We start from the raw sequence: 135,593 nt of genomic DNA, 5'->3' as shown, positions 1-135,593 counted from the left end.
GACCATCCTCCACAGCCAGGAAAGCTCATTAGCTAAGAGCAATTCTGGAGTATTTTATTTTAAAGATTTTTTTTTTTTTTTATGCAACACATTTTCAACCTAGATCCTTAAAACTATTTAGGAATTCAGCTCCTGTTTGAGCACAAAGGGGAGTCGGTGGCCAAGGATGCCAAGGGCCAGGAACAAGTCACTGGAGAGCTGGGGCCCCTTTCCAAAAGCATCCACAAATTGTGACATATCAGTGCATTTATAGGGGAGAAAGAAAAGGAGAAGGAAAGAGGAAAGAGGACAGCAAGACACTTATTTCTAGTGCCAAGAATGCTTGTCTAGATCTCTAAGTAGAGGAAAAAAATTAGAAAGTTTAAATTACTTGTATTTGCTGCCTCTGCCCATCCACACTGGACTCCAGTGTTGTGCTTTGTGCTCCCTCCATGTTACAGCATCAGCTTCAACTACCTCCAGGTTCCATCCTCACCTGGGAGGAGTGGAGGAAACCATCTTGCAGGCTCAAAGCACCTGTGGCACACTGGCCCTTAGGTCAGTGACCAAAGATCCCTTACCTGCAGCTCTGCCTCTCTGCTTCTTCACTTCTTTTTAACAACTCAGCAAATTACCAGCTTCCCTGTTTTAGGCAAACCCAGTCAGTTCTAAAGCATTCTCAGGAGAGTTTTCCCGATGTAAAAGCAAATATTTATATCTGCTGCGCTCTTAGAGGCTCTGGTTATGATCAACTCTTAAGGCAAGATTTAGCTGAAAGAGCTGATTTATTAAAATGGATAAACAAAGCCCTGTGAAGCAAGTTAATTCAGTCTAAATAAAGCATTAAACTCTGAAGAGCACACATCAGATCACAGTATATACATATGTACACATATATATGTGTGTATATATATATATATATATCCTCCATATAATTCCTGCAGTCATACCCTCAGTCCTCCAGGCTGGGGTCCCGTATCAACAGCCAGGAGAAAGCCAGCCCTGAGCCATGCTGGGTGTATATCAGGCAATGTATGTATTATCACATGCCCTGATTTTTAACAAACCCAGCCCAGCAATCTGCTCCCACCCCAGTCACAGGGATCCCTTCAGCTGCCAGCCCTGCTTGTGCTCTGTGCCTCAGTTTCTCCAAACTTCCACCAGAATGATGCTTTTAACAACAAGGAGCTAAAAAATCTGGGATGAAGGAGGCTGTCAAAACAGTTCTGATTTAAAACAGTGGCTCTAGCCCAGGGTTTGAGGCAGTTTTTTGGCACCTGGGTGCCAGCAATTTCTATCAGAGTTGTTTCCTATTGACACAACTCTCCCTTAGATCCCCACTGGTAGAAAGAGCTCGCTGTAGCACTATACAACTTGGGAATTTTTCTTCTTTCCTGTAAGTTGGGCTTTAATTGTCAGTTATTTGCTTATGAGCGCTCTTTCATGGCTGATGCTGGAGCAGACTCAAGCAGTTTTTATTTTAGTATGTGGATTAATTAGCTTTTCTGGAAGAGGGAGGCAGGGCAGAGATCTATTCTTGCTTCTCATCACATATTCATTATTTACATTTTTCAGTATCCCAAGTAACTCAGCACAGAAAACAAGTAAATGAAGACTAAAACGTACACAAAACATCTGGAGCCCCTGCAATCCCATAATTATTGCTGCTTGTTCACCATGCATAGAGTGCCTGTTGGGAAGGCCATTCATATATTGGCCTAATGGAGATTTTTCCTGTTGGATGCTTCCAGTGATCCCCCCCATCCTCCCACCCCATCTGCCTGGGTCAGGTCTGACCTTGACTCACCGCCAAAAGCCGAAGCAGCAAAATTGCTGGTTGGTGTTGGGAGCAGCAGCCTCTGGAGTTCTTGGCCCAGGACAGTAAATACAGCTGGGCAGATTAGGGCTGGTGAATAATTTATATGATGACTCTACAAAATAGTAAATTCTCCCCCCCCCCGCCCAAGCCTGCTCCATCCTTCATGGAGCTGCTGAGCAGTTTGTGAATATTTAGGAAGTTTTACTAAATTCATAGAGTCTCGTAACAAACAGTTTTAAAATGCTGAGTGAAGTACTTGCCTCTCACGTGGCGCACTGTTTGTGAGATCACAGGGGAGGGAAAGGGAGCCAGGGAGAGCCACTGCAAAATCCTCAGGGTTTAGACCAAAATTTGCAAGATTTCTGTCCAGCAGATGCGATGCTGGCCTGTGCTCCCCTGCAGCTCCATGCCCCTCTGAGGAGTTAAACTGAAACCTCGTCGTTGGATAACACATGGGTGAAATGGCAATTTATTTTTTTATGTGCCAAGGGAGGCCAGACCCCACCACAGCAGTGTCTGAGTGTGGGGGACCTTGGTGAGCCCCTCCAGAAGTGCCAGTGTGGCCCCAGTCTGGGGTGGGGATGGCTTGCTGCCAGCCCTGGTGGGTGCTGCCAGCCTGGAAGGGAAAGAGGAAAAGGGAAAAGGAAATGGAAAGGAAAAGGAGAAAAGGGAAAGGGGAAAAAGGAAAGGAGAGAAAGAGAGAAAATAAGGAGGGAAGGAAAAGGAAAAAAGGAAAAGGGAAGAAAGGGAAAGGGAAAATAGAGAAGAAAGGTAAAGGGGAAGAGGAAGAGAAAGGGGAAGGGGAGAAGCTCTCCCCCCACTGAGCACAGCAGGGTAATGTGCAGCCCCCCAGGCAGGGGCAACAGAGCAGCCCCCACAAGAGGCACTGCCCTGTCCCTGTCCCACAGCCTCCTCTCCCAACACTTGCCCTTCTCATTTCATTTCATTTTGGAGTTCATAATGATGGGAATAAGCGTGCGTGGCTTCACTGCCTGGCCCAGTTGTGACAGTGGAGGGTTTTGCTCAGAGGAAGCAGATCTTTGCATATTTATGAACATAATTGTTTATGGCAAAAGATACAAAGAAGAGAAGTTGATTTGGGATGCACACAGAACTGGAACAAACAAGCCTGGCTCCCCATGGGGCTTCACTGCAGCCTCAGAGATCCCTGCCTTTAATGCTTCTGGATTGTTAACAGCCGGGAGAGGATGGGGAGAGCCTGTCTGGGGGGAGGAAAGGCAAAAATCTCCCAGTTTCACTCTCATAATTTGGAGTTTCAAACCAATGTTGATAACAATGTCATTATTGCTGAGCATCCACTGGGCTTAGGGAGTAAAATTCCTTTTATTTGTCTCCAGTGTCAGGATTTGCAAGTGCAAAAGATTTTCAAGAGCTTGTCTCTGTCCCTGTTTGTATGCAAATGATGTTGTAACATTTCTTAGACTAAAAGACCTGATTTTCGCTATCATCAGTCAAAGCATCTGTCAGCCTTGTCAGAAAAGAAAGACTTTGATTCTTTCAGGTCAAAACAACCCAAAATTATTGCTAGAATATTGAGGCAGTTTTAAGACATAAAGAGTAAAATGAAAATTGCTCAAAACCATTTTTCTTGTCAATGATGTTTTAATTTTTATTTTACTTTCACACGTAAAGCAATTTTTTTTTGCAGATGACAAAGTTTGAAAATCAAAGAGTTCAGTGCTGTATTCCAGAACTCCATAACAGAGTAGGGAGCAGTATTGGATTCAATCACATGTTCAGGAGGAAACTGGGATGAAGAATGAAACGAGCTAAAGAATGGGCAAAAAAAATAGAAAATTGAGGAGGAGCTTTGTGCCAAGGCCCTGAGATTAAACACTTCCAGGGGTGCTGTAAGCACCAAGTGCCTCTCCAGGTGCCATTGTCCCTGCACCTGGGGACCCCAGAGGTCTGAGGTTCTGTTCATGGTAAAAAAAAAAAGGGCTGGTGCACATAGAAACACCCTCTTGGTGTAGCCTGAGGCCACCTTTTGGCAAGACAACCAGAGCATCCACCATGTGACGTGGGTTGGCTGGAAGTGGAAAACTGTTTAGCAAGCCCAGATCTACTCCTATGAAACAATCTTTCTCAGCAGTGGGATTTCTGCTTCCTAATGAAAATGATTTTTTAACAACCTGCTGGAGAGCTCACAGTGTTCCCCCAGGTCCCTGCACGGGGCTGTCACTCTGTGCTTGGCAGAGGAGGCAGAAATTCTCCCAGTAATTCTCTACTCAGCTGTTTCTCACTGAAGAAGTCACTGAAGACTGAAAGGCTTTAGTGCAACCCCCAATCAAAAAGGCACCTCCAGCTCCACACTTGGACAAGGACTGGGATGTGCTGGCACTGCTTTGGATCTCCTTCCAGCACTATCAGCAGGTTTCCTGCCTGTTGGCATCAAAGTGGAGTTCAAGTCCCTGGGACTAAAGTCCCTGGTTTGAGGGTCTGGCATGGGATCAGTGTCTCCCTGTGAGACACTGGTGGGAGCAGTGGGAGTCCTGGCACATGGACCAGGAACAACAGTGTGAGCACCCTGGCACAGCCATGGTTTGTTCCCCCCTGGCTCCCTTTCCCACAGAATCAGCAATGAGCCCTGCTGCAGAAACAGAATCTCCCAGGGGCCCTGAGCTGCTGCTTTGGGCAGATTTAGGACCTGGGGTGTTGCAAGAGGAGCCACATCTCTGTCCTCAATCAGCTACTGCAAGTTTCCCATTTCTGGGACCTGCAGCTTTACACCTTCACTGACCACTGCTCACTGTGGCAGCCAGAGTAAACAGCCTGTGCCCAGCACTGAGCATCCTCCTCCAGACAGAAAGCAGATGGATTTTCATTTACAGAGGCACAAGGCTCTCTCTCTCCTGCACAAACACACGTGCAGTTCTACATCACAGCCTCCATCACTTCTATGAGGAACTGTGAGGAAATAACAGGTTATAAGAACAGCATGGATATATCCCTCGAGCTCTGACTGATAAGGCAGTAATCAAGTTTCACCAACGTGAAGCAAAATTTCCCAATACTCTTTCCTAAAGATAAGCATGTCCCAGGACCAGCGTGATACCCTCTCCTCACCATCATGCACGGTCTTCCAGAGAAGTGATTTCCCCAGTAGCCACTACACTCAACTATAGGCAGAATATTCAGATCCAAATCAGCTCCCGATGTGTTTCCATCTAACAGCCCCGATAACCACATTGCCTTCATTTTCATACTGCATTATTTATTCATAGTGCCCTGGGAAATGTGGAGCCTCATGAGCAGCGGGAGCAGACTACATACCCACAAACTAATATGTTCCTCTCACTGATGCGTTACCATCACTTTCCCAGCAAATGAATTGCCCACCAGCAACTTCCCAGGCCTCTGCCCACCTGCAGAGCACACGCTCCTTATTCTTCTCACAGAGCACAGCACAAGGCATGGGGGACATTTGCTCAACCTGATTCCTAATCTCCTCCCTCAGATTGTGTGTCCCAGCATTTCAGGCTTTCAGATGCCTGATTTTCTGAGGTTTGTGGCTAGCTGACCCATCCATACTGCCAAATGCCATTTGCACCTGCAAGTTTGAACTTTGGGATGGGCAAGCACTTGAGCAGGAGCGTGAACAATCGCTCCTGAGTGTGCAAATGTGACTCTGCAAGCATGGAATCACAGAATCATAGAATGGTTTGGGTTGGAAAGGACCTTAAAGATCATCTAGTTCCAACTCCCCTGCCACGGGCAGGGACATTTCCATTAGAGGTCCATTTGGCCCATCCCACCCTGGATGGGTGACTGCTGCAGTCATGGTATATTATCTTGGTGCTCTATAATTTTGCCCTTCTAAGTGAAGCACATGAAGTGGGTAGATGGTAGAAAGTACAACGGGACAGATGGTGGTGGTGATTAGAAACTCCAATTTGAAAAAGTGGGAAAAAAGCCCAACAGTTTTCCTTGATTTCCCCCACATTTCCAAGGTCAGCCACCCAGTCCTGAATATGAGGAAAGAAATGCAAACATCTCTCCAACTGTTCTTGGACAACTCAAATGTCTTTTTTAATGCCAAGGCCATTTGGTCCTTGTCTCCAACTTTCAGCTAAAAATATACTGATTTCTAAAAGGCTCAGGTGAGAAGAGAAAAGAGCATTTCAAGTTCTTTAAAAAAAAAAAAAATACAAGGAGATACAAATTCCCGTGAGATTTTTACCTATTTTATCCCGCAGCTTCAATCCCATAATTAGGTCTCCTGTCACTTCAGTTGATGCCCTGCCCCATTTATCTGCAGCTTTTTGACCCTGTTTTCATATCCGGTAATATTTTTTTCCATTACCATTCTCAAAAGAAGACCAAAAAAAAAAGGATTCTTGCCCTTCACTTAGATGTCTGAAATCTGTAAGAACTGTTTTAACTTTGTATTTCAAGGGAGATAATCATAGTGTCAGAGCAAGATACCTACAAAGTAAGAGATATATATATTTTTTTTGTGTATATATATATATGTATAAAAGTAGGATTTATATAAAGTAATAGCATCCATAGAGCAGATACGCCCCAGTTGGTGCCCCAGTGGTCTGATGGGCTCTCCTGAAATTGAACCCTGAAAGGAGAGGGCAGCACTGAGTGTGAGAAGTCTGATTTTTTGGGCAAACCACACAAATGCAGGCAATGGCTGAGCACACACTGCAGTGACAAGCTGGGGCACAGAGGATGTCTGCTTATCTTGCAATTAAATTGGAGTCAAAATTTATTAACAGTGAAGGACCTTCCTGCCTGTGAAATGGCACATGCTTCCAGGCAGATCCAAGCAGTGAAACCCTGTTCCCAAATGCCAGATCTAAGAATAGATGAGCCTAATGTCAGCTGCATCACCTTTTTATCTGATAGATGTTTATTAAGTGAAGACAGAATATCTGTTGCATAAAAGCAAGCCACCTGCTGCCAAACAGCCACCTTCCCTCTGCCACAGACAAATGTGTTCTCAGCTAATTTGTGCTCAGACTGTATTTCAGGTCACACTGTGCTTGCCAAATTTTGAAAGACTGGATTTCTCAGTGCTACAGCACAGCCCCAGAAGGAGTCACCTCCTCCTCTGATAGGGGCAAAACACCCAGCAATGGTCACAGCTCCCTCAGAGCAGCTCTTGGCCCGGTCAGCGAGGCCATCTAGAGAGGACCTGCAAAAGGCTGGACCCAGGATATTTGGGACATGGATTTGGCACAGTGAACCTTTCCCGTTACCCCAACTCTGTTTGCAGATGTAGGTCTCAGGCTTGTCAATATTACTCCTGACAGTTTCACCACGGGTCCCTCTCCAGCCACCAGCACCTGGCCCACACTCCAATTTCCACAGCCATCCCTTCCAGCAGCACTACTGCCTGGGCTGGGGCTACTGTTCCTCCTGCCCAAGTGCCAGGCTGCGTGGCCATGTCCCCGAGGAGGGATGAGCCAGCGGCAGCAGGAGCGCTTCACCTGGCTTACAATCAGCCTTGGCATCTCCATGGCAACTCCAGCGGATGCTGCATTCCTAATGGCTCCCAAGGAACCGCTGCGCTCGCAAGCAGCAGTTGCAATCAAGTTCTGTCTTGGTCATCTCCAAGGGGGCAAGAGGATAATGCAGAGGAAATTAATAAGAGGCATTCAAAGTGTTTGAACAGTGTAATTGCCTCAACAATTCCTCCGGATTACAATTAGTCTGTTCCCGAAAATGAGCAATATTTCTAGTGTCTCTCAGCTCTCGCTCCGCTGCTGCTCAGTTCTGCCCTGCTCATGTCCGTGGAGGAGGCTGAAGGGGCCCGAGCAGGGTGTGCTGCGCTCAGGGGTCACTGAAATCAGGGTGGGGTTTCACCATCAGGACATGAAAGACCCCAAAGGCAAGCACAAACATCCAACATTGTTACCTTAGTGCAACTTTCACCCGTGGCATGCCAGGGGCAGATGTGTCTGAAACCTGCTGGAGAGTTTTTGCAGGGATTTTGTGTTTCCAGCTAAGTGAAAAGTGTATTTTTCATGCACAAGCTGCTGGGCAGCACTCCCCAGGGTCTGAGCTGCCACAGGAGACGTTTGCACCCCAATATTGGGGCAGGAATACACCTGACACCACCCAGGCACCTGACAGCAGGTGATGTTCCCCCTCACTGCTGGGCTGCATCCCTGAGGATTTCTGGGCAGGATTTAGCCATCCATCTACTCAAGAGCCAAAAGGCATTTCTGTCTCATGGCTCACATCCTACTCACCCCCAGGTTCTGTGGTGGGAGCTCTCCCCCACAGCCCCTCCAGCTCCACACAGCAGAATGTCAGGAAAAGCAAACTGCACTGGTTTTAGGGTTAATGTGTTTGCATTCCTATTCCAAGCCTTGCTTTCACATCTATAACTCATTTTCCAACATCTTCAAGCAAATTTCACACTGTTGGAAAAATGTCAAGGGTTTAATCTGATATGTGTGATACTTACTGATGCCACTAGGGAGAAAGATGATCATATCTTCCACTTCCCATCATGTTTCTTGTAGGAATGAAAACATATGAAGAGAATTCACTGGGTTTCACTATACTTGGTACATGCAAATTAACAGAAATCGAACTCTCTGAGGAGCAGAGACAAGTAACTTTGCATATAAGAAATGTGACTGAAAGCTTATCTGTTTTTTCCAGTTGCATTAGATGGTCTTAGAGAATGTGCCTTTGCTGATGATCCTTGCACAGCTGTGACCTGCATCAGAGAGTGGGACCCGAAGCCTAGGACCAACCTCCTACAAGCCTCGTGCTTGGCATAACTGGGTTAAGAATAGAATTAAAGATACCAGGGAAAAAAAGCAGATGGATGAAAACTGTAGTGCATCAATACTGTGATTTTCCTCAGATTAATGCATTCCCTGCAATATCCACAGGAAAAGATGCATTCAAATCTTCAAGAAATCCAGAGAGGGTTTTTACATGCAGTAGAGAAGTCAGTGGCAACCTTGTGCCACAAAACAAAACGAGGCCTGTGGATTAAATTCAGTACCATTAATGCATGAGATTCTGCTGATATCCCAATATCAATCAATATTATTGACTTCAGTAAATTTTCCTCTGAGCCTATAACTGTAATTTAATTTTGTCCAGATCAAGTTAGGGGAAAAAAAAAGCTGGCTTCATGAAAGCTATATTCCTATGGCTTCATTTCGGAAAGCTATTTGGATCTCAGAAATAGGACTCAAAGTGTTTGTGGTGAGGAATATGCTTAATTAGATTCATGTCTGAGAAGTCCCCAGCTGTTCTGCAGACAAACAGAAATATCTGAAATTTCTTCCAGCTCTATGGAGACACAGAGATTGGCTCCTCTCCCTGTTGCCCCAGTCTGAGAGATTTGCACGTATGATTACAATCTAGGGCTGTTTCAGACAATACAAGATGCCACACAATCTCTGAGCACAGAGCAAATATTCCAGCAGTTTATTTCATGATTGCTTCCACCCTGTTCACTTCAGCATCTGAAAAATTCTTTGCTATTTTTTTTTTCATGTGAAAGGCTTTCTGGGAGTTGGACATAACATACATTCATTATGAAATGAAAATACCTCATGTGTTCAGGATGGAAAAAAAAATCCCTGGCTTTCAAGAAAGCTTTGTGAGCTTATTAAAAACAAGAGTGCTCACTACGCGTGTCGTTCTGCCAGATGAAAAATTCCCTCCTCACTTCTCAGGCTTGTAAGCTGCTTTGTGTGCTCAAGACATCTCTTTCCAGTGTCCAGAACATTTTCATCATTAGTCTAACTCGAAATAAAATATTATCTGCCTTGTACCAACAGAGGGGAGCCACAGGGCAGCCACACCTTGCCTTCATCATCACTGGAAAACGATCCCGGAAGAGTCAACCCTAGAAGAGTCAATGCCTGCCCAGCCCTCAGACTTTGGGAGCAGACCCCTGTGCCACAGGGAACCATCATACCAAAACCACGCATCTGGGAGAAGCTGAAACAGGAACTGTGAGCCAAAACCACAGCCGGCCATAAACACCACAGCCCAAGAAGAAGTGAGCCATGACCGCCTCCAAAATCCACATCCCTGGGGCACTGCAACAAGTCCAACCACACATGGAAAGATGTGCTTTGTGAGATTCAGGTCCAGATGCAATTCCCAGGCTCACCTCACCAGCCCGGCCACCTTCCCCTTCTCTTTCTCGTCTCCCCGTTACACACCCCAGCCCTGTTTTTAGGGGTCCCAGCCCCACTCCTGGCTAATGCTTTGAGACAAAGCTGCAGTGCACAGTGGGCTGGTGAGAGTAGGGGTTGGTCCTCCACTGCCTTTTTTCCTCTAATTTGTTTTGCCACCCCTTTGACTTCTCTGTAGCCCATTCCACGTGCAGACTGGCCCAGAAAGGGGTGCAGATAGACCCTGTGAAATCAGGCAACCAGCCACTGCACATGGAGGAGTCCAACTGGGCATCTCAGCAGAACTGACTGCTGTGCTGCAGGGTACAGCCCTGAGCATGTGGCATTTTGGAAATAGAAGTCTTACTGAGGTCATCTGAAGGAACTGAGGTTGGATATGCAGTGGAGCATGAGGACAGCAGAGCATCAAACACTAGCAATCCTTGGGAAAGTGAGGTTAACATCTCCCTGCTGGACTACCCACAACAGGGGTCTCCATGTCCTGGCGAGACACACTGGACAAGGAATATCACCTCAAACCCCACTGTAGCTGGGCTGGACCTGACAGTGAACAATACACAGTGCAGGGATGAGACTAGCAAAGTGCACTCATGGAGACCACCTCCAGCAGCCAGTGGAACAAGTCAAGGAGCTCACCCAGTGACTCACCCTGTACAGCTGCAAAACTCTGCATTTCACCTGATTAAGGATGAGATGAGTAAGAGCAGCTACAAGGATGAATAAACATTTCAGGAGCTTTGAAGAGCTGCTCTCAGTAGCCAGCAGCAGCATTCATTATCCCATAGCCACCTGAAATGGCAGCTCTCAGTCTCCCTTACCACACTACGAGCCAAGTCAGTCTGCTGGTAGGTGGTGGCATTTGGGCGGGCGGGTTGGTAATTTGGGACGATTCAGTACTGAATCACACACAGCTCATTTGCCATGGCAGATCACATTCTCCACATGGATTGTCTGCAAGGCTCTCTCTTTCCCCTAGTTCTTCATTACCATTTATCTTACAAGCAATTAAGACTGTTTAAGAAGATGATCAGTTTGGACTTTGAAGCTTTTTTTCTCTGATCTGTGTTTGTTCTTTAAAATATAACTTCAAATATTGTGGCATTCTGGATGTTTTCTGTTTCAGTAACAGGCTGCTAATTGTAATTAGTTTTATCATGGTGGAAATTCAAATATCTGCTGTGAATGTGTTCCTTTGAATTTAGTTAAAAGGCACTTTTTGAGCTGACAAACACTTCGACTGTAGCTTGTGAGAAAGAATCAAATTTTAAACTTACGGGAAAAGCTCATTTTACTGCAGGGTTGAGAATCCACTGTCTCAGAGCTCACTGGCATTGTGAGGTGCTAGCGAGAGCCAGAGCAAATATTTCTCTGGGCTTCCACTTCCATGCAGTATGTTTTAGATTACACTTAAGTGGATTCAGGAGAGGAAACTGGGGGTGGTGGGCGGGAAGGATGCGAGTAGGTAAGAATGAAAGGAGTCAGTGCATGGAAAAATGGAAGTCAAATAAAGGAAAAAAAAAAAGATGCACAGAAAGGGTGAGGATTGAGAGTAGATCATACAGAAACCTCGGAGCTGTATGTACCAGACTGAACAGATAAGGATAACAAGGAAATGTATAAGGATAATGTATCAAAGGATTGCTGCTGGGCACTTCAGGAACTGCTGTGAGTCACTAGAGGTGGGATGGAGGAAACAGGAAAAGGGGAATGAGCGAGAGGAAAACACTGAGATCTTAGAAGCATTAAAAGATGTTGAAATAGTCAGTATATAGTTAAAAATATTCAAAATATGTTTTTTTATGTTTGGACAACTGTGCAGTAAGAGAGTGGCAGTTGAGCAATGTGCCCAGGAGGGAGGATGTGGTTGGGCAGAGGGCAGCTGGTGCTGGGGTGTGGGGGCAGGAGCCATCAAGGGCTCAGGCTCTGCACAAACCAGCACCACAAATGGCACAAACCTGCCCTGCCCACCCTCCTCTTCTATCCTACTGGGTGCCAAACCTGGCTCTGCTGCCGTCTTGGGAATTCTTGTTGGGCAGTGAGTTACCTTGCACCAGGCAAAACTAGTCCTTTGTATGAGTCCTCCATGGGTGATGTGTCCTCTTCCACCAGCCAGAATATGCTGCTCCTTTCGAGCATGGGATGGCTTTGCCCTTCAGATCATTCCCATGGCAATAGGTGGAAGGTAATATATACATATCAGAGTAACCTGCAGCACCCATGTAGTGCTAGTGGGACCTTCAGAAGGTATGAAAATAAAAACCTGAGCTGAGCATGAACTTCTGCAGTCAGATTCTCAGATGGTCAAGAGCAAAGGCTGCTTTGCAAAACAGCAACCAAGGGTAAGGCTGCCTCTAACTCTGGGGATAATTGTCATGGAAACTACAAGTAAAGTAGCACAAAACACAAGTAGGTATGAAAAAGGTAGCTGAAAATAGCTGCTCCAGGAATGTTTCTTTGCAAAGGTTCTAGACATTAAAAGGCGACTGAATAAACAGCTTAGTAATTTTAGATGTTCTTGGAAAATGGATTTTAAAGGGAAAAATGGGGCAAACCACTAAACTACGGCTCAGGGAAAACTCCAGGAAAAAAAAAGCTCTGAGAGGAAAATTAATGCAAGTAAGACTCCTGCAAGCTTTATAATATATATACCCAGAGATGTATAGATAGATAAACTCATGCATGTGTGTGCGATTACATATATACAGGTAGAATGCATATATGTAACTATATATATAACTAGATATGTAACTATATATATACCCTTCTGGGAAAATAATACTGAATAAAAGAAGCCAGCACAAAATACTTCCTGCACCAAACTGAAGATGAGAGGGTTTCTCAGAGGTTAACTTGACTGATGTCCAAGGCCTTGAGCAGGAAAGCAAGTTCTTTGATGAGTTGGACCAGTGTTTAAATGGCATCTGCCCAAGGATGGCTGTGACCAGAAAACACACAGCGAGAGTGAGATCCAGCCACCCAACAGCAGAATGGACAGGTGCCAAAGAACTGAAATAATCAGAAAATGCATGAAATGGAGCTCAGCATGTGTGCAGAGAGCCCTGATGGGCGGAAAGAAGGGGTACAGCCTCCAGCCGATGGGGAGGTGTTCGGCAATTAACAGAAAGGATTGATGGCCACAAACCAGGACAGCTTTGTCTCTGCTCAAATAAGCAGCAAACTGCATTCCACAAAGAGCCTTTTCTTTGCTGTGAGGAACACCTCCCCGTGTCAGATGGACAGTGGCACATTCAGGGATGTTCTTCCAGCCAAAACTGTTGGTGCAAGGAGCTGCAAGCACAGGGGAAGGAGCAGGGGTGCCAGTCCAGAAAGAGGAGCAGCAGTTACAACCTCTATGTGACTGTGTCAGGAATGGCAGGGTGGGATTCAGTGTGAACACAGAGGAAAGCAGGTGAGAGTGGAGGTACTGTCACGCAGGTCACACTAGGAAAACATTAGAGGGCGATTTATGCACTTGGAAAGGAATGAATTGAGCTGTAACAGGGAAAAACATTAGCTGGAAGATGTGAGAAGCAGCTGAATATATGTTACATCATTCAGCAGCACACACTGCTGGCTAGGGCCAGGATAATCCCACTCCATTTTTTATGCCACATTGGAAGAAACAGTGAATAACCAGGAATAATCCTGCAACAGCAAATGGTATATGTGCACTAGTAAATGCCAAGCAGTATATCTCATCAGACAAGACAAAAAGAGTTTGTTCAAGGTGAGTACCACAGGTGTTCTGGCATTGCATTGGGTTCATGTGAGTTGGGGGGGGATTTTAGAAGTTGGTCATATCCACACCATGCGGATAATGATCAGTAACTCAGATGACACCTCTAAAGGAGGCAACAGTGAGTGAATAATCTCATTTACCAGAGGCGATTGCTAACCCCAAGTGCAAGGAACAGGGAAAGAAGAAAGGTCCAGAGAGCAAGAGATGAGGAGGTGAAGGTCTGGGAAGAGGTGAAAGGAAAATGAAAATGGGGAGACAAATAACCCCAGGGAAGAGGCAGTTCTAATCAGCTACAAGGGGACAGTTAAATGCAGCCCCAATTGCAGAGCAGTGAGACACGGAGATGGGTGGATAACTACCATGGCAGCAGAGACTGGATGCTGCTGGGGCTTTACAGGGCACTAACCAGGTATTTATGAAATACCATTGAGGCACAGGTTTCTTTACTTCCGAGAATTTACAACATGGAAAGACACCAAAAGGAATTAATTGCACGTATTTTTTCACTCAATAATGTCAAATCGCAGCTCAAGAAGATTAAATATGCAATCAGAAGTCACCTATATTGCTGTAATACCACTAATAACAGTAGCATTTATAGAGGGCTAAATCATGCTTCCCTTGCTTAAGGCCCTTCTCGCTGACCTTTGAAGGTTTGATCTCGAGACATGATGTAAATCATCTCGAGAGTTTTCTTCACCTCTACCGGATGAAAGATATTCCTATTCTGGGAAAGCGGGGTTAGTCCTCCAAATAAAAGAAAGAAATATGCTGAAGGTACTTGGGCATCTAAGTACTCTGCTTCTCAAAGTCACTCAGGCACCTCTGTGTGATGGCAAAGCTGTTTCCATTAACTGAGGAGGATCCTCCAGCACTGCACAGACACAGACTCTCAGTTCCAGATGGTTTGAATTTCTGCACACTTATTAAAATGGACATAAAACCCCCTAAAGTAATAATCCAGCTATTTTCACCCAAACTGAAGTGGCTGGCTACTTGCCTATTAGTAAACATAAAGTGCAGCATTTAGGGAGATCAGTGCTGGGGCACTAAAGCACAGCACTGTGTGTTACCCTCACATCCCATTTGCTCTGCGACTTGTAGTGCAGAGAAGGAAGTAAAAGCACCTTCCTCAATCAAACTGATGTTCAATGGGCATTTGGTAGGTGCTCTCCAGGAACCCCAAAAGCCTGCAGCAACAGCCAGAGCTAAATTCCCTCATGTTTTAGAGAAGTCCCTTGCCCCGTAAACTTATAATGTTCACATTGTAGTCACTTCACCATTGGTTTTATTTTAAAAGACAATACAACGTTAAATCATCACACTGGTGTTTGTGTCAAACACCACTTCATTTGATTAATAAATGTGTGCCTGTTTTGTTATGAGATTTTAATAGAAGTTACACAACACTTCTCAGCCAAGTGCTTTTCCTTGAATGATGTGAAACTCACTTGTGTTATAAAGAGTGAAAAAAACAAACAAAACAGAACAGGCTGTGTGTTTGAAAAGAAGCTGTGGAAAATACATCAATATTTGCAACTACAGAGGCAGCTGCTGCTCTGTGAGCAGTCAGAGATGAAGGCTGCTTTCCCATGGATCCCATACCCCTTCTCCCCACTTCATCCTCACTATGGTGAGACTCCCAGCTCTTCCTTCCTATGCTCCTCACTCTTATACATTTCCCTTCCCTCCACGCACCCTGCACCGGCCACACAGCAGTCCTCATGGCTGGCCACATTCCCTAAACACCAGCTGAGCAAGAGACACAGGAATAGAATCACTGCAGGGCTGGATGGTGTGGGTTAGAGCCAGAATGGCTGATCCTTCCAGTTTGGATCTGCTCTCTCTGATCTGTATGTGACTTCGAGGAACTGGACATTACAGAGAGCTCATGACATCTATCAAACTTGGTTCAAGCTGACCAGTGTGTTCAAAGGCATTAGAGCACAAAACAGAAATGCAGGCTGATGGGCAGAGAGTATAATCACATGAGACTGTTGCCTGAGAAAAAGAGGCTTAAAAAAATCATCAAAGGACAAAAGTCACTAAGGCACCGCAGGGAAGGCTGACAAGGTTGAGCTAAGGAGGAGGAAAATGGAGTAACTCCCCAGAGAACTGAAAGATTTCAAATTCCTTGCTCTCCATTTCAGATTATCTCAGTAAACTGATAACTATCACATCAACCAGCCAACAACCTGAGGATTTAAACAAGCTTTTTGCCACCAGCACATGTAAGCCCAAATGAATTCCAAACAGATGGTTTATTTAAAGATCATCTTATATGTACTACCATCAATATCCACATTACCCCAGGGCTGTTGCAAGGAAAAAGTTATAATTTTAGACATGTAAAGTCCCTCCAGTTTGGACAGAGATTGAGCAAGAGTAATCGGTATTTCTTAGAGTCTTAGAAACATAGTGAAAGAGCTGAAGTGTGTGTAATTACCAGTGAGAGGCATTGTAGCTAAGCAGATAAAGTTAATTATACAGTACAGGAACATTTTCAGTTGATGTGGTAGTAATCATAGTCAACAAAGAAGTGCCCAACAGAAGGATCCATATACAATGAAAGCAATCATGGGGTGAAAGTGTACAGCACAAATTACCTAAAAAACAAAGGCAGACAGACACAGCTGGAGCTGAGAAATCTTAATGAGGATTTGTGGATTCCTACATGCAATAGGATACCTTAAACAGCAGCACACCTTACCTTGTGGATGGTACCCCCCCAAAAACTGTCACATCAGTCTGGAGGATGTATCAATATTTGTGCTCCATGGGAAAGCAAGGGCCAGATCCAGCACCAGCCTCTGGTAATACTGATGCCACTTTTCACAGGAAACACTGGGTGCTGCTGCTGTGTATGAAACAAATACATCAGTGGGTTGGTCTAGAGTACCCATTTTCTGAAAGTAAATCTATACTTAGCAGAACAGATCCAGTAAATAGACCTCACTACCATTTCCTACAGACTGTCCAAAATCTGCATCCACCACTCTGCTCAATAACAGGCAGGCTGGGACACAGGACCTGAAACGAAAGGTTCAAGCACGAAACATTTGAGTGTGCGCATATTTACACATCTCCACAAATGTCATTTCAATGTCTCTTGGTTTGATGATGGGACAGATACGGTGCAGGATTTCACTTCCCTGTGCTGGCAGCTCTCTCTCCCAATCCACATTACAGCCATTCCACCCAGGAGCTGTGTCTTCCTGTATGTCTCTTCATGGCAGCAAATACAGTGGGTTGTTCAAAAAGGGCTTCCCCCTCAAGATTTCCTGAAGCAGTGGTGTTAAATATATACAGCCCTAGGCAGCAGTTTGGCATCATCCTCCACTGCACCCAGGGTTGCCAGAGGTGTGGAGCAAAGGAAGATGCTCCCCTGCTGTCTCATCCCTACCTGCCAGTTTGATTTCTCATGGCCATTTTCAGATCTCTAAGTAACAATGCAGTTTCATCCCCTCTTCCCAGCGTAATAAACTGACACAACATGGCTCTTTGTTAGAACACCCTGACTCTAATGCTGTAAAAGAATTAATTTGGTGAAATATTGTCGTTCAAAACAAGGATTTATTGATTCGAAAACATGCAGGTAAATAAATGACACTAATTGCCGTGAAACAGATACCTGGCTGATCAGATACAATTAGCAATATGGAAAGGGTGACAAAAGAACATCAGGGAGGTCAAGAGATGCAGAAATCCCACTGCAGGGACATTTTCTAACTGTCTTTATGCTGGTGTCAGGGCTTGTCTAAAACCAGCTAGCTCACTGACCTGCACTAGCAAAGGGTTCGACCCTGTGCCTTTCACTCCTTGCTGATACAGACTGTAATTTCTGAGAGCCAGACTTCCAGACACAGCAGCCACATCTATGCCAACAATAATTACCTATGAAAACAGGCAACTTCTAGAGCTTATTCGAAAGAAATCAATGCCTAACACCTGTAGGTTTATACCGTGCAGCCGTGAGTATTGCTGTCAACACTTCCACTACTGAAGGATGAAGAATGAAGCCAGACGTGATTCAAGTGCCATCTCTTCCCAAGTTCAGTTAAACCAGCCCTGAAAATGAAACAAATGCATGAGCCTTGAAGGTGCCTGAGGATGACAGCAAGGTACGGAAGCATAATTGGTATTGCTGAGGTGAGCCTGCAGCTCACAGCGTGATGGCTGCGCACAAAGAGCGCTTCGTTACAGCACGGACACACCAAACAGCTCCAGGACCCTCCACGCCTTCCATGCCTGGAATTAAAGTCACTCAGAAGCAGTCCTGGGTTCTGCTGCAGATCCTGAATTGCTGGCAGAGGCCAGGGTGGTCCCTGTTTCTGAAGCCCAGGAGAGCCAGGTAGGGCCCCAGGACCTCCTTGGAGAAGAAAGCAGAGCACCCTGTGACCTGCTGCTGGAAAGTACCACACACCTTGAGGTGATGGGAGCTTTTCCCTTTGTGGGCTGGGAGAGAGGAGCCCCCACACCCAGTGGGGCTGGATGAGCAGAGGGATAGGTGACAGATGCAGCCCCTGGCTCCAAGGATGGCTCTTAGAAGCAAAACAGTGTCATAAGCAGGTATGTTACACATCCCTGCCAACAGCAAGTCAGTGTCTGGCTGGACACAGGGGCCTGGACACCAGGCAGTGTCTGGGAACAGGGCAGGTTTCGGGTGGTCTGTCCCAGCTGTGCCCCTGCAGAAGGCTGGAGGTTTCCCAAACTTTCCGTTTGCTGAGTGATAACAGGGCTTCACTTGGCACACTGAGGGGTAAAAACAGCCCAGCAAAGCAAACACCCAGAAGGTAGAGAGAGACGCGGCGCAGTTAGTGCTCTGAAATACTGGCACCTTGTGGCAGCTCGGCCCCAGGCACACACGCTGCAGCTGACTGTCCCGCTGGACATTGGGTGGCCTGGGCACAGCTCCAAGGACCAGGACACAACCAGAGCAACCTCACGCAGGCTCACGGAAAGCCACCTTGCTCTGGGTAGCATTTAGTAACAGCTGTTTTTGGGGAAGGAGGGGGTGTGAAAATCCGTATTTGCATTTCCAGCCCTGTTTGTGGCCTCCCATGGCTGCAAAAATGATAAATGAGGAGGGTGGAATTCCTTGGGTTGCCCATGCTCACCTGTAATTGTCTGGGGCACTGACCACACAAGATATGTCCACCAAGGAACTGCAAGGAACCTGCAAACGAACTGCTCCATGTGCATGAGCAGCACCGGGGAAGTGCAGGGTCTGCACTGTCCTCCACAGTGCCCTGGGACAGGGACCCCTCTGCCACGGGGAGGAAAATAAACGTGTCTGTCTCTCTCAGAGAGCTACAATACCCCTTGGTTTAACAAGGGGATGGCAGAGCTCTGCTCCCTGTGAGAGGAGTGCAGCCATCAGCTGCACAACAGGCTACTGGCCTATCAGCAGCAAATACCACTTTATTTTGCTGGTTTTAAGCCTGACTGCACAGCTAAAGGGGCTGACAAACCTGCTCTCCTCCAAAATCACCATCAGTCAGAGGAGACCTCCTTGGGTGCCCTGACTGCTACCAGAGCCACCCCTGGGACTGGTGCGAGCAGGAAGGTGGACAGGATTTGTGCTCTGCAGGTGCAGAGCCATAGGGGAGTTCTGAGGAGCACCTGCCAGCTGCAAAAGGTCCTACTTCCAGCTGGATAACAAGTGTGTATTATGCCATGTAAACAACCTGCAGGATATCCATACTGTTACTCTTCAAGGAAGAGCATCATTAGTTAGTGGGAACCACCACAGGGCTCCTCGCAGGACCGATACATCTTGCAGGGAAGGAAACAATCATTTGAGGTCCATTTTGGGGAAATTATTTTTTTTTAAATTATTATTCAGATCCTTTTTGTAAGATCCTTTTGTAAGATCGCATGAGAATTATGGTCACCGTAAGGCCTTACTCTTCGTATAAATATTTGAGATACAAATATTCTCTCTTAATTTTCTTTCATGTTTAGCTGTGAACATGCATGTAGCTGGACCCTTTTTCTCTCCGTTATTGCTGGAATATACGTAAATATGAAATAAATATTAAATACGTAAATATGAAAACGTGGGCAAATATTTACAGACAATAAATGCGGGGACGGAGTGGGTTAATTAACTCGTGTTTCTTATGGTTACAAACCAAAACACGACATTTCAGCAATAACTAAACCCAAGAAAATTAAAACTGAGCTCCCTTACTCTTGTCACACCTAGCAACTTATTTTGGGGGCAATTAAAAAGTGGCAAATCCAGAAATGGGAGGTTGAAGAATCTTTTTCTCCCACAGTACATAATGAATCTGTGGCTTTTACTGCCACAATGAGCTGAGGATGCCAAAACCCAGTGGTGTTGACAGGGTGTGGGTGTTTCTATGGACAGTAAGAATGGCCAGAGGTATAATGGTTGTGAAAAATGCAAATTTTGGAAGAGGGCAGACCTCCAGCTGTGGCTGCAAACCAATATTTATTAGGGATTAGGGAAAGCGCTGCAGTGACAGCCAGGTTATCTGCTTACAAGGGAACTGCACATACTTTCTACCTTTCACCCAGTGCTGGAGGGACCGGCTGCAATAATTGGACATTAAAACTGTTTCAATTTTTTTTTTCAGTTTTTGTGAGCTAGTCCCATCTCAGCTGCTCACACAAGTAACACTCACCCATGTGTGCAGTGCCCGAGTGTTTGAAACATCAGCCTTACTTAGCAGAAAAAAACCCAACCATCCCTTTCTTCCCAAACAAGGCATGCTAAGAATAAACAGCATTCCACAGCTCTGGAGCACACTGCCCAAGGAATAGAGCTGGGGACAAGATTCAAAAGAAAAATATGCAAGAGGCCTAAAAGTGTCTGTCATAAATAAAACTAATTAATAGGTCTCTGAGCAAATGCAAAGGCCAACAGGCAAATAACATAAACACTGCTGCAAAAGATCTACTGCTGTTCTCTGCAAAGCATCAAAGCCATTCCTCATTGCACAATCAATGCAAAAGCGATTTCAAGTAAAAAAAAAGAGTCAGAAGACAAAGGAAAAAACTGCTTCTAAAAAAAACAAAGGAGCTGCCCAACTTAAAACACAGTTTCTCCTTTATTTTATTCTAGATTACTAGAACTACAAGCCAATGACTTAAATGAAGGGAAAAAATCGGAATCAATGCAAAAAATACCGACACATATCAAAAACACAGCAGGCAACTGTTCCTTCCAGTAAACTTCTAAATAATTCACACCCAAGATACAGAAGCCAATCTTAGGAACACACAGTGCCAAAACAGTCGAGGGAACAGTTTCTTTTGTCACCCAGATGCAAAACACAACTCCAAAACAGAGGCACCAGCCAAAAGAGTTGCATTTAAACCAAAATTCCAGCAAATAAAACCAAAACGTGCCTGTGCAGCAAGCATGGTCCAGGTTGCACTGCATGGGATCCTGCATCCCACAGGATAGCCCTGGGGACCCAAAAATGCCCTTTGGAGAAACCAAGCACCCCATGCCTGCCCCGCCATCCAGCCGTGTTACACTCCAAAAGCACCAACTGTGTTTTCATCTTCTTGTAAACTTCCAAGGGAAAACAGTGGCTGATACTCCCAATGTTCTAAAAGACAAAAAAAAGAGCTTGACTTGGGGTATCACATGGGGCTGAACCTCAACAGCTCTACACGCAGGAACTCGTGAAGACACGAATACACTGTTGTGCCCAAATGTACCATCTATAAAACTTTGCACAGACACTCGGTGGGGGCAGATGACCCGCTGTGTCCCCTTTCATCCTGACCCATTCATCCTGTGATGGTGTGACTCTGTGACTGACTGTGATTCTGTGACTGTTTTTCTGTGATTTCGACTCTGTGACTGTGTTTCTGTGACTCCGTGCCTCCATGACCCTGTCCCCCGTGTTCCCGTGACCCCGGCCCTGTTTCCCGGCCCTGTTCCTGTGACGGCCCCGCTCTTCCTCAGCGCCCCCTGCCGGCGCTCCCGCCGCCCTCACCCGCGTGGGTCCTCCGAGCCGGCAGGGGGCGCTGCGCGGCGGAACCTCGCGGCCGCTTCCGCCGGTCGCGGCTGAGTCACTGCGCGCGCCGCCCGCCCGGCCCCGAGCCCCGGCCCGTGTCCCGTGTCCCGCGTCCCGCGTCCCCCGTCCCACCGCCGCGATGCCGCTGGAGAACCTGGAGGAGGAGGGGCTGCCCAAGAACCCCGACCTCCGCATCGCCCAGCTCCGCTTCCTGCTCAGCCTGCGGCCCCGCGCGCCCGACCCCGCCGCGCGCGACGAGCTGATGGCGGCGGTGCAGCTGCACAGTGAGTGTGGGCCGGGGGGTTTGGGGGGGTCTGTCCCTGCACAGGCATTGCTGCCCAGGGGATCTGTCCGTCCGTCCGGATCCGACTGTCTGTCTGTCCTGAGGCTGTGTGGCTGTGTCTGGTCACCACCCCGAGGATGTGTGCGGGGGGCGCTGGGTGTGTTGGGCTGTGTGTTTGTGTGTGTGCACATCCCCCAGCAGCCCGTGGTCACTCTGCCCCCGAGACTGTCTCCCCTGAGCGTGGACAGCCCCAGAGCAGGGTGGTGAGGCGGGTGAGGTGGGGCAGGGAGGGTTTGGACATAGGGGTGCGGTGCCCTGTCCCCGGCTCTGATCGCTGTTGTGTCGTGCTGGTATCGTGAGAGTCCTGAGTTGAGCGCCGGGGTCTGCTGTGCTCGCAGTGGGATAAATAGAATCATGGGATATCGTGAGTTGGAAGGCACTCACAAGGATCATTGAAGTCCAACTCCTGGCCCTGCACAGCACAGCCCCAACAATCCCACCCTGTGCCTGAGAGTGTTGTCCAAACGTTCCCTGAGCTCTGTCAGGCTTTGGGTCGTGGCCACTGCCCTGGGGAGCCTGTTCAGTGCCCGACCACCCCCTAAGTAAGAACCTTTTTATAGTATCCAACCTAAACCTCCCCTGACACAGCTCCAGGCCATTCCCTCAGGTCCTGTCACTGGTCACCACAGAGAAGAGATCAGTGCCTGCCCCTCCTCTTCCCCTCATGAGGAAGTTTCAGGCAGCTTTGAGGTCTCCCCTCAGTTTTCTCTTCTCCAGGCTGAACAGACTAAGTGACCTCAGCCGCTCCTCATACGGCTTCCCTTCAAGGCCTTTCATCATCTCCACGTCCCTCCTTTGGACACTCTCTAACAGCTTAATATCCTTCTTGTATTGTGGTGCTTAAAACTGCCCCCAGGACTTAAGGTGAGGCTGCCCCAGCTCAAAGCAGGGAAAGTGCAAATGGGGGAGGTGCAAAGAGCAGTGATGGAAAAGGGTCAGCAAAAGGAAGTGTGAGGGGCAAAGTCTGCAGAAACACTGTCTGTGCCATGTCTGGATTTAACAGGTACCTGGTCACAGGAAGGTTGTCGCTGGCACTGATGATGGCATTGTCCTGGAAACATGCACACAGTCACTGCAGCAATTAACAGCAGAGCCCTTCCTGCTTCTCTTTCAGACATGGCTCCGTACTACGAAGCCCTGTGCAAGTCCCTGGAGTGGCAGATGGACACAGATCTGCTGAACAAAATGAAGAAAGCCAATGAGGAGGAGCTGAAACGTCTCGACAACGAGTTAGAGGATGCAGAGAAGATCCTGGGGGAAAGCGAAATCCGGGATGCAATGATGGCCAAAGCTGAGTACCTGTGCAGGATTGGGGATAAGGTTGGTGATGGCACAGGCTTTATGGACTCATATAACACACTAACCCTCTTAGCTGGGCAGGTCCCAGTGAGCGCTGGGGGACTTGCAGTGTCTTTTCTTACTGGCACAGCTCAGACGTGGATGGCAGATAGGGAAGGGTTTTACTGAAATTTAAATTATCTGGGAAAAAAACCCTAGCCCTTAAAAGAAAACATCTTTTTTTCTTGACAAGGTAAAAAGTTATTTTCCACTTGCAGATATAATTTTTCACTTTCCTTGTGCCTTTAAACTCTTCTAAGCTATTTACATCTTGCAGCTTAATTTCAAGTTACTGAGTAGATTTTCATAGTCCTTAGCTTTAAAATATACACGAGAATCAGCTCTTCTAATGTGATTTAAACTTTGATTCTTTAAGATTATTCAGAATCCATAAAGTGAAAGTTATGGGAAACTGACAAAGTCACAACTGGCAGGAGGAGACAATATGTGTTCTTACCAGAGGCATTTTGTAAGTGTTGTAGAGGCTTTTAACATTCTTATGGTAGAAAACACTCTTTTGCTAGGAGGGAGCTCTTACTGCGTTCCGCAAGACTTACGACAAAACTGTGGCACTGGGACATCGTCTGGATATCGTGTTCTATCTCCTAAGGATTGGCTTGTTTTATATGGATAACGACCTCATCACACGGAACATTGAAAAGGCAAAAAGGTACTGCAGGGGTTGTCTGTGTGCACTAAAGCATTCTTGAAACAAGCTGTAACAAAAGAAATTGAAGATAAATACCTTTCTGTCCAGAAATGACTGGGACTGGTTGGGAGACAGAATCACAGTGATGGGTGGGTGTTACCTTGTACTTCCTATTCCTGGAGTTTTTTATGAAGGGGAAGAGAAAAGCAAGGTTAATATTTTGTGGCAGCTGTTTCCTAGCAGCTGTCTTCATTTGTATTTGTAGCCCACCCCCTGCTCCCATTTTAAGTGTGACTCAGCCTGTCCTCCTCTCCTACTTACAACCACTCCAATTTTGTGTTAATATGATTCTTAAAAAATGGCAACTTGTAACATTTTTTCTATGCTGCAGTTGGACAACTTTGGTTTTAGCAGCAAAGGCAATGGAAAACTGTTGCCACAGCTGAGGCTGACAGTAATATTTACCTTTTCCTTTCAGCTTGAACTTGCACTGTGCAAAAGTATCTGGCCTCTCCTGTCCCAAGGAAGATACTTTCCTCCCCAAAAGGTGTACAGGGCCTGAGCTGTTTCAACAAGCTGTAACAAAGCCAAGTTACTCTGTCTCTAATGTCATGGTATCAGTTGATTCATACTTGTTTTGTATAACTTATGACATGACACATTTACGTAAGTAAATATTCTTTGTTCTATTTTAAGTCTAATAGAAGAAGGAGGAGACTGGGACAGGAGGAACCGCCTCAAGGTTTACCAGGGCCTTTACTGTGTAGCAATTCGAGACTTCAAACAAGCAGCAGAGCTGTTCCTTGATACAGTTTCGACGTTCACATCCTATGAACTGATGGATTACAAAACGTTTGTAACATACACTGTCTATGTCAGCATGATTGCCTTGGACAGGCCTGACCTTAGGGAGAAGGTAAGGAAAGCAGGTAGAAACACTGGTGCAAACCGACACAGCCTTTCCTTAACCTGTCCATCTCCAGGCTGAAAGTGGTGGTTAAACATGTCTGTTTGCTTTCAGGTTATTAAAGGAGCTGAGATCCTGGAAGCCTTGCACAGTTTGCCAGCTGTACGACAGTATCTCTTCTCCCTTTACGAATGCCGTTATGCAGCCTTTTTCCAGTCACTAGGTGAGGCTGGGTTTTGTCCTACAACACTATTTTAGGTGTTGCAGTTATTTGTTTCTTCAGTTAGTTGTTTCCACAACTTCAGCGGAGTACCTCCAGTCTAGAACTAGAGCTACATGCAGAAAAAAAACAACGTAGAGATTTTTTTAACAGTGACCTAAAATTTCCTGCTTTGATTTTTCAAACAAATAAAGAAAAATTTCACATCCAATGAGCTTTGTGAAAGGTCACATCTGATTAGGGGGAAAAGCATTTTGAAAATGGCTGTGAAACAGTGTCTTACCTGAAGAACCAGGTCAGGAAAGTTTTGAAAGGTTTTGTCTTCCAAAGAAGTTATGGAACTTGCAGTCTAAAGGCCCAGAAATCTCAACCTGTACAAGATATTACACAGAAAGTTTTCAGTGTTGTTCCTGCTGGCTTTCTGCTCTGGTTTCTGTTTAAAAAGGTGACACCAAAGAAAAGCTTTTCACAAAACTCATCTTGCCAGTTCTGAGACTGCTTGTTTTCCTTCTGTGCGATTTAGAACACAAGAAAATAAGATATTTAGAAAGAACTGTTCATTTTGTGGAACGCAGGGCCTGATGAAACTGAGTTAAAGGACAGCATTTTCCTATTGCTGGCCTTATCCCTAGCTGAGAACTGAAACTGTCCAGAAAAATAATCACTTCAGTGCCTGGAAATCTTTGTAGCTAATTTAAGAGCTAGTAACAGAAAGTTAATGTTATTTCCTTACACAGCTTTGGGTAAGAACGTTTCTTTAAGTAGTTACATACCAAGTTCTGTTGGTTTTCCAGCACCGCACAGCTCCTGCAAGACAGCAGATGCAGCTCCTGCTTTCAGTGAGGTGATACCCCTCACCCCTGACAGGAGGATTCTGTGCTGATTAACAGGCTCTCATTATCTCTGCCACAATCTTATTTGCATGTTATTACTGCACCTGGTTCCAGAACTGATATAAATTACACAAATTTACTTTAGCATAGAATCCCTTTCATATCCTGAGGAATGCAAGAATACAATATAGCTACGGTCACACCCATTACTTATTAACTGGTGCCATGTGTTTTATTGACATAACTGATATTTTGCATTTCTTAGAGATTACTGACTCTTTTTTTTTTCCTTTCCAGCTATTGTAGAGCAAGAGATGAAGAAAGACTGGCTGTTTGCACCTCACTATCGATACTACGTGCGGGAAATGAGAATCCACGCGTACAGCCAGCTCCTGGAATCTTACCGGTCGTTGACGTTAGGATACATGGCAGAAGCCTTTGGAGTCAGTGTAGAATTCATAGATCAGTAAGTTCTTTGGCTTTTTAAGTTCATAAAGATCTCACTTCATACCTTTTAAATATTTATGGTGATCTCATTACGAATAAAGATCTTTGTTCTACTTTGATTTTAAATATGCCAAGCTATGTTTCTGTGGAAGAGCATGAGAAACTAGTATTTTGTTAATTAATTGGTTCTTATACTGCTATGTATATTGACCTCTGTGTGCTGTGAAACTTTAGAATTTAGAGGATGACTTAGTTTTCACAGCTGTGCAAAAACTGAGCTGTTGCAACTTGGGGGATGTGCGCATTTTATATACCCTGCCAGTCTCCCTCTCCAGTTTTGTTGCTTTCTGGTACATGGACAGGATCTGATGTTTTTCACTTAAATCATATGCTGCAGACTAAATTTGTAATTCTTTTCTATAAAACCAACAGATTTAGGTCATGGTAAGTGGTGAGTGAAGTGAGCAACTGACTTTTACTCTATGTACATGAAGCACTTTGTTTCAAATGCCTTCACAAGACTCATTCTTGTTTCAGAGCGGTTTCAGATTTTCTAATATAGAAAACTTACAGAAATATGAAACTGCTTGAAATATTCCGAAATTAGTAAGTGTTTCAAGAGAAACCAAATACCCATTCAATTCAAAGGTAAATGCTTTAAAGTCATACTAATTCTTATGCTTCCCAGTAATTTATTACAAATTGTAACTTGTCGTAACTGTTGAGCACAGGAATATTTTCTTCTACCATCAGTGCTGTAGATCACCAGTTGATAAAGCAAAATAACAATAAAATAAGCATTTAAAAAAAAGATTTAAAAACTATTTAGAGACTTTTCTAATGAATTGACTGGCATGAAGATATTTACCCCAGGATAAATCAGGTGCACTGCACAACTGCTGCCTTTGATTTGAAGAGTAGCTGATGCTAAGCTGAGTGATAAGTTTCACTGAATCAAGTACAACACTTTGGCCTTTGAAGAAAGTAATAAGAGGTTTTGTGTTCAGATCACTAGAATGATTATTCTTGGGTGCAATGTCTGAGCTTTAATAAGATGAGGATGCTTAAGATAGGATACCTTATGGAAATACATAGGCTGCTGCTTCAGAAATACAGCGTGGTGACACTGCTGTGTTGTAGCAGCACTTTCAGTGCTGTTAGGTCTACAAGTCCTTGGTGAAACGATCTAACCAACTTTTTTTCTTTATTTAGGGAGCTTTCAAGATTTATTGCAGCTGGGCGATTGCACTGCAAAATAGACAAAGTAAATGAGATTGTAGAAACTAACAGGTATGTAACAATTCCTGGTTTTGACAGCCCAGTTCAATTGTATACCTTTTGATGACATTTACTACAGAAATGTTTAGTGCCTTGATATAAAATACATTCTTCTAACCCCTTTTTTTCCCCCCCTCACAATTCCTAGGCCCGATAGCAAGAATTGGCAGTACCAAGAAACCATCAAGAAAGGAGATTTGCTGCTAAACAGAATTCAGAAACTTTCCAGAGTAATTAATATGTAATTTTTTTAATGCAAAGGAATGCAAGATTTAGATGTTTAAAACATTTTGGAAGTAACCTATAAATATATTGTATAACTTGGTATACTGTAGGGAAAAAAATAACTAGCAGGAGAGGTAGTGTTTTTACTTTCCACTTCATTATGTACACACTGTTCTGTTCGGGTGTACGGAACCCAGTTCATTTATTAAATGTATTATACCATTGGCGATCTCTTGTAATATACTTTGTTCCTTTCCTTGCCTGTTTATACAGTGTTCAATATTGAATAGCAAAGCAGGGTCATGACCTGTGAACAGAGAGAACTCATGGCCATTTTATGCTTGCTTTTCTAGGACTTTTGTATTGGAATCAGAGGTGAAAAGAATCAGTTGCATAATAGTAAAGTAGCCAAAAATCTTAGTGAAGATTGTGGACTGTCCAGACTGGACAGACTCTTGCAATAAGGGGGTTACACTTTAAGGGAGAAGGAATAAGGATACAAGTGGTTGGGGTGAAGAAATAATATAACCACAGAAACTATATGGACTAAAGTTTTGGGAACATCTTTAACTGAAGTAGCCTCTCCCTTAAAACTACAGGAAGTCAACACATGAGCAAAGCATTACATTTGTAATTCCTGCCTGGGTTAGATTTGCAGAGGTCAGAGTGATGGCAGGAGCTGTGGAAGTGACCACTGCAGTGTGACACAACTGATCAAGTACTGCAGGGGTTACGATTTCTTCCTTCACAGCTGCTGAGGAATGAATGTCTCACATAGGCTGCTGCCAGGCTGATGACACATGGTTTCTGGCCGTAGGCAGCAGCTATTTACCCTGCTGGCCTGCCTGGAGGGTTTTTTCCCCTCCTCCCAAAGACAGTCTGTGACTGAGCTCTGTGAGCTGTTTGATGCGGCTGCACTTGGCAACAGAACCCATTTACTGATGGTACTCACTGCAGCTCCAGTGCTTGAAGTAACCCCAACAGGTAGATGTACACAAAGAAGAGTTCCAACATTTGGAAGCTGCTGTGCCACAGACAGGACAGTGAAATTTCCCCTGCCCACTTGTCTCCTGTCTTTGAATTGCTGCTGCCTGCTCGAGGTTGGACCCCTCAGTGCTGAGGGGCTGTTACTGTTCTCTGATGAACTGTTCTGAAAACCAAAATATGACCTCATGATTTTTGGGTTTCTTTTACTACTTACTGGAAGCTGTTTTGGTTGTTCCCCATCCAAGAAGCAGATACTTAAAGGTTTAAGTTTCAAACAGTACTACATAGAAGAAAATTCTGATCTTTCTTCAGAATAGTGAGAGTAATAAATGAGAACTCTAGAATTCACCAGGTGGTCAGCTAATGAGTCTCTGTTTTGTGTGTTCCCACACATACCACTTCCTGTAAAGTTTTAATTGATATAACCCAGTATTCAGACTTTTCAAAGCTGCAGTAATGTCTCTTGTTTTTGTGGATCTGTTCCATACCAGATAAGTAGAGCCAGCTAGGGAGCCTTTAATCAGGCTGACTTTTGGGAACATCTTTTCCACCTTCCATATGTGCAGATGTGAAGCCTATTAGAAGACCATACTGTCTGAACGTCTTCATTGAATTGAGGGATTTAATTTCTGGTGCACAGATAAATTTTCCTTTCCAGCATGCTTCTACTTGAACTGGCCTTAACTAACTAGATCAAAGCTTCCATTAAGTTTATGTACTATTATGTATTTTTTTAACTGTAAGTTGAAGAGAATAGAAACCCACTCAAGAAAACTAAGCTAACAGGCTTCATGCATTCCAGAGAAATCTTGCTGTTCTCTTAGTGTGGGTAAGAGCAATAGAAAACAGAAATGCCTACTCTGTGAGGAAAATAAAAGTATTACTAAAGAGTCTTTGGAGAGCTATCAACCATTTTATCCTAACCATCATTATCATCATGTTGGAGCCAAGCATTTCAGAATCTGGTTTCTCTGCTCAGTATTCCAAACAGAAGTGCACAATCCTACCAGAGCAAAGACCCCATTTAAAGATCCCGACTTGCCTTGCTCATTTCCTGATCTCAGCCTACATCCTGCGAAGGAGGATCCAAGGAGAGCCCACAGAACTTCTTGCCAAACCTTTTTGGGCCAAAGCCTGGCAGCAGAGAGTCATAGCAATTTTACCTGAGCAATGTGAAGGCTTTGTGCAGCAGTTCAGCCTCTCAGCCATTCCAAATAGTGGTGGAATAAAATTCTGGACAGTTGCAGGGAAGGCAACACCTAAAGCTCACAGCTGGAGGCACAAAGCTTAGCCAGAGCAGCTGTTTGTTCTCCTGAAAAAAAGAAAAAGCATCTGATACACAGTTTGTCCAAAGAGTAGGAATGCTGAGGGGTCCAGGGTGGTCAGGCTTTGAGCTTATCAAGGACATAATTATGTCTATTCTGTTGTTTTTAACTGCCTACTTCCATTTCCCTGTCAAATCAGAAGCATTAGAACTTCTGCTTCCTTTAAGCCCTGAAGTAATTTCAAGTTACTTTTTACTGTCCCATGGTCATGTTAGTTTTACCTTTGGTTAATCTGATCTCATGATTTCCCTTTATTTAACTCTGATTGTGAGCAGCACTCCAGACACAGCCGTTTGTGCCTCGCTCTTGACACCTTTCCGTGGATTTATAGTCCGCATACCAAAGTTGTACATTCTCTCTCGTAATTTAAGCTTGTGCAGTTTCTTGAGCTAATGCCATTCTCCAATTTCGCTTTGCAAGGCTGACTTCACCCTCACAACAAAGTAGCCAGAACCAGACACGGATTTCAAGCCACAGCCACAACACTGAGACACTTCCACCCACTCTGCAGTGCATTCCCTGCCGTTAATGGGTGGGAATGCAGGCGGGAAGGGCAGGACATGGGGTGTTGTAGGGTTTGTTAGCAAAGCTCTGCTACGAAGTTGTTGAAATCGAGTTTCTGTGCAAATGTTCTCTGGCTCACCTGTCTCTGCTGACCTGCCAACAGCTCCGTTGCTTCTCTCACTGAACACTGGGCTCCAGAGCTCAGGGTCCAACCTTGCAGACAAGAGACAAGGCACTTGCTTTAGCAAAAAGTCACCTCTTATGGACGGGAAGGGACTCTGGTAAAGGGAGCTCAACAGCAAAATGGAGGACAAAAAACTTGAGCACTGTCAGAGAGCACTGAACCCAAGCAGCAACACACTGTCTCTACTGATGGTACTTCTGTACCAGTTTGGCCACAGATACCAGCCTTTTCTCCTGGGCTTGGACAAAGCTTTCTGACTGCACTTTGCAGGCCAGTTTTCCTCCTTTTCAATAAAGTTTGAATCCAGGTTAGTTTGAACAACTTCTCTAAAGGTTTTCGAGATTCCCCTGAAGTTTGCTGGGTCAGAAAAAGACCCAAGCGTATGCCACTTTTCCATGACAAAGCTCCCATGCTGCTTGTTAGGAACAAATCCAGCAGCTAACACAGCTCTGAGCCAAAGCACTGAGAAACATCCAGTCAAATTAAAAAGTCCCATGCTGGATCCTACAAGCCACGTGTGTTTGATTATGTGTTGCAGCAGAACGTGATAATAATGAACCAACAGGAATTTGCATTTAAATAAAGCCAATGGCAAGGCCTTGTGCTGGTTGTTTTGGTAATGGCACAAACAGTGGTGCCCACAGAGCGCTCCAGCCTCCAAAGGCAGCGGGTGCCGGGGCCGTTTGCTGTGTGCAGGGAGGGCACCAGGCCAACTTCACACCCACCCTGCATCCAGAGCTGCTGGGGCAGGAGCAGGGCTCAGGAGAGTTTCTGCCAGAGGCAGGTTGTAGCCTTTAAGCCCAACAGACACCTTCAGCTTCCCAGGACATATCACCAGCTTTGAATGTTAAATGTAAAGGGCATCAACAAGATGCACAACCCACCCCCCCCCAAAGGGAACCTCTGACACTGGGATTTCATTGCATGCACTGTCAGTCTCCTAAATCAGCAAATAACTCTTCCCAAATATAAACTCAAGTATTTTCCTGTAAGACAATCACTGATGGGAAGAAACTGCTTTCTGCCCAGGCCAGGGATGTCTGTGCTTACTGGGTTCCAGGCCAGCACCTGGTCAGAAAGCATTTTCCATCACAAACCCCTCTACTGAGCCTGCAGGAGAAGCAGTAACTCACAGAGCAGCTCTGCTCTGCTCAGGGGTCAGGGCTCCCTGGCACTGCACTGCACCAAACACAGCAAAGGAAGGGGAGAGGGAGGATGCTCCAAATCCACAGAGCTGAGTTACCTTCGAGAGCTCGGGGTTACACAGGATAAATGCACCTTTTTTCCTCTTTCTTCACCTTGCCAGTTTTAGAGGATATTGAACCCTGTATTAAATGCAGTTAAATGCAGAGTTATTCCTTCAGTTTCAAGCAGACTCAGTCACGAACTTGCCTGAATGCCAAGCAGAGAGCTCAGAGTTGTTCTGCTGCACAAACACCCGCCTCCCGTGCGCTCCGTGCTGTGGTCACTTGTACAGCTCAGCACAACCAGCTTCAGTGCCAACAGCTTACATGGGATGGCACAGATGGCAGAAACTGCTGCTAGGAAGGTAAAAATATTTGCAGGAAGGCAAGACAAAAAAAAAGCAAGAAAAATCTTCAGTCAACACAAAAGGTAAATGTAGAACTATTAGGAGTACTTAATTATAAAAAGACAAAGCACAACTTGCTTGTTGTCTGCACCCCTTTTGCATCTTGTAGCATTTATTCCAAATATTAAGGAAAACTTGTTATAAGAGGAAAAAAAAAAAAAAAAGAGAGAGACAGAATAAAGGAACCATTGCCACGGATGTTACTCTAAAGTCCTGTCCTACTAACAGGAGTTTTACCAACTGCTCCTCAGAAGTTGTCCACGACACCGAGTCCTGAGTCACATGCAGAGAAAAGCTTTGTAAGAGTATTTAACCTGCTGAGTTCACACATTTGATCTTCAAACTGTGAAAAACATGGAAGATACTTTTTTGGAATGAAAAAAAATTCAGGAAACATGATGATTCAACATATTGCATCTGGGGCTGTGAAAGCTGCTTCTCATGACTCCGATTAGAAAATAATATAAAGTGTAAGTCTTAAGTAACAAAAGGTCCCTTGCACAGGAGAATGCTGCAGAGGTGATCCAGGCACCGCTCAAAACCAGGTACCAAAGCCTCGTAGGATGGAAAGCTCCAATCCCACTGGGCTGACCCGCGATGCTGAGGTACAGTGACAGAATTTGACCACGTCCAATTCTCTGAAATTAGTTCACATAGGCACCAATACAGATAATGTTTTCCTTTAATAGTGAAGGATTTTATAATGAAGCAGAAACATATAATGTATTCCATGCAACCAACCTCATTTATTGAAAAGTCCTAATTTTATTGCCTTGTTTAGTAACATGTTTGTTCAACAAACTAATCTTTTTCATGAAGCAAAGCACAACTTTTTCTTATAAATAGTATAAATTATTTTATTTACAGAAACTTGTTACAAAACAAATAGACTATATATTTATTTTTCTTTTAAATATCCAAAGTAATTTTTCTATCCCATGACATTTGTTCATGTACTATACAGCAGCCAACACAGAGTTCAGCTGATCAGATGCTCTTGATTATGTATACAAATTATCAAACTATTCACACATTTTACACAGGAGATTGCTTTTAGAACCAGGCTCAACACCGAGCAAGATGCTTCCAAGGCCTACATTCACATTGACATTATGTAGTGCTCATTTCAAAATTATCTTTAAAACGTAAAATATCTCGCACAAAAGGTAAAAATGATTATTTTCTGCTGAACAGTGAAACATTTAAGAATCTTTCTAAGCCCAATTCCCTCCTCCAGGACAGAATGAGTAAAAGACAAGAGAGAGATTCCTTGGCAAGAGAACTCTTACAGGAAGACAACTGCCTTAGAAATGCCATTTGGAAATCACATCTTTATTTTTTTCATGGTTTTAAGAGGTACTTACTTGGGGTTTTTTGTTTGTTTTGGAATAACAATAGTTTTGGACATTTTCTAAATTATTTAATTAATGAATACCACTCTCCCCCTTCCCAAAATGAGACAGTTAAATAAACTGCAGGTTAAAACCATATTTCATACCCTTGGCAATATTCCAAATATCAGTTACCAATGGGATTGTTCCAACACAAGGTATTCGAATTAAAAGATTTTACAAAAGTTACCAGCATCATTTGTTTTCTTTTGTCAACCCATCTCATTAATTTCAGAAATATATATATATGTATGTGTATATATATATATACATGCACACATACATACATATACACACACATATATATATAGGTGGAAAAAGCAAGCTCCAAAATTTCAACTGAACATTCAAGTCTTTTAAGGAGAAGCTGTCTAAACAGTCCAAGCTTAAAACTAGTTATATCAGGCACTTTCAGTTTTTTCCGTTAGTTTTAAACCACATGAGACCCACACGGATGCGCACGCACACACACGCACACGAACACTAAAAAAAAAAAAAAAAAAAAAAGAGAAGCAGTGTGTCACTTAACTAAATGGATCTTCTGGGAATCAGGCAACTGATAAGCAATGCCACATCGACCATTCCAGCTCCGATCCTGCGCTCGGGGCTCCCGGGGCAGGACCCGACCGCAGGACCCGGGAGATCCTTTGCGTGGATCCACTCCCAAGACAGGAAAAGGGACGCGGCTTTCACAAAACGGAGGCATCCCTTAACGTTGCAAAGTAGGCATGTTAACTATTGGCTTGGCAGTGAACCACTTCAAATTATAAAAAGGTATTTGCTTTTTCTTTTTTTTTAATTAATTAATAAATAAATACTAGATGATCTCAATTGTACCAAAACTGGATATAAGAAAAAAAGACCTGTGCAAAAATACATATTTAAATATGTACAATCAATTAACAAAATATGTCTTCTGAAATAGGGATACTTCAATATTTATAATAGAACAAGAAATTCCAAAATAAAGATACAAAAGTATGTTTTTTTTCTTGTATAATTCTTTGTTCATCATTGCAGCAATTTTTTAGGTTAAGAAAACTGCAGGAGTCATAACGAGAAGTTGGAAAGACTATAAAAACTGTATCTCTTAAATTAATACCAAAATCTGTCTAGAAACAACCCAGCCACTGCAAATTCAATTTTTGCAAGGAAAATTAATTTTAAGCTTCCTTAATTATTTACAGTAAGAACTATGTGACAATAAAAGCTTCAGGAACAATGTTCTGCTTATAACCAAGATCTAAAACATAATATTTAAGCAGGTCTGTAAGGGCAGACAGAATTTATGTTCTAACTCTTTGCTCCCAATGGCTCAAACCCACATGACACAGGTGGCTGCAGACACTGGCTCTGTACAGGAATTCACTTTTGACACGTCTGCCCGCTACCGAAGGAGCACGGATTTGCCATTTTGCTTTCAGATCAACAGAACCTTAAAAAACCAGGAGAGTTCGATCACAAACTCGCTACTGTCCAATCTTGCCAAATTTTTGTTTCCTTTACCTTTGTGTCTACCAAGAGTCAAATTGCACTTGTGACTGGCGCCGTCCTGAAGTGGAAGCTCTGCCCCAGGGACTTCATCGGAGCGTGGATTTCACTCCAAATGTGCAGGATTTAATACGCTTTGATTTCTCTTTGTGGCACGTTACTTTGGTTCCTTTTACATTAAACCAATTGCAGTTCTAACAATCCTTTCAACAGGGCATCCTATTAAATACAAATCCTTTTGTTCCTGAAAAGTTGTCTACTATTTTTTTTAAAAGTTTGCATAATAAGAGTCTCTAGTACATTGCTTTCTCAGTGTGATCTTTTGTATCAATTCAAAGCTAAAGTGTCTGCATAGAGGCTTCTTGTTGTTTTGCTGTATAACAATGATTTTGTAGGAAGTTCAGGTGAAACTGAAAGCATTGTTAGGTAAACAACTAAGCAACTGCTACTCAAGAGTGGCTTTGGATTCCCTGATGTACTTACTACTTGCCACCAGAATGGGGAGAAGGCTGGGCTACTTGAACAATTGGACAGGCTCAGATTGTCTCTTCTCAGCAATAGCTGGTGCCCCTTTAAGGCAGAAAAAAAAATTCTCCTTGGTTAGGAATTCGTTTTCCTTTGCTTTGCCCCCTTAATGAAACTTCAGTTAGTTTTGAGCCTTTACCTGATGTTTAAAAACTTAACAAAAACATCCAGAGGGGTCAAACCATAATACAATGAGCCCTTTAGCGGAATTCACTTTTGAGGTGTTCTGATGCAAGACAAAATATTTCATAAAAATTGGCTGGACTATATAAAACTGTGTAAAGCCCCCCGTGCTCGTAAAGCCTGGGTGGGCGTGGGATGACTGTGATGCACAAACCTGTGCTTCATAGGGAACTCTCCTGTCAAATTGGTGTTTATTCCAGAATTTTGACCAAAAAAATCTCACTGAGTGGTGGAAGGTATCTCATATCAACAATTTAGTTACACAAACAAGGCAGAAAGAAACTGAATTTTATGGTTTTTAGAAAATATTTAAATACTTTAAAAACTTAGTTTTAAAAGGGCTAATTTCATCAGCTGAAAGACAAATCCAGCCTAATTTCACCAATAAGTTATCTTCTTTAAAATAACAAAGGCCTATGGTATACAGTATAGGTCAATAAATACGTTCTTTGGGCATAGAGTTTTAGAGGTTATTTGCCTTTGTCTGTTTGATGTTTTTGGAATTTTTAAAGAACAAAATTACCTTTTCTTCCACAATCAAATCTTATTCAAAAGAATATAAAATAGGTTTTGTATCACACAAATACGATATTTTTATACTTGTTTTCTGAGCAATGGCCTCAAACAAGTTTTTTCTGGTTTTGTTGGGTTTGTTTTGTTTTAAACTCCTGATAGCTTCTTATCCCAAATTACCTGCAAAAGGCTGGGCAAAACAGACTAGTTTTTGAATTGTGCTATTTTTTTTTATATTCCATTAAAGGAACATTGCTATAAAAACACTAAAGCCATATTCCCTTCTTGAGGGCTTCTTTCCATTGTGCCTCACACATTTCTCCCCTTGTCGTGGGGTCCTCTCCATTGAGGGTGTCTGTCTGGTTAGCTATCACCTACAAAAGACACCATCAGTATAAAAATAAGTCCACAGTAACGTTTATTTCCCCCCAGAAAACATTCGTTTGCCCAGCCAAACTATGTCAAATAGTGGCAAGATGATGTACTCCTGTAAGGAAAATCTCACAGATTTGTAGCAAACAGTCCAGACCACTGTTAACACTGATAAGAGCAATTATGTGGCTGAACTTCATCCAGTGTCCATTTCTAGTATATTCGTTGCTACAGACATGGCTTCAGGGAAATTCCTTGTTTAAGTGACAGTCCAGTAGATTTCCACACCTGAGGACCATGGGAAGTTGGGAAAACTCAAGGCATCTTGGAGTCCAGAAATCCAGATGGAGGTTTTGCTTGTAGTGAAAACTGTCCAGTTCGTTTCTCACCGTGGTGCCTTCAGCTATCAGGGACGGGCCTTTGGCTTGGGAGCAAGAAAAGAGAGAGAAGGATGAGTGAGCCGGGCTGTTGGAGCAGAAGCTCTGAAAACACATTTCTGGGATAAAGAGAGTATATTTTGGGGAAAATCTCAGGCACAATGTGACACTGCTAACATGCGGTTGGCTTCTCCAAGACTTGACAATTCTCAACTAAAGCTCTTAAGAAGTTACAACGGTTTCAGGCACAATTTCCTTCCCTAATTCACTCAAATGATATTTCTAATTTATATTCCATAGTTGAGGTAGTAATGATTAGGTAAGTACAAAAATAAATTCAGCCATCTGAATTTTTTTTTTGTCACAGTAAACACAACGGTGAAAATCTTCCTCTGTGGCTGAAACTGAAAATTAAGAAACCACTCTGAAAAAGCTCTTACTGACCTCCTGGCCCTCCAGGTGCACAGACTTCAGGGTTTAAGCAGCAGAGGAAACAAAGTTTCTTGGGTTTTCAATCCTGAAGACACTACTTTTCCAGTGAGATTTGTTTAAAAAACAATAAAATCCCAAACTAATTTTTAAAATGGGATCTTAAAAACTCATGAGATCCATTTCCTTTATAGCATATCTGTTCACTTTACTGACTAAAAAGGTTTCTATCTTATTTATAACATTTAATCTTGTTATTACTAAGAAGTTAGTCAATGACACCTTGGGATAATAGGCTTATTTTATCACAGTATCACAGTTCTGTTATCGGCATCATTACGTTCCACTTTGTAGAATGTTTATTCCTGACACAGAAACAAGGAGTCAGGCTGAGGCACACAGCTCAGTTCCACGGCAGGCTGGAAAGATTTTTAAAATTATATTTTTAAAATACATGAATTTCATCTGAAAGCAATTCACAGGCAACATATAAGGAACTTGAAACACCACATTTAAGATTACTTTCATAAAATGTAGGTTGTTTTTTTTTTTACAGTGTTAATAAAAACTTGTGTGAATGTACTATAAAAACACTCAAAATGAGTAGTGGACAAATATGAGAAGTATCTTTCACTTGAACAGGACCTGGAATTGGCTACATAATAATTAAGAGAACACATGTAATATAAGCACATGAATAATCATATGATTGTTCATGCTGGCTTAGTTTGAGGCAAAATTTCCTACCTGATGAAAAAGAGAATTGTTCATCAGTCCTTGCGTCCCTGGGATTGCACCAGTGTGTTTTGCATGAACATTGTTCACTGATGTCAATTTGGCAACTTTGTTTGATTTGCTGCTGCTGCTGTTGATGCTGCTTGAACCAGGTGAGCACTTTCTTTTCTTTCCTATTAATTTGTCAAGGGAAGTATGTGAATGTGAAAAACTGCTGTGTGAATTTACAGTCAGCTCACTGGACTGATGAACAAAGGGCCCTAAGGAGAGCGTGGAGTCGCTGCTGTTCATCATCACACTCATTCTCTTTATGGATTCTGCAGGGCTCCCGGTCGGAGGACCCCTCCCTGATTGGTCATGTTTGAGGCTAACAGAGTTAGCTTTGCTAGTCATACAGTTGAGGCCAACACTGTGGGATGAAGCTGTCACCGACGGATGATAGGAGGTCCCAGAGTTTCCAGAGTTCACCACACAGTTTTTTCTGAAGGACTCTGTGGAATGAGAAGGTGCGAGCAGTGCGGAACTGTTTTTACGCTTCTTTCCTGAGCCGCCGCTGCTACTGACGCTGCCGGTGCTGTTACAGGTGCCACTGCCAGCAGAAGATTCCTTAGGTTTAAAAGATTTGCTGGATTTCATTTTCTGAGGTTTGCTGGGCATAGGTGAAGGTACAGAGGAAAGCACTGTAGGTGTTGAAGGGGATGAAGACACTTGTCTCGATTGCATACTGCAGACAGGATCCACTGCCCCCAAAGCAGCAGGATTGGCATTTAGTGTTGTTCCGTGGGATGGTACCGATTTATTATTCAGAGACACACAGGAAGGAGATACCAACGCTGGCGATGACATAACCGTGGTGGGTAAGAGGAAACCTGCTGCATTGACACCGTGCTGGGAAGCAGGCATCGAGTTTGTCCGATGTGGAGCACGGACTGATGCTGTGGTACTGGATGCTGGAGGAATTTTCCTGCAGGTGAACAGAAAGACACAAATAAAACCCCACGTAACCACCACTCTTCAGACTAGTACCCAGTCTAACAATGCTACATTAAAATGATTGTTTCTTGAGGTTGATTAATGCCACTGAAATATTTCATGAAATTGAGTTAATTGTTGCAAAAAACAAAGCACAGGCCATCAACCTTCGTTCTGATTAATCTGAACACAAGATTACTATTCTTTAACTAGAATCACAGGTTCCATGTACTTTTACAAATACCAAGAATAAGAACTCTTTCACTTCTACTCACTTCCACATTTGTGAATTAAGATGCTTCTCCAACATGAAGTCAAGTGCACATCGAATATGGTTCCACCGCTTGTCAAACACGTAATAACCTCTTCCAATTTGCTGACTACCAAATGTGCAAAACTGAAAAGACAGATTTTCATTGGTGTTTTCTACTTCCAGTAACAACTCTCTAAATAACAAAGCACTGGTTTATAAACAAATATTGCTAAATAATACGCTTTCTGATGTTTAAATAAAGGATAAAAAATGTAAATTGGAATTTTTATTTCTATGGTATAACAACTATTTTCATTTTTGGCCTTGGTGTATTGGTATCTTTCTCTTCCTATCTGATACTCCCATACTTATGACTAAAAGCAAAAGTCAAATTTGAATCCCTTTGACTAAACAGAGAAATACAGCAGTGTGTGTTTGAGTGTATGTATAAAAAATTATAAATATATATATATGTAACATCTACTTCTGCTTGTAGTCTGTTTTTAAAAAAAAGGAGATAATTTGACATACAGTCTAGGCAATAAATTTGCTTTTAGTTAGACTAACTAGCTTTTGTCAAGATTTAAATATGAAACACTTTACTGCCACCTTTAATGTGATGTTGATACCTTGAGTAAAAAATGTGTGTGGGTGTAGAGGGGAAGTCCAATAACAAAATCTCACCGAAAAGACACTGTTTACATGTCCTTATTCCAAACCCACAGTCCTTTAGAGCAGTTACCAATTTCATCTTTAGTATTTTGGCATTTTAGTTTCTTTTGGATTGGGAAAATGAGCTATGAACACATTTTTTTTGGTATGTTTATTTTGCAACTAGTTAAACCTTCACCGCCTACTAGGCCACAAAATTTTCTCAAAATATAGAAAGAAAAAATAAAATCACATACTCCACAGAAGACCACCCTTAAAACCCCCAAGTAATTTGTTTACAAGTTTAGAGCCAGGGAGAGACTGAGGTTAACTTTTAAAACGTACAGCGGCTGGTTGAGGATGATGACCTGAATAATGACAATCCAGTTTTTCAACAGGCTCTTCTTTTTCATCACATTCTCCCTCATCACTGGATAACCGAGATGCTGGCTCAGCTGCAGGCAAGGGAGGGTGAGGGGACTCGTGGACAGAAGGAGACTCGCTGGGGGCATTTCCACTGTGCTGGGCTGGACAGCCTGGAGGCCTGGGCAAGGCAAGCAGTAACCAGGTGTTATTGAACCAAGTCTAGTCAAAAATTCCACCCTTTAAGTGCTTACTATTAGTGACAGAAGGAAATCTACACTAACAGATTCCTGGTGTTGTCCATAGTCTCGGAACACACCCACTGAGCAGAAGGACATGGGGTATGGTGGCACTCCTGGAAAAGTAGCATTGCCCAATTGTTGCTGAACTGCTCTTATTGATACAAGTCAGCTTTTACTGCTTCAAACACCAAACCCTCCTCACCCGGAGTTACACTCAGCAAGTAATTGCTAATTGCACACAGTCCTCAGGCCTAGAGCAAACACACTGCCCCGTCCAACAGATCCCTATCGCACCCTCAAAAGCTCCCACTATTAATTTCATACCACTGGATCCGCAGATTTTCCTTACCTTGGAAGACTGGGGGGGTGAGGTTTGGGTTTATTAGGTAATAAAGGCTTTGATTCTGTAAGAGTAACTCCATGAGAATTTTGGTGCAGCTCCTGGGAAGTTTTAGTAGGTGAGGGATGTGGTTCCCTGAGAGGGGGCATCTGCTGATGATGATCCGAATGTCGAAGAAGTTCCTTTTCCCTGGTTTTGCTTTTGTGCTCAGCTAATAACACATCAAATCGTTTTCTTCGACCCTGTACAGCCCTCCGCTGGGTTAAGGAATGTGTCTGCAGAACCATGAATAAATCATTAATCCCAGGCTATTACATTTGTCGAAGTCAAACACTCAAAACACGCCTCTACAGCTCTAAAACAGAGAAAATCATCATACTCCTGGTTTAGTAAACAAATGTAAATGTGGCTTAGAAAACAAACTTAAAATGGCTTGGGGGATGATTATATCCCTGTCTGATACAAAGTCACAAAAACAGTAATTCAGTAAAAGGCTTCTTTCAAATTTTATTTTGAAACGTGAACTGCCAAGTTTTTTATAAGGTTAACACTAGAACTGAAAATCTTTTTTTACATTGATATCTCAATTGCCAACTCCTGCAAAACTAAAAAGAGATAATATTTACTTTAACTTATGAAAATATTCAACACATCAACGTTTAAAATAAGACTTAATGGGAAACTTGAAAAATATTTATAAAAATACTTTGCTGCCTACTATACACTAACATATTCCTTGAAAACTAACATAATCAAATAGATATTAAGGAATGCAAAACATCCAGCAGAATCCAGAGTCAGACAGGACTCAAAGTTCTTTGAGTGTCCTGAACATTACACACAGTAAGATGCGTATGTGCATAAATGGCACAAATTCTAAGTAAGGTGAAATAGATGGAAGTTATTTTTCTGAATTGTTAAAGTCACACAGAATACTTTTTTTAATATGGCACCAAGGCTTTGATTTGGTTCATTTTAGTAGGCAAAAGTTATCACATAATTCAGACACAAATAGCAATTCCAAAAATATTTTATCAGTAGATATAAGTAATTTCTAAGAAATGTTTTTTCTTTCTTTCTCTTTTTCACTTTTTATTTGCATTTTTCTCTTGTAAAATCTTTCAGCTTTTCCCCTCTTAGCAAAACAATTTCCTCCCCTCTGTAATTCCAAAAGGGCAATGTGTTCAAGTTCAGTTCCTCTGGGTCATTAGTGCCAGCTTCATTTACCTTTGTTCTGTAGGTGGTTTATTTACCAGATGCTTCCCAAACTGACAGGTTAAGCTGCTTTGCAGGAAAGCAGCAAAATATTGCACAGTTCCAGGGAATCTGGATTTTTGCTTCCTAGGGACCAAGTGATACCCCTCTGTCCCACAAGATTTTGGAGCCAGAGGAGACATTTTGTCTGACTGAAAGTTTTTATGGATTGTTTAATTTAGAGTTTGACCTCTAGGCATGCTCCATGGCTTTTTGTAGGAGCCTCATTTCCGAGCTGGCTGTGGCTGTACATCCAGCAGCATTAACATTTACACAAATACCTCCCAAGTACCTGCTGCAGACTCTGCTGGGGGGAGGGAAGGGGGTGTGAGAGTGGGAGAGCTTGAATTATTTAAATCCTGCATAAACGAATAATATTTTTAATGCTTATGAGGAATTTTAAAATTCATGATCTACAACCCAAAGGTTACCCCCAAACAGAGGAATGTGTTGGTCCCCTGCTACCCACATGTGGAGTAGCATAGACTGTCCCATGTCAGCATCCACATTTAAAGGGTTTATACAAAAATACAATTCCCCAGGTTACTCTAAGAAACATGTTTTTGAATAAATAATTAACTGAACTTCAAAAACAATTCCTTCTTTTTCTGGACAACATGTTTTGAGAGGTACCATTTAAAGTGGTAATTACTGACAGCAGAAATTTGTAGTTTTCCATTTTCTATCATATTCCTCAGGAATTTGAATTAAAACTCCAGATAATCTTATTCTGATTCTGATATCCTACCTTGCATGTTAAAGACCTAGTACAAGGTTTCCTGGTTTCCACATCAATGACACCACAGTATATATCAGGATCAAATTCTCTCTCTGTCAGAGATACACAAAAGTGAAAAGTTATCAAAAGACATTTAGAAATACTAACAACATTTAGCTACATTATAAAAATTAACCATATTGGAAACTCTCAAATAAAACATAGGCAAATGTACAAATAAAAATGCACAATAAAACTGTACAAATGAAATTTTCTACACTCTCAGCAAATTTATGGTGTGCTGAAATACAGATCTCTGGGCTACAAAGAGAATGGAGACATTTACACCTGTAAGTGACCCCAAAGGAGGAGCTGATTCTGCCTGTTAGGAGAAGAGGTCACCATCATTATGGATTGTGACCAAAAAAAAAAAAAAAAAAGTTTTTTGGTTGTTGGTTTTGGTGTCAACAACTTTTCTGTCATTCTACTAACACTCAAAATAATTGTGTTTAAAAATTGTAAAGAGCAGACGGGTTTCCATTTTTGAGTTTAAAAGGTGCTAGTTTTTCTATTTTCCATGTACATTTGAATCTTCCATATAGAAAGAAGGAAACTAAAATCTTTAAAGACAGTAGAAGAGCAAAATTTTAAAACTGTTGGGACTGACAGGCCTTTAAGATCTGTACAGTTTCCGAAAGCAAAAGCCACATTTCAAGGTGTTTGCATCATTTAAGTGTATGTCAAATTATACATTTAAATTGTAACATAAAAAAAACTTATTACAAGTTAAAGTATCACAAAAGTGTTTAATTTGCTCCTGAAACTTATTTCTATATGTATTTCTATAGATGCATTACTAAGAGGAATATAGCAAATAATAATTAAAAACAATTACCTGACAATCTTTTATGTAAAAATTTCCTATTATTTGTATTTTCTTCAGGTTTCTTTTCCAAAAATGGAGGCACAGAGAGAAGACCTTTACCATTCAGTATCTGTCCAGGGGAAGGCAAGGGTGGCTTTGGTATTGAGGGACAATTAAGGCCAGTCTTTATTGAGGAACTCACAGTAGTAGAACAAGTTGGACCAACAGCAGCTTTCAGTTGGGCACCATCTATCTTTGGATGAATCTTTTCCACTTTGACAGATGGAGTCATACTATTTATGAAAAACAAAGGGAAGAAAATTGAAAAAAGTAGTTAAAATATGTTATTGCTCAATAATACTCTGATCTATTCCCAATGCAAATGTAGACCTTCCTCCTTTACTCGTCATTTTCTTATTATCTTTTTTATTTTCATATTTTTTACGATATCCATAATGTTTTCTGTCCTCTTTTCCCTCATTTCCCTGTAAGTATTTCAGAGTGTCCTCAGGGACTTCAGAAACCATTATTTGGATTCAAAAGACAGAGTATCACCAAAGCAACTGGAATGGACTGTTATGTCCAGTGAGAAAAGCCCTGTTCTGTGACATTAAATTATATCAGCAGTGCTGTGATCTCACATGTGCAGGTCAAAAATCACCTGAATCAGAGCTAAAACTCCCTTATGATCAAAGTATGCAGACTGAATCAAAGAATTAAGAGCCCCTAGTGAAATGACCTTCATTCATGGTGATTTAAGATGCACCTTTGCAAGAGATCTTGTTCAACACAGTCATGAGCATTATCTATAATCTTTGACTAGGCTGCTGGAAAAGATCTGGAGGAGTTTGAAGTGATTATCTCTTAAACCAAAACCCATCTGAAACAAAAGGAAACTCTACTGATAGAGCAGTGCTTATGCAAGTAGTAATATTTAATTCTTTGTCAAAATGCATACTCACATTTTATCATGGGGGACTTTGCTGTGCTGTACCGAATGCATTAACCTGTTGTTTCCACTGATCTGCAGCTTGTCTTTGGGTGATTTCAACAACTTGGAATTTGATGATGGTGCACTAGTACCTCCACTGGATGAACGATTGCTCCCACTTCCACTGCTACCTTTGTTTTTTGAAGGGAAAGATGAAATGAGGGAAAATACTGAAGAGGAGGGAGGAGTCAAAGGCGGCTTGCTGGAGGAGCTGTGTCTTCTTTCTGAAAAGGAGTGAAAAAAAGGGGGTTTTAAGCTCCCATACAGAGACAATTCTTAAATACTTCATGTTGTCATTTGCTACATTAACATTTTTGCTTTATTGGCTTGGGAGGTCCCCTGCCACACACAGAGCACAGAGGATTCAAGCCCTCACTGTAATCCATGAGGTTCCACTCAATGCTGGTCTCCAGCGGGTTATGGGAGTCTCCTCAAACTTTAGGAGCTACATTCCTCAGGCACTAAAGCTTAGCTCTCTCTCAATCTTAAAGAAAAAGCAAGTGAGAATTAGCCCTGGACCTCAGACACACAAAGCCAAGAGACCCCTATACTCAGGTCCAGCAAGCTTACATACGGTATTTCCTCAAAGGTTAGGAATAATTTGTCAGTATGTTTACTAATGGTCAAAATTATCTTAGATCCAACATTTTCACTTTTACTTCATGATAACCCTTTGGCATGGTCTACTAGACCTTCAGCATGGAACACTCCTGAGAATAGCAAGTCAACCATTGTTTTCTGGGGTATTGTGGTTTTTTGTTTGGTTGGTTTTTTTCCCCCGCTTGTTGTTTCTATTTAGCAACAACATTTAAAGCAGCAACAGTTTGGTTTCTACAAAACCAAAAATCTAAGCATTTGAATTGAGTGGTCATATTCCATCATTGAATGTGTTATTTAATTAACAGCAAACCATGAACATTTCTACATTATTAGCACCATTTCAGCTAAAATAGTGTATATTGTAAAGGTAGTTCTTTAGAACAAGGAATTCTCAAAACACCTGGTAGCTTCAGGGAGCACCCAGCTCTGCCTACACACAGACATGCTAATTGACTGTTTGCTCGGTTGATACTTGGACACCTGTGATTCCTCAATGATCTCTGTAATCAACACCTGCTTAAGAGACTCCTCTGGCAATCAAGTATATGCAAACCACAGATCTAAGAGAAATGAGAAAGAGGTCTATCAGAGGAGTGGAAAGGCAGCAGTAACACCTCTTTCTCAGCCAAGTACTGCTATAGGTGCCCAAATCCACCACCGATCAATCCCAGGATCAGCTTACAGATTTTGACTTGAGTGAACTGTGAAAGCAGCAGGCTACTCATGAACTTACAACTACAGCCAAGAGTGAAACCCAACTCCAGCGCGACCTGTGCAGAAGTCTGTAACGCTCTGGGCAAGGTAAATTAGTATATCTGTGTTCTGCTTATATGACCCATTTCCCCCCAGTCTTATATACAGCACTGACATGTCACTCTGATGACGACCAACCAGGACTCCACAGGTAGCTGGAAGCCACCAAACAAGACAGCACCAACTCTGCACCAATGTCATCGGGCAAGCAAGAGCCAGAGGGGAAAAGTCAAGCCACTCCAGCAGTGCAAGAGGAAGACACAGGAGTCTGACACCTGGCAAGCCATTTTTTTACAGAAGTGGGGAAGTAGCATTTGAAATTATGTTCATTAGCTCAGGAAAAAAAAAAGAAAGAACACAAAGCCTTGACTCCAGTCAAGAAACGATCTCTGAGACTGAACCAACTCCTATGTGTTCCTCTGTTTAACTGCAAAATGGGTGCAAAACCACTTAATGAACCTTCAGCAAAACAGTCATAACTTCTGAATGAGTATTTACCAAAAAGTGGAGAGGTCAGGCGTGAAGTGCCCAACACCCAACAAATGCAGTAACTTATCACCCATCTCAAGGATCAATTGCCTTAAAAAGGTAGTGTTTAGAACGAGTAGTTATCTGTGATGTTCAAAATCATCCACTTAAGTTTTTTAGAACCAGCTGCCACTGAAGAGTCTGTAAATGAAGTATTTTAGCATATTCATGTTCTAGTAAATGCCTGTGCTTCTAACATGACACACTGCTTATTGCCAAATGGCTTTTTATAGCAATGGCAAGAATCCCTGAGCAGCTCTGATAAGCTACTATTTGAGGGCCATTAGTTCAGCGATGCTACACCCTGAGAGATTACTCTGTGAGATAATGAGAAAAATTGCTCAATACTCTTCCACCTTCTGTATATTTAGAAAATTCAAAATCCAAGTGCTTATCACAGCTACAAATAATCTAGTAAGTCAGTGGATGACTAATGCAATCTTTGGGAGAGTTTGTTATGATGACTTTTGCTTTTTGAAGGAAGAGAGGGTGTTACTTCCTTGAAAAACACTGGCAGATGAAACGAAAAAGGGACTAGAATAAGACTAAGAACCTCCTTGCATCCAATCATGAGGAATAAACCAGACAAAATAGTAATCTCAGCTATTGATCTGAATTATAGGAACACTTCTCTTCTGGCAACTTTAACTGGCACTGTTCTGGCACCAAATTGAAACGTTACTGAGTGTTAATTGCATAAATGTTTCATAGCACCAGGCTCAAACAAGTGAGTTTGAGATAAATAGAAAGTGTTTTAAACTGGTAATGATAAAAAAATTACCTAAGAGAACTAAGCCTAATGGCTGATCACACACCAATATTACAGTGTACCTGTCAGAGAGATTTCCATACACAGAGACACACCCACAGAAAAAAAAAAACCCAGATGAACTTTTTCTAGAAGTCTGGAATCATTTCTGAAAGAGATATTGTAACATCGCAAGGCTGTGAAATCTTCACTTGCCCCTTCTGTGGATAACCACAGCTTGTGTAGTCTAGAAGAATGTTCAGCTCATTTTTCATAACCTGCCTAGACCTGATTTTTGGTTGACTTACGTACGAGTTGAGGTAGGGCTGCTACTAGAATTTGCTTGTATATAATGATTCAGTTGTTTTATAATATTCACGTTTTTAAGTGAAATCTCCTTAAGTTCTCTTTTGTAAATCATGTGAAGAGCACCGATGTCTCATCTTATTAGAGAAAACTAATATTATTTTTGAAACTAGATATGGGTTAAGCATGGCATACTTCAGCTAACGAATAGATTTACTGACAGATTGACATAGTCTTTTAATGGAAAAATTACTACACAAAATGCCACTGAATAATCAAGACCACCATGCTTATTATGGTAAGCATATTATAATAATAAATTCTACTAATCTTGCCAATCTAATAAAGTTCCCATTTGTCATTAACTCTGACTCAGCCTGAAAACATTTAAAAATATAACTATCTCCAGGTGTTCAGTTTTCAAATTTCAAAAGCTGGCACTCACATCAGTTCCCTTCACATCACTTTTGAGAGAAAAACAACTTTTTATGTCATGATTGCTTATACAACACATCAAAGTGATATTTCCAATACTGCACCTGTGTATCAACTCTAAAATTTGGGGGAAGGAATTTTTTATGTTCGGATTTTTCTGTTGGGTTTTCTGTTTGTTTGTTTGTTTTGTTTTTTAAATGTCAGAAAGATGTAAGTTTTGGCTTTGGATGAAGAACTGGAAAGTCTTCCTTGATCCCACAGCACTGGGAAGGATCTGACCTAAAATGAAAGCTGCGTTCAACATTAAATTTTAACAGATAAACTCCTCCCTAAATATCTTTGCATTTATATAACATCTTTGTGACCCTAAGGAAAAGGGCTGGACAGAGAGTTAGAAATCTGTGAAAAGAGATGGCATCCCAAAGGAATGTCTCTGCTCAGAGACCAGGATAACTGTTAACTATCAAGTTGGAAAAATACAGCATCTCTGCGCCATAGTTCAGCAAGAATTATATAACATAATGCCAAAGGACATAGGACTTCCTCATAAAATGGATATTGATAATAGAAATCTCTTAAAGAGCATTAAAAAAAACTAAACAGCTCACTTGGTCCTTAGTCTGGCTGCCAATTTTTTGGGTTTAAAAAAACCCTATTTTCCTTTGTGTATTTCCTACTAAACACGTACTCTGACAAAACTGCCAAAAAGTAACATGGAATGAGAAGACAAAAAAGGACAGGCTTCTCATCATGTTTGGCTACTGCTTCTTATTCTTCCATCTCTGAGTAACCACTTGGACTTGTCGTGATATGTAACTTATTGCTATACTAAAATAAGATTTCCTTTCATAGAAAAAAATATACAATTTTTTGTAAAATGCCACTTTCTTTGCTGTATGCTTAAGAAAAAAATCATTAAGAAAAAAAATTTAGAGCAACAACACTCTTAAAAATTTTTCAAAACATTCCTCCCAGGTCTATGCTTTTTTCCAAAATCTAGGAAGTGCTCTGTGCTCTTCATTCTCTCTGGGCATCAACTGATAGTTTTGGGCAGCAGATACAAGATGTAGAGATCGAATTTCATAAATGCATTTTTTTTTATACCGACTCCTTACGTAAGTACTGGGCAAAAAGTCAAACTGACCTGTGTCAGCACTAGAGGAGCCAGTGGTACAAATGAAGCACAACCGGGCAAACACACAAGTTTAGTTCAGTCAAACATGTTGTAACTTCAGTCAAATTTCAGTAGTTTTAACACAGGTTAAAAATATCATGTAGATTAGGTGTAAGAGTATATCGCTCAGGCTATAGGATTAGATGGTGTATATTGAAACAAAGAATAGAACCACCTTTATGCTTAAGTAATTATTATTTCATATATCTGTCTCATCTAAAACATAAGCATGACAACAGTGAAAATTAAAACAAACTTGTCCTTTTCTCCATCATACTGAGCTAATGTGTGACTTGTCATTTGAGAAATTATGTAATACAGCCACACTAAAACAAACATCTTTTACCTGAGGATAAAATTTATTTTCTGTCAGTAAGAGTATGACATTTCTAGAGTAACTGCGGAGAGCTAATTGACTTGATCTTCTCATTTCCCCAGGAAGATGAGATCTATGACATGACAGCAGAGCACAGACGGACACTGCTGTAGAAGGGCACCTCACCATCACTCCAGATTTTACTCTGCAAGCAACTAAAATCTCTTTTCCGACTCTAACCCAAGTGGGGCTCTGATCCACCATCACTCTGATCTCACTGTGGCAAAGAAAAAAAGAAGAAAAACTAGATCCACGAGGATTTTGCAGGAAAAACTGGGAGCTAAAACAATCACAGGCATAGCAGGCAAATTACCGTCCCTCGGATGCCACCCTGGCAGTGTGCAGCTGCTTGGGAGCAATTGCCTGTGCGGGATCTTGATCTGCTGCTCACTCACTTATTGCTGCTTTATTATCCCCCTCTAATCACGGGACCTAGATACCAAGGATTCTGCCTTAATCTCCCACTGATGTCCCTTTAATCATCCCATCAGTTCTGTGTGCACTGTAAGGCAGGATGAGGTCACTCCATCTTCAGTTGGGTGGGTTTGACCTCACGCTCTCAGCTGAACAGAGAGCAGCTGAACAAAGTCATCTTCACTTCAGCAAGAAAGTTACAGAACAGATTATTGATGGAGTCCAAGCGACCAGTATGACAAACTGCCAAGGCTTGATGGACACCAGTACAATCTGTCATCTCCCTAGAGATGCTTTTCATAAAAAACCATTGCTTTGCAACTGGCAGCTGATATTATTGCTTATCATTCAGTTGGCAAAACCACAAGGAGAATCTGACTGATAGAATCTGTATGCTTGTGGCACTCCATTCACCAAAAAATTATGCTTTAGCAGGAGAGAAAAACAAAGGAAGTATGTAATTTATATGGTAGGATACCAAATACAAGTCAGGGCAGCACATACGTAAGCATTACATTGCTTTATGTATTCACATCACTTACCACAATGGTTTTCCATATCTTGATCAGAGTTCTTTAATATTATAAATAAATAGTAATAGGTATAAACTATTTCTCTAAGAAACAGGTTTATATAATATTTTTTATAAAAAGACTATGACCAAGCAATACTGATGCAACTTCGTATCTTGTACTTCCTCACTTGAAAAATATTCAGTGTAATACGTAAGTTTATAATTTTTCTAGATATTTACTTCAGAGAACTGAAATCCACTCACAAGCAATCACTGTGCAAAATACACTAGATAAAGGTATGTGAAATTATATGTAAGCAGGGTCAGTTTTGTTGCTGCTGTTGAAGAAAACAGAGGGAGAAACGGAAAAAGATCGTTCTCACTGGTAAGATTCTGGATGTCAACCTCTGTACTTTAAAATAATATTTAAAAAAAGAAGAAATCCTGTAACTATAATTTAGGGTATTTAAATTATGCTTTTTATGGTACAACTACAGCATGGCCAGGATGGGGCTGTAATTCTCTGGTAGCACAACACTAACTGGGCAGGAATGCCATCTCCTCTGTAACTGCTGCAGAACGGCCCCAAACCCAGCACACCTCCCCTGCTCTCCAAGATTGCAATGATGGAAAGGAGAATGAGATTGCAAACACAGTTATTAAGAACACAGCAATAAATAGCAACACTAAAATGCATTTAAATAAATAACCATCAAGTACATCCCTTCCCCCACTGCTGCCTCTCCACAACTCTGTTCATTACTAAAGCTAGTTTTTTCCATTTTTCCCTATTTATTACTAATCCTTTCAAAACCCTTTGCATTCAGCACGCACGAGTAGTTCTGTAATCAATTTCCACAGGATTTAGAATTCCTCCTTAAAATACACAGGGTTTTCCCAAGAGATGTAAAATAACCTTTCAAGCAACAACTCATACATAGTGCCATCCCAACCCTGCAGACAGACAAGGGTTCTGCTGTGTTGTGCAGCAGCAAACTGGAATTAGGGATACTCCCATCAGGTTTGTTTCAGCTATTCAGAGCCCCATGAGACCAGTAAAACTCTCAAGAGCAATGTGGAAAAAGCCACAGAGGCAGGATATTAAATTATTCATGGAGCAGAACCACAGGCAAAAAATGGAGCCAGGGAGACCCACTGCTGGAATGTCCCCCTTCATGACCCAGATAAGGATGCTTTTCCCATCCTTCCCCATCCTCCTCTCTGCTCAGGTAAAGCCAAATGCAAGGGCTTTAACATCTCACAAAGACTCTGGCACAACATCCAAGCTCAAACTTCTGTTACACTTCCCCAGTGAACTTGCCAGAAGGCGGGGAAACAACAGATTTCTCACCAGGGAACTGGCCCCGGCCCTTGTGCTCAGTAACTGTCTTGTAAATCTGTCAAGCACTGAAATATAAATATTGCAAAGTTATTATGGAAGGACAGTAGAGTGTCTTAGATGGTAATCGGGCCATGGAGAGATTATAACATCCACATTACGAGCACTAATCTCTGTGTAGCCTGTTGATGACATGACAATACCTGCACTGCCTGATTAAAGGGCAGGTATTGAATAAACTGTTCTTTTGCTATTAAAAAAAAATAAACTGTTGTTTGAAATAAATTTCAGAAAAGGCACAGAGGTAATAAACAAAAGCATCAGAGAGGGGTAACCAGCACAGATCAGCAGCATCTCCAGATGCAGAATGGGTCAGCTTCCTCAAAAACATAGCTCGAAAACTGTTGTCTTGCATGTTTACCCTGAATGACATTAACAAAAAGCTTCAGTTTTTCAAAACAAGCCTATAGCAAATTCAAAAGTTCAATAAGAAGTTGAGTAAACAAAAGTTTAATAAAGAACGGTGTGTTGGAAGACGAAAATAAAGAATTAAGGGAAGAACCATCACCTAACTTCTGCTTTTCTCTCTCTCTGCCCATTCTCTACCCAGAAATCAGGTTTACACCTTTATCACCATGTTCTTCCATTTCAGCATCAACAGTGCTCCTTACAAGAACTTATCACATAGTTTAATATTGTGTCATGAATTCAGATGAGCTCACCTATCCAAATGCCTGCCTGACTTTCATCTTGCTAATGCTTTCATTCCCCTGTAGGCATTTCTTTACATGTAGCAAACTTTAACTGTTGCATGCTGACTGTCAGACAAAAATTGTTGCATGTTGACTCTGCTACAAAAAAAAAGAAGCTGACAATGAAAACTTGCTTAAAGGCTGTTAGTGAACCACAATACAAAGGGGGTTACAGGCTAACTGATAAAGTTCTGGAGATGGGTGTAAAAGAAAGGCCTTGAAATGGAAAGCTCTCCATACAAAAGAGAGCTCCACAAAAAAAAAGATCAAGAAGAGGGAACTGACTTTGTTTTGAGCAGGGAAATAAGAGGATATACACAAAAATAGCAGTGTCAGCCAAGGTAATCACATTCTTTGATTTCGTCTTTAAGAAACCACAGAATAAAAAGACACCGAGCACAATTATTTTTCTTTTGTACTGCATGTCTAGTGGCATCCTCTGCCACAGGATACGAGAGCTTTGGAAGATTAAAAAATAAAATATAACCATGTGCATGGCTATTTGAACCAGTCAACTACAAAGCCACTCCTCTCCCCGAGGTGTTCCTGCTCACCATGAGGAAACACTGGCTGATGGAACTGAGGAGGAAGCTCCTGTCACCCTCTCTGATGTCACCTGTCTCTCACCCCTCCCTGTACACCAACCACACACACCTTATGGATGTGACAACTCATGTGCTTCCCTACTGCAAATGGGACAAAAGCATTACCTGTGGGCGGTGCCCAATGGCAGGAAAAACCCCTGGAGAAATGAGAAGAGAATGAGGGATCCGGGCTGGGGTCCTGCCTGCAGAGCTGACACACTCCATTTTCTGTTCTGAGGTTTTGGACACAAAATTCGTAACTTTTTCAGGATGGAAAAGGAAGATGGGAAGCAAACCCATGGTAAGATTAATTGCAGTATTTTTCAAATTTCCAAAATTTGAAATCTCTTGGAACATAAACACTCAATTTGCAACATCAATGGCAAACAAATAACTTGGTTTCTTCTTTTAAGTTAAGTCAGATCCTTAATTATTTTACCCTAACTTAAAACTTTCAGGTATTAATACTTTTTCAAGTCTAAAAAAGGATCAATACAGCTTATTTCATTAACACTGGTCAATCACAATTGGCATAAAACAACTGTTTTCATGTTTAAAGACACTGACCACGTTAACTATACACTAATTAAAAATTTACTGCAGCATTAGCACAGCAAAGTCTCAGGAAAATCACTAACACAGCCAAACGAGGGCACGGACCTACTGAGCCTTCACAATAATGTCTTTCAAATTAAATATACCAGCCTTTTCACATTTCCCTTTGAAAGAATGGAGCAATGCTGTAATTAGGATGTGCTAACTCAAATGTTTGTGCAGTTTAACCTTTTAAATAAAAAACATGACTGCACTTGACACAGGCAGGCTGTGCCTGCATTTCCCATTTCCTCCGAAGCCAAGCACAGACCATCCTGCCCACAGCCAGCCATCCGCAGAGCTGTAACAGGAATGTGTTTGCCCTCTGATTTATAAATTACACGGATGAGCACACTCAGAAAAACAAGCTAAAATGAACACACTCTTAATAGTTTCTTTAATTAACACTTTGATTAACAGCTGTCAATGTATCTAAGGGGCTGACAGGACTGCAATCAGCTGTTTAAGCTTTGATTGCTATTTTCTCTCTTGCAGTCTCCCCATCTGAGCTGCGGTTTCAGAGCACTTTTAGGGGGGGGGTTCAAGTTTCTGCAGGGAAAAAGCCCAGAGCAGTGTCCAGGTACTCACACAGTTGGCCCTGCAGCTCTGGGGAGGTGCAGAGCAGAGCTCCTCAGGCTGTCCCTGTCCGTGGCCAGCTCGCTGCCCGCCTGCCTTTGGAGCTCTGCCAGGGCACTCCGGTGACATTTCAGAAGGGCTCACGGGGGCCGCTTGCAGCGCTTAATCCCTTGCTGTGGGATTATCCACGTCGTGGTGCAGCAGCTCCGCCGAGGCCCCGCAGGCAGTGCCACCGTCCATGTCGGGCCAACTCAGCACCGGGGCACGGGCTGGCCCCGGGCACCCTGCGGCAACCAGGTGCCCCCGGGCCACTGCCCAGCCTCAGGTTCCCCCACAAACCTGCTGCCGACGACGTGGCATTGGCACCGCTCAGACACAGCAGGGCGTCAGGCTGTGTGGATGCTCTGTGATTCCCACGGTGAGGTGCCAGGCCCGTGCCAGCAGCTCCGGGGTGATTCCTACAGCAAACGTGCTCATCACCCACCACCCCTCGTTGGCTTGGTTCCCATGCAGCTGCATCAGCCAGCCTGGGGGCACCCACCAGAGCTGCAGCTCCAGGGGCTGGCAATGGCCTGGGGGACACGGCTCCTGCCACCTCGGCAGAGCACCGTTGGACACTCCCAGGGCGCTTTTCCAGCAGCAAAAATTCAAACCAGTATTTACTGTCCCAAACTTCCAGATAGGTCTCCACATCCTAAATCTCCAGGCTCTGAGGTCTGACTGTCAAGCCCTGATTTCCACCCAAAGCCAGTGGATAGATAGTGAAATCTAAGTTTTACCAAATTATTATTTTCTGGACCATTTTCTAAATAATCACTTAAAAAATTACAGCGTATCTGCTGACAAAAGGAATAGGAAAAAACAGCTTGTGGCTTTTGCTCTTATTTTAAGTTACCATAAACAAAGCTGAAATTTCTGGTCTTTCCTCAATTATCAGATTAGGCATAATTCATTTTTAAAACCAAGCAACTCGCTTTTTCACTAAAATAAGAAGTTTGCCAAGAAGAGAGGCAGCCAGCTTGTACAAACACCTCTGTGTATTAGTATCAGTGTGTTAGCACATTACTTTCTTTTCACTAAGAAGGGTTAAACAGAAGGGAGCAGCATTTCAGCAGATTGGGTTTTGTTTGGGTTGTTTTTTTTTTCCCTTATTTAAAGAAACATGCAGCAACCTGGGGGCTACTGCTCCCATTAACAAGCTTAGAAATTAATACTAAATCCTAAAACACAAATACTAAATAGTAATGTTCCAATGTCTATGCACTCAGAATACGAGACAACAATGAGCTCCTCTGAGGTTCCAAATTTCAAGAAGTTGACAACTCATGTCACCTACTCATTAATTGTTAAGGACAACTCAGGAATACAAAGACATTTCCTTGGATTATGCTGTTTTTAAAACGCAACTCCTTCCATCGCTAAAATTAGTACCAGAGGCAGGAATGTTTTTGGAGTATTTGTTTCTATTGTACACTCTCCTACTTCACACCCGTAATTAAAACTGGGTAAGATTCCAACAGATTTTAGTGGTTCACAAAATTCTTGACTTAGAACTACTATATGGGGAACCAGCACTGATGTATTTGTCTTAAAAACTAGAATTCATCCTTCTTTAGCCTTTGATTTGGCCCGCTCTCATTTTAGGACCAAGAGGGTAAGTAAGTTCTATTTTGTTGCCTGTTCTACAAATAAACTGACCAAGATCAGCCAATTTAATTCCCACATGGAACAATACAGAAAGCTGTCTTCCTTCTGGGTAAGAGCAAGGACAAAGAACCCAACTGCTAAGAAACCCCAGCAGCTGGGCATCAAGGCAGGAGCTGGAATGGAAGGGAGAGGCATGACGGGACATTCACACGAGGAGAGGACGGCCACGGCCCACGGGAAGGCACACAATGGCAGAGAGAATGCAATGGGATTTTCTGCCTGCTTATGTTATAGCAGCAGCATATATGCCAACTGTCTCAATCTGTGCGTTTTTATTTACTATTTTCCAACGTCCAAAGGCCTCTGAGTAACATTATGCAGTAAATATTCATGGGGTTTCACCTTGAAACGGACTGTGCACGTGGCACAGCAAAATCACATGCTGCCAGTGTACTGTGACAAACGCAAAGGTAATTTTACTTAATGTAGGAAAAGCAACCCGTTATATAAGGCAATGAAATTAGGGAGTTCTTTTCCTGGTACGAAATACTGCAAGAGCTTTTAAGTTTTGTTTTCTATCAAAAATCCCCCAAAAAATCCCCAAAACACCAACGACGTTAGATTCAATATAAACACTTATGCCATCAATTAATACCTGAGTTCAGAGGCCTAAAATTAGCCCTGCAAGCTGTGATAATACATTGTGCAGATCCCTGCGCAAAGGAACATCCACCTGCGCACGCCGCTCGCTCCCAGGGAACGAGGCTGCAGTGAGGAGACTCCTGCTCTGACATCAGAAGGACAGTGCAGGCAGGGCAGGAGGGAGAGAAGCAGTTTGATATGAGTCACTGCAGAGAACCTAATTTTCAGGTCTTTGGTGTTGCACAATCACCCAAGAAAGACAACCCAAACTGTGTTGAAATTGCAAAAAAATTTCTTCCCTTGCAAGGGAATAAAGTTTGCTCCCTACTACATCAGATAATGTAAATAACAGCATCAACCCTTCCTTTCCATATTTCCTCACTGAACACACGTAACACAAAAAGATATTTATATCATTTGTGGTATTATCAGTATACAAACACATACAGTAGCTCTCTTGCATGAATGAGTACTGCAGAATTTAAGAAATGGAGAACAAACAAACAAGAAAAAAATGGGGGGAAAAAATAACACTACAACCTGAAGTATTGTGCACATTTAGCATTACCAGGAAAATTCTTTTTAAGATTGGCTAGAGAATTTTTAATCTTTTACTTACATTACATTTCTTGTCTGGTTTTATAAAAAGATATTAATGCAGCTCTACCACATCTCCTTCCACTTGTTTATATTTTAGTGTTCTGTATTTTGAAATTAGGCTAATTTTAAGAAAACTAAAGAGCTGGATTTGAGATGGTGCCCTCCCAGTCCCCTGCTGGGAGGTGTCCTAAAGATACTGGGGTTTATCATTAGCACTAAAATCAGCATTCAGACGGCAAAGGTAGGACCTCTCTCCGTGCTCTTTGCTGGCTGGTCATCATGTGCACACTCCAGCCCAGCTGTGCCACGTGCATGTCTTATTAAACTGGCAGGCAGAAAAAAAAAAAAAAGGCAAAACATGACATGAAACCTGAAGCTACGTCTGTGCACAGAGCGGGAGGTGCTACAATGGGAAAGTGATGGCAAAACACACAGGACAAAGCCACAGGCTTCGTTACCTCACTGCACATTAAAACTCGCTTATCCTTTCTCAAGATTCAGCCATCTCAGGCACCAATTTCACAACCACTGTAAGCTGACCGGTGAGAGCTAACACTGCCTCAGCACAAAGCATTCCTGCCCTCTCCCCAGTCCTGACCGCTCAGCCCCAGCCTTTGCACCATCTGCTCTCTCCCTAACAAAGAGCAGAACCATCCACTCAAAGGCCCGACAGTCTCACAAACCAAACGCCCACTTGTGCCAAAGCTGGCAATTAACTGAGCGAGGACTAGAAAGAATTAAACTGTGACTTGATCCCAGGGAACAGGCTGGAGGACTAAGCAACTGGGGATGACAAAGAACAGGGTTATGAGCTGCAGTAATGATGAGTTCACCATCATTAGAAGCTTTGAGGGGTACATAAAAAAATTCTGGACTCCCAAGGAATTTCATCTGATTGATATCAACACTGCATAAGCTGGGCTTACTTACACTGCAGCCTGCTTATGTTTACATTTAGTACTGTCTAGGATGATTTTGTTGTAAATATTTTGCTTTGAAGGGATTGTTTGGTTACTGGCTACTATTATTATTCTTCCTGGAAGGAAGAGAATGATGGGCCTTGAGCCAACACCAAATTTCTTAAAGTTGATCAATTGAGAACTCCAGCGTGGTTACTTGGAAAACTGACTTTGCTGCTATGGGGGGTGCACAGAAAGAACTCCTCCAGGTGTTACACGACACCACAAAACGAGCCTTGGTGAACAGTGCAGCAATTTCATACAAACAGTGGGGCTACTGACTTGTATTTAAGGTCTTCTGTATTGTTTTTATCCTGAAGCTGGAAATGAGTGCTCTGAAGGATGATCATGAATTAAATTCCCAGAACCTCCAGAACCACAAGGCAATAGATTTTGAAATCAGTGCATTTTTCTCTCTAGCAGCTGCCACTTTGGAGAGTGTTTTACGTGCTACAGAACAAAACAAACACATCAGGCAAGATTACTGGTTTTTGTGTTTTCTTTTCTTTTCCAAGTGGGCAAGCTTAGAAGTTCTTCAGGTTTCAGAAAACTGGAGCGTGTCCAGAATAAAATGGATGACTGAGTACAGAGAAACAACTTGACAGGCTTGTTGGTGCACAATCAAGTGACAGCATTTTATGCCTTAGTATCAATTCCACTTCCACAACATGCTTGTTTATACCTGAAATACAGAATATAATGCTACTCATGTAGCACACATGTGTACACACAGAGAGTGAAGGTTTAAGTACAGAATTATGTCATTTCCAGGGACTTAAGTCAGAAAAGGACATTTAGTACGTTAGATTTCAAGTGTACAGCCACACCTATGGTGGATCACTGGCACCTGGACAACTGGAACAGGGCAGAGGAAATAGCAAACAGCCCAGGAGCTCATCAGGGTTTTCAGCATGTCCTAACTATCTGCCAAGCCTCCAACCTCCCTGGGTACATTCTTGTGATCACAGAAAAAGGGGATGAGTATGGCCTTAAAGATCAGTGCCCATCCTCAATCTCAACACTGACCAATCCTATGGAGAGCTGGACTGCGAAAAGAACTGGTCACTACTAAATGTGAGCAACATTAGCTGTCATTCTCAGTCCATGGCAAGCAAGATATGAGCATCAAGCCTTGCAATACATCACACATACATAAGTTTATATAATTTCTACCGCTATTAAAGCGGCCCCAGGTATTTTTAGAAGCTGGACAGTGGGTTGCTTTGTGACCCACATGATGACCTTTGATCAAAGAGTACATGGCACTGTGATGGGGAGGGGACTGAACTGTGGCAGTTTAAAAACCTTTCCTCTGACCTTAGAGGCCAGGGAAGGGCCAGTGTGGCATCCTTCCAGGCATATACATGGTTACATGTGGCTTGTCAGAGACTGTAAGCCAAAATGAAACTGAAGAAAATGAGTCCCATGCCAGTGATGAGCACAGACAGAGCTTTAGAGAGTACTATAAGACTTCTCAATATCTCCCAGGAGAGTGAAAGAAATGAAAACAACTACTTCACCAAGTCCACCCTAATACAGCAGAAAACCAAAATGCTTAGCCTACAAACTCAAATGAAGACTTCAGTCACACAGCAACAAAAGAGACACAGCCAGTTTTCCTCTTAGCAATGAGAGGAGCCATGAATTCCCTGCAAATACCTACAGACAATGAACAGCTCTTAAAACTCTCGATGTCTATCCAATAAAACTTCTGACCAGCTCAAATCCAGCTCCACAAATAATCCACAAACGCTGGAAAGTTTCAGGCTCAAAGGCAGAAGGGTACCCTCAAAGGGGCACACCTTCTACCTAACACACAGAATTCACCACAAGACACCACAGAAACCCGGGCTTTTCCCAGAGCCAGACATGACAAACAGGTTCTTTGCAACAGCAGGGTCACACAGACAGTACATGGCACAAAACCACTTCTGCCTGGCAGAGGGAGAAAATCCTGTGGGGTAAAAATATAAGAAGGTGATCCAACTAGAAGAGAAGGCTTCCTTTCCAAAAGCTACTTTGTATAGAATTGTGAGTTAAAGGTTTTCTGACAATCTTGCCAAACAAGGAGGAAAACTCAGTTATGTAGGAACTGCTTCAACTCTCCAGGAGCCTGGTCTAATTGGCATCCTTTACAAAGCAGTGCAAGGAGTGAGTGTCGTACCAACCTGGGCAACTCGTTATCTGGGGAAAAGAGAACAAGAATCTCTTGGCAGTGGTTCTTCTTTCTCTAATACATCTTGGGGGAACAAAATGTAATTGCAGTCTTTGTGGCCAGCAGCTCTCTCAGACACGGCAGAACTTGTATGAGGCAGCAGAACAGGCAAAGTTTATCAGGAGTTTACATATTAGACACACTGATGGCTTTTTCTCCTACATCATTTTGCTATTGTTCAAAAGATTAACCTATTGCCCTGTTGAATGACAACTGGAGGAACATCTACATAAATTATAGAGTAAAAATATTGATTTTCTATATAAACACTACATTATGTTTTTGTTTCATCAATAGGAGATAACAGGGTTTGGAAGTATTTTGGCTGTTACTGCCTGAGATAGCTAATGATGGTCAATTAGTCAATAATAGTATCACAGACTTATGTAAAATTACATGTCATATTTATCTATTTCTGTCTATTCTCTACATTTTAAAAAGAGATCTGTAATTGTTTCACATTGTTATGGATACTGCAAGAGCTAATCCAAGATTGCTATTGAAAAGCTGTTTGAATCTTTGCTATAGGTAGACATAACACAACATTCAGGAACCTGAATTGACTTCCAGGCCACTTACATTGCTTGGATATAATTATTTAGTGTTAAAACTGAATTGAGCCTAATGAGAAGCTTAAAAAGTTGGCATTAATTGTGCTCTTTTGAAAGTGAACTTGAGCTTGCAAATATTATTTTTTAAACTTATTACATGAATCATACGGTTATTGATTGTTACTCATCAATAAACTTACAAGTTTCATCATATACAAAGTGTTATACACTCCCTCTTCTGGTAATATCTAAAAAACACAGTTTGTAGACTTTATGTGTATCACATGTTAGATTTTAAGTGTATCATATTACTCATAAGAAAAAGACCTCAAAGCAGTATCATGTCAATATCGGCACATTTGTTTTTAAAGAGCCAGCAAACTGGTGATCAAAAACGAGTAAATAAATAACAGGTGAAAATTACTTGATGTTATGCTACTTAACTAAAATAGGTAGCAGCTACTAAAAACAAAATGTTATTGATTTCTTTTAACTTGGTAAGAAAAATATTGTCTCAAGTTTTTTAAAAACTTGCATGGCTACATTTTGGAATGCTGTCCACTTTTCCTGAGGCAGGAGGTGAAAAAGTTCCTACAGAATACTGGTTTTATGTAGGTCCAGCATGGATAACTGTCTTCCATCTACTACACTACCTTCTCTCCAGTTGTAGAGAACTGGGGGTAATTCCTCTTACTGCAAAAGCTGCTGAAGGCTACACATACATCCTACTCTCTAAAAAAATATTACCTATAGTTCAGAAAAAGAGAATTTTAAAATAAACTTAAGAAGTCCAGTCAGAAACAATAAAAGGGATGTATAAGAAAACAAAAGATGACCTATTAATAAGTGTACATGCATACATATATCCATCTCTTTTCTCCCTTGATGGTCAATGTCTGATAAAGCCAGGAGATGTGTCTCAATTAGGACACACTGCTGTTCCCTTCACCCCCACCAAAATGTGCAAAATCTAAAAAAAATGCCATGACATTACACAAAACACATTTTGGCACTGATGTCAAAACATCAAGAGAGGAAAATGTAGAGTAAAAGCTTTTGTTTGTTTTGCCCTGTTTATCCTCTCCTCCTTTCTTCCACTTTTCCTCCCTGTTACAAAAGAAAAAAATCCAGCACTGTACCTACTTCATTCTCTCCTCCAAGGTCATTTTCTCCTACCTTCCTTATTTAGCTTCCTCCTTATTGTCTTCATCTATTTCTTTTTAGATGTATTTTACTTAAGTTCTTTGTTTTACATTTCCCTTTTTAGCTATTCCCCCATGTCCTCTCTTTCCCCTCCTCGGACAGGCACCCACCCAGACTTCAAACCATTTAATTCCAGCCATGCTGAGCCAGCCCTGCCCAAGCTGCCATCCCCCTCCTGCCCACACAAGCTGGGCACTGCTGCCCCAGCCAGGTACTGCACTGCTGTATCTCGGTAAAAAATTGGTGTAATTGAAGGTTACCAATGAGATTTCCTATCCGACCTATGAAGCTGTGCTTGCAGAGAAAAAGAGACTACCCAAAATGCTGCAGTTGTCCGAGAGTTGGATGCTGGGATGAGAGGGTACAGTCTGTGCAACTGGAAACTATATAATTCCATGGGAAAAAAAAAGGGCAAAAAGCAACAAAATTATTTTCTTCATGACAGTTCAATACTCAAAACCATTTTATGAGCTTCCCAGAATACTTCTCCCTGGAATCATGAAGCGCTGTGGTGTTCATCTGAGGTTTGCAGTTCTTGGAATAATCTACACAGTTCATGAGACTTCTCCCCAAAAAATAAATGAGAAAGTCCTTATAAATAATTGATTTGCATGTGGTTAGCTTGTGAAATTAAACTACTCCCAACCCTACCCTCCAACACCAAGTTGGTATCTCCACGGCTCTGACACATTCCCGTCTCTCTTCCACAACAGCAGAAATCCTGCCTGTTTTTACTCCAATTCAGGCTTCTTCCACCACCCCAGCTCTTAAGCAGGTTGCAGCTTCATTCTTCTGCACTCAGCTTAGGGCGCTGTGCCAGACCCTGCGTGCCCACGGCCTGCCCTCACAGTGTGTGCCACCTCCTCTGGCCGGGCTCCAGCCTGGAGGAGTGGCTTAGGCGTTAGAAAGAGCCCTTTTAGCTGTGAAGGAAACCTTCCAAGGATGTGGAGCATGTAAGCTGATGCACAACAGCCTTCCCTGAACCTGCAGAAAATCTGAAACAATGGTTGGGAGAGCTGTGTCCTGCTCCACGTGCCCTTTCAGCTCACAGAAGGAGTTCTGAGTGATGAAACTTAACACTGACTTTTCGATTGGTTAACTCATTGTCAATAATTTTTAAGTGTAGACCTGATCCAACTATCCCAGCTGGCTTCTTCCAAAGTGAAGCTATAGTCAAATACACTCAGCAGCCACTTTTATTGGAACTACTTGTTCTCTTCAGATCTTACTTCCATCTATTGACCAATGTACTCACTTTCTCCCTCTTGCTGAACAACTATTTTTGTAAGTGGCAGTGAACACAGCATTGCTTCCTCTTTTCTCACAAAGATAAATATCTCCATGTTTCTTTCTTTCCTCTTGTTCTTCCCCCTTCAACATTTACCTTGAAAAGTGAGTAGTCGGTCCCAGCCTCCAAGCAAATACCTAGCAAGGACATCACTATAAAGAAGGAGGGTTTTAATGGAACCCTTGCATAATTTTGTATGTTAGACTTGTTTTAAATATTTTAACATTTTAGTAAGAACAAAATAAAATATATATTCTCTCTTCAGCCAGTATTAAACCACATGGATCTTTAAATCCAGGTCTTTTGCAGTGGTAGGACATCATGAAATTCAATTCACATTTAACCAAAGCAGAGTATAAAGCACACCAAAGCACTTGAAGTCTGTAATATTTTAGTGCACACGGTGTTGTAGAGAGAATAACATGAGTTACTTGGTAAGTGGTAAACAGAATAATCAGTATCTTTTTTAAATCTGAAGCCAAACATCACTTTTTTTTTCTTAGCTGATACTTTAAATTGCTTCATATTTCAACCAGAGCTTGACGAATCTGTGTACCCACAAAAAAAAGGAAGTTTTACTAGAAAACTGCCATCAACTTCTCAAGCAGACTCCCTATGCTTTCATGTAATAAACAAAGACCACAGCCTTTCCATTTATAAAAATAACCTTCTGCATGTGAACTGTTTGTGAAGTTACAACTAACCACAGTGCTCCGTAAAATCTGCATGGCACATCTGCTATTCAGCTAATGGCTTTGGGGTGCACATTTCAAAGCACAAAATACAGTTACAGAGTTTCTTTCCAAGTCATAATAGTTTTATTTAAAAGTTGACTAAATAGCTGAAACTTTTTTTTTCCCCCTTCTGAAATGAATCCTGTGCTGACCTCTGAGCCCATTCCCTTCTGGGAATATGCCAAGATGATTCTTGCAAAAGCTACAGAATTTCACAAATCTTTACCAAGAAATTAAACTAGTTGTTGCTGGACCCAGAAACTAAGATCCAACTGCTGGAATCTGGACTGTGAGAACTACTGTGAGAGGACTGTGCATTTAAACAGAAGCTGCTGAAGCTGCCAATGATAATTTGTTAAATCATATACATTAACTCGAGCCATAATATGCCAAATGCCACCTGTGCATGTTTGGCAATATGCTTGGCAGATTGCTCCAGCACATCTGTGACACACCACAGAATATTCAAGTTTTATTTTGGTTATTAAACTACTACAGAAGATTACTGATACCCAAGAAAATTCTTATGATTTATACAAAACCTTTTCATACTGCTTTAAAAAGACATTAGTGAACAGTGGACACTTAATTACTGAAACAAATTGCTTCCTGCCAAAAGTATGCAGGCCATAATGAAGGCTTATCCCTCCAAAATGCGGATGAGCTCAGACAATCTCCCATGAGGACAAAACCACACACACAAAAAAAAAACCCCTAACAACAAACACCCCAATCCTCAGGTCCAATGGCTTTGGAACAAGATTCAGTACATTCCTTTCTTTTCTTATCTGCTTCAAATGCTGCCTTGTACAGACATTTTATCTTTTACTTCGTAATCCATGAATCCATGCTAACACACTATCCTATTCTAAACTAGCAACATCTGCATAACTTTGAAAAATAAAACTTAAAAGTAATAAATTTTTCAAAACCACTAGCTGCTGCCAAATTTAACAGAAAGAGGGTAGGACGAACTTTTATTCAATTCGCAGTATGTCAGAAGAACCCAGATATGTAATGCTGCAGGGACTATAATACTTAAATTACACGTGATACAAATCCAAAGTACAAGAGCATATTGACAGAGATAGTTAAGAGACCATTTATCCCAATTAAAATCACAAGTATCACATGTTCTCTCCAAATCCAAGCACTTAACAACACCACCAAAAATCCCTTTATGACTCACCAAAGTGGAAACCTGCTAACTAAAGGTGGGTGTGAGCCCTGGCTGAGGGAGGAAGGAGCTCAGTTACACAATTAGATGGAGGAGATTCCCAAAGACCTCAAACTGACTTGCAGGATGGACCCAAATAACACAAGCAAACATCTCTTTCTCTGCTGCCAGGATCTGCCCTTTGAGTATAAGGTAGTGTGATGACTTCTTTATTCCTACCTCACAACCTCACAGAAACCAAAAAAAGATGGGCAAATCTCTACTGTTATCCCACTTCTGAAACCTGTCCTTCATGTTTTAACATGCACTGATTGGAAACAGAAATGTTTAAGCGATCCCCCACCAGCTCATGGGGCAGCAGCAGCAGGCAAAGCTCATGGTAGCTGCTCACCTTTGCCACGATGCCAAACCCATGGAAGTTAATCAAAACACTCAACATAGCTTTTTAATGACTCAGCAGCCCAACACACTATCATCATCTCTTTCCAACACGTACTGTATTCATGGTTTTCACAATCACTACGTGACTCACAGGCACTCTCAGTTTAAGTCTTACAGGTAGCCTTCATTGTTACTGTTGAGAGTCTAACCCTGCTTTGTATTTAAGGAAACCAAGGCACAGAGGAAACAAACAACCCTGGATAAAAAAATAGGAAAAAAGGAGAAGGAAGAAATCCCACACATCTCTGTGCTGATGCTACTTTGACTCTGCTCAGCTCTCTCTCTGAGCCACAAGCAGCCCAGCCAAGGCAGAGAAGCAGCTCTCCTCAGCCAGGAGGCTGATAACCACGGGGAGATGTGATAAACCCGTGGAACGGCTGAAATGCCAACGAAAGGTCACACAGCCCAAAACCCATGGCACTTCAGGGTTTCCACGAACAACCTGAAATAACTGTCACGATGGCTTCCTCAAAGAGCAACCTCCAGGTGCAGCACAAGAACTGCATCAAGCATGTCTTCATGGGAAAGAGAGAGAGGGGAAATCAAAGGGACACAGACACATCCTGCTGTTTTGAGGAATGTGACAGCGATTTGACAGAACAAACTCATTTTTCCTGTAAGAATTTATATATTAAGGAGAGAAAACTGCAAGGATTTCAGAAATATACTTGATATAAACACAGAGAGAGCATCTATGTGGCACAGAAGCTGGAAAGGCTGGAGTGTAGAGAAATACTCCAGCTGGAAAAAAATATTGTGCTTTCTCAGAACAGGTCATCACGATAAGTGATCTCAGGTGCTTCACCCATAAGACTCAATCCCTGAATGAACATTGTGTCTGCTTTCCATCTTTCACCACTGAACTGATCTTGAGTCATCCAGGGAAGATGCTGATACCATGAAAGCGTAGCCATTCAAAAAGCAGCACCAAGAGTACAAGTAAATAAAGGGCTTCAATCACTTGCTCAGCACCCCAAATGAAGCAGCTGGGATCTGACAGAACACAGGATTTGTCTTGAAACAACTCTTCCCTGGCTGACTGGCCTGCTCCTGCCCTGTCCCCAGCAGCACTGCCACCCTTTGTCAAGTGGCTAAAACCCTTTGAGGGCACTGACAGCCAGCTGCTGTTCACAGACTAGAAGGAATACCACAAGCAGACTTCGGATCTCTCATTATATTAGATTGCTATTAAAAACCATTCTGCACGTGGTGTTATGCATACCAACTTTACAAATCAATGCTGGTATATATACCAACAGTATAGAATAAATTATTAAAATGGAAAATTCATACCCCAAATGCACGTTTGGATTGCCTCAGAAAGTAGAATTTAATTTTGAATTACTATCTTTTCTAGTCAAATCCATAAAATAGAAAAGTATCTGTTACATACACAAATCTGTGATTCATATCAATAAAGTATTTTACTAAAAAGGTGAAATATTCTAATGAATAAGGTTATATTTAAATTAATTCTGACTACTCATGGTCCAGAGAAAAATGCAAGGATGTGTCCTGGAATGCACTTTCAGCCTACCTAGTTAAGTAGTTTATCACAAATATGCTTTGGAAGAAATTAATTAGCTCATTAGGTTTAGCTAATAGTTTGTTTAGCCTTCCTTTGACAAAAGTGACATTTTAAAGTAGCATATTCTACTACTTCAGAAAACAAAATCCCACATGACAAGTTTCAAAGAACACCAAGTAGAAGCAACATACACCACCAGGAGCTGTAGAATATTTTAAGAGATTACTATTTCTCCAGTAAGGATTAAAAATAAAAGACCCTAAGAACAACACCAAAAGATACAGCTTCATTGATGCACTGTAATTTTTCAGAATTTGATAAAGTAACCTCTCCTTTATCAATCCCTGAAATAATATCACCAATAAAAAAAACTTAATTCAGGGCAAACTGACTGTGATGGATCCAAAGGGTGTTTTACTTTCTTGTTATCATGATGGCACACTTTTTGTTTTAAAACAACTGCGTGTTTTCACTTCAGCAACTTCCTTCTCCTGAGCTACACTGTGCTTAAAAAAAAGAAAAAAATAGATCATTGCCTGGTAATCAATCACGTGCCATATTTATCAGCTTTCACATTCAATTTTCTAAAATAAGGAACAACTGCGTAAGGATTTCAAGAATGCGAAGGCTGATAGAGGGTTTTGAGAACTAGTGCTACACAAAATCACCAAGTCAGCCTCCTTACCTTTCTGAGGTTATTAGTTTGGCAAACTAAGGTCCTTTAATGACGTTCACCCCACCCAAGCCTGTTTTTCTCATCAGAATGACCCCGCCTGTTTCCTCTGCACGCCACAGCCCGTGCCGAGCCTCTTCATTGTTCAGAATGGGCTTAAGAAATACTAAGAATAACCTCGTCATTTCCATTCCCTCCTTCTATACTTCTCTTAAAGTATGAATCTGCCACTGATGTAAGGTTTGCATCAGAGAAAGTTTCATGTTTAGAGATCACGCTCCTACAAAGTGATACAGAATGGAAACATTACGTTAGTATTTATTACGATTTTTTAAAATATTTTCCATAACTTTGTTTTGTAGTTCCCTGTTCGCTCTGTCCCTTTTAAATTGCAAACAGTGCTTACAGAAGAGTTTGAATTAACTTCACATAAGTCTAACACTGGTACAGCAGCATTACAACATGCCATGTTTTCATGTCCATGCTCAAGAGCCAACGTAGCATCTATTCAGCTTTTGAACCGCTTCTTCCATCTGCCCATGAGGCTGTCATGACAACAACTATGATACTGGTTCCTACCTGTTTGTCAGACAGTATTTGGAGATCACCTGCTCATTTCACAAACACAACTCAAGTGTCTGCAGGTATCCACAGTTCTCCACCACTACCACCCTGAGCCAGTTCCAGACCTCAAGGTGGAATATTCAATATGCCACCACTCAGAACTGGGTACCATCAAGTCCTCCCCCATAAATTTATTTTTAACTGTCAGAATCAATTTAATACTATATTTTAGAAGGACTTATTGGACATCTTAAAGTGAGATTCAGTGACAGGTGAGGAACCACACTGGCAAGGGGTGGACTAGCTCTTGGCTAATAAAAAGGCCTATGGCAACCACAGCAAGAAAAGCAGATGTCCTTTTCTTCTGGCTCCCAACAGCTCTGGAGACTTACATCCACAAAACTGTGGTTTTTAAAAAAAATTATTAGTATAGCCATCCACAGAATAACAAGCAAACCAGTAATAATTTTGACACAAAAGCTACTCAGACTTCTCTCCCAGTCACGCTGTGTGATGAAACTGCTGGATCCAACAGAAAGGGTAGGGCTATAATCCATAAGGCAATATAACACAAAACCAAGTGAGAGGTAAGGATAAGAAGTTCACCCTCCGCACAGCACAGAAAGATCCTTTTCCAGCCTGAATGAAGCAGAAGTGAGTATATCTTTCCTTGCCAAAGGGCTGGATTACTTAAGATGCAAGAAAATGTATCTCCTGCTCTCAATGTTTCCTGCCCATATCCAGCATCTTGTATCCTTGTAAACACCAAGGTAATCAGTGCACTGGCCTAGAGAAAAGAGAACATGTACAAACACATGCACACAGAGGGAGGAAGGAGTAGTTCAGAAGATGCTCTGTCTATCTTTTCTATTAGCACTTGGTCAGAAGACATCTCATGAATTTCTCCAGAAAAAAAAAAGCTGAATTCCAAAAACCTCCCACCCAAACACTGGCATGAAATTGACTGAAGTTCATTTCTAGTCTTGAGAGGAGCATGGAAAAGCAGAACTGCCCCAGTTAGGTTTGTAGGAAGTAACTGAGCACTTAAACTGGCTTAGCACTTCACATTTTCTTAGTCCTCTGCAAACACTGGCCAACCAACACAAGGAGAGCTTCCTCACATAGTTTATACACAAAGCCAACAGACCAGTAAAAAAAACCCAACAAAGTGATACTTCTGAAAATAAATAAATAACCTTACTGGCTATTGGAAGCTTACTGTGTTTTACGAATTTTGTTGTAAGTTTAGTTTTCAGCTCAAGTTCACAGTTCACATATATAAAACTAATCTGTATAAATACACAAGGAGAAATGACACAGAGACACAAACACACTACAGATACTGGCTGTGAAATACACTAGATATGTCATTTTGAAACTGAACTGTATGGATGCAGCATTTCAAGAAAGCATTAAAAAATTAAAAAGAACAAGATCTTTATGTAATTGCATTACAATGTATATAAAATGATTAAACACAGGTTATGTTCTTTGACATTTTTTATAATGTAATGATCTATGTACCATCAATTTAAAAAAAAAATTGCCAGGCTTAATCCTGATTTAACCTCACCCTTAATTATTAAAAATAGTTAAGCACTTACCATAATGTGATTGAAATGCCTGTGGTTTTACGACCTGATTACAGTGGTTACACATCACCAAATAGAAATCATCATGAGCCGGGCAAAGACCAAATATTGGCATATCTAAAAACAAAAAGACAAAATGGCATCTCTCAGCTGCTGACAATTATTGAAAAACAGTTTAATTACAGAGCCATGACACCAGTGTTGAATCATAATTTTAAGACATTTGTATCAAATTTGAAAATGAGGAAAAAAGAGCATATAATGCAATAGATAATTTTGTGCTGGAGTATTACAAAAGCAAAAATCTTCCTACAAAGATAAATGTAAAATGAGTGATTACTTGTAGAAAACATCTATTAGAAAACTGATTTAGGACTGATTATCTTATACCAGATGCAAGAATGTAATAAAAAAAGACTGACTTCAATTGACAAACACAACATAAGAGGGGATGTTTTATGTATTCTGAAAGGGGTTTGGGGATTTTATTCCAATGTCATTAAATGAATTCAAAAGTGAACTTTATTTTCTATTTAATTTTTTTAAACCATTTTAAACACACAGTCATTTACCAGGCAGTATTACATGCCTAATGGTTTTATTTGTTCAACAGTGCATTATAGTCCAGCCATCTGCTGCCAGAGATCCATGTAACAGCTATACAGGAGAGAGAACTGGAGATAACAGTGTGTCAGAGCATGTGTGGATTTTGGAGATAACACACATACTTGTAGACTTTTACTAATAAAATTAGTTTCTACAATTTTAAGAATACAGTTTCTTAATAATATATTTAACAGTTATAACTGCATTCAGAGACTACTGGAGCAATAAACTCAGCATTTACTACACAACTTAAAGGTACATTACATTTATATTACTAAAAATGTTATTCAATAATTAAAAGACAAAAAACCAGGAAACTGCAAACATTATATGTGGCTGTAAAGCTATTTAAAGGTTTAAAATTGATATAAGCAAGTTTATTTTCCTATAAAAACCCTCAAGTAATAGATTTATCTTAACAGTAACTTAGAAAATAAGTTAAACTTATTTACCCCTGTGCTAGAACTGCCCCAGAGTTTCATTTTACATCTACTAATTTAGGCATATTTTTAACAGCAACCACAGTTTTGTTCATTAATAGAACACCACTTGTGAAATAAATTGAGTGTGCTGCATGCTAAGAGTGAGTGTGCCATAACACAAGGCAGCCACTGGCAGAATGACACCATCAGCCCTGTAGAGCCCCACGGACTCCACTTTGTTTCTCACGGACAGAACATATCCCCACCGAACTTCCAGAATTAAGGACTCCCCTTGTAGTATGTATCTTCATCATAAAAAATTAACTACTTTTCTCTAAAACACATAATCTATCCCAGGTTTTCCAAAAACCTTACTAGTGTTACACCAAAATTAAGCACGATACCTGCAACAACAGCTCCAACCGGATTTTGCAGTTGGACGCAAATGACCAAGGACATCTGACTCGGCTGAGAGAGATCACAGCTACACTCATCTAAGTCACAGGCACCTTTTTGCAACTGAGGTTACATTAAATAAACAAATCATCTCATCTGCGCTTCATTAAATAGCGACTCTTGCTTATTTATTTATATATCATTTAAAAAAAGCACACTCAAGTACTGCAAACTAAGCACAGCTAGTAAATATATGCTGAGGAGGGGGAGATCAAATAGGAATAATAAACTTCTATTTTTCAATATCTACTTTCCATGATGTAATATTAAGCTAGGTAAGAAAACAAGTATAAACTTAAATGTCATTGCTAATATTTCGTGCAGGAGCTCTTTGCACGTATAAAAGTTTCCACACAGCAAGCAAATACTCCAGGGTCACTTCCACCTGACTACCAATCCTCCAGGATGAATGGGACAATAACAGTGTGCACTGCCTGATATTTACGTTGTTAATAGCCCACAGAGAGGCTGCTACTGTGTGATGTCCAACGAACTGTAAATCCACACCCTGGAATCTGTTCCCATTACTGCACCGTTCAGACCTCACTGGATTCTCAGACTTTACACCATATTGTACAGAATGCAAGGGGGAATAGTGAACATGAGAGAAGGACCGTCTGCTCTGTGTCTCCTGCAAAATAAAGCACTCCTTGATACTACTCTGGGACATTACCTATAAGTACCAGCACACTAAGAACTCTTTTATGAATATTTGCTGGCAATACAGAGCTCCAATTTTAAATGACAACTGAAACAAATTGGCAGAAAGTGATGCAAAAAAAAAAATGTTTTCTTATTTCAGTTTGGGGATCCCAAGAAATCTGAATAATTTACAAGTGTCATTTACACTGTAAAACACATCTTCAGTTTTAAAATCTTTGCTCCAAGTGACAGCAAGCAATGACAGAATACAGAATTAGGAAATACAGAAACTCACAAAGGACCATTCTAAGAGTAAAACCACTTGACATAGAGCAAAGGATTTGCTGCACACCCAAAATCACAACCTGATTTCAAAGGAAGCACGCACAAAACTCCAGCCAGATGGCATAAATCACTGTAGGAGATGATCTACCCCACAGTGGTCTCCTACAGCACTGATAACAGAGCAGAACCCCAACATAACTAGTGAGGGAGCAGCGAAGGTTAGAGGCCTAAATGCAATTCCTTTTGTTTTCTCACAGGAGGTAAAATAAACAATAGCTTTTTATTACCCAAGCATTTGTTTAAAATAGATACAATTAAATTATGTTAGAGAAACTCATAGGACCCTAAATAACACTTGAGTCTGAGCACGCTGAGCACTGCATAAACACACCAGACCAGCCCAAAAGGGCCACAAAGTAGGTACCAGTGGGCAAAAAGCAGTACCAATGCTTCATGGAGCCCTGCATATTAGCTTAACAATGGCTTTGAAAATGTAAGGAGTGTAACACAAACAAGATCAGTTAAGACAACTGGAAGAGACCTGAATCCACACTTCCCAACCCAAGAACCTCATTCTTAGGCAGGTAGCACACCTTTAATGTGCTTTACAGTCATTAATTGAGTAGAGCAAGAGCAGGTTTCAGGGAAATCTTATTTCTGTGTTCCAACAGGGCAAACACCTCTGTGGCACTGTTATATGAATGACAAATTAGGCCATGCAAATATTAGAGAATAATACACAGAACAGTTTAACAAAACTCAAAGAAGAAGTATGTACCAGGAGTAGGCAACGGATGCCTAATTTTCCTGTTTCCCCTCAACCATTTATGAAAGTTCACAAGCCTTGCAGTTGATACTCTAACGCCCAATACTTTATACTTGTTTCACTTCATGACATGCACGTTCTCTATTTAAAAGTCTAATGAAGTTTACAGTATTTCACCAGTGTCATTTCAATGCACTGTTCCCCTGAGTTTGAAGATTACTTTTTGAAATACTTCACTGCAAATATAAAGCCTATGCCTCTCAAGGAAGAGCCTAGCAACCATGATTCATATGTTCCTCTTCCAAAGCTGGGCTCATTTAACTCTCTCCATCTGGGAATATTTTTCAAGGTCAAACTAAAAATTTAAATCGAAACCTCAAACTTTCCATGTATTTTTCCATAAATTCAGTGTTTATATGGTATCAACATACAGATACTATTATAAGAGCTGCTAGTCACATTAATTCTAAACCTGCTTCATTTACCTTCATAATAAGAAACCTCTGAACATTGTGACCCCCAGAATTCACTTCTCCTTTCAAATGTAACTTTGTTTTTAAAAAGGTAACTTTAAATGATGCATTGCTGCACCTGTTTACGAAGACTAAAACAAGCCCATGCCATACACAATTCTGAGATAGCTGCATTACTTGTTGAGCATGTAATAAGGAAAATGCTTCTTATTTGGAAAAGGTCAATAGAGCACCATTTTCTAACAAAAAAGGGAAAAACAATAATGGACCATCTGGCATACTGCACATTAAGTAACATGGAGCTCAGCATGTCCAATCTGAAAAACTTTCTAACACTGAGCTGCCATCTCCTCTTCTCTGAAACACATTGTGGAAACACATAAGTCATTGAGTAATTTCTTAGTATTTCCAGCATTCTCTTTCAGGACAGCTACACTAAAGAAATTCATGCTTGTGGTCATTAAAACTAACTGTGTACTCTCAACCTCATTATTCTATTACTTAACATCACACACAACAGAACACATAAAAAAGCCTAAAACCTCCTCAGTTAGAGAAAAGGTCAGCAGTTTGCATTTATTTAGCCACTAGTTTCAGTGGCTATCACAGCTGTATATTTTTCTTGGATTTTTTTTTTTAACACCCACAATATATCAGATTTCCTACAAACCTTGTTGCCCCTTTTCAGACAGGGACCATTGCACAGTCCATTTATCCTAGTATGTAATAAGACAGCATCCCTTCTAGAAATGAAATATCACCAAAACCAGCGAGGTTAAGATCCTCTCCAGTACAGCAATCACTAGAAGAAGAGGGTAGAATGAACCCTAATCCTGGCTGTGTGCAGAGACCAGAACACGAGTTTCCTATTTTCCAGAAGTCTGTTTACTGCAACTGAAAAAAGGAGGAGAACGAAAACTGAATCAGAAGAAGAGAAAGCAAAACTACCGAGGGCAGAAGTGAAAGGGCAAAGAACAAACTATCAGAGTTATGGCAAACGAACAGAAAACTCGATCAAACTGCGACATGAATATGTAAAAGCTCAGCAGAAATATTTTTCATGCCAAAACACTGCTAATGTTCATTCTTCCTTATCCATTCCCAGCATAAACATCTGCTTATTAAGATTATTTTTTAAAGTCTCAGTCTGATTGATCACAAACATGTATGCGCTGCTCACCATTCAGTGTAATTTGACAATGGACACTGTACACTGATACCTGATGTGAACAGTAAAAGGTTTTGGCTACAAAGATCCTCCCACAGCATAGCACAACATGCCTTCAGCACAGCACCAACCTGGTTATACTCCCAGAATATTTTTAATCACTATAATTAATATTAGACACATTAAAACCATGATGCCCTAAACTATTAAATCCACACGCACAGCAGATATAACCCTTTATTATTTTTAACTGCCCCCCAAACACAGAATGTACTTTTCTTTTTACAAGAGTCTGATCCAAATCCACCTTAAGCAAATGTAACAACTTTTATCAATTCACTAGCTTTTCCATTAAGAAATCAGGGAACTGTTTCAGAGGTACTATAAAAGGAAATTGTAAATAGATTCCATTATTTTGGAATGTTGCCAAAATCTAGATTGTTTGAACTATTTACTTCATGAACCAAGTAAGATCAAATAATGTCCACCAAGAGCTATTTTGAATACATTTGCTCTGTACTAGCTGTGTTTTCTCTTATCATTAGAAGAGAATCAATCTTGATCATACTAAGGTAAAAAATATGCAAGTACACTTTGTTTTAACTTAACTGGTAGACCTCTTTCTCTACAGGCATGGTTTTAACAGAACTATTATTTAAGATAACACAACTCTTCACTAACATCTGAAAATTTTTTGAAAAGAGAAGGAAAAAACCCACAGCTGTAGTAACTTAAAAGTAGTTGACATCTTGAAGGAAAAGAAATTTTGTGACAACTCCCATAATTTGCTTGTAATACATGTCCCACGTAATGTCAGATCCTGATAAAGTAATTAAAATATTTCTGTTGTTTTACCTTTTACGGCTGTGGAGAACATGAATGTCATTTAGTGTCTGAAAGCAAACAAAACCTTCCAAATTACTATTTTTAAGAGCTTGTGATCTGGGGGAGACACACAAGGAGGGAGAAGGAAGGCATCTAACCAGCACTGAGGACCACAAACAGGTTGTACCAAACCCAGGCAGATTTCACACAGAAAGCTCAGCTCTGTCACCACCAAACTAATGACTTATAGTTGGCCAAAAAAGCTAAAATTCTGTCAAGAAATCTGCACAGTGGGCCAGTCCTGCTGAATCTATTGCTGACTTTAGTTGTCAATAACAAGTAATCTTCAGGCACAAGGAGAATATTAGCTGCAAACTGAGACAGCTACAAACAGCACTGCAAGGTATTTAACTAACCTGGTTATCTTAAGTAAAGCTCCCATCTATTTTAAGTCACACAGGCCCTTATTTTAACTGATATGAATGTTTTATTAAAAAATTAAAGTGATCCAAGTTAGCGTCTCAAAACTTACCTTTCATACACAAATATTTCACTTTCTGCAACTAAAATATTATTTTCTGAACAACATATATCCAAACTATTTTCCAGAAACACTCAAGTGCTTATCATTCATGAACACGTGTGTTTTTGTGTACTTATCAATGCTGAAGTGAAATTAAACTACTGGCGATTTTTTTTACTGTGTGCTACGCAAGACAATAATAAAAGGAGAATATTCCTAAACAGATACTGTGAACAAAATAACTAAACCATGGAGTACTCAGAGTGCTCCGGTTTACACAAATTTTAAAACAAAGTAAGAGATTCTAGCAAAACATGCATACTTCAGGGTTTTCTGCAAAATTTCCAGTAATGAACACTTAAGTATTAATAGAACACAAGTATTTTACGAACCATATGTGCAGGCATGACAAATTTGTGCCTGCAAAGAACACATGCATAATCAAACAAACCAAACATAAAATGATCAAATTTGCACACAGAAACACTGTTTTAAAAAATCTGTTTTCAAAAGGTGCTCATGTTGCCTCATGCAAAAAAGCCTTTTAATACAAAACAAAACAAATGGGTGAATATTCCCATATCTGAGCTGTTTCATTGAGGGAAGCATTGCTGAAGCGTTTTCTGCAAAGTTATCTATTTCTTAAAATCCTTGCCAACTGCATTCTCTACATTAAGTAACTTACATTTTTTGCACATACAGCTTTGGAAGGAGGAGACATTTGAAAGGCACGGCTCTCCTTAGGTTCTGAACTTTGTTTCACTGTGCAGTTGCTGATTGATCAGCTGAAGGAAGGAACAGCTGAAAACTTGATTAAATGTTTTTACTGCATTTTCCACTTTGGCAAATATAGCAGTTACCCAGCATTTTATTGAAGTCCTAAGAATACTCAAACCTCAAAGTTTTGGCTCAGAGAAATGACTTTCACTTCAAGACTGAAAAACCCCACAATCTGGTTTAACTGGGCACAGGAGCTGCATTAGATTTGATCACTGTCATAAATCTCTACTAGTGTTAGTGTTATTTAATCTCTAAAAGTGGAATCCTCTCTGTCAGGTCTCCTTTCAAAACTCATGTCAGTCTGTATTTCCAAAGCTACAGCTCTGTAGATTTTACTTTGCTTTCCCCAAATTCAAGGTAGAACCTTACCTGGTGAAAGGGTCAAGGACGACCTACCTCTTTTCTGTGGGTTCAGTTGTGCTGCATTCCCAAAAGCCCATCCCCTGCATCATCCCCTGGAGTTACACCTCCAGCAAAAAGCTTTGCCATATGTTGCAGGCAGTAACACTGCTCTGTGCATACCCAAGCTGCAAATCCAAACAGCAATCCTTGTGCAAGGCTATGAGCACAGCAATTCTCCTGGAGCCTTCTTTCCTCCCTCTCTCCATGAGGATGCAGAATGAAACACTGACAGTCTCCTGTTCTCTAAAATTTAACAGTTCTGGGAAGTGTCTGTATCATATCCAAGGATAAAAACTGAGCAGCAGATACCAAAGAGAAGTGTGTCATGCACACGTGCACCTGCAAGCCTAGCGTGCAGCTGGGAGTTCTAATTTTAGGCTCCCAAGATTTGAATGTTCCTGTAATTATATATAAAACATATTAAAGCAGACATCTAAGTATTTAGTTAAATTCTTTGTATATGAATTCATCTACACACATTTTTTTTGAAAATCTAACACAAAACACATGTCAAATTGTTCAATCAAACTATTAAACAGGTTTTCTAAGTTTATTATAAGAATAATCCATAATTTCAGTGAGCAATCTTACAGAAGATTGTCAATAGAAAGACAGGAGTAAATTTCTCAATGAAACACAAGTAGCATATTTTAATCTGCTGAGAAGCTTTTTAAGTCTCCCCCCACACATTGTATCCTGTTACATGAAGTTTTCATCAGCAATTTGAATGAAGTCAGTCATCTGCAAAACTATTCCCATTTACTGTTTAGCTTTCAGACCTAAAGGTATTTTAAATTTCTCCAACCAATTTATATAATATTATGCAAATGCTGAACATACAATTTGTCATGTAAGAAATCTTCATTCAAAGTCATGCATTATTTTTAGGTGACATGATCTCATCGTGCCACTGCTGTATTTTGGGAAGGCCAACAAATTATTATTTATGTTCCTATGTAAAAAAAAATAACCCAATCCTAAAATACCTTTAAGGAACCCTCAAAGATGAGTTGAGTTTTGCAACTACGACACAGAAATTAAACTGAATTCAGGGAATGAAAAACCTTGAATTTGCACAGTAAAATTAAAATCTGGACTAAGCTAATATGAAAGTGTACACAGAAACACTTCAGTTATTATGCAGAAAACCAGGGTCTATTGTGAGGGGGGAAAAATGTTCTGGATAAGCCACCAGTTAAACACAGCCTCAATTAAAATGAAATAAATCATCCATAGAATAGTCTAAAATGTATCTCAAGTCATATAGCCTGAAGCACGCTACAATTATGAATTGTTTTAACATCAACAGGCTTGGCACTTTTCTTCTCTTTCACAAGCAGCACTCCGTGTACTCTGCAGCAGCTGTACTTTTGGAGTAGGAAAAAGGAAGTTTCTTTTATTTAAACCTAAACTCACAGTTTACACAAAACGGCTCATCGCAGCACAGGCATTTTGATACGTCGTGAGTGCAAATGGTGAACGTGCTCCAGGCGTCCCAGCCTCTCCCATCTCCCACCCAGACATGCTTTGGAGGGGAAAAAGAATTGGCATGTGTGGTTTCTGCTACTTTCCCTGTGCAACTGCCCATCTCCAGCCATAGGACTGGGTGCTGGCTGTGACTCAGTGCTCAGTAACTGAGGGAGTAGAACAGTAACAGACATTCACATACAGATTTACACTTTTTTTACTGGGAACTGGAGGAATACAATGTACCCATGACTACATCTTTTGTGGTATGAGAACACAACAAAATTTTGTAATAATAAAACACATCATGTTCCCTGCTACCTAAGACATGCACAGTGCTCACCCTTCAGCCTCTCCCCTCCTCTTCCCTGCTGACTGCAGCCCCAACTCCTGTGAGACAGCAGCATGTTCTTTACTGCAAAAACAACACATCTTGGCACAAAGAATGCTCTGGCCACATCTGACATCATGCACCTGATACCTGAGAGAGCAAATCAGCATATCCAAAAAAAAAAAAAAAAAAAAAAAGGAAAATAAAACACTGTCAACTGAATTGTATATATATATTTTCTTTTATTAGGCAACCCAACTACCTAAAACCACCCCACCCGTGCCACTCCCATTCTCCATGCACTGGAACATCCACCTCAAAAATAAGACTGTTTCAATCATGCCTAATATAGCTATAATGAAACTGATGCCTCTTGATTTTCACATACCAACTTACACTTCTGCACCCCTCTTAATTTGGCAGGCACTATTAGTTTTTCCATTAAAATTTATTTCCTTTGCTTTACAGATTTACTGGGAGTTGATCTGATACAACAAAAAAAATAAAATAATATGAGTTGCACAGCAACAGGCATATAAATGTACTATAGCAAATAAAAGCCCAACAGTACTGTGATATTTAATAAGATTAAAAGACAAAGTGGAAAATAAAATGGTTTTGTTGTTATAGCAGTAAAAGAGCTAACCCACTTCTTATATATTCGAACACACATGTAGTTACACAAAGTATTTTGAACTCAGTTATTGCATACCTTTAAACAATGAAATATTACTATTTCAATTATCTAGCTGAGGAACTGGTAAACCTTAAAGTCTTTATGTCTCACAATTGATATATTCCAGCACATACAGAGCTATAGTCACCAGGGATTTCCTGCCAAGAGGGGATCCACCTGTTCAGAAGGGTAAGGCTTCAAACTAGTGCTAGCTGTCCTCTGACATACAGTTATAGGAATAAAAAAGGTAAGCACTGAAGGAAATCAGGCTACCCATTCACAGTATAAGGTCAGTAACTTCACTGCTGGCTGTTTGTGATACAACACAAACCCAGTTCAGCCTAAAAACTCTTCATGGAAGTTAATTTTTTTTTGTTATGGAATACTGAATTCTTCTAAAGAAGAAATTTCGGTTTTGCCTTTGCACATCACCTCCCCTTTAGAATAAGCCCATTGCTATCCTTATTCCAAGATGTATTTCTTCACTGTTAGGAGTGATTCGCCTTATTTTAGGAGCCCGCCTTCACAAAATCTTCCCGAATCCCATCTACAAACATTACACATAGAATACACAGTATGTATACAGAATAAAGACTTTGAAAACACTGGGTGAACAAATCTGCACCAGGTATAATTCTTCTGTATCTGGCACTAGTTCTCTACTACTGAAATCACCCATTTCACTCATAAGGTTGGGAAGGACTGCAACTTTTAATATTTTTAAACTAAGATGTATTAAAAAATGAAGCATCACTTAGATCATATTATACATGCAGAAGCTCTGAAAGGACATGTTTTAAAGTAGTTTTTCTGCTCTTTCATGGTCTGGGCCTCTTTAACATAACCTGAACACCAGCCCACTTGAGATGTACACAGAAGGTAACACCTTCAGCAAAACAAAACAAAAGGAAAAGACAGAAGAATTTGCTTGGACTACTTTATGTTCTGATTATGCTGGTTTGGTCTAATTCACATTTTTGACAGATAATTCCTAAGACTGCTTTGCTCCTCTGGTCTCTCTGCAGATAACAGCACTTGAGACACTTAGGAAGAAAGGGTATTGGATATGTATGAATGGACCTAAATACACAGTGGGAGGTAAAAATAAGGCCAGCTAGGGAGCAAAATGCTCTTGGGAAAAAGTACTGAAATGGGCACCAGCTTTAATTTTTAGACATCTTGTGTCAAAAAAGGACATAAAAACAATAAACATGATTATTTAAGCAGCAAGACAAAGTCATCCTTATGCAGATACAAGATTAGACATACTCAGAGCACAGCTGTGCAATGAGACACAGGCAAGTGGTGTCCTGCAGCCCTCAGAAACCCACGGACCTCAAGCGGTGGTCTGATGCATCATGTTGCAACAGGAGGCCTGTCTGCAAAGGACATGTCAGGGAAGACATGGAGCCAGTTTTAAGAAACAGCCACAGCAAAGAACACAGAGTTGGTATTTTAAAAAGGCATGCAAAAGGACATTTCAGAGCACCAGTTAACTGCCCCTGGATGATTCAGGATGACAACAGTAAGTAAGATTAAATAGGTATCAGGAATTTGAAAGGTAAACAGGATCCTTTGATATTATAATAAATTTGTAGAGTTTACCATCCCCCAGTACACCGAAAACAAATAACACATCCACCTTCCTAAAGCAGCCAAAAGATAACTACTGCAAACATATCTAGGATAACAAAACCATGGTTTACAACAGAAGCAGATCCTTTGCCAGACACAGCAGTTGCACGCACATGAATTTTAGGACCTAGGCTGGGATCTTCGGCTCAAACCCGCTCGGAGACTATGGCAATCTCTAGTGGTGCCTATCCAGGGTAGGCAGGAAGCCAAAGCCACTGCTGCCAAACTTGTTGAGCCAGTCTTCCCAGCGCTGCCCCACAATGCACCGCTTTGTGTTTGGAAATTGCTCAAAAGCTTTTGCTTCCAGCAACAGTGTGGAGCACTTGGGGAAAGATGCCAAAGGAGTCCAAGAAAGGGTATGGCCAGGCCACCATAGGAGTAGGGACACCCCAACCACTCCTGTCAGTCAGTGACATCACCCTGAATCACTGTGATGACACCACGCTTCCTGTGAGACCTCGGTCACAACTCTACTCACACGACTGCAGGAAAACTCCTGGGATGATTAAATTATAAATAAAACTGATGATGCTGCATCTTACCATCACGTCTCCCCATTCTACAACGAAGAGCACCATCTATCCAGGTTGTGATTTTGACCTATCCTGGGAGAGAGGTCTTTCTTCACATTGTTGTGGTTGTCCACAGCAATTCTGCATGGCGTCAGCAGGAGGACAGAGAATTGCAGTGTTGCACAGAGAACCCCTTTTGCATCCCAAGCAGTTGTAAACAAGCCTCAGATGAGACACGTTGACAGCGCACTGAAGATTTTACTCCTGTGCTCTACCTACTCTGCGGATAAAAATAGTATTCTTATCTCCAAGGCTATCAAGCTAGCGCTTCAGATCATTAAATTCAGGCCACAAAAACAACAGAACATACTTGCAAGTTTTATTCCAGCAAATGTCACAGTGGTCTGTGCCCCTCCATTTCAGGGCACAAGCTGAGAGTCAGGCAGAATCAAAAGGAAATTTCCTAAAAAAAGACTGATGCATTTCGGACTTCTCCAAACACCCCATGGAAACAGTGGTGTTTGGAGGCACAGCACACCAGGCACAGCAAACTGAGTCAGCTGGATGTTAAAGCAGGTTCTAGAGAAGAAATATCAGACAAGAAGAGGGCTCTGCCCAGCCTAGATACAAAACATAATCAAATCGTAGCAGGTACGGTTCAGACACTGATATTTCCCCCAGAGTCTCATAACACAACTGGTAGTAGAAGTCTTCCTTCAATCACTGAGCCACAAAAAACCCATAGAATTTAGGACAAAAATTTGCAATCTATTATATACACTGACTTTGGTAGGCAATGCAGATATATTGAATTTGGCTCAAAACTTCTCTATAAATTACAAACTACAATGTGGAACAGAAGCTCCTTAACAAGCAGGATTTCTAGACAGATGATTTGGGTAACACAACTTTCACAGAAATGAAAAACAAAATTGCTTTTGAGAATTCATCTTTAAGTACTTTTATGAAGTAAATGCTGCCTATCAGGAAATTAATTTAGGCCTTTCCTCTCAAATACTTCCATTTAGTACCAGCAAGAGCAGGACGACTGCCATCTCTGTTCGCAGAGCAGAACAGACACATTCAAACGCAGATTCTGTGTTTTAAAAAACAAATTATCTGAACATCCTAAACCTCAAAATTATATTCCTCACAAAGCAAAGCCCAGCAAAGCCTTCTTTCTAGCTGTCGGAGGCAAGTAAAACACTCCTTTAATACATTTCTAGAGTCATTCTAACTGAACAGGAACAAAACAGATGATTTTAACATTTTTGGGGAAAAGTGGGAAAAGTCATGGGAAGATTTATTATTTTGAAAATAATTCATTTCCAAATTATTTTATGTGGCTGTCTCAATAATCCAACACCCACACTGTCTGACTATTGGGAATACTTTCTGTTCCTTTGACACATCCATCAAAAATATGGCCGGTTATCCCAAATCTTCGCAGCGTTTGAGGCCTCTGGATATTCCACATGACTACGGATTTGTTCTGAAGGGATAAAAAGAATATTTGGTATGGCACACATTTATGTATACTGTATAAATGATGCCTCTCTCTCCTTTTGCCATCATTTGCAATAGCACTCCAATAAGAGATAAATGATGCTGTAACTCTTCTTCAGCAGAGTAACCCAAACTCGAATGGTATTTTCTCCAGCTTACAGATTTACTGGGAAGCACCTCAGCAATGTTAGGGAAACTTTTGATTTCTATTACCTGGCTTCCTGACATAACTAATTACTAAAAATAATTTTTTAAAAAAATATTAGTACATTAAATTATATAAACTAGTTCTTACTTGCTGTTTAGTTTTCACAATACACCACTTATAACTGATCTTGATTTACACTGCAGTTATTCACTGATACAACATCTCTAACACTCAAAGATAAGCAAGATACAAGATCTACTATGCTATACAATTTTGTAGGTAGACATGTAAAAATCATATCAGATTCACTCTGAAAAGATACACAATCAAACACAGCCAAAGGGATTCGAGGATTACCAGACCAAATATGTGATGGAAAATCATATTCTTTACGCAGCCACCACCTTGTTTTGGAAACAACTTTACAGTTAGAATACAACTGTTATTTCACAGAGCAGAGACAGAGGAGCTGCTTAATCCAGCATTACTAGGAGGGAAAAAAAAAAAAGAAAAAAAGATTGTAGAACCACACCCTAGGTGTAAACTGATACAGATTTTCTTCTGTATTTTTGCCTGAAACAATAGCCAGAGGGTGTAATTTAGGCTATGCACACCTTGACAAAGCCATGGCTATAATATCTAGGGACTGACAATTAAATGTTTGCATAGTGAAGTACTTCTCTGCTGTCTGTCTGATCGTGAGGTTGTAGTGAACGTGGCTGTCTTCTCTCTCACCACTGAGCACCATAACCTGGTCCTGCGTCCTCCCTCCAGTCACAAGTAAAACCCTTGCTGACTTCAGTGGCTCACACCACCACCTCACGTCCCCAGGTAACACTTAATAAACCAATTTGCCTACTGACAACATCTACTACACCATTTATGCAGTCAATGAAGAAAACTGTAGACAGAAAACTGAGTTTATGGAGAATAAAATACAACATAATTTGATGTTCATAGAAAACAAACATCCAAACATCCAATTTACTGTGTATTCACTATATGACCTGATTTTCAAATTTAACTCATTAAAGCTTCTACACTTCATTTTAATGCAAGCAGCTATAGGACTTCCAGGTGTGAAAGCGCCCAACCAACCTTCTTGCAGATAAAACCATGAGAGCTCTAGATTTCAGAACCAAAGCACACAACATGGGCTTACAATCTCAAAACTGGTCCTACTGGATTTTAACCCTTCAGCTCCTTTGTATACATTTTCTCAGTGCCAGTTGAGAACGCTGCATTTTCTGTTGCACTGCAGTCGATGAAAGATTCAAGTCTTGCTTAGCAACAGAAGAGCAGATCAAGAACACTGCGTAAGTTTTCTGCCTGTTATAATTTCCCCAGAAGAGAAGGGAGGCATAACCAAATATCTCTTTCACCTTGTATTATCAATGAAGTTTGCCTATGGGCTGTGCCAAAGCTATCGGAAGTGGAAATCAGGTTGGGGGTGAGCTGGTAAATAAACAATCTTTCTCACGGGAAAACCGGTTACCACAAACCAGCTTATTCCACAAGGGCTGATGAGCAGCGTTTACACACAAGTAACTGAGCATTTGAGTATTTCTAATCTACCTGAGCCAATAACCCAGGATATTTACCATCATGGTGACCATTTCTAAAGGTAGCAATCACAACTCCAAGCAATGTGGGAGCAGCTGTGTGTGTAGTTTACTTTGATGAAGTCATATCCTGTCATACCCTGTAGTATCTGGGATTACCACGAGTATCTGACTTGCCATGAGAATCAGTCCAAGAGCCATGGCATCACCAGTCCTGGCTCACAGCTGCACAGGCAAGGACAGCTTTTGACTGTGCAAAGCCTTCTAGCAATGAGAACACAGATTACAACAAATTCATTGCTTTCCATGACAACTGCTTTTACAGTCATGCTATTTGCTCCATTATACTTCGAATTTTCTTTGTCAGATTTTAACACTCGTTGCTAAAAAACTTGAAGTGTAATACAAAGCTCTATTCACCTCTGTGCTGTCACCTACACTGTAAGAATGTCTAGGAAATAATGCTGAGTATCATACATATGGGGAAGTTCCACAGCAGTGGTGATTTCATTCATTACACAGGAAGAGAAACAATTTTTAAGCATCTTAGCTATTATTTAGACTACTTAATTACAAGTCAAACATTATAAGGGTTTGTGAAAGATACAATCTTTTCTGTCTTGTAAGCAATAAGAGATCACACCTATCCCCAGCCGACCTTTGGCAGTTACAGCCACAGTCTGGGCATAGCCAGGAGAGGTGTAAGAACTGGATAGATTTGCTTTTATAGATCCACTGCAATGGAAGAAATAGCTTTTAAAATAGTTACCTTAGAGAGAGTAATCTGCATCCTCTTAACCCAATTTATTTAAAAGTATCCCTCACTAAGCCTTTTTGTCTTTCCTGCTCTACTTAGAAGATAATGTTACCAACTCGTGAGAAAGTCACTTTTCTACATATTTATTGCACTGTTCTTCTGTTACTGAGCATTTGTTGTTAAATATAGCACAGAAACTATACAAAAAGCAATCTTTAACCAAGTATTATCAAGATATCACCTCTTCTGCACAGGGATAACCTAGCTAATCACACATACCACTTAAGAAGCATTAGATAACAGTGAATTCCCGACTGTTACATATGTGTATAGACAACTATTTCAAAAGGTTCTTATTAAAAGAAAATATCTAGCCTTCTCACATATTATGGATAGACCGAGGCAGTTTTGTGGCTGCAGTTCCAGTGACAGTCTCCAAAGCCTTGCAATATCACACTAATATGGTAATATCTAAAACCTGCAAAGTATCTTTAAAGCATATGAGATGACACAGTTCTAACTTGCAGTCTAACATCACAATATTCTATTTATAACATCTGACTCATCTCGTCAGAAATAATTAAATATTGTAAACAGAACTTGGATTTAAGGAGAAAAAAATAACAAGAAGAAAATGAGAGTCAGTCACTGCAAAGAATTTCAAAAGTAGCATCCTTTCAAATTGCATGTTTTTCAAGCAATCTCATAAAATCTCCGCAATTTTCTTACACAGTTCAATGCAATTTTAAAGTCTCCTTGTAATTGTTTTACGATAACCAGCCCACAGATCCTTAAAACTTGTTGTGTAAATAGTCAATTAAAATGCAATGAAATGAAGAAGAGATTTATCTGATTACAGACTGTGAACAGTTATGCAGAATGTCAAAAAAGAAGCATGGCACTTTGTACTGCTACCTTAAAATATTTATTTCAATCTATTAAAAATTCTCACAGTGTATTTGCAGGCAGTCAAGGACTATAGAGCCCTCTAAGCATCTCTGACATGATTTAACACAAGAAAAATCAACTCAATTGAGCACTTCCCAAGGCTGAATAAAAACAAATTTAAATTTGAAATAAGATGCTGTCTCTTACTTGTATTTACAACTTAATATTGAAACAGAAGTTTCACCACCACTTTAATTATTTATTGAACCTGCTACTGGGAAAATTCTAGACCTAGTGAGCCTTTCTGGCCCAGTCCTGGATTTCACTGCTCAACCCTGCCCAGCAAGGGCTCGAGAAGAACGAGAGTTCATTGCATAGCTCTTAGTACCATCACAGCTCTGGTAACTTCCATTAATAGCAATTAATATAATCAAATCTCAAAGCTTCTGCTGAATGCCCTAGAGGTTCATGGAGTCTTTTATTTTTATCCCCAGGACATATTAACTGTCAAAGACCAAGTTCAACTGTTATCAGGTGACACGATGCCGAACAGAATTTGCTCCCACCTGCTCTCCTGACTGATTGTACAGTCACAAAGTCTTCTGGAGAGTTTTCTGAAGGTGCCTACCAAAAGCTGACAATCTGCATTCCCAGAGAAAATTAAACACTTGCTTTAGTAAGACAGAATAGTCTAAAAACTGTAAGACTGGTACCACGCGACGTCACCCCACAGCCAGCACCAGTCCTGACCCGTGATACTGCTGAGCAACACTGACCATCACCCAACTAACTCAGCCTCTGATAAAGTAACCGCCTCCTCTGCATCTCCCCTCATGACCAGATCATCCCAAAGAGCTCAGTTACATACAGAGAGCAACCACAAACTTCCTTGGGATTCTAAGAAGCACCAAGTACAAACAGAACAAATCACTGGCAGACTGTATGGATGCTGTAAGGGTGGCCAAGACCACTTTTCAGCAAAGATTCAACTATCTTGATCAATGACAATTGATCAAATTCAGCTCAAGACCCAAGTTACACATGTTCTGTCCTCCTATAGTTTGTTGCCAGTTAACTATAAGCCATGGTGACAGTACCAGTGAAGTGCTTGAAACAGGCAGCACCAAAGGATTCACCTCTCAAAGGATGCAACACGCAAAAATCAAACTAAAAAAAGGGACTCTGTGTGTGTAACTGAAAGAATGAGATGCTTAAGCTCTAGTAAAGACACCCCATGGTTTCAGAATGCACTGGATAAGCTATTAAAACCAAATCAAACCCAAACAATTTTAAATTGTCTAACCAAATCCCTCTTCTGCTCCCCATGCTTTTATTTTCCCCTCTGAGACACTATATAGTTTCCTTTTTTATAATTTTTATCATTTTAAATATTTAACAATTATTTTATGAGTCATTATAAGAATCTAACAGACTCTTACCCCAACCACTTCAAAAGGGTTGTACAGATTAATAAGTAAAAATGCATGTAATGATGATGCACATGGGTTCTTTCTCTCTGTCTCTCCAATGCAGACTTGGGAGAAGTGGTGGTTTGGTTTTTTTAGGGTTTTTTTGGGGGAGGTTGCTGTTTTTGTTTTATTTAAAACAGCACATATAACTAGTAGCAACTGGAAATTTTCTGTGAGGAGAGTCAGAATTTCTTGGGGGGAGGGAAGGTTAGGCCCCCAGCCCCAATAAACAACTTTAGGCCTCACTGTTTCTATCCAGAGCTTCTCTACTCTTCCACAGAGCAAAACGAGCCAAACTGTGGTCAAATTTTGTAAGAAGCAAAAGTTCACTCTGTTGAAGCCTGTCAAAGTTACCACGCGTGAACTCTACACTTACACACACAGTTCTATTTAGAGATCCTCTTCATAACAACGGCCAGAAAAATTTTTAAAAGTAAACTAAATTCAGCACGAGTTAGCCAGAATCCCCTGAAAAACTGTTTCATTAAGTGATTAAAGTTTGATACTAAGAATCCATTTTTTTCAAACTAAACAGTATCAGATACTACAGACACATCAACCTCCTTTCAAGATCTGCTACATCTCCAAGATAACTGAATGTATAAAAACATTTTGGCTGCATCTGATTGCACACACTCCCACTATCACACAAACAAGTTTGAAAGATGCACTTCAGCAAAGTTACTTTTCAAAATAAGGAAAATGCATGAAGAGGATGAGATTTTTGCCTCGCTGTTTTAAAGTGCATTTACAGATTATAATGCAACATGCTATCCTTGCTTCATCACAGCACAAACTGTGTGGCAGGGGAATCATATCTCTAGCTGGTTCACAAGCTCTAATTAATTGACTGGAGGAGCCAAAAGATTGTCAAGTCAATTACATATGAAAATAACTAATAAGCACAATTGATTCTAACATGTTCTTATATTGATAGGATTGCTCAGCACAAGAAGATATCAGTGTACAAAATCAAAGTAAATTTTAAGGGTTACTTTAAAGTAAAATCTTCCCATGATGATTTCTCATTTCCATCTTCTGGGGATTTTCTGTAACAAGAGCAACCCAAGTCCATTGGGCCCATACCTTATTCCTGCAACTCTGATTTCTACATCAAAGTTCAGTGTGGACTGTTCCCGTCTCAAAAAGCAACATGTAAGAAAGTATCCAATGAGTTTCTTACTTTGATGAAGGTCTGTGAGGATCCCAGCAGGAATGATTGCATATTATGGATTAGCAGAACAGAAAGCTTATAAGAGCCGTGAAAAATAAAAAGTAAGTAAGAGAGACAAACACTGGGAGTTTGGGAAGCCCAAATTCAAATTCTAGTTCTTACTTTGACATGAGCTTCATTATGAAAAGGAGGGCTGGATGTAGAAAAAAGTGTTTGAGACTATGAACTAATTTTAGTTTCCTGATCCCTGTGTGGAACTAGCATCACTGACAGGTATTAAGGACTCATCAGGCTTCACAACCACCAGCACGCTGAGAGAGGAGCTGCCCGATCAGCAAATAGGAAATGCCAGCAACAAAGGTGTGTCTGGAACCCTGCCTCTCTCCACTGCTTGCAAATGTTGCCCCGGAATTACACAGTTATGTCCTTTATTCCTTTAAAAGAATAACAGGCATCATTCTTTTCCTTTAAAGCACAACAAAAGGAGAAGCTGGCAGTGTTAAGCCTCTTCTTTAATACAGTGTTACAACAACAGGAACACTCACTCTTCATTCAGGAGACTAAGACTCCACTGCCTGTGAGGCTGAAATCCACCTCTTGCCACCAGGCAGGATGGGGCCATTCCCACCAGAGGATGCAGAGAAACAGCATGTGGGAAAAGAAACAGCTACCACCCATATCCCAGTGGGTGAACAGGCCAGTGGGAGCCTGACAGTTGTTAAATAAAGAAAATGGTTCTTGGTTTTGAACCCAATTCTAATATGTGGGCTGTAAAGTCATGTTCCTTCCTTCGCTCCCTCTCCAGGCCATGAATATTTAATTCTTTTATGCAAACTGGAAGAGTTGCAATGCAAGGTTAAATTAGCCTAAATAACCTTGAAATCCTTTTGTGAAGTTGGGCCTCTGAGTCAGCTCCCAATCGGTAGAGAAGTAGCTTTCTTAGACAAGGAGTTCTGTTGTTAGTTGTATTTAAAATACTGTGTGGTACCATGACAAAAATTTTGAGGTTAGAGTGGATTTGACAAAACTTATACTTTTGGTTCACCTTTCTGTGTTAAGAACCAAGGTTTACACAGTCCAATAAATGTTTGTTCCTCAACTTTGAAGGCAAAATTCTTCCTGAGAAAACAAATCAGTTACAGGATTTTCGAAGTTTTATTTGATAACACAATACATATATATATGCTGGCATGTTTTGCTACTCCTCTAGTTCCTTAAGTTAATTTAAACTTAATTAATACCACTGCAGCTTTATTTTGTAGTAGGCTGAGCTCCCTAGAGACCAGCTACAGGTATACACCAAGTCAGCGTCTCATTCGTACGTTATAAAGCAACTAAAACAAATAGACTTCTGGAAGCCTGACAGAGCTACTAAGTTTCACTTTTAATTCTCAAAGTTTTTTATGGCCTTCCTTCAACTCATAACCCTACAAACCATTCACACAGTTGGAGTCAATGTGGAAAAGTTGTGTCTCAGTGACCAGCCTATGCAAAAACAGTTTCACGATCTCTCTCCAGAGGGGAAAAAAAAATAAGATAGATTAGTCTTTACCCTGCCAGCTAATTGTTAAAATCTGGAAACCTTAGATGCTTGCATTTTAAGAGGTAGAAATAAGAGCAAATGTTTGAAAACCCTTATTAGTAAAATCTTTACTACGATAACGTGCATGCTTATTGTTGTAAATGCTCTTTTAGCACTATGACATTGGAACTTGGCAATGAAGTAATAAAGTGATTTTTCAAGTGCCTAAGAACTTACAGATACACTCAAAAGATGGCAAAATGACCCAAGTGAATGTGAATGCTGCAGCACAGCTGCCTATTGCATCTTTCTTCCCAGTCAGTGACCATTGACTCTGATCCTAGAAATTGATTTTTCCCAAATTTTAGCAACATAGGGAATTCTACAAAAAATAGCCATTTTGATTCAGCCTCAGTATGGATCACTGCCTCCCAATCTAACTAGCCTGTGCCACCTTGCTTTAGGTTTCATTTGCTGTTTGTAGCTCGAAAGTCGATAAGTGCTGAATCAGATCACCTCCTAAGGTCCCCGGCAAGTCCTGCCTCCTGTGATTGTAAACCATGTTTACAAACTCAGTCTTCCATTTCTAACAGCATCAAACAAATGACTCTGGTCTAACTGTTCTAGTGTCTAAAACAGCTGGGCCTCTTCTCCAGCACACCTCTCAGACAGTCCAAGGGAACCAAGTACCAACAATATTAAGACAGTTTTAGAACCTTTCTCTGCTACAAAATAATTGTTAAACTAGAAAAACAAACAAAAATTAACATCACAAATCAGACTCATTCTCTTCTTTTTTTCCACTGCCTGTTAGAAAGTAACCAATAAACTACAGCTTTCATTCATCATCTACTTACAACTCCAAGTTGTTACTCTTGCAACAAACTAGGCCTTAATGGGCTTTTGCTAATCACAGGTGAAAGGTCACTCTCATTTAGCAGTGCACCAAGCAATAAACATAACATGTTGACATGACAGAGGAAGGGATTGATATTCAAATGCTGACATGGATTATACCAAGAATCAAAATATATTAATTCGAGAGAAGATATTATCAGTGTTGGCCACACATCTTCCTTAGGACTATTTATAGGCTAAAAAAAAAAGAAGAGATCCATATAGAAATACAGTAAAGACAATAAGTAACCTATGTCCTAACTCGTAGTTTGAGATTAGGTATTAATTTAATAGCAATGCTAATAACACCAGTCACTCACAGGCCACAGTCCCAAATCCAAAGCTATAGGATCAGAGTTATCTTTCTGTTTTCCGTGCAGGTCCCTCCTGCAACTAGTTACGAGCAGGAAAACTTCTCTGTACGCTTTTCTTAAGAATGAATTGCACTCACCTTCTCGGCAAAGTCGCATTGCTTCTCGGTTTCTTCCATATTCCTTGAAACTTTCTTCTAATGCTGTTCCTGGAACCAAAAAAGCCACAAGACAAGATCTCAACCCGTGCTGAAGTCGCAGGGGAGGGCTGTTGACCTGTAGCCCGTTCCCCCGTGGGCACACACCGGGCAGTAAACACGGGATCGCAGTGCCCGAGGTCTCCCGGCGCGGGGGAGCCGCTGTCAGCGCCGGGGATGCCTCACCTGCGGCGGGAGCTCCCCGCCCCACGCCCCGGCTGAATCCAGGGCAGGAGGTGTCGCGCTCCGGGGACCGGATCCGACCTCCCCGCACCGTGTCCCGGATTACAGGAACTGGGGCAAGCGCTGCCCGCTCCGCGCTGCTCCCGAGCCCGGCCGGGGGCGCGCACCGGGCAACGAATGTCGGGGGGGAGGAACCGACCCAACCTCCCCGCCGGGCCCCGCACTCGCCGCGCCGTCCCGGGGCCGCGCCCGGGGCACCCGCACCCCGCGGGGCGCGCTGGAGACGGGTGGGGGGGGCGGCGCAGGCGGGCACTCACCGTCGTTCCCGTGAAGTTTAGCAGCATCGACCCAGTGGCTCCAGGGCTGCCCCAGCATCGCCTCGGGGCTGGGCAGGGACCTGCGCTCCCCGACGGCCGCCATTGCCGCTGCGGTGGCGGCGGGGCCGGCGCCGCTCCCGCCTCCTCCGCCTCCTCCCTCGCCGTGGCGGGGCCGCCGCTGCCGCTGCCTGGCGGGGCCGCCGCGCTGCTCCCTCCTGACGTCACCCGCGGCCCGCGCCGACATTCTTTCCGCTGCTACAATGTAACGAGAAAAGTCAGCGGCCGCTTAAGGTGGCGCCGCGCTCTCTTAAGGCGGCGGCGCCGCGCCGCTGTCACGGCGCGCCCCGCTCCGCTCTCTCCTTGCTCTCCCCCCGCCGGGAGCCTGCGGCCCTGCGGCGGCGCCGACTCACCTCTGCGGCGGCCCGGGGGGCAGCGCCCGGGTGCCCATTATTGTGCGGGGAGCGCTGCCTTCCTCTTCACCGTGTAGGTGAGGCGCGCTTGGGTTTGCGCTAACAAAGCGGCGGGAGGGAGCCGGGGGTAGGGCTACGCCGCCCGCCAGGCGAGCCCCGGCTCCATGGGCCGCCTCGCTCCCTTGCGCACCGCGGCCCCGCGACCCTACAAAAACAACGGCCGCATCACAACCCCGCCTGGCACCCGCTGCCCCGGGAAGGGGGCGGGGCCGGGAGCGACGCGGCAGGCGGGGCCGAGATGGGCGCCCCGCCCCTCCCCGCCGGTCCACCTTAAACCCGGCGCCTCCTTAAAGGCAGCGGCGAGCAGGAAACTCGCTCCGGGCGGGCGCGTTCCCCCCCGCCGCTCCCTCCCCTCCATCCCTTCCCTCCCTCCTTTCCAGCCTTTCCCTCCCTCTCCTCCTCGCCCCGGGCAGGAGGGGGGGACACCGAGCGAGTTTCCTGCTCGCTGCTGCCCTCGTTATACCCGTAACCTGTCTCCCGAGGGGAGGGTCTTGTCATTGTTATTCCACATTTCTTCTTAAACAGCTTTCCCCCCTCCCCCCCTAAACTTTGGGATGACGTCGAGCGGTGTTAAAAGCGAGGATTAAAGGATGCTGTCGTGCCTGACGACTCATAGTAACAAAGTTTAAGCGTTGGAAAAACCAAGTTGTTTGATTAAAAAAAAAAATCTGGGTTTGGAATTCATTTATTATAGGGTTTTCTCTCCACTAAAATATTCAAGTACCAATGTAAAATTAAAATCTCAGGTCACAATCTGCAAAGATTTCTGGCCATGCTTGATGCCACTGTCAGTAAAACACCCTTGATGAACAGCTAAAAACATGTAAATCTTATGTGCTGCCTCCTCTATAGGTACTCAGTCCATGTGTGAGCTCGAGAGCATGGGACTGGCATCATCAGTGGAACTGCTCACAGACCTCATATTTTGTCTGGTATGTGCAAAACCAGACAGCAGAAATCAGAACTGTAAATAAATTGTTTTAAAATACACAGTCCCAGTCCTGCAGGGGTGTATATACACGCAGGCTTAGCTAACTTTCGTTTTCTATTTTCATTTAAAGTGTGGGACTATACAAGCTAGAGCTGTTTCTTTCCAAATTTATGCATATAAAAGATCTATAAATTCAAGCTCATCACACCATAGTCATATGGGATGGGATAGGCTGTAATTATAAGAATAGTTTCAGTGTTCCACCCAACTGATAATTCATGTCACACTCTGAATGTATCTCATAAAACTGCAGATCTAACACAGAACAGCTAGAGTGATTTTTCTCTCCTCTTGATCGCTGCAAGTCTAGCTTAACTCCTTAATAAAAGGCCAACACCATAAAATTTAGATAAAGAGAGCAACTGTGACTTCTGCTGTAGACATTTGTAGCAGGATTAATTATCAAAGGCCATCAACTTCTAAGATGGGCCCTGATCTTTCAGACAGTTACACCGGCTCTTTGCTGCACTGTAGCTTCGAAAAACTCTTCAGCTTAGTCTGAACATGAGTAAAGGTGTTCATGGTACCAGAGTCTAAAGATAACTGATGAATGGAAGGCATTATTGTTTGATTAATTATCAATTAGAATACTTTATAATATAGAAAACTACTTAGAATTAAAGCTGAGAACATCACTGGAAAAAAAATATCCATCAGGTGCTAAACAATTTCTGAACAGAACCTCAGCTTTTTTTTGTGGTATAGAAGCTGAATGGGGAAAAAAATAATCTAGGATTGATTTCTTTTAAGCTTAGTTCTTCAAGTGCTTCACAAATGCAGCCTAAGATAACATCCATAGCTGAATTCAGACTCCAGCTATAAGATAAAGCAAGTTACAGACAGGTCTGTATTCTCTGTGTCAAATATTCTCATTTATATTACAAACTTCATTCATGCAGGTCCTTTGTCCTGGAGAAAGTCATCAGAAAGCTGCCTCAGCTGCAGTTTGAAAAAGAATCCTTTATATGTCCAAGTGTCGATCAAATCCGTAAAGGTTTTTTCTTTTTTTTTTTTAACAAAAACGTAGAGCAAATATAGTGAAGAGTGACCAAACAGAGCCACAGAATACCATCCCTTATCCTTTAACAGTGACAGAGTTGACCATGGCATATTAATTTAATGTTCACACATCACATGATTCTTTTCTTTAAACATTACCAATATATGTATGTCAAATCATGCAAAAGCAAAATGGCTTAATTTGGCAAAATTACATTGATTAGCTAATTACTTTAACAAACCAATAAACAATCAATTTTTCAGTTTCTGAAGTTGACACTCATCAAGTTACTCAGAAATACCTCTTGATTCAAAAGTGCCAGCCACACAGGTAAAGCACATGCCACTGTTATTTCATACAGCTTTGATTACCCCCTTTCTGGCTCTTCTCTGTTCTTTCAATCTGGTTGTTGCATTTTCTTTCCCTCCCTCAATCACAGCTTTTCTTTCTTTCCCATATATTCCCACTCAAGATCTAATTCTGCAGTCTGGGCCTCGGGCTGTCCTTTAGTAAACCTTCCGCTACTGAAATATTTCCCCACTGTGCGTGAGTACATCAGTATTCCAGCAGAGGGAGGGAAGTGGCAGCAGAAGGACTGGTTCATCAGTTCAGTGCACAAGACCAATTAGTCAGAGAGCAAGAATAGGGGCAGATGAAAAACTGATTTTACAAGCACTGGAAGTGGCGAGAACTTTCTTTTCCCACAAGCTCACCGGGCTGAATATGTGTTTGGGTTCTTTCAAGCACACAAGTTCGATTTCCTTAAATCGTTTCCATAATGCTATACATGGATGCATTGATTATTTTAGGCTAAAAAAAAGGAAAACGCTGAAAATCTGTCGTGTAACAAGGAGATCAGAATTGAAAACACATGTACAAGCTGTAGACTTTAACAGAGGTGAGTGTTACAGATCTGAGACATCCAGTCAGGAGTGCAGTCATCCAAAACTCCCGTGGTGGTCAGTGGAGAGCCAGGGATACTTTTGGGATCATTTGGTCCCTCCTGATGCAAAACACTTTTTCAAGAAACCCTTCTCTTCCCACTGACCGCAGAAGTAGTCAAGGATGTCTATGCACATAAATTAGTCACCTGCATTAGGCATCCAGAATTAAGTGGGGTGAATCTGGTCAGGAGCAGGAAGAACACTGGAGTATGGAAAGCACTGCCTAAAAGCCAATGCTTCTCTTTAAGAGAACAAAAAGGAGCCCAGAAACGCCACCAGTTCTAAGGACTTAGCTGAGGAAGCAAAATAGCCCCAGCAGTAGCACTGGGACTAAGACAATGTGTGAAAAACCACAGACTGCTCATACCTGTGAATGAGAACAGGTATTTGGAGAACAGAGAGAAAACACAAGGAGGAGTTAAGCTGAGAAAGTGGGGAAGGAAAAATGTGAGGCAGGAAAACAGCAGAAAACAATGGATGATGTAGAGAAAACAGCCAAATAATGATGTGAAGAAAGCATAAACAAACTATATAACACAGCCTGGAAAAGGAAAGAAAGAAGACAGAAAGAGGAAACGAAACATACAAAAAAAGAAAACTCACAGTTTTAAAGCTCACTAAATAGTTTTAACAACATATTAAACATAGTTGGTGACACTATGAATAAATGTATGCCTACAAACAACATGCAACTGCTGAAAACTGCAGCGGATGGTTATTTTGTGGCATGACACTGCAGGCATTTTTTCACCTGTACCAGCAGGTTTCATTCTTTTGCCAGGTGGTCCGGGAAAGCCGTTCAAACAGGGAACACCTACTTCAGCTGTTCAGTTAGAATCTGTATGACAGCCTCTGTATAGGACCTGAGATATGACAACTCTTAACTGGAATGAAAAAGGAAGGATGAATCTGCAGCCGAACTCTTTTAAGAGCAGAAGTACAATGATGCGATTCACCGATGATTTTCCACAATGAAAGTGAAAGGATGCGAGAACTGAAGTGCAAAGGGAAGACAGGGAGAACCCCACGAGGGTGTCACTTTATCAGCACTCAGAAGAAAGGAAAGTAGTGAATTCACAAAGTCTGTCAAGAAAAAGCTCTGAGGGGCATAGTGGCATTAAAGGAAATCAAATAAGTTAATTCTAGCCAAAAGGTATGAAATGATCAAGAAGGGCTTTAAAACTAAGAAGAAACATTATTACTGAAGACTTGTTGGTAGATGAGATTCAGGATGAAGTGACAACTCAAGCAGCTGATATGCTGAAGTCCTGACCCTCCCATCAGCTCCTGCTGACAGCAGTGGAACGGGGAGCACATTCTGTGCATTTTAAAATATATCTCCAGCATGAGAAGTGTAAGAATATAATTGGACAAGTAAGGAAGCAAGAGATAAAAATTCATATAAACCAGAACATCCAGATGAAGATAGAACCACCCAGCCACATAAAACAGACCATTTAAGCCCCACTATGAAAAAACATTAATATGCCAAGAAAAACACATTGTGGTGACCAGTAGTTCAGTGAAATGGAGCAACTTCTCCCTTTATAACTAAACACAGGACCATGATCCTGCAAAATAATAATCATATGCAGCACAAAACAAAAAATTATATAAGAAACCATGCCAGTCTATTATCCTTTTTCCCACAGATCCTGGGAACAGGTTGATGTGTATAATTTTATTTATGAGTAATACTTCAAAGGGGGAGCTGAAGATGCTCAGAAGTGCTGGAATACAGCTACTTTAAATACTGGAATATGAAATTACTGTGAGTACCTACTATCAACCACCTGTACCAGAACAGAACAATATTGTTAAGATAAGAAGAATAACTTAAAGTATCCTTTTCTCAGGAGGAGGAATGGGGCAATGGAGGCTAACAAGTGTAAGTAAATCTGCAAAGAATTCTGCATTAGGATGAGAATGCACTACATGCTCCTGTATGTTTATCCAAACACCACAATAACACTTTTACACCCAAATTATAAGCCAACGTTATTGCCATGCATTAATAAAATATACAGTATCTATCAAAACATTGCAACCACTTCCTTCTTTTCTTAACTATCAAATACGTCTTAAAGGCAAGTCAGATTTCTGCAAGAATTGATGACACAGTGATCTAAAGCAGAAAAAGGAATAGAGGAGCACAGATCCTGTGCTTAGATGTCACTATATACAGTTAATTCTTGAAGACAAATCTGCAGAGAAAACATCCAGTAGTGACACAAAGTTTCCAAATGTTAAAGATAAATAGGTAAAACTACACAACATGCATCCAGTTAATGATTTGGAAATCAAACTAATGTTTATTAATTTTACATAAGGTATTGGAATCACCTTTTGAATTTGGAAATGTTAAAACAATTTCAGCAACCCAATTACGCAGATGAATCATTTTAATCAGAGGAATCAGAAATAGGTATGACCTTTTAAATTCTCATTTATACACAGAGAATATGACATTACAACTTAGAATTATTAAAATACACAGCTATTCAGGCCAATTGTAACAAAGCATTAGTGCTGAGTTTCCATTTATTGAAATCAAAGCACTCAATGGGGACAATTTGGTACTAATGATCTTCTGATGGAACCTACCTACCACACAAGGTTTCATAACCCTGCCTGGTTTCTTGCCAGTTTGTCCACATGGCTCCAAGACTCTGGGTCCAAGCACAGCCCACAGGACTCGAGTTCCTTGAGACCACAATAACACCAGCCTATGATGTGAAGCTGCCTGAGACCCTCAGAAGTTTGACATGCTGATTAACCACAAATCAAGGATCCTGAGAACCCTGGCACAAGGAAATTTAAATTTATACCGTCCTTCTCATGTTTGACTGCTGCCTGCTGATGCTTTGCTGATGTTACCTGCACTGACCACATGCTTGGCAAGTTAACAACAAAGTATCACACAAATAGGACATGGGCAGGTCTGTGGGACTTGACTGGGTGCATGTAGGGGTGCTAAGAGAGTTAGTTTGAAAGGTCACGGATGGGACCCTGAGGTTCTGAGGTTGCTGGCAAACTGCCTAAACTGCTGTGCTCAAAGGGTGGTAATGGCTCAAAATCAAACTGGCAATCACTCACAAATGGAGTTTTGTGGGGGTCAACACTGGGCTCAGTGCTATTCAATATCTTTTAAAATTATCTGGATGACTGGAATAAATGCATTCCTACCAAGTCTGTAGATGACACAAAAACTAGGAAGACAAGTAGATGAACCCAAAATGTTACTATGTACAGAGACTGTGACAGGCTGGAAGACTGAGCCATTTCAAGAGACACATTAAAAAACTGGACAGGGTCCAGCAGAGAGCCAACAAAATGATTACAAGGTTGGAAAACTTCATGAAAAACTCAGACGGAATTTGGTTTGCTCAGCCTAAAGAAGGGAAGGTTCAGGGGAGATGTAATCACAGTCTTCCAATAAGTAAAAGATAATTATAGAGAAGATGGAGGTACTCTCTTCACAAGGAACACAGTGACAGGGCAAGAGACAACAGGCACAAGTTGCTTCAAAACTTCTATCTGGACTCAAGAAAAAAATATTTACTGTGAGAACAATTAAATATTGGAACAGGCAGCTCAGAGAAATGGTGAACTTTCCCTTGCTGGAAATACTTAATACTTGGCTTGACCAGGCCTCAGATAACCCATCTTCAATAGAAGGTTGGACCAGATGATGTCTAGAGCATTCTTCCAATCTAGACTTTCCTACGATTATATGAAAACCTGACAGATGTTGTGGCCCGATTTAGTGATGAGGAGCAAGGAAGTAGATAAGAACAAAGCTAACTTTTGCAACCCCAGGTACTCTGGGTTCACTAAGACAGCCACTTCTCCGGCTGCTTGAAAATCCAGGGAGTCATTCTGTAATAAAACCTTGAAGTATTACAGCTTCCAATGTTACATATTGCAAGAGCCAGACCAGGACAAACATTCCTCACTGTTCCTGAGCCCAGGTTAACTCTGCCACTTAAATAAGTTCTGCAGATCAACTCCATGCTAACTGGCCCTTTCTGCTGCAATCTATTTTTAAATACATTAAGAGATGATTTGCACAGCAAATACTGGCCAGGCTGTAACAGTCTGGATTCTTCATGTCTGTGCATAAGGGTGAAGTCTTTTCTTTTGTGGTGTTAAGCAAAAATATACAAAATGGTGAAATGCACGTGATGATAAAGAGTAGAGATAAATGTAAGGGAAACAGAGAAAGAAACAGATATTGTTTCAATGAATTAGCAGTACCTGATAAAATAATCTGCACTAGCAGCCTTTTAGACAAAATTTCAATTTATTATCATAATTTTCTCTTTTTTTCTAACATTTTGCCATGTACACTGGTCATGGAGAATACTCTCACTGTGTTAGGCAACTGTAAAGTCGTCACCTCAGTTTACAACTCTACTTTCTGAACTTGTAAAATAACAGGACTGATGCAGCAGGTAGGCTATGGTATATACCAGGGCCTAACAGACTTCAAATGCTTTAACATATCATGGAAACATGGAGGTAGACAAAAATAATTATTCATAAAAAGGAGGTTACTTCTTCTAAAATATAAAAACTAATAAATTAAAAATGTTGATTCTATTATATTCCCTGTCTGCCACAACTTACTTTTACAAATCAATTCACCTAATTGACTGAAAGATATAATCCAAGTTAGTTTTATCTTTTTAAGTTTGGCTGTCGCATGCACTGAACTCCCTCTAGGTTGACTGTCAGGTCACTTTATTTCCCACTGAAACACACATTAAACATCTGCATTTAAAAAGTCTCCCCTCTGCAACTGGTAACACTTCAGACTTGCTTTGCAACCCTGCTAATACCCTGTTCTCCACACTTCTCACAGCTAAAGCACGAGAATCTTATGCTTAAGGAAAATATTTGGGTAAGCATGTCACAGTACCTTGAAAGTATGGTGAATCGCTGGGTTGACTTATCAATTGATCTTCATCTGTTCAGATTTTGGAAGCTTTTCCTAACTTGTACCTGATTAATTCTGAAAGTAAAGAAAAAGAGTACAGCAATAAGGCATTTGAAACTTTAACTGCATTTCCTAACTATAATTGTATCTATTTAAAAACTAATATGAAGCATTTTATCAATTCTACAAATATATTTTCTGCAATGGGTTTCAAATTGAAAGGTAAGCAGGGAGCTGTTATGGTCTCTTCTGTAGAGAGCAGCTCTTTAAATGGCAGCCTGACATTACCAGAAAGGTATGCATTGGATGAAACCTCAATCTTCAGCCCAGTTACTGCACTTACATCGACTATTACTGACCAGATTCCCAAGCACACGTGTCTGTATCACAAGCAGGAAACACGACGGTGCTGGATTTCCTACAGAGGATTTTTCTAGAATGCAGGAGGACTCCAACAACAGGGGCTCTCAGGACACAGCCGTGGACATTTTTACCCCCGTGCCATAGAACGCGGGCAGCTAAAAACGATCCCTCACGTAATCATCATCAGTGACTATCACTGTACCACTGATGAAGAATTTAACAAACAATAGAGACATGTACACACTGAGGCCTTCCCACAAAAGGAACTTTTACCATCGCAAGCTCAGGTTTTTGAGATCCTTTCATTCAGTGCTTATAAACTTGTTGCCTGTATAAACTAAACTTAAGGGTGGTTTGCTTTGGTTTAGCCTAACTGGTTAAAGCTAAACCAAAGCCCTGTTAAAAAATATTAAGATCAATTAATTGATTTTTATAAGTGCTTTCAAATTAAACTGGTGATTTTCTTTTTCACCACTAAAAAGCCATGAAGATCCATAAAAATAAGCCAACCTAGCACTGGGGTCAGATAACACTTCAGAGAAAACTACTTTTTTCCCCTCCAAGGACACAAGTCCAGACTGCTCTGGACTAAAGTCGAGACAAGAGGAATGCAGTCCAAGAGGGCACCCAAGCCGTCCCATGGGCTGTAGGGCTTTGTCTCAGTCTGGGGGCAGAACTGTGCTTTTCCCAGCTTCTACTGCTCCTCTGGGAAGCTGCCTGCAAACTGAATTCATGTCTTATGCACTGAGGATAAACTCCTTTTTTTCCCCTTTTCCTTCAAACTGCAGCTTAGCAGCTGACAGTACCTTGACTGAGATCACTTATAAATGTATTTACTAAGATTGACTCTGCTCAGTGACCTACCTGATCCTAAGAAGCATATCTTAGATTAATTATTTTCTAGTTACTTCATAAAATCCAAATTTTTTGTGTCATTAATGGACAAGAGAGCAAGTCCAGTATTATTTTTTCTCTCTCCTCTGCAGTCACTCTTCTGCTTTGTGCTTAATAAAATGATCATTAACAAATTTCTACTACAGTAGAAGTCTCAGAAAACATTGTATTTCCTTGTTACACATACAAATCTCACCAAATACTACAGTATAAAACTTTCTCTTCAACTCTTGCTGCTGCTGACCGGGAAAATGCAATGCAGTGTTTGTCAAAAATCCTTTTTGTCCTTTTTTAGTTTCGGACAGGAGACTGAATTCATATGGACCATCCCCTTCCGAGAAGATCATTCAATGTCTGGCATTAAAGTTCCAGTCCCTTCAAGCCTATGACCTCTCTGCAGTGGAAGTAACTCATTCCTCCATCTCTACCCCAATTTCTTTAGGGAATATGAGAGCTCTGCATGCAAAACACTCTTTCTTTTATCCTGATGTGTTATTTGTTACAAAACGGCGAGTTCTGATGCTTCATGCAAAAATGAAAACAAAAACTATAAAATAGAAGATGTCTCCAAAGACATAAAAATCCGGGAACAGGGTGATAACAGGTAAGTACAAGAAATGGTTTGGACGAGGGTGAAGGAAGGATCAGCAAAAATGTTATTCCTATATATCTGAGAGATCAGAGCATACTATGTCACCACCTATGAATTTTGCTGTAGGGATTATATCTGCAGCTGAGTTTGAAGGAAGTTAAAAGAGTAAGTTTCAAAAGAGTAAAGTGACAGCTTAACGACCCTTTAAAGAGAACTCTTTCTCTGGATAATGGGTGGTAAAGAACAGGAATGATTCTTGTTGAGAATTTACAGCAGGTCAATTACAACCACAACTGTCAGCAGAGTGTAACGCAAGGAAGGGATGGGATGATTGAGAACAAGCCAGAAGGAGCTCTCTCTCCATAAGGCACCCTCGGTACCTTGGAAAACGGAGATCTAGTTGAAAGGTGGAAAGATGACAAAAACAGCCGAAGGAGCAATCCAAGAAAATGGAAGAAGGCCGGCATTTCCAAACCAGTGAAGCATTAGGCCACTTCCCCTGCCTGACTATCAAAGACACTTGGTTGCAACTGCTATTTAACACTTCGAGGAGTTACTGATATGCAAGACAGGAAACCACAGCCTGGCAGAGCAAAAGCTATACCCCAGTCAAAAGTGTATCAACACAGAAGCATACAGTATAGGCACAGTTACAGTAACTAATTATTATTAGTGTATAAGCATTTAAAGAGAAACACATTTACACGAAAATTGTAATTGCAACTCATCAAAATAAAAGAAAAGGTAAATGTGTGTCATAGGACATCTCTAACTTTTGAGAGCAACCCAAACTCCTTTAACTCTTTTTCTTTCCATCTGTTGGAAATATGCACCAAAGAATGAGCCTACATTGTGGAACATATTTTTCTTTTGTTATCTACTAAATATCCAAATTTAAGATAAAATACAAAGGCTACATATATATAAACAAATATTTGGACACATTAGGGATAATCACCCCAGTACTGGGTTTCATTTAGACATTTCATAAGTACAGGGATAACCTTATGAGGTCTCATTCTGCCCCTCGGAAAAGTGAGTGCAGGAGGGGTGTGTTGAGGGAACCCGACTGGGCAGCAGCAGGCCAGGGGCTGCTGTTACGGCCACCTGGTAACTCAAGGGTAAATCAGAGCAGTTCTCAGGTTAATCTTGTCTGTGCCGGAGACTGATTCAGGACAACCAACTACAGAATCTCAGGGGGTCAAAGATGACCCCCAATTACACAATTGCATAACTGGCCCTCCTAGTCCCTCCGGGACACACAATTCTTCACATCTTCACAGACTGAAAAATAACCACCAGCTACACGCTTCAAACAGAGATTAGATACAAAACTTCTGTAAACACCAGTTACAAAATTGCAGCTTCTCAAGATTTCATGTATTTCCTATGTATACCAATAGGAAGTATTTCTCAGAATTACCTAAATATTTAGTATTATTCGTGCAAAAACAGATGGAACAAAATATTTGCTTCAAAATATAATTATGGTACAGGTTATTCTGAAACTATTTCCAACATGCATAAAGCTATCTTCATAGCTAATGAGAAGGGTGAAACTTAAATAACTAATACCTTAGTTACTATATATTTTAATCAACCGAGAAACAAACAACACCTTTTGGATAATTATAAATAAATTGATAAAAATTGCAAAATAATTATGCACAGCAATGTGCACTTGAGGGGTCTTAACTTTGACTACTATAATTTTCCTTTGTCTAATAACAACAGGAAAAGATCAGCTTTCATTATCTTCCTCAACAAATCATCCCATCACTAATTTTATTTTTATCTTCCAATCATTTCTCTTTTAACTTAGTAGTCTTCTTTAGCAGTAAGATGAACAAAGTCATAAGAAGCCTTTGCATATTGCACTTCAACAGTTCAAGTACAACCACACAGAGCAGAGAATAGAAAGGTAAAAAATCATACCTGGTTTCAGAAATAATGAAAGATTTTCTATAAGCGAGTATCTTGTCTTATATTTCAAAATACCTACAGCTTGCAGTATGATTTACATCACTATTTGAAAGTTCAATCCATAAAACATGTTAGCTTACTGCAGCAAACTAAGATAAATAAGACAGTTGAAATGATATTTATACATTTCTTTAAAAATGGTGTTTATATACATCTACAGAGAAGAAAAAGATATGTTCTGCATTTTATGCCATAGGAATATTTCATACCAATCACAACTTGTATTACATCAGAAACACAAACAATAAAAGCCTGGCAGTAAGCAGTAAGACACTGGACATCAAGATTTTCTATTTTTAAAATAAATAATATTCTGATTGGATCATTTAAAAGGGTGCATGAGGTAAAACAGTAACACAAAAAACAATATAAAAATGTATAATATAAACATAGCTTTCAAAACAGAAAGGCAGAGCTAATCAAGACAATCGAGAGTACATGATTAATATGATTTGCAAAATTTATTACTGAGCTTCACTGTTAAAGGTAATATTATTCAAACTACACTGTCACAGTTATTGCAGATTAAGGATTTCAAATTAGCTCCTCGTGTATATCATTATTTTGAGTGGCTGCATTTTATCTGTCTAATTTTAAATTACTGTAGGCAGATGAAAGTCATCTTAAAATCTGACTCATAATTCAGGTACCATACCACTAACCTTAACAGAGATGCTGGTTCTTACACAGGTACACCACTATTTTCAATGTAAACAAAGGACACTGGCATGCACCCCGGGCTAAGGATGTCAGCATTTTTCAAACACCTTTCTGACTGTTCCATTTTATGGTGATGCAATATGACCTACATTTTCAACGGCCAAAGAGAGACAGAGAGATAGAAAGGGAGGAGACAGAGAAAAGAAAGACAGACAGACCTTTGCTGTCCTTATCCTCCACCAGCTACAGCTTTAACTGTCCCTCATGGGGATGGTAATGGGCAAGAAAAAGCAGAATAACCTTATCGTAAATTCTGAATGAGAAGCTAAAGATAGGCTAGCATAAGAAACAGCAAAATTTTTTCCTTCAATCCTGTGAACAAGTACATAGTGACACCCTCAACAGGAAAGAACAGCAGAATCAATAATTTTATAATCAGTTCCCAGAACAAAGCTGTCTGCAATAGGGATGCTTATTTTACCACCGTGTATTTTCTCTTTATGCTCCTACCACTTCATTTCTATGTATTCCCTTTAGATCTCAAAATGAAACACAAAATAATCCATATCATTATCATCATTTTTACAGACAGAGAAATTCAGGAAGGAGGAGTGATTTGCCCACAGTTACATACCAGGCCCAAGGCAGGCTTGGGAACAGAAAGCATCACTCTTCATTATCTCTGTCCTGTGCAATCTATTAGGGACTGTGATACCTGTCATCCCAATATATAATCTTGACATAATACCAGAATTATCTCTATCTTGTATTTCTTGCACATGAACTTCACACAGAAATCTGTACTAAATTACTGCTAACCCCCAGAAAGCTTTCCCTCACAAACGATGGTCCACATTTCTCAAACTGGCTCTGGAAATGCACTTGACTGTGAGCTGTACAACTCGGCTCTGGAAACATCAATGATATTTTTCATCATAAACATGTAAAAATATAGACCTAATTAAAGCTTTGGTTGGTTGGTTGGTTGTGGGTTTTTTTCATTCTTCTGCAACTGAAGCACTTTTCCTTTCTAAAATCAGTAGTTTTCCACAACTAAAACTAGCATGTTCAGAAATTAAAAGCTTGTTGCTAGGACTGTATTAAGGAAAAATCAAGATCTTGTGATTTTCAGTTACTCTTCTTCAGTGCAAAAGATGTCCTGCAGAATATCTGCAAAGCAGATAGAGGATCAGAGTCCCTTTACTAATGGTGGTAGTTAATATAACACGCAAAACAACAGTAAACAATTTGCTTATCATTAAAACTGAAGGCCAAAACATAATCTTAAGTATACCTCTGTAAATCCAGAATTACTCCAGCTCTTTCCAAAGAGTTTCTTGGGATTTGCATATAGGTAAACAAGACTGTAATTTGGCACTGTGTTTGAAACCAGAGATCAACAACATGTATAGATTAATCCTGGGTTTGAACTGTATTTATGATAACAATAGCTTTCTTATCAAGCAGCATTCACTTCGTGAAGAGCAATCAGCCTTGCACAGCAAGTGGTGAGAAGCTGTTGCTCATTTGCCTGAGTGCTGCTGCCTTTTCTAACAGCAACTTTACATCAGACTGTTCAGTAGTGAGGAGTTAGGGAGGCAAACAGCATCTATACGAAGAAAGGGAGAGAAAAAACTTAAAGTTCGTTCTACTGTAAAGAGAAGAGACAGAGGGGAGAATCAAGAGACAAACTGATAACACCTGTGAAGGAAGGGAATTACCTGTGATGGGAAGGAGTTTGGAAATTGAGAGAGGATTGACACTGCAAAGGGAGCATGGAGGGGCAGGAAGGTGGGGGAAGACACAAGGTCTTAAGCAAAATGAGAACAGTTTCTCCTTCAACACTTGCCCATGAGGCTGTGAGAAAATCCCCATTCAATTAAATAAAATTACAATCATACATATCTCCACTCTTATTATCCCTAGCTGAACCTTAGTCAACCTATTTTACTCATTGAAACTGAATTTAGTGGGAAACTGGTATTTCTTCCATTATAAACAAATTTATTTCAGTGAATCTAGAATAGGAATCATGCTGATACAAAAGATATCTCTTCAGTATTGTCAGCATCACTAAAGCTCTCTTTGTGAATGTTTCACTGCAACATTTTCTCTTACTTTTTTTATTTTTTTCCCCCCTTCTTCTGTCACAGTTCATAAGGGGAAAAAGCTGAGGTGACACTTTTATTGCTGTCCAACACCATAAAAATTCCAGCTAGAGAAGCCAAGCAGTGCAGGGATTTGCAGGGTTGAAGCCTAGCATCCATCCCAGAATGACTGTTCCCTTCGCCTACCAGTGACTGCCATCTAGAGTCAGAGCGCATCGGCTCACATGGAACAGGGTGGGAACAAGGACAGAAATGGTCCAGCAATGAGAGAAATGCCAATTCCAGCCAAAAAAACCCAGGAACTCACATTCTAGAAAGTTACTACTAGCTTAAAAGATTAAATTATTTAGGTTTCTCTTCTTAACATGCAATGTTATGAACTCGTGACTAGTGAGCATCTGGCCCATGTCTCCCTGCTTCTCTCTGAAAACTTCAGTTTTGTTATAAATGTGCAAGTTGAACATGTGGGAAAACTACATATAAAATAGCACTATACTGCTCTTCAAGTATATCCTGTGTTTCAGTTTGTTTGCTAAGAAATATGCTGGGCCATGCTAAGAAACTGAATACAGAATCTCATCATTAGCTGAAGATGCAACAGTCACATTTCAAAGACTACCTGTGTTAAAATGCTGACAAGGCTTTAACATTCATGACATTAGTGATATTAATAAGATGAAAAATGTATTTTTAGTTGCATGAAACCTCATTTAAAAACCTTACCATTTTCATTTTAAGAAATATATTCATACTGACCCAAATATACGAGTGTCTTAAATGTCTACAAAAGCCCACCTGAGCCAACAGCTCTTCTCACACACTGTAAACTTGACTCATATTTATATAATTAATTCACAGCTGCTTGTTATACTATATAAAAATCATATCTTTTTCTAACTACTACTTATGTAGCTATTAATAAAGCACCTAATACTCATGCATTAATCAACCAACTGCTAGATACTCTTTAACTGAATAAAAGGAAGAATTTTTTGTTATCATTTACCTGGAGAATATAATAATTTGCATTTTAAAATATTCCCAGTAGCAGTTACCTTCTCTGCAAAGCATAAGCAGATATGAAGTCACAGCCATGTAAGTAGAGTATTAGCATACTCTTTAGCTATTAAAATAATTTATTAGCTATGACTAATAATGCCTTGTGAAGAAATCAGTTCTCGTTTCTTCACTCTGCTGCTCATGGACAAGAAGACTGGTAATGAAGCATTATAAAAACACAAGATTTCTTCTCACGTTTGTTGTTGCATTAGATACACAACCTCCAGGTCCCACAGTAGCCATCCTCTCACTGCTAGTTCCACTAAGAAATTAATTTTTCCTAAGGGGAAACACATTCACAGATAAAATGAAATTAAACGGGATTACAAAGCTTGCTGTTGAACACGGCTACGTATGAACCTTAGGCCAAGCTGTAGTTACTGAAATCAACAGTTTCCTCCTGGTGCATGGATGCAGCCAGCTGGAACAATTGCTCATTCTGATCCACACTCAGGGCGTGTTTTTTTCCACAAGGAACTCCACAAATCCTCCTAGTTTTTCCAAGCAGAATAACAATTCTGTAACTGGCCTGAATGCAACGTTACAGCAGAGAAGAATATTTAAACAGGACGACAGGGACTCATTATAGCATTGTCCTAGAGGACTACATGCAAGAAGCACTCTCCCCAAAAACCCAAACCTGTTGAAAACACCTTTCCTTGACAACTATCACAGATCCAACAAATTTCAGTTGAAAGTGAACTGATAAACAGGTTACAGGAGTGAAAAGTAGGTTTCAGCATGTATCATGTGCTCTGATCCTATTAGAATCTGTCCAACGTGTAGATACAGATCTGTTAACTAAAGGAGAGATGGAAGGAACCACCAAAGGTCAGACAGCCCATCCCTCAGCCCTAAGGCATGACAATTAAATGACCTGGTGGGAACAATACAGGTAATCAAACCTGTTCTTAAAGACCTGGGGCAATGGATGCACCACTGTTCCTACAATGGTGATTACTCCAACCTTTCAATACTTCCACTAGAAAACTGTGTTTGTCCATGATCAGTCCTCATCACTGCAACATGATCTGTTCCTTTCCCCACCTGACACAATGCCCTTCAACAGATCTGTGTACTCACCCTCTCAGTCCCCTCTTGTTTAAGTTAAGGGATTGCATTCTTGTGGCACACATTGTTTATACATCATGTTTTTTAGTATTTAAGCAACTGCACTGGCATCTTCATACTTCCTCTTTTCTAATTTCATTCAACAATGTTTTCCATGTGTGCAGTTCATTAATACTTTCTTTCAGAACTAAACCAGACCGAGGAGAGTTACTTTCAAAAATTCAGCATCTTTAATATTTTTATATAGAGTTTTTTTGTCTAAGAAAGTTTAGGAAGCTCAGCTAGAACACAGTAGGCACTCCTTTCCTATGCAGTGATTTTATTTATAAGTAAACCAAACAAAAGTATAGATGATATTCCTACCACTTTAAAAATTCAAGTCATGTTTCTGATTTAATACACATCACTATTATGGTGCGAGCACAAATATAAAAAGGAGGTTGGCCTCATTGTCCTGCAGCAAAACTATGCACTTTCCCATTGATATCAGAGATGGTGCACAAAGAAGAGCTGTGAAGAACCAGAAACACACAAAAATAGTCATCAAATGTCAAGAAAAATAAAAAGTCAAAAATTGATCTGAAAACTTCAAAGTAAATATCCAAAATTATGACCACATAAAAGCAAAGGGGTTTTTTTCACATATCCTCCAGTATTTTATTTATGTGCATAAACTCTCAACAGCCACATTTTCTCTTTTCAAAGTATTTCTATTTCTAACACAAATTTTACTCTTAAGATTTAAATTCTCTGATAACAACAGACAACTATATCACATATCAACATTCCTCTCGATGAAGACACTTTCCTGGGAAGATCTTTGACTTGATATCAGAGATCATGGAATTTCCAATTACTCCTTCCTCCTTTCTCAACAAAAAGGATAATAGAGCGTAGCCAAGTCTGGGCCCTGCTGACAGCTGGATTAGCAGAAATCATTCCTTTAACTACACTGACACATAGTTAAGGTAATATTTTCCTACTTCTGTAGCTTTGTCCAAAAGAATTACCTTTTGTCATGAATTACTGTAACACATCTCAACCACTACACACAGTGCTGTACCCTACCCACACCTCCCAGCAGCTGCCTTGTGCTAGGGCTGCCCGTTACTTATTTTTCCCCAAGCCATGACAGTATTGCAGCTGCTTAAAAGACACCACCTGCACAGAAGCCAGCAGAGAACAACTGCTTATCTAAAGACAACTTTACTTGCCAAGTGACTTTAAGAGGCCTCTTCAAGGGAGCAACACATTCTCATAGCATCCATCTCAAAAGAAGATACAGAACAGCAATTACACTCACTGATATTAACAGAAAGAGAAGAAAATGTAGGTTGCAAAATGGCTGTCTTAGAGTTGAAACTCTCGTGCCAAATTTAGTAGGCCAGTCCTAGAAAGACATGATGAGGAACAGACTCTGTGAAGAGGCAATTACATATCAAGATTTGATAAGAATAATCCAGTCATTGGGAAACCCATTACCTGTATTACATCGTATTACAAGGCTACACCAATATTTGAGAGGACAAGTAAAGTTCAAACTCCCTTCAAGAGCTTGCAAGACCAGGGCAGATTTCTTTAATATAAACATTTGAAAACAACAGTTCTTGAGTTATTTCCTTCCATTTGTTTGATGACATGAACTACAGTTACAGTCAGTTGCTTGTGCAAGTCTTCCACATAACAACAGGAAAAAAAAGCTCCACCAGAAAACCTGACTGTAACTATCACACTATTCCAATTCAAACAAAGTGGCTGCAGCTCAAGTGCCATTTAGGAACTTTTAAAATTAAATTTCAAACTAATGACATTTTTTTTAAAAAATCCTGTATGTTTTATTTTAATCTACATGCGTATAGCTTTATTTCAGGATATGTTATTGTTCCACACCATCCTAGCTTTATATATAAATACATATATACACACACATACCAAAAACCACAAGCAGATCTCAAAAATGAACAAAAAACCACCAACTCATAACTGCCAAAGTGACACTGGAATGAAACCGAAGTGAAAATATTTACCGTGAACCACAAAATCACAGGTGCATACTTGCAGTTATTATTAGCGTGTCTTTGTTTTACTCTCACCTCCTACAAGCCACTCTTTATTCATCAAAGTTATAAAATCCAATTTATCTGCCTTGTCCCTTTTATTAGTTCAGTTCTCTCCTTCCATAATCAAAATTTAAATTTTTATTAAAATAAAAGTGAAAGGCAGGGGACCAAAAGGAACTCTGGTTTTCAAACATTTTGCACTAACGTTTTGCAAAAAAAACCCCAAATCCCAACAAGCCACCACGAAAGGCGTTTATGTCACCTTTACTGAACCATTATTATAAGAAAAGTTACCTTGTAACCTAGTTAAAACACTATTATAAAAACAGATACATTGTTACATATATTTGTAACTACTATTAAGAGAAATAACACTTCGGGCTCAGTGTTTTGGGCACACATATAACCACTTTCATATCTCAATTGAAAATTTACATGTATATATAAATACATATGTATATACACACACTTCACAGAGAATGTATTTTGTGTTTAATTCCCCTTTTTCCCAATGTTTGACATTAATTTATGTATTTACTTTTTGCAACTCACCAAAACATTTTTTTTTACAAAGCAGATTACTTTATTCCACAACTTGTTTGGGGCTGGTTTTTTCTGTTTCTTATACTTCCCAAACTCAAATTCTATCCCTGCTTGCAAATAAAGTATGGAAATCTCCAGGGAAGTGCTCATACATCTTGAACAGAACCTGACCTGCAATGCAAAAATTATCTTGATTGTTCTTCACTTCTGAAATTACTAGTTTGCTTTAATGGATTATTCCCTTAAACACCTTAGTCCTCAGTCATCGAATACCTCCTGTGTTGGGCTACACCGCTGTGTTCAGTTTGTCTTTCTCACAGCAACACCACCTCATACTAGTCAACAGTCTGGTGATTACAAAATTCACTCTGATGGAAAGAATTATGGGCATTAATCCCCTCAGGAAGGAGGATAGCTGGGTTGAAGTCTCCCACACATGTGGTGAGCAGTCTAGCGGATAACAGCTCTGCTAATGACGAAAAGGGAACCAGAACCATCGCCACCTCCTGGGTTTTGAAAGCAAAGATTGACCTTTGCTCCCTTTCTGAAAGAAAGGGCTTATGATCCTAATTTCAAGAGAGCATGAATCCAAAATGCTCCCTAGAGAAAGGTGCTTAGCCCTGGATAGAGGCAGGATTTAAGCATGTTCCTACTTCAGCTACTGCATAGAAAATGTGCAGATTCATCATCTCCTTCAAGCTGCTCTGGCTGGTATAATTTTAACAAAACACGAGCAGATACTAAATCATTTGGCCCCCTCCACCCTCATGGAATCACGACCCAGCTGGCCTCAGCCAGACCAACCTTCCCTTTGGTACAATAAACTTGAGGCAGGTAAGGAAATGCCAAAACCTGAACCTGCCCCTTCTGGATTCGAGAGCCTCTGCTGGAAATGCCAAGTTCCCCTCTCATCATCGAAATATTTGTTTAAACCATCTGCTTTGACAGCAACTGAAACAATAGTTTAGAAGCAACACTTGGCCTCCTGGAAAAAAGAAAAAGAAACTGAGGAGAGTGTGCCTTCTTCCTAAGCAGGCCATAACTTCTCTTTGGGGTTTTACCCTGCTCCCAGTCATTATCGGTGGGATAATGGTGGTGAGAAACAAAGCGTTTTCATAGAATCACAGAGCATCTTGACTTGGAAGGGACCCAAAAGATCACTGAGTCCAACTCCTGGCCCTGCACAGGACAGGCCTAAGAATCCCCACATGTCTGAGAGCCCCATTTCCCTGGGGAGCCTATTCCAGTGCTCAACCAGTGCCATCCATATTCGATGCAACATATGACATACTAAAACCTAAACCTGAGCAGGCATCACTAAAAGTGTGCAATCATGCCTCCAATTATTTCTATTTCACTGCTCAGGCTTGTACCTCACTCAGAAATCAGGGGGTGAGAACATGTGTCAGTGTATCATGTTTTATGGGAACTGTAAATTGTAGCAGTGCTTAAACACTACCCACTGACAGAGTTTCTCTATTACAAGAAAATAAACCACAAAATAATCCAAAGCAAAATATAAACCAAATTCAAAATGAGAAACAGATGTTTATCGATAGAGACCTGATACCCTCTTTCTTCATCTCCTGAGATAGAAGCCTTTCTTTCAACTACTGTCCATGACACAGCCAAGCTCTAAGTCTTATTAAATTTCTATGTCTTCTTTTACAGATTTGGACTGCTTTTAAAACAATTAAAAAAAAAAAAAAGGAAGAAAGAAAACAAACTTAACCAACTCATTTTATTAAACTTTGAAAAGCTGACTCAGAAGCTGCGCAATAGCTCTGATTCAGCTTTCTTAGCCGAGTCAAAGCATCTGGGCACGTGATTCAGAAAACACCGCTCTTTCAAAGGAGGAAATGCCTGTTTTCCCTTGTAATCTTTGTACAAAATTTCTTTGGTAGCACTAACATTTATTTAAACATGATACAAGTAAATATGATATTCACAACTCTCTTATTGTGCATCCAATGTTTCAAACCACAGTTAAATACAAACATTTACCATTTGGCCCAATGCCAGCAAAGACAAATTTTCATCTAAGTCAGTAGTAAAACCTCAGTCAACATCCACCTCTTCCTCTGAAAATTCTGGCACGACACTGATCACTACCAAAGCCATGAACTGAAGGACTGGGGAAGTAAAAAAAACCAAAAATACGCTCTTTTTCATTAGAAAAAAATAAAATAAAGCCACCCTGAAAATATCCTGCCAACAAACCAAGAGGCTACTAGATAACTGACTAAACCTGCCAAAAACAATTCCAAAAGAATAAACGTCTGCTTTCTTACAAAATACACGAAACAGAATTACAGAATAGCATGAAATGCCACCCTAAAATTCCCTGAGTCACTTTAAATCACAGAATGCAACATGTGGGATCTTGAAGGCACCGCACAGGCAGCTGAAGTCTACAGTGTTAATGATTTTTAGATTAAAAGAAAATTCTAAGCAGCTAATCTGTCTTGCAGTAGTGTCATGCCACTGAGTTTCACAAGGCACCTGTTAAAACACCTTGACTTTCTTGCTAAGTGGGAATCTACCAAGTGCCTGGGAAGAGGGGACCAATGACCCATTGTACCACTTCTGCTAATTCCACTCCTCAATTAGAGCCCCTTTTGGCACACACACAAGGCACACTTTCCTTTGCATCCCTGCACCTGCATGCTCTGGTTTCTTCACTGAATACCTGTCTTTCCAGTGTCATGCAATTTCAGCTTGAGTTTGACAAGCTTTAATAAATTCGTCACAGATCATCTTAAAATGTACAATAATTGATCTTCAAGCATCATAAATATTCACTAGGATCCAGAGATGAAATGTAGAAAGCTGTTACATAATTCCTGTGAAGATATCTGAAAGAGGACAATACCAGAATGCCACCTGTATAATTGAGATTAACTAAGGCACAGAGCCTTTACTTAGGAAGAAGTTATTTAAAAGGACCACACAGCACTGGGGGTTTTTTTATGAGTAAGATAAGCTTTTGTCTCCCTTCATGAGAAAAGAAGTAGTAATGAAATGTCTTTCTAATGAACAAAATATTTCCAGGACTTGTATTTTGCAAAGTGCTTCTGCCAAAAATTCTGGAATTTTACATGTTTCTTTCAGTTACAAAGTAAAAGACAACAAATATAACCAGTCCCGTAGCCCACAACTTGTGGTTACGTTATTATCTGATAAGAGCATGGTTTTTAAAGGACAGGATTAACAGTACATTTAATCAATCTTGGTAACACAGACAGTAGACAGCAAAATTGATTATTGTTCACATAATAAAATGATGCATTTTTAAAGTATTGGTATTGTCATTACAGTCACAAGTATTTTCACCCTCCCTTCTCATTCTGTTGTAATTCTACGAAAATGTGCTGGCTCTGCAGAAACACAAGGGTCCATGTCAGGAAAGCCTTTTACAAGGCTAAGAACCAACTCACTACTTTTTTTTCTCTCAATCACTGGGTTGAAAAATTTCAGGTTTATCTGCCAAGAGTGACTATTTTAATATCTGCAGAATTAGACAGCCAGTGTCTAAGAATTCTTAACAGAACGAGATGACAAGCTCTTGGAAGACTGATGCTGGTTTTCAGTAAATGCTGAGGCTAAAGAAGGCTGCAAAGAAAACAAAGCATTAACATAATTTAAAACAAAAAAAACCCAGGGTGACACCGATAGGTTAGTTTGATATCAGTCTTGCACAAAATCATGGTATATAATCAACAGAAAAATAAAGGATGGTGGTAAAAAGCAATGCTAAACATAGGCTTACAGAAAATAGGTCTCGCTAAATAAATTTGGTATGGCTTTCTGACAAGAATATAGGTTGGACTGGATAAAAATACCTTGTAGTTTCTGACCTACTATACTTAGATCTCTGTAAGATTTAGGGCCACACAACAGTCTGATTTAGAAGTTATTCAACATGAAGAAAACCTGGAATCTAAAACCACCTCATAAATTATTAGCGAGGCTTAGGAAAAATATTTTAAATCCACCTTGTCAATAGTTAAAGCTGTTTTCTTAGCTCTTAAAAATCAGAGCTCATTATAGCCTGGAATACTATAAAAAGCTTCTTCCCCTTTAACTTTTTCGGCAGTTGGGAAAAAAAAATATATATACACACCGTTAAAGAAAAAGGGAGGAGGTATAAAGTCACTTTAAACTTTGACTCTCATAGATTGTTTTTCAGGAAAGAAAAACTTCAGCTTTAACAGATTTCCTCAATAAAAAAAACAAACTGTGTACTTAAAAGCCATATTTTCAGGGGGGAAAAAAAAGCTAATGAAAAATCAGAGCCAGTTCTACACACGTGTAACATCTTGCAGTACTAAACTTACCTAGTTTATATTTCTTGCATCCAGAGTCACCTGGAAACATTACAGAGGATCATTTAACACTTTTGACAAGGACAGATGTGCAACAAATTATTATGTATAAGCTGCTTCAGGGTCTTACCATATGGCACACATAAAGGAATTCAAGGAAAGAGGGAAAACGACATCACATTTAGCTTGGTTGAAAGCACACACAGGTACTTATTCCAAAAGAGCTGGCACAGAGTCAGGTGCTATACCCTGTGCAAGACATTTTTTCCTACTGCATGAATCTCCACTACTGATGCTTTAAGGAAGGTCCAGTGCTCCTCAGTGTTTCTGCTGGTCAGTTGAAGGATTATATAAAAGACAGTAGCTGACAGAATCTGCACAGAATACTGGTGAAGGACAAATAAATAAGAGTAGGTCAACCCTGCTCCAGAGATCTACATCATACATCACACTGAATTAATGGCAAAAACATGACTGTATACAGCCCAGTGCAACACACCATACACATGAAACAAGAGTTGTTCAGTACTTACAAGATAAGGAATTCTACTTGGAAATGGAGCAAATCAAAAGAAATACTCCAAAGACATTGTGAATTCTCAAATGCGTAGAGAAACCCAGCAAGCTGGAACTGGCTTCCTGGGCAAAAACATTTCATGGATATTTAATATGGCAAAACACAGCAGGAAAGAGAACTATTGCATCAATACATAGCCTCAGTGAGATTCTTGATGATGTATTTACCAAGTTCTACTTCCCATTCAAAATGAGAAAAGTTAATGAACATCGATGATGCCTGAAAGCCCTGTCTCAAAAAGAAAAATAATGGCTTTGTTCTCAAAATTGTTCTTATGAGCCTAAGACCCAGAACAGAGAATTTCATAGAAGCTTGTAATTAGTAACACATGTGAAGACAAGAATGGCACAAAAGTCATTAAATACTATTAACTAATCGCATGGACTGCTGTATTCTAAATTAATTACTCAAAGACTATCTATTTGTCATTGTGGAAAGTTTAATAAGACTATCTGACCAACAGTGGAATGATGAACAAAAAGTGAGAAAAGATTGTATTGGATTAAATGACAGAATATCACACAGAAGTTCTAAGATGATTAAATAAATAACTGTGGATTTTCTCCTACAACATCCTTCAGTTCTGACCAACTTCTCTCTGTGGTAAAAACAGAGAGGGCTCAGAAAATGGAAAGAGCTCAGAGAGGGGCAAGAAAAATATTAAGTTTTGATAAAACTGGATGCTTCAAGATGCTTCAAGATGCTTAAGACTTCCAAGAGGAAATCACTGAGTAAAGAGGAAGAGGCAGCAAGTGCATAAAATTTGCACAGAGAAGTTCAGCAAGGTCTTCTTCTCAGCCTTAGTCAAAATACTAGGGCTGCATCATAGTGACCAAAGCCTTAGGAAAAACAGTTTTTAGTTCAAACCAACTATATTAAATGGCAACAAAATCAAAGCTCATAAAAGTGAGCATTTTTAATAGTGCTTACATACCTAATGAATGCACAGCCCATTCTTTGGCCCAAACTTTGCATGACTGGGTAGAGAGTTGGGTTTTCACATAAAATTATATCACACATAAATCATATAAAAATTCATAAAAATTTCAAGAACAGAAATCACTTATCCAAGTTTGCTATGTTGGAAACTATTCCTAAAAGTTCAAGCAGAGTTTTAATGACCACTCCTAGTAATGCTTTCCCAGTAGCACCTTTCAAAGAACCCGACCAGTTGCCTGTTGAAGACAAAGGACTGACTGAAACAATCTACAAATCCTTAAATAGCCGTTAAATGCCACTATCCAGAACAAAAAAGCACCTCTTAATCACGCATATCTCCAAAACCAGGAACTGAACAGATCACAAGACACATTAACTTTGTTCTTTTCTCACCCCGATTTCCCCCACGACCCTAAGACTGTCAATAAAAAGTGCTGAGCAAAACAAGACCATGAGCTACTTAACTGTCCAAACCAAAACGAAGAGGGAATACGAAGGTGTCAAGCTCTGGAAACGTCTAACACGCAATGATATACACAATACTAACATTACCAGCTTTAGCACTGACCAAGTGCCCAAGTCTGTGGACAAAAGCCTTAAAACAACACATGGTAACACCTCAATATCTCCTTTCAAGCCATTTTTGCCAGCGCCACCTTATTTTGTCAGGACAGGAGGAAATAACTATTGTTCCTATCTGCTGGTGACAGCCAAACTCGCCAGCACATCTATCAGAATAATATATGATTTTATGATTTTTAGCGCGCCCCACGCCCTGCTGCTTGTCCTCCCAGCACTGAGTGGGGATGAGCCCAAGGGTGGCCCGGTGAGGCCAGCCCGGCTCCCTCACACCTGCACCATGGGCACATCCTCGCCAGGGAGCAAGCACCGAGGGGCCCGTACTCCTGCTCCCTCCAGTCACAGGGACTGGACAGCCACCACAGCGGGTCCCACCACCCTCACGTCCATGGTACTGGGCAACATGGTGGGACCATCCACCTGCTCCCCTGTGCCATCACGACGGCGCTGAGCACCACCGTGGAACCGTCCTCCCGCACCTCTGTGGCATCACCGCCACCAGCACAGGCGGGACGGCACCGCCGCAGCCAGGCGAGAGCCCCGTGCATGGAGGACGGGACCGGCGATGGCACCCCAGGGAGGACACCCCAAGCCGGGAGCGTGGCGTAAGGGCGGCCGGGCCGCCCCCCACCCCGGCGGCCTCGATGGCGCGGCACCATGTGCCGGGGGCATGGCGGGGCGGCCGGGCGGGGGGCGGCGGGGCCGGTGCGGGTGGCGGGGGCGGGGAGGTGGAGCCTGGCTGCGGGACCGCCGCTTCCCTCCCCCGTCGGGCGCTCACCTGGCGGGGCCGCCCCTCGCCAGGGGGCCGGTTCCACGCGGGGCGCGGGGCTCGCCCGCCCGCCCTCCCCGGGCCGCGCGTCCGCCGCCCGCCGGCTCAGGCCCCAGCAGCCGCCGCCTCCCCCTCCATGGCCGCCGCTCTCGCCGGCTGCATTGTGGGAAGCTGACCTCACTCGCTGCTGCCGCCGCCCCGCCGGCTCCGGCACTCTCCGCCATGGGGGCCGTGACCGACGGTGAGACCTCCCTCCCTCTCTCTCTCTCTCTCTCTCTCTCCATCCTCCCTCCTTCCTCCCGCCCCGCGGCCGCGACCCCCGCCCGGGCTCCCCGCCCGCCCCCCGAGGGAGCAGCCGCCCGCGGGCCCCGAGCCCAGCCCGGGCCGCTCACCCCGCACACGGGCCTCCATCCTGGCCCCGCTCCCTGGATCCCGCACCCGCCCGGGTTCAGCAGATCCGCCCGCTCTGGCCCCGGGAATCGTTCCCTGAAGGGCCGGGAGAGCCCCGCGCGCGGCGCTGGGATGCGGCTGCCATGCCGTGAGAGGATCTAACGGGAGTTTTTCCGCAGATGAAGTTATCCGCAAGCGGCTGCTGATCGATGGCGACGGAGCTGGCGACGACAGGCGGATCAATTTGTTGGTGAAGAGTTTCATTAAGTGGTGTAATTCCGGATCTCAAGAGGAAGGGTATTTGTTTTCTGTTGTTTTGTTTTGGTTTTTTAAGTCTTGGAACTGCTTGGCTTCCATTGTAGCGGAAAACAGGGCTCGATCCATTTTGAAAAAAACCGTGTTGAAATGTGTACGTCTGCTTTTCCTATGGCTCTGTGGTGTTTCCAGGACAAACGCCGAGCACTGTGCTGGGAGATGAGGGCTAGAGACGGGTCAGAAATCACTGAAGGCTGCGGGCTGTATCATGAAATCTGTCAGCACCGCTCGAATGCCCTCAGGATTCCCCTGCCGCGGCATGATCCGTCCGGGAGTCCCGCTATTATAACAGGATCATGACTCGAATATTTTAGTTGGCAGTCCTGCGTTTGTTCTGTAAGGGAGGAGTAATACTGCTGGTATTTCTGCTGCTGTGGTTCTCTTTTTTAAAAAAAAACAAACACCAAAACCCAAACAAGTCAAAGTAGTAAGGGATGAGTGACAACATGCTGTGGGGTCCCCATTAGTACTGGATATAAATTCCCAGAGGACACAATATTACGATTGTGTGTACAGAGAAGCACTGCAATATTAAAATACTAATTTCGGCAGTCACAGGGCCAACCCTAGCTGGGAAATTTATAAGCCCCAGATCAAACTGCTCATTACTTTAATACTCACTTTACACCGATAAGGACATGATGGTGGAATTAATGGGTACAATGTTTCTAGCTGCACTTTCAAGAAATTATACATTGAATCTTTAAGGTATTTATTGAATAATTGTTATTTAGCTGTTACTTATGCTGCATAAAGTTTTGTACTTTTACACTCTTGGGAATAAATATGTTGTCTTTTTTCAGTTATAGCCAGTACCAACGAATGCTGAGTACTTTATCACAGTGTGAATTTTCGATGGGAAAAACTCTTCTGGTGTATGACATGAACCTGAGAGAAATGGAAAATTATGAAAAAATCTATAAGGATATAGGTAAATATGAGAAAATTTTACTGGTTTCTGTTTGACAGTTTCTCTTTTATGAATGAGCTTGAGCCAGTTCTGCTAAACAAAATATATATATCCAATGAGTGATTTGGAGGTTTTTTTGCGCTTATTTTTTTTTTTACTAGATAGCACTCATACATGTGCTATGAGCATCTTGTCAGTATATAAAATGCATACAGAACAAGAGCTTTTTTGACCTATTATAAATGAATGTAGTTTTGAAGCTGATGGAGTTAACAGGCCACTGTGTCACAAACAGCTCTTTATCTTTTATAATTTAGCAGAATAGCTTATTTACATGTATTTTTTGAGTTCAATATAACTGTGTATCCTTTTTTTTAAAGAAAATAGTATAGCTGCAGCCCATGAGAAGATTTCTGAATGCAAAAAACAAATCCTGCAAGCAAAAAGGATTCGAAAAAATCGCCAGGGTAAGGAGCAATGTCTGTATTTAGGCTGGTGGGCTTCATTATTTTGTTATCTTTTTAAATGCATTGTATTGGAAAATAGATTCAAAATTTTTGAAAGTGGGAGGGATGTGGATACTGTATTTAAGCTGATGGGTTCCACACCCTCTGCTGATAGGCTTTGGTGGATGAGGTAGTCAAGGTTGAACCAGGCGATCTCAATGACGTGCAACATCAGGAAAACCTGAAAGAAATGTTCAGAGAGATGTTTTCAGGCCTAAGAAAAATCCCAGAAGCATGTGTTAGTTGCCTAAATAACCACAATATCGTTCTTAAGTGTAATAATTTTTTTTAAAAATCCTAAAAATTAAAAAAATCCATGCAGCATTTTATACTTTTTTCTAAAAATCTGAAATGTTCCTGTGTAACATTAGCACTATTTTCTGTACATATACATTAGATTGTATCTAAATCCAATGCTTATGAATCATACACAAAAGACCAAGTGTGCAGCAGTGCAGAGGTATCTAAAGGTCGTGTTTTCTGGCCTTATCCTTTATGAATCACCATCAGTAGGTAAGTTTGAATGAGTACATAATGGTCTATAATCATATCTGTACAGTTTATTTAAAATATCTTTTGATGTAATCATCTACTTTGAAATGTTATAGCATGGTATAAAACATAGGCATTTTTATATATGTATATTTGTAGGTACTTTTTTATAATTGTAATTGTTATGTATAGATTTGAGAAATGTTAAAACAGTTTTTCAAGAAGGAGAAAGAGCCTACCATTCTATGGTACCTGAGTTTTGATTCTTGAATCAATATTTTCAGAATTATTTCAATTAACTATTTAAATGTCTTTCAGAATATGATGCATTGGCCAAAGTCATACAGCATCATCCAGACAGACATGAAACATTGAAGTAAGTATAAAACTACATTAAATTACAATAAGCCAGTAAGTTAGAAGTCACCAGATTTGATATTACTTTGGTTTCAGTTTGACCTTTCCTCGCTATTATATCATTTCTTTTGACACAAGAAAAACTCGTGTCTCTGTGCCCTTATCAGCTTTTTTAATTAACGTCCATCTCTCCCTGTCACAAGCATTGCTAATAATTGAGAGTTTTCCATTGTTAAGGTGAATAAGTGAACTTGGATGTAAATGCACATCTGTTGTCAGTTTACCAGGGATGAGCTTCTCAGAAAAGAGAGATAGTGGGAAGTGCTGCAACACCAGCGAGGAATTCAGTGGTCACTCAAAATGCATAACACACAAGCAAGTAAGGTGGAATGAGAGAATGCAGGAGAAAGCTCTTAGGGTTTTTTTTTTAGTGTTTTCCTTGTAGTAGTTGTTCCTGCATGCCTGGTTATAAGTTGCTGTGTTGTACCTCAACATAACCTGTCCTGGCATGTGGGTTGGACCTACCTGTTGTCCAACTCGTCTTGCACGTAACTTACAGTGCAGCTTGTCACATTCTGAATTTGCATTGCTATCTGTGCTTCTGGGGCAACTGTAGGGAGATCATCTTTGTAACTTTATCAAGCCACAGAAACATTCCAGGACTTACTGCATCTATGAGTTTGCTCTTTCTTCAGTTCATTAAAGGTGTAGAGCGGGGTTACTGTTCCCATTTAAGTGCAGCTTGTGCTTGTCCTATTGCCCACTTTCAGTGAAATTGCCAAGGGAGGCTGTCTTTTCACTTTCTGTGGCCTTTCATACCAAAAGGAAGAGTTTTGATTATACTATTACCCTAATAATAGCATTTTTATAGCTATAAGACATTGACAATATTTCACACATTTCTTTCCTGTGCCTTGATTTCATTACCACAACTTCAGTTATTACGGGCAGTTCTCATGAGGCTTGACTACTTCTTACTTCATTAGTCATTATGTGACTAATTTATCAAGTGAGGCCTTAATAAAGAACTATCAAAAGTGAAGTTTTTCCAATAAGTCAATTAAGAATGGAAACAAATAAATGAGGACTAAAGCAGAGAAGTTGTGGATGCCCCGTCCCTAGAAGTGTCCACGGCCAGGTTGGATGGGGCTCTGAGCAACCTGGTCTAGTGAAGTGTCCCTGCCCACAGCAGGGGCGTTGGAATGAGATGATCTTTAAAGTCCCTTCCAACACACACCATTTTACAATTCTATGATAAATGATACTTTTTGATCTTGGAGGACACCAGCTTGTTTAGGTTTGGAGGGGCTGCTCTAATTTTGCTTAACACATCCAAGCTTAAGTTTCTTAAGCAAAGCTTGAAATGGTGGTAAGTTACAGCTAGTAAGAATGCAGTACGTAGGGAAGTATACAGAAAATCATACAATGAACCAAAGGCCACCCTTAAATCAGAATAGAGGAAGCCTCATGAACAATGTCACACTTTTCATGGAACTCTCTATCACTAAAAACACTTAAAGAAACTTCTTGTGAGGAGAAGCATCATGGTTTATGTCAAGAGCTACATTTATAGCTCCTGCAGGTTATATGGCACAATAGGGCAAAATTCAGAAAAATACTTACTTTATGCTTTTAAGGGACTGTTTCTTGGAACAGCTAGTCCTACACTACAAAAGGAGCTGTTTGGAGCTTAGTCACAAATAATGCACAGGAGCCAATTCAGGAAGTGACAGGAGCTGAACTACTAAATGACAGTGCCCACAGTGTAATTATATGCAGTATTAGAAGGGCTGTTCAGAAGGCCCAGAAATAACACTGAGTCTTAGAAAAGGAGGAGGCTAGGCAAAAATTCTCTGGAGCAGAAAATAAAAGGAGTAAGATTCTAGATGTAGCTTGGATGTTACTAGAAAAAAAAATTGCATGTCCTTTTGCAGTCTGCTCACAACTGACAGCACGGTGTAAACAGAGAGATTTGGCCAAATGGAAATCTTGCAGAAACTAGAAACTAAATACTGACAAAATCACGGTATGAGACTATGAGCTGTTAGCCAGTTTCCATTAAAGAAAGGGATGATGCCAACCCAACCCTCTCTCAGGCATTCCCTTTGAGGTACAAAGCATACTGGCTCAAAAAAAGACAACACCCTCAGGTAGCACTAAAACAGACCTTTTTCCCATTCACAGTGAGGTACTTAGGACTGGAGGCATTTTTGTGGTTCCCTACCCAGGCTTAGTGGTAGCAGCTGTCAGTGCTTCAGAAAAAAAAGTCTGATTTCCTTGCTGACCCCTCTATGGCTCTGTCTGCTGATAAATCAGGGATGATCAGCCTCAGAGTTCCCTTCACCTTTAAAGCAACAGTTTGTTCACATTGCATGGAGCATAAATTATGGTAGACATCAGAGGAAAAGTAGAAGGAGGTTTGCATGTAAGAGTTGGTGCTCCATCCTCATTTGAAAGGTGCTGTACACTGGGGTGGGTACCTGATAGTCTTTGGCTTGCCTCGAAAATTATTGTGGTGGTCCATGGTGAGTTCAAGTGAGAACAGAAAGGTTTTCACCCAGAGGGCATTGGAACAGGCTCCTCAGGGCACTCAAGGAGTGTTTGAACAGCACTCGGGCACGTGGTGGGATTGTTGTGGCTGTCCTGTGCAGGGCCAGGAATTGGACTTGATGATCCTTGTGAGTCCATTCCAACTCAGGATATTCTATAATTCTATCAATCTGCTTCTTTAACTTCCATTGTATGGTCAAGTAAATAATATGTTATAGCAGGACTGGATTGTTACAGTCATATGCCCAGTGTACAACTGTATTCCAGCTTGGAGGCCTGTTTTTTTGTAAGAATCCTGAAATTACAAGTTTAGAACATAATAATTTAACATCTACGTGAAGTGGCCTTACGTCTGTATTGTTTCATTTGTTATGTTTTGTTTATATATGCTGTTTATTTAATTGTTCTTTTTCCTCTACTTAGTTCAAATCTGTTCTGCAAGAATTTTACAGAACTTTGGCAATTTTACAGAACTGTGGCAATTTCTTTTCAGGCAGCTGGAAGCTTTGGGAAAAGAACTGCAAAATCTTTCTCACATTAAAGAAAACGTTGAAGATAAGGTAGGTCTTTCATCGAGATTGTTATATAATAATTTATTAGGAACACAGTGGGGAATCTGCTATTGGTTGTTTGGCTCTCTGTTTCCTACAATACATATTTTATCATTCCAGTTGGAGCTGAGAAGAAAACAGTTCCATGTTCTCCTGAGCACTATCCATGAACTTCAGCAAACCCTGGAGAGTAAGTGTTGTTCTTAGGTAATAGATATAACTGGGTTGGGTTTCAGTGGATCAAAAGGATTCACAGCTTCCAGCAGTGGGATAGCTCTGTGCAATTGAGGTTGGTGACCTCTTGCATCGGCAGCATTTTTTTCCCCAGTAGTAGTCCAGAGCCTTTTCTTCTACAAGCTACCCACTGTGTCGTTTCCTGACTAGCTTTGGGTTAATCTGTAGGCAGCAGAATTCTTTAAAATGTGGGGGTGGAGAATAGCAATTTCAGGTTAGTTGTTTTTTGGTTTGTTTGTGGTTTTTTTTTAAACAGAGAAAGTATTTCTTACAGAAAATTATTCTTGCGCTTATTTCCAAACATATTCGTGTAATTCCTATTTTGATAGTTTTGAAAATATCACTGCCATCATGGTATCATTTGAGGCTTTACTAAAAAGAAATTGAAATACAGGAACGGTAAATGACTGACCTACTCAGACACTGAGTTTGTGATAGAGGAGGGACTAAAGCTGTCATACACAAGAGCTAAATTCAGGAATTAGTCATTTTTGTCATACAAATAATTAATGTTTTCAACACCACTAACTTTTCATGCTCTAATGCGGAAATATTGTTTTTAAATATTATTTGCTGGATATTTGCCGTGTCTTTCGAAAACACAACAATTGGTACAGCCTTTGAGCATGACCTGATTAAATGCATAGATGGCTGTAAGAGCAGACTTTCATTCTCTAAGGCCATTTAGATCTTCTTAAGCAGAATGAACTGTTAATCCTAGGTGAACTTTAGCAGAAGGTTATTGTTATTATATGTTACTAACAGTTGCTTAAGTATTAGTCTTTAGAATGCATTTTCATATGAATATATAGATTACCTTTCAGCTTTTGGGATTTTATGAAGGAAAGTAACACTTTAGTGTAAGGTACAGCTTCAGTTTGAAATAAATAAACCATTAGTAGGCATAGAGAAGGCATGTGATTTGAAGCATTCTCGTATTGTTTGTTTGAATTGATGCTATAAAATTTACCCCATATTTCCAATAACAGCAATAACATCCTTAAAAACTTTGAAGGATTTTTTGTTTGTTTGAACATAGCACTTTATATAATGAGATAGTCAGCTACACGTTCAAGGCAATCAAAATATTTAAGTGGGACACAGCTCTGCAATATAGTCTGTAAATATGACCAAGCATGTTTGACTAACAGTAATATTGAATTTTAGATGATGAAAAACTTTCAGAAGCTGAAGAATCCCAAGAAACTCAAATGGAAGCAGAGGCCAAGCAGTAGATGTAATATGAAGACTGACAATACTACTGAAGAAAGTCCAAGTATCTTCATGTTCTATTGAAACCAACAGTAAGGGAGGTGGAGCTGAAAACAGTTTTCTAGTGCTTCTGTGAATTTTTATACAAAAATACTTGTTATGCTTATGCTTCAGGGGAAAACAGTTGCAGATCTGTGCAGACAGGGACTTTATGTTAATTCACAAACTTTGTAATTTGTGAAATTGTGGTTTATAAAGGATGAAGCTTCTACACAGTGCTTGTGAACTAAGGTGTTTGCTAAACATTGTCAATAAATGGTGTTTTCACAGATTTTCCTATTTTTAGTAGGCATTGAGCTTTTCTTACTAGACATCAGACTGAGGGCAGTGCATCTCTGCATGAGTCACAGCTTCCATAGCTTAGTCTAGATGGGACCTGAATCTGAACTAAGCAGGGTCTTAGTTTTTCAAAGTAGCTGTCATTTTAGAACTTACTAGTTTCATATGAAACAAATTACTTCTATAGAATTAATGCTTGTTAAGGGTTATAAAACAACAAAAATCATCCCGTACTAGCTTTAATTTTTTCCTCAAAGTGATGCAAAGATCTGCAGTGATCCAAGCCTTGCTCTGCTTTGTTGTGCCACCTCAAAAGTCACATTTTGAAATGGCACTTTTAAAACTGTGATTTAAAAGCTTTGTTCTTGAAGAACCAGGAATCTAATCCTGATACCATTTATAATCTGCTTCTGGATTTTACTTGTCAATTGACTATTATGAAATACATCATAATTTCTGAAACAGATGGTGGAACCCTTCCTGCCTCACAAAAAAAAACTTGAAGCAGCAGAGCAGTAACCATGATGTTAAAGAATCAGAGATAATTGTGTTATTAATAGGGAAGGCGGAATTTATCCACCTGGATCATCCTGCAGTCTGCTGGGAGGTTTCAACCTTCCCAAAAAGAGAAGAGAATGGAGTATGCTCTATGCTTTTGTAAGGCAAGGAGGAAGGAAGGGGCAGTAGGTGATGTCACTGCCTGTTAGCCGTGTTCTAAAAACATTGAGCCTTCCAGTGGTTTGTGTAAAGGAAAACATTTTGGATCTCACTCAGACAGAGCCATAAGTATATATGGTTCAAGTAAAATAATGATGTTCTACAGAACAGAGCTGCCTTCTTACTCGGTGACAGCTGAGGGGGATTTCCAGGATTGAGACTCGAGACTTTTATAGTCCAAATGCCATATAATTCCCACTCTCAGTGGCTGTGGATCTATGTGCATTGGGCTGAACAGACATATCTGAGCTTGTTTTGCTCACATTCCAGGTTTGCTAACGGCAAGCCAGCTGAACAAGAAGTCACACAACTTCAGTAGCACATTGCAGCCCTGAACTAATAAGCTGTCAAAAGTCTTCTAGTTCACAGCTGGTCAACTCAGAACACAGGGGAAGCTCAGGTTTGCCTGATAGAGCCTGTGCAGACATGCAGTGCTTCTCATGCACTACGGATTTGGCAGGTTGGGGTGGTGGTTAAGCAAACAAAAAGGATTTAATATGAAAAAATATAGCGTCAAAAAGTATTTAGTGTACTGTGTTTTTCCCCTCCTAACAACAGTGAATAGTAAATATTTTGTAAAGCAGCAATACTAAATTATTGCCAAATCAGGGAGTAGTCACTGTCATGAACATATGAATTATGAAGATCATAAATTACAAAGGCTCAAGACACTTTTAAAGCATATTAACATTTTTTTGTGTTTGAAATGCCCTTCATAAGCTACCTGGACTGAATTTTGGTGCAGAGGTGGATGACATTTAACACCTAAAAACAGTCTCCATAGCAGTGTCATCATGAAAATCTGAAAATTTTCCATTAATTGTTTTACACATTTCTTTGGAAATTAATTGCATCACCTAAGTATCTTATCTCAGAATTTGCACTGCTCTGGATAAAACCTGACCGTAAACGTGCCAACATCCAAGTCTGTCCCTCTGGTAAGGAATACATAAGCAAAACCAAAAGTTGCACACAAGAGAAGCAAGACAAATGCATAGCAGAGGAATACATTCTAGTTTGAATTACAGTGATGCAATCTTGAAAAGAAATTGCTGCCCTAGAAATTCAAGTTGCCCTAGTGCCATGTGGCAGCAAGAGGGTGATGTCACGAGGCCACCTTGGAGAGCAATCAAAATAAAAAGCAACATCAATTCATTGCAAATGCAGGCTCAGTGGGACATCCAAAATATTTGCTCCTAATATTTTCAGTATTTATGTATCTAACCTCTTGAGCATTAGATTTGTACCAAAAAAAGAAACAAAACCAAATGGAATTCTAATTATCAACAATATTTAACCTGCTTTGTTACTAAACCTCAGGTTCCAGCTTCAAATCTGCCCTGCATAAGTTGGAAATGTGTATCTGCATTTCCTTTAATCTGTTCCAGAAGTTTTCTGTGATGCTGCTTACCTGCATTGACTCTAAATATGCATGTATAAAAATCTAGGTACATGAACTCAGAATGTTCACAATGACACTATTTAAATAAGAAATCACTCCTGGTTTTATGATTTGCCTTGTCCCTATCTGAGCTGAAGGATTATTATATGACTAAATGCTCCATCTCTTGCTATGTGGGTGCAAAAATACAAGCAGAAAGAGAGTTGCTGAAGTGATAAACTGACATTTGCAATGCCAAGACTTATTTTTCTGTCCTGTCTAAATGAGAGCAGAAGAGGGAGAATGGGACATTGGACAGAATTGGTAACTTGGGTGTAATTTTTAAAGCTAGATTTAGCAAGCTCCACAAAAGGAGGGAAGAAGGAGGAGAAAAAAGGTCCCAGTGACACATTGCCAAGTGATGGGATATCTCTGAAACCACGTTAATTTGAAGAAAGCTGCTGTCAGGACAGAAAATTGCAAAAAATAGATCCCAAAGATTTATGAGCTAGAAATTATGAATTATTTTAGATACTTGTCATGTAAGTTTTCCAGCTGTCACAGCTGCCTTGTACCATGCTTTCCCTCACTCCTTTACTCAAGTCTCAGGTGGGTCTCCTTTTTTTGTGAGTTTGAAAAAGAAAAGAAACTCAGAAATGCAGGCAAATACTGCTAGTTCTGCTCTGGAAAAAAAACCTGTGTGGTTTTTTCTTTCTAGAGTACATGCATTAAGGATGTATAGAACCATTTTACAGATTTATATGCAACAGACCCTGTGGAAAGCAAGTTGGCGATGGAGAAGCACTCCACCTTTTGAGCTTCATCCAGATTGTCAAATATGTTCCTGGGTTACCACAGCCTTCATTTCCCAAGTCTGTTTTACCAAAGGATGTCAGTGTCACAGAAGTCCCTCCACTCCTAGCCCAGGGCCTGTGTGTTGCTGGGCACTGTGTAAAGGCAGAACAAAAAGGCTGTTTCTGTCCCTGTGTCCTGGGCAGCGCCACAGCAGCCAGGTGGCAAAGCCAGGCTTGGAGCAGCCTGCCCTGGTGTCCACCCTGGCCTGGCCTGGTTCACCTGCCTGCTCAGTGACGTGCTGAAGGCACTTGGGGAACGGGACACTAGGGCATCCCAAAGGGACTCAGCATTCTCATGCCAAGGAGCTTCCCAGGTATTCAAGAGTGATCCTAAAGCCCGAGGTGCAGCGTGTGGTCTGTCTGAGATAGCAGAGTCCAGAAGGGAAGGATGAGGTGCCTTAGACCCCTATGCCAGGTGAAATGATGGGGGACTTGTTTCATGGAAGAAGGAACTAAAGGCCTGTCCTGGCCAGAGCCAGAGCACTGGTTGTGTTGGGCAGCTGCTGGTGTTGCTGTCTGAATGGCAGGAGCTGGTGTTATTTGAGGGATCCACGAGGATGGAACTTGGGAACAAACTCATTTTTCTACATTTGTTACGTCTGTATTTGAGTAGCTTTTGTGGGGGGCCACACGTTTGGATGGCACAAACCACAGCAGCTCCCGGGAGCTGCCAGACCCCCCACCCATGGGATCATCTAAGTGGGCTTATCAACAGCCCGAAAACTGGTCCCCACTGTGGGTCCATCATGGATTCGTACCGGAGCGCAGAGCAGGGTGAGCTGGGGAGTACTTGTTTAACACCCCACAGGCACAAAACTAATTCCAAATGCCCTAATGGTGCGAAACCGCCCGGAGAAACCCCGGCTCCCGTTGTTTCTCTCGCCTCCCTCTCGGCCCAGGCTCCCGCACACGGATCCCGCTCCCGATGGAGCCGCGAGGGGGCGGCAGAGGCCGGGCTGCCCGGGAATCACGGATCCCACCGTGCGCATTCCCAGCGCTTCCCGGCCTCGCCAGCCCTTTCCAGAGCTTTTCTTTTAGTTCCCGTTTCCCACGCACGGACAGTCCCACCAGTGTCCGGAGGAGTTAAATCCCCGGAGAATCATAGAATATCCAGACCTGAAGGGACCCACAAGGTTCATGGAGTCCAGTTCCTGGCCCTGCATAGCATGGCCCCAAGAGGGTTTTGCTCACCCCTGCGCTTCGTTTTCAGTGTCTTACCTGAACTATGCTGATTCTCAAAGCCTCTCCTAAACTGCCCCAAAACACATAAAACACTGCCAAGGAGCAGAAGGTGCAATGCTGAAACCTTCGCTCTTTGCGATGCCCCATCTTGTGACACAAGCGTATCCAATACTTCATTTTCCTACTGATGATAAGATACCAAACCCTCCACACTGCCTCTTCCATGCAAGGGCTGGAAGAGCAGAGCCTGGCAGTGCTTGCAATAGGGACCAAGCACCCTCTGGTACACTAAACTGCTGCCTCCAACACACCCAACTCCGCCAGCCCGAAGCCAAGGCAAGAGATGTTTCAGAATCATTCAATACTGGGATGCTCAGAATTTGCAGCATCACAGTGAGAGAGTTGGCAAAAGTTTGCTAAAAGCGTTATACTGCGTGAGAATTCCTAAAATAGTCAACAGCCCAGACACATGCTTTTAAATGGTTCTCACAATAAAGGAAAAATAAAAGGAATACTAACAACCTCTGTTATGCTTTGCCAGTTTGCTTGCAAGGAAAAAGTCACCACCTAGAGAATTTAAAATTATGGTTTATCTCCAAGAAGAGAAAGATTGGGCTCTTCTCGACACAAAGCAGAAGTGCATGCTGGAAATAACAGCATGTGCTGAATGTAACAAATAAGCCCCACTAGCAGCTCATTTGGAATACAAAACAACATATAATTTATGATCTGGCAGGGCAAGTTGACCGTAGCCACCTTCCCAATGACTCTTCAATAAAGCATTACTACACTTAAATCTCCTAATATGAACCTAAGTGAGATACACCTTTACATTGAACTTGCTGCACCAAGAACTATGTATTTTCTCTAAAGCATTGTATTGTTGCTAAAAAAATCCCAAACCACAATAAGCTTCAAAGCTGAAAGCAAAAGCCCCTGGTTGATTACCAAGCATAAGAAACAAGTTTAGACACAACACATGGAAACAACCATCACTGTCCAGTGCAGCTTCTCCCAGTTGCATTTAGGAAACTTTTACAGCCTAGTGGAAATTCACAGGTGGAGATGTTTTAACTTTTTTAACAGGAAACATGAAAAAAAAAATAATGTCTTGGTTTCTTTCTTAGTGCCTGTTAACCTCAGTATTTTCTGAGTCATTCTGCATGAATTTGCAGAAGACGTTCAGATCAATTCTCTTTTGCTTTGTTATTCTGACTGCTGGAAATGGGAAGGGCCGGGGAGCACTGGGTCCACCACTCCTGCCATCCATGTCATTAGTGGCCCCAGCAGCCAGCAAGGTGCAAAACTACAAGTGGGAGCATTTCCTGTAGTGGGAGCATTTACTACCTGCCTACACATCCATGAATGCTCCAGTGCCAGGAGACAGGTTATGCTGGGATGGCTATTTTTCAAAGCATGTAGAGCTGTGTGACATCTCTACCCTTCTGACATACCAGCGTGTCATGTTATTGAGGTAACTTGAAAAGTGATTTAAGGAAAACTGACGGTCCTGATGGCAGAAACTTTCCTTGGGAGACCTGTGCCTCAGTCAAACAAGATGTGAGCATCAAAACTATTTGCTGGTATGTAACAGGAGCAGGATTCACTGAAAGAATGAGAGTCTTGCACCTCAGGACTCAGCCTGTCCGGGGCACACATTCATTCAGTTTCTTTTATGGAAAAACAGGTTCTTCTCAGCACTTCTTGGCACATTGACAAAGAGAACAAAATCCCCAGGACCAACCTTTCCCAGCCCCACAAAACCCAACAAAGCAGAGGAAAGCTTTTTTCCTGTACATTGTGTGGGCTCTGGCAATGCCCCTGGGTCCTTTTGCTTGTGCACACAGGGCAGAGGGTGGCAGTGAGGGGGCACAGGAGCTGGGCTCGCCACATGGGCAGAGCTCTCCAGGACCTGCCTGGGTGTAAAGGCAGTCCTGAAGAGCTGGGGGAGCAGAGTGGAATATTTGGGGGGTGTTTGGGTTCGACTTTTCAGTTCTGCTCATTCAGGAGGATGATGTAAGAGACAGCAAATCCCTCTTTTAATAGACAGATTGTATTTAGCTTGTGAGAGGTTCTCTCCCTTTCTCTCCTTTACTGCCTAACCCTTCAAACCTGCCAGCTGCTGCACTAAGCACACCAAGCAATGTCAAAGGATCTCAAGGCACACGGGGAAAAACTCTCATGTAATCTCTTTGCTCCAATAAATAGCCAGCATATTTACTGAATGAAGAGATGTAAAAAGGGGATTTGTGCTCCACTGCATCACCTCTCAAGATACATAGAGACATTCCCTAAGCTTGATAGGACTAAATCCAGACACCAACCCTACAATGCATCAGCCAACACTGGTATGCCTGTACCATCCTACACCAAATAATGTAATAGACAATGAAGGAAAACTGTTCACCTCTATTTCAGGCCTCTCACATGATGCTGATTTGCTAGACAGCATATAAAGGCTGGAGCTAGCACCCAACAAGCAAGTTTTAAGAAGGAAATCACACTGCTCCTGCAATCTGGGTAAAGGCCTGTGCTGAAAATGATGTAGGGTGGTTGCAAAGCCACTCAGTTAAAAAAAATGGAGTGAGCAAAAATGAAAACATCACAGCGTGGTTAGAGAGCAAAATCCTAAGGGAAGCAGCAGGGTTGTTTGGCAGCACAGTATTTCCTCAGAGCTTGGACTGCAGGACCAGGAGCAAAACTGCACTGTACAAGCCCAGCCACAGCAACACAGCCAGGGACTGTGGGCACTGCCTGGAGCTGCCTGCTCCCTGCCCCCACAGGTCTGGGCTTCACCAGTGTTTACTTGGCCTGTGGATGCTTTAATCCGATGTCATGGGCTTTTCAAGTGTGCCAATTCCTGCCGTAGCCTGCTGCCAACTGATAGATGGTTTATGCCACTAACAGCGCCTGAGGATGAGAATTGCTAAAAAGCAGTGGGAATATTTACTTTCTGCTAATGCAAGTAGCAAGCAGGGGATTTCAAAAGCCTTGTAACCTGCATGTAGTCAGCTGCAGACCAAGCCTGGCTGGGGGCAAACAGAAACTGCGGGACACAGCTCCATGGGGACAAATAGCTAGAACATAACAAATCCTCAGGACAGAGGGCTCAAAGACAGGCTGTGGCATCAAACCACTGTGGTGCCCTCAGGG

The 135,593-nt window shown here is 41.1% G+C and overlaps 3 protein-coding genes across 6 annotated transcripts; 2 read left to right on the top strand and 1 right to left on the bottom strand.

Moving 5' to 3' along the window:
- Nucleotides 1-21,734: 21,734 nt before the first annotated feature.
- Nucleotides 21,735-28,160, top strand: PSMD6 (proteasome 26S subunit, non-ATPase 6). The gene is made up of 8 exons (XM_027723024.2): nt 21,735-21,965; nt 23,139-23,344; nt 23,887-24,032; nt 24,708-24,927; nt 25,033-25,141; nt 26,269-26,437; nt 27,631-27,708; nt 27,845-28,160. The coding sequence occupies exons 1-8, from the start codon at nt 21,821-21,823 to the stop codon at nt 27,939-27,941; spliced, it is 1,170 nt and encodes a 389-aa protein (XP_027578825.1). The 5' UTR covers nt 21,735-21,820; the 3' UTR covers nt 27,942-28,160.
- An 8,855-nt stretch (nt 28,161-37,015) lies between these two features.
- On the bottom strand, nt 37,016-120,548 carry ATXN7 (ataxin 7). 4 transcript variants are annotated; one of them, XM_039378815.1, is made up of 13 exons: nt 120,460-120,548; nt 101,911-102,003; nt 93,585-93,839; nt 93,028-93,096; nt 70,697-70,801; nt 45,149-45,401; nt 44,217-44,479; nt 43,352-43,434; nt 41,359-41,624; nt 40,750-40,948; nt 39,776-39,897; nt 38,541-39,492; nt 37,016-37,411 (listed from the first exon to the last, which is right to left on the bottom strand). In XM_039378815.1, the coding sequence occupies exons 3-13, from the start codon at nt 93,826-93,828 to the stop codon at nt 37,394-37,396; spliced, it is 2,574 nt and encodes an 857-aa protein (XP_039234749.1). In that variant the 5' UTR covers nt 93,829-93,839; nt 101,911-102,003; nt 120,460-120,548; the 3' UTR covers nt 37,016-37,393. The 4 variants fall into 4 exon arrangements, with proteins under 4 accessions (XP_039234749.1, XP_027578823.1, XP_027578819.1 ...); XM_027723022.2 differs by lacking the exons at nt 101,911-102,003; nt 120,460-120,548 and adding an exon at nt 93,995-94,199 and having other exon boundaries at nt 44,217-44,268; nt 44,389-44,479; XM_027723018.2 differs by lacking the exons at nt 101,911-102,003; nt 120,460-120,548 and adding an exon at nt 93,995-94,219.
- Nucleotides 120,236-128,306, top strand: THOC7 (THO complex 7). Its single transcript, XM_027723025.2, has 8 exons — nt 120,236-120,691; nt 121,020-121,137; nt 121,959-122,086; nt 122,446-122,532; nt 123,382-123,439; nt 126,464-126,530; nt 126,642-126,711; nt 127,923-128,306. Exons 1-8 carry the CDS (start codon nt 120,247-120,249, stop codon nt 127,988-127,990), a joined length of 1,041 nt encoding a protein of 346 aa, XP_027578826.2. The 5' UTR covers nt 120,236-120,246; the 3' UTR covers nt 127,991-128,306.
- The last annotated feature ends 7,287 nt before the right edge of the window (nt 128,307-135,593 follow it).

Source organism: Pipra filicauda, unplaced genomic scaffold, assembly GCF_003945595.2.
Source record: "Pipra filicauda isolate LSUMZ 115617 unplaced genomic scaffold, ASM394559v2 scaffold148_size1903560_pilon, whole genome shotgun sequence".
Classification (NCBI taxonomy): Eukaryota; Metazoa; Chordata; class Aves; order Passeriformes; family Pipridae; genus Pipra; species Pipra filicauda.
This window is presented reverse-complemented; position numbering and strand designations above follow the sequence as displayed.

Coding starts and splice junctions, on each gene's coding strand:
- PSMD6 (XM_027723024.2), top strand. CDS start 21,821: ATGCCGCTGGAGAACCTGGAGGAGGAGGGGCTGCCCAAGAACCCCGAC. Junction 23,345..23,886: donor TGTGCAGGATTGGGGATAAG/GTTGGTGATGGC, acceptor CTCTTTTGCTAG/GAGGGAGCTCTTACTGCGTT. Junction 27,709..27,844: donor GAGATTGTAGAAACTAACAG/GTATGTAACAAT, acceptor CACAATTCCTAG/GCCCGATAGCAAGAATTGGC.
- ATXN7 (XM_039378815.1), bottom strand. CDS start 93,828: ATGTCGGCGCGGGCCGCGGGTGACGTCAGGAGGGAGCAGCGCGGCGGC. Junction 70,802..93,027: donor AATGCGACTTTGCCGAGAAG/GTGAGTGCAATT, acceptor TTTTGTTTTTAG/ATATGCCAATATTTGGTCTT. Junction 45,402..70,696: donor GGCATTTCAATCACATTATG/GTAAGTGCTTAA, acceptor ACTCCTTTTCAG/AAAGAAGACACAGCTCCTCC.
- THOC7 (XM_027723025.2), top strand. CDS start 120,247: ATGGCACCCCAGGGAGGACACCCCAAGCCGGGAGCGTGGCGTAAGGGC. Junction 122,087..122,445: donor AAAAATCTATAAGGATATAG/GTAAATATGAGA, acceptor TTTTTTTTAAAG/AAAATAGTATAGCTGCAGCC. Junction 123,440..126,463: donor GACAGACATGAAACATTGAA/GTAAGTATAAAA, acceptor ATTTCTTTTCAG/GCAGCTGGAAGCTTTGGGAA.